Below are 144,179 nucleotides of genomic sequence, written 5' to 3' on the forward strand. Positions count from 1 at the left end.
CTTTGAAACAGACCTCAACATGGGTGCCAAGCTTTCCCCTCCTCTCATTTATTCCAAACGTGTCTTTCTACAGCCTCAAAAGCTCAGCCCTGTTTCAGAGCACCCCAGAATAGGCAAGTCAGACACTCCTCAGCTCATTCCTGCTCCTGCTTTAATTCCTGTCCCACACAAATGAGTGTGGAGCTCAAGCTCTTTGCCTCTGGGGACAGCAGTGGCACTGAGAGGATTCCAGGATGGTTTTCAGGCTGGTGTGCACCACCTGCACCCTGCCACTGGTGCCAGACAGGCTGAGCAGAGCCTGCCCAGCTCCCAGCTGGCTGCTCACACCACTCCTGCTGCCCCAGCCCAGCCACACAAACCCAGCAAAACCCAGTGCCATGGGCTCAGCCAGTTTTGAGGACAGCACCACAGCAGTGAGGAAACACAGGGAGTGAGCTGAGTGTGGGAAGAAGCGGGGAAAAACCCCAGTAAGTTTAGAAGAGGGAGGGGAAAGAAGCTGGATGATAAATTGAAATGTGAAATGACCTTCTTTGCCCCTCTTCAGCCGTGCTAGAGCTGACCTTGACTACAACACACTCCAATTAATTTCCTGAAAGGCAGCAAAAAGAAAAACAAGGAATGAAATCTCACAGTCAGCTGAGGCTTACAGCAGCAGAGAACTGGCATTCTACATGCCATGTAATAAAGCCCTAAGCTTTGAAAGCTTGGGGATTTCTGTAAGTTGACAGCTTTTGCTCTAGGACACGGTTTGGCCACTGCCTGGCTCTGTGCACAGATTTCCTGGCTCCCCTAGCCCAGTGAGGCTGCTCAGTCCTGCATTTTGGGCCACCCTTAGGACACCCAGCCAGTCCTGGGCTCAGCTCCCAGCACGGGGGAAGCCTCAGGCCAGCCTGACGCACAAGAAGCAGAGGATGTTATTGTAGGTGCTGAAACCTCAGGCCATGGGGCAGAGCTCAGCTCAGGGCAGGGAGCCCTGCTTGGCATCTCCTCTGCTGACTGATTTGCAGTGCCATGCTGTTCCAATCACAGCAATTCTGAGTGACACCAGCTGCTCTGCCCGATGCAGGGAGGCACAGCCCTGACAAACAGGGGAGTAAGTGCTCCTTAAGGACATTGCTGCAGAACTCCCAGCTGTTACACTTCTGCTGTGAGAATTTAAAGGCATCTTGTTAAAGATGTAACACAATGTCAGCATTAACAGTTTCCTCCTGTTTTTGCCTTCCAAAGTGTCCCGTCCTACAGAGTTTTATTAATACAGGTTGAAATTTCCAGATTTAAAGGCTAATTAAATCCCACTTAAAGCTTTCACAGAGGGAATTAGCTGGAACTTACCCACTGCTTATGCTGCTGTTTGGTATGTGTGGGGAAAATGCAATAAAAAATGCCTTTCCTGGGGAGACCAAACCCAACTTTGCACATCTGCACATGGAGAGAAATGATCCATACAAATAAAACATCATCACAATGAGCCTGTGGTTACAGTGCACAGTGACTGTGAAACACCAAACCTTCAAAGATACCAAACCAGAGCTTAGGGAATTTTCCACACTACATCTGAAAAATTAAAATTGTACTCTTCCATTCTGTATATGGCTTAAGAGGAATAAAGCTTGTATGTACTGTCATTGGCAGACATATAAGAAAAGATACATAGAGATAAAATTATCTACATTTTTAGGTAAAAGGCGAATATGTTGGAGTATAGCAGTATCACCCAATTGAAACTAAATTCCAATGCATATGATTTCACCCACCTGTCAAAAAATGCTGAATGGAAGAGCACAGGCAAATTAAACATTTTCTATTTTATAGTAAGAACAAAATCAATAAACTTGTTCATTTTTACATTTATTTGACAATATGGTGTACACAGTATTAACCTTTGCAAAATAATAATTGTGTACACACAGTGGATGGTTTTGAGACCAGAGTTAGAGACACAGTGTGTGACAACATTGCACAAACAGTTCTTCCACAGAATCATATCTTTCCAGTATTAAAATATATAAAATAGAATGTGACTCTTTTATTTATTGTGGTGAGGTAAACATTTCTTCCTTCAGAGCAGTGTGGCTTTTATGCACCTTCAAGAAAGCTGCTAACGATACCCTTCTCCTTCATTCTGTCAATAACTACAGACATAGTGGCATATTTATTGCTGTTCTAATGGTCACATTTTTTCCTTGAGCAATATGTAGAGAAAGGAATGGAGAAGGAAAAACCTGCAGGAATTGATGATAGCAACCTATCTGCACTATTTGTGTCAAGAGCCAAAGATTAGTGCAGATAATTTATTTTGAATGCGACAGTTTTAATGGAAATGTCAAGAAAAATTTATTTACATTTTTCTAAGCAGAACATGGTATTGATTAGAGCTGCTGAAAAAATCACAATTAGGAATTTATTTCACAAATTTTTATATCTCTGCCCTTTTACAATTCCAGATCATAATATCCCCTCATTTGTTCACTGTTCAAATTTATTGACGATTTTCAGCACATAATTCCTGGGCAGAGTGAGATTTGTACGAAGTTCTTTAGTTACACAAGATATTTAGTATTGCCTTCTGTTCCCTGAATGAATGATTTGTGTAACTAACAGCTTGAATTTTGACTGCTACAAAAGAGTATATAATCAAAATGAATCTTGGTCAATATCTGAGTACTGAAACTTAGGGATTTTTTCCCTTATACATATTTTACTGATGCCTGTGAAGTCAAATACTTTAAAAATTGAAAAGTTCTTTTGTGTTTTATTCCCAATAAATTAGAAATGGTTGTTGGAATTTAAATCAGATGAACAATTCTGCATGCTCCTGAGAGAAAACTGCTTCAGTTTCTCATCTTACTTTAAGACCTCAGAGCAGTGACATTCTCACAAAAGAGGTGATTTTAAAAAAGTTAGCAGCCATTTCTTTAGTGGCAGAAACATCCTCCTGGAGCCCCTGTATGGCATTGCTACACCTGGACATACAGCAGGGCATTTCCAAAAACTAGAAAAGGAATGAATCACATTTCAGTGGTTTATAGGCACGGTAAGAGTGGGAGTTCCTTTCACTACCAACTACTCAATGCCTTTTCCTACTGTGAGGTATCCATTGGCATCAACAAAAGAGAATCATCTTAAGGCAAAGCCAGTGATTTCCAAAAAAAGAAAATAAACATCATTCATTTGAATAAAAATAGGATTGTAAGCACAGCTTTTTACATTATTGTAAAAGTTCATAGAAAATATAAACCCACTGTTAGTTTGCTCTTTACAATATAAAAACATGAATGAAAATATTGTGAAATGGGTGACCTGAAAGTGTTTGATTAAAGAACAATTCTGTTGGCAGAAGTCAATTATTACTTATTTTGTCTTATCATGAGTTTATCAATGACAATTTTGGAAGGAGAGACAAAAAAGAGCTGAAGTATTACTTATTACAGTTGTGACTAACAAAATTACCAAACTTAGATAAAGACATACAAAGTTCTGAAGACTGTAGCTGAAAAATTTCTGAAGCCCCACTTGCAAGCCTATGGCCTGGCTTGGCCACGTGTCTCCAATTGTTATTTATTTTATTAGATGACAATAATTGATATTATTGTATTATTACATCAATTATTGTCATCTAAGCCTGATGACTGCTTAGGAGAACTCCATTAATCCTCTGGAACAGCAGCAGGAATGATGCCTTGTGAAACACAAGTACTTTCCATGAGAATAATCTTCAAGGTGTTATTTTTTGGCCACACTTGCCACTGCCTTCTTTGCTGCATCCTCAAGGTCATTGGCAGATGTGATGGGGAGTCCACTTTCACTCAGAATACGCTGGGCTTCTTGGACATTTGTTCCTAAAAAAGAACACTGACTATAATTAGTAATTAATATTAATGAATAAATGAACGTCTAGCACATCTCTGAAAAATCAGGTAATGCCTCAAACTACACATCAATTCAGTTTAGCAACAGATTAAATGAGTGCCTTAGACTCAGCTGAGAAGGAGCTCTTAATTCCAGAGACAATTGTGACAGATAATGCAATCTGATAATGGCACTTGTGTGCACAACAGGGGCTTTGTGAAGATTGGAGGGTCAGTGCAGCATCCCCCAGAGTCAGCAGGGACATCCAGCAAGAGCACTGGATAATGGACCACGTACCAGGCTCTTTTTAAGGCATTTATTAGCCACAATCAGCTACAGCTAATCAGTGAGTCAACAATAACTAAAATTCACCTGTGATAACTGAAAGCTGCAAAATGGGCTGTTGAAAGGCAAAGATTTGGGTAATCCTCAAAATTTATTTGGGGTTAAGTTGGTCCTGAATATGCTTTTGCATTTTTACTAAAAACAGGGAATACAAAGGTCTCTGAAGCATGACACCAATTCCTCCTCTGCTGCTGCATTAAATTATTGTAATCTCAGAAACATTTAGGTTGGAAAAGACCCTTATGATCTCTGAGTATGACTGGAAACCCAGCACTGCCACCACCAATAAACCACATCCCTGAGTGCCACATCCACCCCAGCTCAAGGAGAATATATGATTACACAGCACAAGGGCTCCAGTTTGTATGGAAAAAGCTCAACCTCAGTCAATAGACTAAAGCACAGGAAAGGAAAAAAATCCCAAACTGGAAAAGATAAATTTCAGGAAAATACATTTTCCCCACTTTTCACAGTTTTCTAAAAGACAAGAGCATCACCTTCCCATTTAGTCGATCTCATTCTTTTTGGAAAAGTAAGACTAACAGAAAATGTGAATTCTCCAGAGCTTTCTGCAGCAAAGCCAAGTGACACTTTTGATCACTGCTATGCTCTGCACCACAGAAGAACCTGGAGTCAGACATCCTACTGAGGAAGCAGAATCCACACTTTGGGATCACACACTAGTCACAAGCACAAGCACCCCAAGCCGATCCTCTTTAGAATCATTTCTATCCTCCTCCTCCATGTCATGTTCCTTGCTCATTTGCCATGTCAAAATGCTTAATTACTTTGTAATTCCTAGACCTAGCAAAATGAATTTTAATTATATTTGGAGCTATACAGTAATTATACCCTTAATTATTAACCAAGCAAGAAGCATACTCTTCACTGTGCAACTTCCAGAATGCTCATTTTAAAGGATGACTTTTAAAATTTTTTTATTTTTTTTTTCCCCCAGACTTCATAAAACATCTGAAATGGTACCAGAGAAGCAGAGCATTTCAAAAGCCTGTTTCATCAGCATGCTCAAGTCAGGATTGCCACTCTGGCACTGAAAGGGACCACAGCCATCCCTGTCACAGCACTTTGTGATGGGAGAGGCAGGATCAGGAAGAGGAACGTGGGACCCCATCTGCTCCCTCTGCAAAGGCACTGGCAGAACAGGTCATGCTTGCCATCCTTGTGCAGAGGACACGCTGTAGGGTTTGTGTAGGAAGGTCAAAGACATCTGAAATCTCTGACAGAAGGGGGATTTGGTTGCTTAGTAACACCCAGAACTGTACAGAACTTTTTCTACAGAAAAAAAAAAATATTATGGGCAAAAAAAGAGCATAATATTTGATTTTTGTTCAAGCTTGCTATATAACATAATGTGGAAGCTGCTCCTTGTCAGCCCAGCTCTGCACAGGGGAGGCAGAAGCCATTCCCAAGGTTCTCTTCACTTTGGAATCCCTCACATTCCTACAGTGATCCCCAACACGCCTTAAAGGTTTTGTCTTTTATTTAGATACAAATGTGATAAACATTTAAAACAGTCAAGAATGTACTGATCTCTCAAATAGGATTCTAAAAGACAAAATGTTATGAAGAGGAGAAAAAAGGAAAGAGAGAAATTTTCCTGGAAATTTTCCCACACAGAAAAAAATATAGTGCTGTTTGTGATAGCCATGTATTTAAAACCAACTTTTGCTCTTCACTAAGTGGCCAATATTAATTTACTAACGGGTCAGAGGGGGAACAATACATTGGATCTGTTCTGCACTGCATTGATTGCTCTCCACACCACTTGTCTAACATACATTACAAAATCAATACAAAACACAGGCCCGTGAGAAGGGAGGGGGAGTTTATGCAGGGAAATGAAATGATGAAAGCTGAAAAAAAAAAATAAAAATCTCACTGCAGTCAAAAGTATATGAGTACATCTTGTATTTTGTAAATAAAACACTTTTATAGGCAGGCCATACAACTAAATACACTTTTCAGGAAGCATTTTATTTGCTGTAATTCCCTTTTTTTTTCATGATAGCCTTTTATCTCATTGTGATTAAGTATTTTAGCTATGTGGAGAATATGGAAATTATAATGAGCCTGCTAAAAGCAGAGGTAAAAAATTAAAAATTAAACATTCCGAAAACACTGGAAACATTTTAGGAATCTACAAAGAATATCATCTTGTTGCAACAGATGTTAAAATAAACAAATAAAGAATCCCACTATTCCAGCATTAACCTCCTGCCACTGGATGGTGTCAGAGAACTGTAAACAGAATCCCATATCCAGGCTATCAGAATAATCTGCCCTTCACCTACCCTACAGACAACTGAGAAAAAGTGAAAATTTACAGGGCTGGAGGCTGTGGGGCTTTTGATGTTGCTGGGTTTTATTGTTTAGGGGTTTTGTGCGTGTGTGTTTTTGTTGTTTTGTTTTTTTTTTTTAACTGGATTCCATGAAGAGAATGGCTTTCTAATTAGAAGTTTTTGTCTTCTGACACATATTACTGTCAACAACACTCCATAGAAAACCTGGAAAGATGTAATTTTATCAGCATGTACCTTCAGGCTTTGTAATCTAAACATCCTCCTGCTGAAAATCTGGGTTCTGGAACAACCTCTCAGTTTGTGTAAATGCAATCTCACATTTACACTTCTGTGGACCTGAAATCTCTGCTGCCAGTAGCAAAGCAAATGTTTCCAACTCATTACCAAAAAAATCCTAATGATAAATTTCTGTCTAAGCATGTCTTTACCAGAGGTAAGATTACACCAGCACTTACAGTGAGAGGTTGAATGAAAATCAAACAAATAAAACACACCCAGCCATTCTCCAAATGCAGGATTTGGATTATTTCCCCTTATTCACTTGGACTGCCATAAACCCATCAGGAGCAGGCTAAATGGTCACTGTTTAATGCTGATGGTTAGAGAGGATGCAGGATTTTGCAGTGTCATTTCTGGTTTTTCAGGTAAATAGCTAGAAGGGGATAAGGTTATATACATTTACCATGTGCTAACAAATAGATTAATAATATAAAAATACTCTGATTGAACCAGAACATTCTGCTATGACAAAAAAATGTCACAATATGCAGAATGTCAATTATTATTAGTGGCATGAGCAGGTTGTGCCCATGTTACAGGATCCCTAGCAAGGATTTGGCATGCTGCACTGCTGAGTGCACCGAGCCAAATCTCCCCCAGCACGGACCCAGGCAATGCATTCCTGTCTCCCACAATCTGGAAACTCGTGGCCTCTCAGCTCCCAGAGATAGGTACTGGATAATCAGGGCTGAAGTTCACCACTTGTTAACTTCAATGACATTAGAATTGAGGTTTGGCTGGTGCCAAGCTTTAATTAGTGACCTTTAGGTAGGGAACAGGCAAAGTTTTGGTGGCTTACACATCTCACACCTGTTGGCTCTGCAGTCAAGAGTAAACCAACTTCCACTGCCTACCTGTAAGAGACAATTAAACTCTATTCTGTCCACTCCATTTGCCCTTTCCTACCTTAAACATGCCCCAAAGAATATTTTAATCTCTCCCTCTGCCTCATGTTTACATCCTAACAGGGAAGGGCACATTTAAATTTGTGCTGAATGTTTAAACCCAAGATGTCTGAATAGGCTGATCTGAATGAAGATGCAAGTGTGACTTTGCCATGTCCCATTCTTCTCTCTTGACAGGCAATTTGGGATACTAAAAATCAAAAAACCGGGCACACATACTAAACTATACCTGCCAAAATTCACTTGTGTGTAAAAGATTTCTGAAGATATTAGAATATTTTAGATTCTGAAGAATACACAGGGTCACTATCCCATGAATGAAAAATTTAAAATACTTTGCATTCAGACATGTGAATAAAAAGCAACTTGTTTCTATCTGAATTTCAACATATTAAGTAGTTATGATTCCTCCCAGTCCTCCTTGCCCTATGACCAGAGAAGAAGAGAATTCATTTTTTGAAAGAGAGAGAATGTCAATTTTCCAGCATAGGAAGTAGATATCTAATTCACAATTCTTTTTTATTTTTCCCTCTTTTCATCTAACTCTGAGCTACATAAATGAGAAGCAAGGTTTGGCTTCCCCTCAGCACTCCTAGTCAGTTTTCACAAAACTTAACTGAAGTGTATTACATTTTAAAGGGAAAAAAATCCTGCATAAACCCAGCAGCAGTTACTTTTCTATCTATAGAAGATGAAATCTGGAATATGTGGTTTCTCCATTTGTCCATGAGCTTTTTAAACAATAATCCTGTGTCTCAGCTGGTGAGTTCTCTACTGATAAGGGAAGCAAACATATGTAATTATAAAGTTACCATTTTCAAAGAGGAGAGTAATCCTTCCTTTATCCACTGGTAAAACGGCTTGTAATTATTATACAACTGAGAACAAAGATTTGTCCACAGAATCCTACTAAATCAAGACAGATTTGACTGATTAAAACTCTAGTCATCAAGACACTTGTAGTACAGTGCATGTGGGCAAAAAGTCTTTAAAGTGCAGGTCACAAATCTGTTAGATTTATGGGAATAATCAGAAACCTTCTGTTGGGAAATGTTCAAAATGGAAACCCAAAAGAGTGCTCGTTCCTTTTTCTCTTTTTTAACTGTAAAATGTTATCAGAGATGTTTTAAAAAGTCTTGGGTAGTCTTATTACTTCCACAGTGCTCATTATTAATTCAAAATCCTTATAAGTTTAAATAATGTGTTGTGAGTTCAAAGAACAATGAAGACAATGAAGGATCCAGAGGGACTGATTTCTGAGGACCAAACTTACATGTATTGCTTGGTTAGGTGATTAAAGAGGCAGAGAAAACAGCAGTGACTTGCTAACAGTTCCAAAGTACAACATCTGAAGGCTGTAAACATCATAGCTCTTTGTTTAGGATGAACATGAGGAATAAGAAGAGGAATTAAAAAAACTTTTGAGATAAAGATTATGCAAAAGTGGGAGTTTGCTGTATTATTCTGGGAGAGAGCTTCCTAAAGAAAATGTGGTACTGCCATTTCCAGAGTCAGCAACCAGTCTAGGAGAAACATTATTACAGCTCTAGTAAAGAGTGAGCAGTCCTGGGAGGATGGTGACACGAAGATGTTTGCATTTAAGGTTGTATTTGACACTCTGAAGATTCAGCTTCGATCCCTGTGGATGGAGCAGCAAATGACTCAAAGGTTTCAGGCACAAGAGGAACAGGAACCTCTGCAGGGCTTTCACTGTTATTTCTGTACAATCATGGAACTATCAAAATTACAGGATGAAGGCCAAGCAAAAGCATGGCAGAGCCAGCAGACTGCAGATTAAAATGACCAAATTGCTCTTGTTTCTTTTATAGCAGTATCACAACAGAAACATCTTGTTCATAGGAAAGAACTAATGTCTTTTTCAGTATCTTTACCTAAAAAGCAGCAATTACAACAGTTGAGAAGTCTCACAGATCTGACAGATAAACTTTTTCCCAGTTGTGAAAGACAGGAAAAGTTTTTTTGCTATGACGAAAAGTGAAACAACATTGCCTAGAGCTGATAAACAATGAGATTTTATATAATGAAACTTTTCTGCTTCTAAGCAACAACCATCAGTCTCTCCTTCATCCATATTAAACTTTTTACTCAGTCTCTTAAGGTGTTGACTGGTGCTGAACCAGCCAAAGAAAATTTTCACAATTTATTTCTAAATTCCATTTTAGGGTATCTGAATTTCCCTGCACTCACCACAGCAGAAGCCATGGCAGCACGTGCAGTGCAGCATGAGAATGAGGGAGGGGAAAGCTCTGCTTTCTCCTGAAACACAAAAGGAGCATCCCCCTCACCACAGGGCTCCGTGGGCACTCTGCATCCTCAGGAATCCTGGTGAGGGTCATTTTTGAAAAGTAAAAAGCCTGATGTATTCAGAACATATGTTCCATCACAGTGTGTAAAAACCACCTCAGTATTGCATCTCAGGTCCATAAAGGGATGCATTTCCTCCTTTCATCACCAATGCAGAGTGACAGGACATTTTATACTCTTTACACACACACAAACATGAATATGGATGGTTTTGAGTAAGAGGCCTTAAAACCCACCCAGAAATCTCTGTTTTCCAAACTACTTGGCCAAGAAGAAATATTTTCAGTTTACCAGGGCTGTGTGCTGATTGCAATCAAGGCACTTTTCACTCAGTGGCAGAAGACTCTCCCTCCTTCAGGGCACTTCTCAGAAATGAGAGGCAGAACTCCACACCCAACTGCCATTAAAGTCTGTAACTGCCAAAGGGTGCTTGTCCTCCTCTCTCTATGGCTTTTTTCATTCTTGTGAAACAATGTTGGATGCACTAAAGAAAAAATATTCCTTACCATTACCAAATCTTCTGGTTTTTGTTGGATTTTAGCTGGATTGGGGGTTTGGGCAGAACACATTACAGTAATTTCTCTCTCAAAAATATGGTTTCTAACATCTTTCTTTTAATTATGGCACTGGTGTAAATTTAAGGAAACTATGTTTTGCTGCAGGTTTAGCAATAATGGAATTGCATTCAGTTAAAAAAAAAAAAAAAAAATTGGAAAATAAATACCTTCCAGTGAGCATAAACTTGCATCAAAATAATTCCTCTGTGCATTGCAAATCTTACAGGCAAACTCATAACACTTCCATTGAAAAATTTGATTGCTTCCAGTACCATCAGGGACCATAAATGCAGAAATATGAGTTTATTGACTTCAGGTTGTGCTATGGCAGAAGAATCAGACATGTTCTTATGGTGTGGGACCGAGCTGTTTAGGAGAGGAAGAAATTCCGAGTGAATTCCTGAGAACCTGAGGGGTGATTTTGGTGTGAATCCAGCAGTGCTCACCTTCCAGTCTGACCACCAGAGGCACTTTCAGCTCCAGCTCCTGGCAGGCTTTGGTGATACCATTGGCTATGATGGCACAGTTCACAATCCCACCAAAGATGTTCACAAGGATTGCTTCAACCTGTAGGAAAGAAACCAAGGAGGAATTGAGTGGGGGCGTGTTTATGTTTTGACTTTGTTTTTTAAATAAACACAGCTAAAAGATCCAAACCAGGATACTAATTTCCCTCTGTCAGGCACATTCTCATTTATGGAAGGTACAAGCCTCACCTCTGCACTCAGAGAACTTGAGTCTGAGTCTGTTGTTGCTCCAGTGTACAGCAGTGATTAATTGTCTTGGTCTAAACTGGCATGGTAATTAATGCCATAATTAATTTACAAAAAAAGGGGAATTTTTACCTATAAACATAAACAAAAAGACCTTAAACACTCTATAGTTTGTTTATTTTTAAAATGTAATGAATAATCATCAGAGGTTAGAGCTCAGAAAACACAGGGTATGAATTTGTGATGCACATGCAATGAAATATTCATGTGGACACTTCACAAAACAATCTGGATCTTCGCTTTATCACAAGCACGACAGAGGAAAGCTAATATACTTGCCCTGACTTGATAAAGAGGAGTAAAAATCCCTTCTAATTAACAAGGAGAGGCATGTAATGAAGAGCATTCATTACAACAGGTTAACTGATAACCTCAAAAAACTGCTATTCATCAGTTTGTGGAAACTGCAGTTTCTCCACCCAATTAAATTGCCCTTCACAAAATACAAGACATTAACACATAAAAGATATTAATATGATTTCTTTCCACTTGGTAAGGTAGCACAATACTAAGCCAAGCCCAAGGCTCCCAACCATGCCTCATCATTTGGAGGATGACACCACAGGGATGAGCCCTGCTGCTCCTCACTCCACACTGGGGCTAATCCACAACATTTGGGGTGCCCTACAAGAAGCTTCTCTGGGTGCCACAAACAAGCTTTGCCAGACTTGTGTTGACTCAAAACAGGATAAAGAAGGGATTAGGTGTGAAGGAATGAAATATCACTGCATTGCACTGGTGCATGATGTCAGCTGCAATTATGCTTAACTCACTGCACCAGAGGAAGGGATTCACTTTGCCCAGCTCCAGGTAGCCAGGCTCATACCAGCACCAGGAAAATTCCCTGCAGCTACACACGTTTATAGCTCTGCACAATCAGGTTTTATATCTCTCCACAGACAAAATGTGACAATTAACTCCTGTGATGTGCACTCACACACGCAGAGCTCAGCACTGGCAGTAATACTGCCATCCACAGTACAAAAGGAAAACAAAACATCTCAACAAATGCTTTCCTTCCAATAGGACAGGGACACCTTTCATTAGGCCAGGTTGCTCAAAAGAAGATGCATTTGCAGCTCATGGAGCCTGTGTATGGCTCATGGTATGGCTTCATCATCCCAGGCAGAGCACAGGCACCAGAAGGAAATTTATAACCCAGTCAAACAAGAACATACAATTTAATTGATTTTATAACTCTTCCTTACAGTCATGTTAAATACATGCATTTACCAGTTAAGGGTTTTCTGGATTTTCACCTGGTGATGCCATTGAAGTTATTTATTTCACCTTTGTGTTACAAAATCCTTAACCCTGCAGAAGCTACCAGAAGAAGGCCCCATCTCTGCCTTGCTCCCATTGCTTGTGCACACACAAACATTCCTGGTGTTAGGAAGTAAAACCTAAGAGGAAAAACAGTGCCCTTCCAACTCTTATCCCATTAACCCTTATGTCCCAGACCTCTCCATGCAAAACAATTTGGTGTTAAAACATCCTGGTGATGGATTCTAACAGTGCCACAGACAGCACTCCACCCTTTCTAATACATCCTCCTAATTCAGGGACATTGCACCAGACACGTGACAGATCAACTTAACCAAGTGTGTTTACATTATTAGAGATAAGGAGGAGGATTTTATGCCCACTACAGATATTTTAATTCCTAGTGCAGACTTTTTCATTTAGGGATCTGCTTTTCAGCTTTCAAGCTGAATTCTAATCATGTCTTCTAATCCATTGGCAGCAAAAGGAAAAAAAAAATGAAGGAAATTAGATGCAGCTTGGATAATTGATGTTTGTGTGCTTGGCTTTAATAAAAATACACTGTTAAATTAGAGAGGAGTCTAAAAGGATTCAATCAATAAGAAACTGAATCAGGTAGGGAATTCGATCTTGGGTTTTATCGTAATCTTCCAAATAAGCCAAAAGATCAGTTCAAATGATGCTGAGATTCACTTTAACTCTGCTGAAATCTGTGAACATTGTTTATATATGCTTCTGTAGCCTGACTCGATCTTGCATTTCCAGCTGAAAGAACTTTAGCATTCAGACACAGTGGATGGATGAAGAGGTTTTCAGTGTTTCATGTGCACAGAGAATGCACTATCTCTGTATTATTTAAGTCTGTGAGAAAAATAAACCTCCTGTAGCATATCAGAACCATTACATATCCACAAGCTCAGCATCTAATGCCTATGGACTATTAGACATATCAAGGAGAGGGCAAACTGCCTGCATACAAGACAGGTTACTAAACAGCATCATTATTCTAATAACCATTTTTACCTACCAGAATGCCTTATAAATGTTTTTTTTTCTTTTAATTTCAGCAACATTACTAAGGAAACAAAAGGTGGTAGCATATCCATGGGTCAGTTTTGAATGCAGCAAAACAACTGACAAATGTGAAATTCCCACAAAATGTACTTGCAACTGATTATGGATTCCTCTGGAGAAATAAGGGAACCCACAATGGCATGGAAACATCACCACCAGTGTTGGTAAAACCCCACAGTCTCCCAGGCCTCAGCACCAATGCTGGGAAGGCAAAGGAATAGAAACTGAGACTGCACTGTCACTGTTTTCATGTCAGATGTGGTGTTAAATCTTTGCAAATACTGGAACAGCCATTAATCCCACAGCTCCTAGGTGCTGTATGAACAGCTATGCAGACACAGAGTATCTTCTCTAGATATTAAAGTAGATATATTTATGGATAGCTGTATCTATGTAAAATCTATGTCACTTTATTACTAAAATGAATAGTTTTAATTTCCAGTCACTTTTTGGTAAAGTCATCCTTGACAAAGCCTGCAATTCTGCTTTGAATGTTTGGCACCAAAAAAGCCCCATGCTGCAAATAAATGTAACTGTGTACTACCCAAAGTAATGGTGTTAGGAGATTACTGCCAGAATTTCATTGGATCACCAACATGTTCCACAAGGCTGCCAGGTTCCACAAAACTAAGAGCATTTCAGGTAGAGCAGAAGCAGCTTTAGCATAGCTGGCTGCTTTCTAAAATCAGCTAGTGTGTATGTGCATTTACTATATTCTCTTATTATTATAATTTTCTCTAAAAATGTTCCCAGCCTTAACAGAACACACGCTGAGATGTGATCATCACACACTCAAAGGATGAACAGAGGCAACAATAAGGCATTCCACCTTTCCCATCTATAAATCCATACTGGGGATGTCTTGGCTGTCTGCAGCTGCTGCTTCTCACTCTGCTGACCTTCTGAGCCTGCACCAACCACACCAGCACGCCAAAAGATGGAGCACAAAAGCTTGACACTGGCAAGTTGTTGTTCCTCTTTGATTTCCCACTTTTGCTGTCACCACAGAACAACTACAACAGGTGTAGGATTACAATGTGCTGCAGCACCAACAGGTCCTTCCTGCAAGGCAAACTCTGGATTTCACACAAAGCAGACATCCAAACATGGATGAAGTTGAACTGAGGTTTCATCAGCCTCATGAGGAGATGACCCAAACATGGGCAGCCCCATTAAGAAGTTGTCCTGCTTTCCCTCTCCCTCTCCAGCCCATAAACAACCCCTCTCCTGTCCCTAATTTCTGCTTGTGTATTTCTGAGAACCTTTTTCACAAGTCTCCTCACATTATCTCATCTGATGACATCAAAGACTTGGGACAATTTCCAATTATTCACAGTGTCCCCTGCATGCCTTGAGACTTTGTACACATCTTTTCACACAGATGCATGGCCATTCACAGAGCCAACTATAAATATTATAAAATCACCAATATAATCTCTGACCTTGCAGGAAATTGTGACTTTGAAGTTCAATCCATGTATTTTAGATGAAAACAAGCTATTCAGCAACTGTCAGTAAAACTACATCTGCAGCACATTAAAAGCTGCACTGGCAAAGAACATGCTCGTGGTTTGTCTGATTGAAGTCTGAAAAAACCCCACCTTTTATTTCAAGCAAACTGAATTAATTTATTGACCCCTCCTAGCTCTTTCATCAGCTGGCAGTGTACCCAGACATTCCAAAGCAGATGATATTCGTCAAGTTTCCCTCTCCAGGATGCCACAGGGCACATCTATGTGGAAGACAGTGGGTTTGCATGGTACAGCTGGCAAACATGTTCCTGCCTGGAGGCTCCTAGCATTTCTTGAGGTTAAAACATGCATCGTGTCTCCCAGTCTTTCTGGTCAGCAGAGTCATATTTTGTGTCTACAAAAGCACATTATTTACCAAATGAAGTCATTAAATTGCCAGGAAATAAGTAAGAAAAGCAAGTTGGCAGCCCACTGCCAGACATTTGTTCCTTCCCTCCTCCTCCCTTCAAGAGAATAAAGAGCAGTGGAAGGATGATAGATCACTGAAACATGTCACAGGCTGGGGGGATGCTCACGTTGCTGGATGCTGGGACACAAGGAATGGAGATCCAGATGCATTCCCAGCCCATGGAGGGAAAGCCAAGGTGCTGCCACCCACACCTGGGTCCAGACATCCAGTACTGCAAACATCCAGGAGTCTGACAAACACTGTCATGCAAAACTTTTCATATTCCCATTCTGATTTTCAGAGATGTTTTACACCTCAAATCCCAGGAATTCACAGTTAAAATAAGATTAAAATAAGTTAAAAATAAAATTAAATTAAATAAGTTAAAAATAAAATAAGTTAAAATAAAAATACCTTTTAAGAGGTAGATAGCACTATTAAAAAACCAAACCACTGTGTAAAATGGGATACATAAACTCTTCACTTTGAGTCTGATGTTGTGCATTGAATCCTTCCTACGAGCCCGCTGGTGTTTAATATTCATTCATTCATAGTTTACCAAATTTGTTTCAATGTGAAAGAAGCAGATTATATCCAAGTCTCAATACAAAGTAATAAAATGTAATAAAAGACAGATGCCCACGGTTGCGTCTTCACTCTTTATCCTTCTGCTCCAACAGATAAGTCAGATGCAAACATTTTTATAGATCTCTGTATTATTACAGCTTGGACCACAGGTCAAATGTAACTTTTTCTTATTTGGTTTTGAAATATTACTGTAATCCTCTATCTTTTTATATCAGATAACATTTATGGTTCATTTGAAAATAAAGATTAAGCTTTCTGTATCTGAGCAGTATGAAAGATTTACAAACACAAAAACATTTGCCTAAAACACCCACTAGAGGACAGTGCAATTCAATGTGGAAAAGGGATATAAAAATCTCTGGAGAGCAGAGCAGGGTTATTTTTTCTACCTAAAGCCAAACTCTATGATTTAACTTTATAAAAATTATGCAAAATATCATTCTGCCTCTTTGGGATGGAACTTTGAATGTCTGAAAGTGATAAGTTTAAAGAGGTTGAATCAACAAACAGAAAAGTAGGAAAGCTTGCAGTCAAGTGAAGAAATACTGATACAATGCAGTTTTGAATGTCTTGCACTCTTCTAAAACAGGTCAAGGTTTAAAATTCACTGGCAATGCACCCTGTTGCCCTGGCAGGGAAGGAACTCTGATCAACCTCCAAAACACAATTCAGATTTTTCTGTCTGGGGCACCCCAACTGCTAGGTAGGAAAAGCAGATTAAGGATCTTGTCCAAAGCTAATTTTGGGTCTGCATTCAAGAGGTTCCTGAGCAATGCAAATCTCACTGACAGCAAATACCTGGTTCTGCCACATCCCACGTGAAGCCCCATTCTTGGGTGACAGGTGAGAGGGCAGTACCTGGCTGGCACTGGAGGGAAGCCTTTTTGAAATGCAACTCCTTAGTGCCATGCCAAGAGTCCCAAATACCACATTTTTGCAAAGTCAAAACATTGTAGGTCAAGTTTCTGGTGTGCTGAAACAGCCACCTACAGTTTCAGCCCTTCCTGCTTACAGCAAATTCAGGATCTAGAACAGGACAGGAATTTTCTGGCTTTTGCTGGTTTGAAAACAATTCAGCAACAATCCTCTGGTATCTGATCAGATTCCAGGTTGTGGCCCTTCCTTGGGGTATGAAGAACAGGCAGGCCAGGAGGGGTCTGGAGCAGGGACAGCTCTGGTACTCTCCAATATTAAAAATACCCCCCAGAATGGACCACCAGGAACATCCCTGCTGTGGGATTTTGTCTTAATTCTCTGTAGCACTGACAGAAAAATAAAAATTAAGGGATCAGAGCTCATTAATGGAATGAGATGAAATGATGACTGGCAAATTACACATCAGAGTACCACAGTTGAAACAGTCCCCAGAGACTTTCCTTCATTCCTTTGCTCAGCCCCAAGCAGTGCATGTTTTGGGAACAGAAATATTCCAATTCCATTCATACAGCCTCCTTCAAATTCCAAAATATCATAGCAGGCAGCAGTGTGATCTCAGGAACCTGCACTGTAATGAATTTTAGTGAGAAGTCTCAAGCCAAGCCTGTTTTGGGAACATTTCCCCATCTGCAGGACACAGACTGTGCCCACCCTGAGCCTGGCACAAACACAAACACACAATAATCCATCATTCCCATGCATCCCTTGGTCTGGGATCAACCTGAGATGTATTTGGGAAACTGCAAACCATCCCCTGCTTCCTGTGCTTGTGCTCCCACCTGGCCAGGCCTCACTCAGGTCCTGTCCACATCCACCCCATGTTAATGCAGAGCAGAGTTAATTAATCCAACCATGCAGGCATGTTCTTTCACTTATAGGAAGCATAACCAGCTTCTAATATAATCCTTATTTATGATAATAAGGGAAAAGAGTAAAGAGAGGGAAAATAAAATGTTGAGACCAAAAAGTACGATTCTGAAGTATATTTGAGAATAAGGAGAATTGCCTTTAGTGCTGTTTTGGGGACATAATGCAGCAGGTAATTGATAGAAAAAATGTATTTTTGGTGCAAAAATGGCAAGATAACTTTTCTACCAGATCATGGGTATTTGGAATAAATTTGTTCTAACTCTCATTTAATGTGATGAACCCCTGGATGAGCAGAGCAGACTTCAGAACAATCTAGGGAAGACAACCACCTACACAACCACATATTGCAAGACTGAAGAAAACCACACATCATCGGTTCTTGTTCATCAGATGAGAGCGCAGCATTTCAGATTGCCTTTAAATTCCTCTTTGTGCACCCAGAACCAAGGGCAGCTGCATGTTTGGGCCTGATTTGGGGGATATTAATCCAGCAAAACCGAGATGCACCCACACCTCCCCTCTTCAGGCACAGGCAGTGCACACTGATCATTAAATACTCAGGGAGCTCCTATTGAATGCTCCATATTAGCATGGTAAGTTATAGACACCCTCCAAACCCACTCATCCAGGACAGTTTATACAGCAGCATGACTGCAAGTAGCTCTTCCTCAACAGCAAAGTCTATAAAAATTGATCCAATATTTGCTGAATTTTGCCTCTGCACTTCAGATTAATTTCTCAGAGGCACACCATACACTTTCTCTAATGTTTTTACTGTCTGAAGTTTCAATTAGATTTTTGCTAAGCAATAATCAGCTTTCTGAAAAATAATGCAGCAGTGTCATTATTATTGAAGCATGTGACACAGGAGGCAGCAACGTGTCCTTGTTATTTCAACAACGTGTTCTGCCCCAGGGTGCCTCTGTGCACAGTTTCATCATCCTCTATGGTGTGGTAAAAGGCAAAAAGGTCAGACAAGTTTAAATCATTTGAACTAAAAACAATATTCCTCAAAAGAGGGAGCACCTGGAGAGCATGGATATATGATGAAATGGAGCTGGTGCAGGACACAATCCACATCGTGGGCTGCTGCCAGGTGAGTTGTTCAAAGAGTAAGTTACACTGGATGCTGTGCTGTGCTGTGCTGTGTGGCACACACCTGGCAAATTACCAAAGCCAGTGCTGTTAAATGGCACAATCACAAATATCCACAAGGCTTGGCTAAACAGAACTGCTGATTTGATGAGTTTCTGTTTAATTCAACAGCCAGTTAAAAATGTATGTGTTATCAGTTTGGAGACATCTCAAGGTGTGCCCTCTCTCTTCTTTCTGGTTTGACTTTCTCCTAGAATGTGCCTTGCTCCAAAGAGAGAGTTACTTCATAATTCAGACAAGGAAAAACCAAGACCAAATCACCAAAAACCAAAGCCCCACTAAGATCTTAAATCTTGATGTGAATAATATTTAAGGTCCACTAGTGAAATTTATTTTCTGAAAGGGAAAGTCACCAGAACCTATCTTTATTTCCTCTTTAGAAACAGCCTTAGAAATACAAAGAATATGTTTATTTGGAATATCAAAACACTAAGTAAAAGCATCCATCACAAGGAAAAAGAGAGATGAAGAACAGTTATTCTTGTGCTCTAGAAAGTCTTGGGATCTTCCTCTTTGTCACCTGAGAAACATCCCTGACTTCTACTCCCCATGCAGAAGAGAATGAAATGCTATAGAAACTATCTAGGTCAGGCTGCTTTTCTTACTGAGACAATGGAAACTTTTAAAAAGGAATTCTGTACTTCAAGAAGCTTAATTAAAATACAAAAATGCATTGTCATGGGTACTGAACTGCATATACACATCTGAAATCACCAAATAATTAAAACCCGTTCTTTTACAGTAACATTGTAGTCATCAAAAACGTGAAGTGCTGTCCTCATTAGGTTCCAAATTACTACCACATAAAAATCAGCACACTTTTAACGTGTAGTAAACCAAAGCAGAACTAGTAAAACTCAGAAAGTTACTTAGGAGAGTGATAAAGACACTGGACAAACTTTGTATACAGAATATTCTAAATAAACCACAACCTTCCATCTTAGGAAAAGAAACAGAAGGAGGATTCAGAGCCAAGCCTTCATCTAGCAAGGGAAAAAAGGAACCAGGTGCAACCATTTTGTACCTGCCTCCAGGTAGTTTTATTTCTCAGTCCTTAATTCTTGTAACAAGACAGTAAAAATACCAAAGGGGTCCTTTTACTGTTATTTTCAAATAGAGCATACAGCTACAGTTGGAAATACTGCCACAGGATATTGGTTATGTCAAAAAGTTATATGAGTTGAGAATATACAGCAGCAAATTCCTGGAAAGAAAACAACCAAATACTTGTAAATACACGAGTATCAAAGATCACTAGGAAGCATCCTCAGACACTTGTCCTTGTCTTGTGTTCCTCTTTACCTGCCTCTGGCTGCTGCTGGAGAAAATAGATCAGATCAAGACAGGTCCAAACCTTACTCAATGCAGTTACACTCTTCCAGGAAAGTACAGCTTATGTTTCTTTAATATATCTGTGCAATGCATTTCCAAATTAAATCACAAAATAGTTGGTGTCTGAGTCATGTGTTCCTTTATCAGTTTCACTGATTACAAAACTGTCTCATCTCAGCAATAACCACTTAGCATCAATCAGGAACATGGCACTGGACAAGTGATTTGTGATTTTGATTACTTCTCCTTTTATTTTAATGCAATTAATTCTTTGCTCCTTCCAGTCCTTTCAAGAATCAGATCCCTGTGAGAAGATGGGTACAGAAATGAATGCCTGTGACTTTGTCCACATAAGAAGAGCTTACATGTCCTATTCCTCTTGCTTCATCCACCTCTGGTGCTCAGCCAGAGGGGGAGGAGCTTGTTCCTGGGATATTCCAAGCTTCAGATGGAACACAGCCTAAGTAGAATTAGGAAATTCTCCCCCCCCCCTTGCTAAACTCAGCTTGCACCATCCCCTGACCACCCAGCAGCTCAGGCTTTTCCCAGCAAGCAGGACTTGCTGCCACCTCAACATCAGTGACAATTCTAGTTCCAGAAATGCCTCTTCCAAAGGCTGCCCACTCTGGCATTATATATTAAAGACATTTGGCTCTGGACAGGACTGATAATGATCTTTATCTTCCGCAAGGTTTCTATAAAGGAATTTAAACTAAAGAAATAAGTGACAGTTTAAAAATTAATGACAGTTCTAACATCCCCACAAATAGGATACTAAGCTAAGATCTGAATTAGTGCAAAATGGGATGACTCAGGAGTTTACAAAGTGGTTCTAAATACTTTTTTGGACTGTCTTGCTACTTGTAAAATCATAAAATGCAACTTAACATTTTTTTCCTTATAGCAAGGGGGAAAAGAGTAGGCTGAATCTTTGACAAGTAAAAATCAGTGATGCCACTCTGTCTTCCTAATAATTTAACTTGTTGTCTTCATCTTCACTAAACGTTTTTCACCTATTTTCTGCATTAAGAAGGGAATCACCTTCAGAGAAATAATTATTCGACAATAATCTCCCATCCACTTTTCACAAGTTCATCAAAGTATCTTGTAATAAAACCAGAACTGAATGTTTTAGCCACAAACCCAAAGTGATATAATCAGCAAATCTGAACTGTGAAAGGAGTTATAGAGCTACATTAAGAAACAGATGGAGTGAACCTAAAACAATCACAGATAAGCCAGCATAAAGGAACTTAACTTTAGATTAATCAAGGTTGAGATGCTCAAGGCAACCATGGCGAGTCAAACACATTAAAATCAACAGGAGATGCATGTAAATCACAAGATGATGCTTCTATCTCACTCCAGCTCTGTACAGAGCAACACATGGAATTGTAGGTGTCCCTGTTAACCATATTCCCTTGCTTCACAAGTGATTTTGCAGTATGATCAAGGAAAGTATCTATCAAAAAATGGCTCTCCTAGACTTGTTAACTTCAATGGGACCTGGAAAAAGCTTATGAGGATTTAAAGCTCTCACATTAAATTGCAAAAAAATGCCAGAACAAGCCTCAAATGTATGCTCTCATAACACTTGAAACTAAGCTTGATGAAAACAAACAAATAGCCAGCAAATACTCAGTTATACAACCAACTACATTTCACACAGGCAAAAGCTGTCACTTGGATTCAGTAGCACTTTTTCTAAATTCAGATTTTCTGCTGGTATTGGCAACTTAAACATAAATCCTTGGTGTAGGATTCCAAAGATACAAAGAGACAACTCACAAATAAAAATTAATTCAGAACCTCAATATAGTGCAAAATTCAATGTCAATATTTAATGCTAAGCACACAAGTCCAGCAGTGTCTCATACCTTTTAATGTCAAAATCAGATAAGCAAGTACATCCAAAATATATCAACAATTTGAAAGCATAAAAGTAAAGCTGCACATTTATATCTTCTCATGGTGACATTATTATTTTTTTTTTTTAATTTCCTGCTGGATGATCCACAAAAAGGAAAAATTCACATTGTTAGAATCTATTTCCTCACCTGAGAAACACACCTTGTTTTCCAGTACACACAGTACCAAGACAAACTTGTGATCTGGGCTAAACTGTACAAGTGAATTTAAAGTCCATATTTCTAAAGAAAACAATGCAAATGGTAATAACCAAGGAAATGATTGCAGGCAGAAACAGTTTAATGCACACATTGCATGTAGTTTCTGTTAATTACTTTTTAAGTACTTAGGCACAGTAGTGGCTAAAGAGGAATTACATAAAAGGGAGATTACATAAAAACGTTTCAGTGGGTGTTTCAAGCTGAGCCACAGTCTGTAACAGCAGTGCTGATTAACCAGGACAGCCTTGGCTTCACTTCCAAGCCCCCTAATGTCCCACCATAATCTCACCCATAGAATGGCTTGGGCTGGAAAGGACCTTAGAGCTCATCTCACTCCAACCCCCCTGCCATGGCAGGGACACCTTCCACTGTCCCAGGCTGCTCCAAGCCCTGTCCAACCTCGCCTTGGGCACTTCCAGGGATCCAGGGGCAGCCACAGCTTCTCTGGAAAACCTGTGCCAGGGTCTTGCCATCCTCACTGGGAACAAGTTATTCCTTATATCTGATCTAAAAGTACCATCTCTCAGTTTAAAGCCATTCCCCCCTGTCCTGTCACTCCATGCCCATGCAGAAAGTCCTTCTCCAGATCTCCTGGAGCCCCTTTGGGCACTGGAAGGTGCTCTAAGATCTCCCTGCAGCCTCCTCCTCTCGAGGCTGAACAACCTCAGCTCTCTCAGTCTGTCCTCATAGCAGAGGTGCTCCAGAATCAGATCCTCTGGCCCTCCTCTGGACTTTCCCCCCTTTTCTTTTTTCTAGCATCAACAGCATAGATTCCTGCCTAGATTCTGTCTGGACAGATGATGACTGAACTGCTCTGCTACAAATCCCTGTTCCAGATGTCCTTCCTTTTTGCATGGAAAACATCACAAATGATGTGTGAGACATCAGCCCAAAGAATTCTACCACACTTTGGGAACCAACACACAGTCAAGGAACTTGAACTGAAAAAGGGTTTCCTGAATTTGTTATTTGATTTGATAAAGCCATCTCCCAATGAAGTGTGGACACTACAAACCTCAAGCTGAGCACTCTTCAAAGCCAAGATACCCTGCAGCACTCTCAACAGCTCTCACCTCAGTGACACCTTCGAGTGTTTACAAAGCGCAAACAAAAGGACTCTGGTTTACTTCTGCCTAATTAAAATGTTTTAAAAGAATTTAATTATAAAATGCCAAACTACACAAATGCAAAGATCTTTCCTACAGAGAATTAGTGATGAATCGAATAATTTTTTTTTTTAATCAAACTGTTGGCAAGCGGTGTGGGTTTCCTGTTAGTAAACAACCATATGAATGCTAAACATATTTATTCACAACTTGACACGAAATACAGCTCTGTAATTAATCACTTCCCTATCTAAGTCAGAAAAAATAAACCCCCAAACTTGTACCCCCTCTCATTATGAAATAGTCAGCTACACATAAATGAATAATTATCTGAATTATCAACTATCTACAGATGTGCAGCTCTTTTCAGCCCAGACAATGGCATTCCCCTGATGCAAACTGCTAATCCCACACACATTCTCTTATTCTTTGTTTAAAGTGAGAAAATCTCTTTACTTATTAAATATGCTCAATCATGAGCTATTAAAACTATTGTTTCAGGTTATCTATTAATTGCAGGCTTCCCTGTCTATATTCACTGCTAACATGCCACCCCTCTTATAAATTGAAAAATGCCTGCCTGAATGGGTAAAATGTTAAAGGACACAGGTTAAGACTAATTCTGAAAAATAAGGTAACTCTTAAGCTGTGAAAAGTTGTCACTGGAATTAACTGCTTGAAATCCTGTCTTATTTTGAAAGGCTGAGTTTCAGATATAAAAAAGTACTCGGTAGAACTTATTTAATTCCAGGCTTAAATAATTTGCAAGAATATTATTTTCTATATCAACAAGATGTTTAGATCTGAAAGGCTGGATTATTGCACTCCCTGTAAGACCTTACTTTAATCTTCTGAAATACTAACAATTAGCAGTCAATATGAAGACAGAAGAAACCATTTTGCTCATGGGAAAAGACTAAATTTTTATGGGAATATTATATTAATCCAAAATAGACCAGAAATGTAATCCGCTGCTTGAAAACGGTTCTGAATGTAACGGCAGCATTTCTCCCCTTCAATAGGAAAAATAAATGTACAAGATCTTTACAAGCTCAGTACATTCAAATAGAATAAAAGTCATATGCAATCATAGTGATCAAGTGACATCTTTGACAGACAAAAAACTGCTGATAAAATAAACAAGCAAAAAACTACGACACACAAAATGCAGGACATGGAAGATGTGCCAAGACCTGGACTAGAACAGCATGATGCCACCTCATCTAAAAGGTCTTTTTCATTATAGTGAACCATGAACTAACAAAACACCAAATTTCTTACAGACTTGATCTGAGATTACTCCAGAAATTTAATACAGTAACTTAAGAATCAATGATTTTGTTTAAATACCTGTTACTCAAGTACAGTATTGTCTTGGTGTTATGGGAAGAGAAGTGGGAAAGGCGGAGAAACAATTTAACTTTATAATCCACGAAGTCAACAAGAATGATTCTCGAACAACAACAGATAATAAAACATTCATTATCAAAGTTTCACTTTGTCGTTTGTCTTCAGTGTCTGCAGCTGACAGATACACTCATTTATAATCCTCTGCCAGTTGCAAACTGGCAAATGCTTTTGAATTACTCCCTCGACTCGAGCCTACAAATTTAATTGTTTCCACAAACAACTGGGCAATGTTTCAAGACTTTGCTTCAGGACACCCAAAAAGTCCCATATTTTACCTAACAGAAAAACCAATGGGCTGCTCCCTGGCATTTCCTGGTTCTGTTCAGAATTAAACACAACCAGGATGACAAATTTAAGAAATATAAAAAAAATCTCTTTGCCCTAAAAGCTTCTGACTAGATCCAAATTTGATCCAAATTAGAAGCATATCTAAATCTCCAAGGACTTTCATTAGGTAGTTAAAAAAAATGGTGTGTGTTTAAATCTGCTCTACTGTATGTAATTAACCAGAAATACTTTGAACAGAGTGAAAACTGCTGTTCATATCAATGAAGAAAATGCTGTCATCAGTTTTGTTACAAAACTAAGAGTGAAACGTTAAACTGCATAAAGAAGAGTTTATACTTAAACAGGAAAAAAAATATCACCAAATTAAAGCCAAGGTAAATGGTACAGTGATTACTGCATTGCTCCTTTCATTTGGGACTATTCTGTTCATATGGAATTAAATAGATTGCTCACAAAATCCTCTATGAGCACATGATCAAAGCTATCTCAGAAACAGGATGATTACCAGTCACAACTCCAGGCAACACATTGCTGCAGACAAAATTGATGTAAATCAGAAATGAGAAGCACTGGAAAAATGTGATAGGTCCTTGTTGAAACAGTCAGTACATCTCTCATAAATACTCAAACACTTTACAGTCATTATTTCTTGATTTTTCCAACCAGATGATAAACCCCAAATATTTGATTAATAATATATCAAGAGGTCTTGGAATTCAGAATTAAAGAATGAACTGTGTCAGCAAATTATGGCCACTCATGCATTATGATTGAAATGCACATGCATTTCCCCTTTGTAAGAGGTTGCCAAAGGAGTAACTCAATGTGGAAGAAATAGCTTTGCCAGAGAGTAAGAATAAGACAGCCTGGATCTGGAAAACAAAGTAAGAAATGAAAAGTTTAATTTAAAATATGTTATATTCAGTTCATCAGAGACAAGAAAAAAATCTCATGCAGAACTTCACTGCAATGGATTCAAATGTAAACAGGTGTGGTACTTGACAGACAACATAAATATACTTGTATTTCATTAATCCTTAGCCAATGAATATATAACTCATATATAATAATATATGAATATATAACTCATTCACATAAAGAGAACATTATTTTATACTCACCAGTATCAAAAGTACAAAGATATATGAAACAATTTAAAATAAGCCATTGCTATTAAATTATAATCTTACATCCATCTTTACAAATATATTACACTTTACAAATATATTTAACATCTTTACAAATATATTTAACCACTCCAAGCATATGGATTTTGTAATTGAAAAGTCAACACAACACTTTAGCAAATTAAAATAAATTAAAATATTTTAATTTTTTTTTTATTTTTGGTTTATAATTGCCTCTTCAGGGGTTTCTTTAACCCTTTTCTTTTAATTAGCCATCTGTTAAAGGTTATCATCAGAGATATAATAACTAGTAGAGATGACAATTCTGCATCAAATTGGCAATATTTTTGCTCATGTCCTGTGTTTATTGATTTTGTATTCCTTTCCTTCAAGGATGGGCACTTGGAGTACAGGAAGCTCACGGTGTTGGTGTTTCAAGGGAGGCTTAGAAAACATCACCCTTTAATGCAAATTGCCAAGGCAAGACCAAAGCCTTGACTTTCACCAGGATGTTTGGATTCTTGGTTTAAATACACCTCAAACTGGCCATTGTTTTTTGCACTAACTTACAAAGAGCCCTCATTCAATGTCATGACCTCAGTTATTTTCTGGCCTGGTCCTTAAGTTTCCATAAAATCTCCCTTCCTGCAAAACAACTATGGTTCAGTTAATCACCATCATAGCCAGCCTTTATTATTACCTGCTAGGCTTTGATTACCAGGACTTCAGCAAATCCAATATCCCTGATTTTCTCTTATGGCTGCAGCTGTGAAAATGACTTCTGGAGAGCACTGGAGCTGGAAGAAAGTGCCAAAGTGGTTCTACACTGAGAGCTTGCTGCTCTCCCTCTGGTATAAAATTCACACACAACTTACAAAGCTACTTCTGAAATAATTGTCCACTCTTCAGGCTTTGAAATCAAAACCCAGCAAGTCCTTCTTGTGTCTGCCCAAAGCCTTCCACCCCACCCAACACTGAGGAATTACAACCCTGCTTTATGCCCCACATCTTTTATTTGACAAATGAACTCCACAAACCCACGTAATGGCAGAGCTGTGAATGCTCACAGTTAACAATGCTTCATGTGAGGAATGAACTGGAATTCTTTCAAACATTTTACAGCCAAACAAACAAGGATTGACTTATTGTTCAACCACAAACTGTGTAACTCCTCGGTCAGGATCTACATTTAGCTACAGCCATTGGTTGCAGTGTAGGCAGGACAAACTGTTTTAATGGACAGAATAATGCAATAATTCAGCCTGCATATTGCTGAATGTGGATGTCACTAGGATGTTTGTTTTTTTACTTCACTCACTGGTTATTTTCAGGCCTTCCCATGTATGACAAGCATTTGTAAGCATTCTTCTAAAAGCATGTTTGTCCATTCAAAAAAAAGTAAAAAAAAACCCAAAACATGGACACTGTTCAACACTGCACACAGCTACAAATGGTGAAGGCTTAAATGTATACAAACCCTCAAAGAAACAAAACCCTTTGTATTGATTTCTGGATAGCTATTTTGGTTTCCCAATTATGAAAAAGCTACAGGTAGCAGTTTTCAGTATAACGTGATGCTGCAATTGTCGCCTGTTTCTCATTAATTTTTCATTCCTACAAGAAAAAGCCTTTCCTGGGAGCACTAAGTGTCAGTGCAAGTCTGTTTCATTCACTTTTCAACACCAGACACGTATTTATGCCTAAGTTTTCAATTCCATTGCATAGCTTGCTATGCAACTTGCACACATCAACCCTAGCAGCAGACAGCTTTTCACCAAAAACTTGTAACTTGACATATACCTTGTCTTGCCTTAGGCTTAAATTGATTAATTCATCTTTCACTTGAGGTAAAGTCTCCCATTTAAAATGTTTTAGTGGGAAAAGGCAGATTTTACAAACTGAACCAGAAAAAGGACTTTCAGCATCTTTGTCACACTTTCAAATTTGATATTATGCATAGCTTTTAAGGAAGTCTTTACCTTAATTTTGCTCTTGCTATCTACATGAAGTTTCTGCTTTCTGGATATTCGTTCCTGTGCAAAATACGAGGACTACAAAGCAATGGTTGTCTCAGTCTTTTCTCCTCTTAGAATTCAAGTCTCACATTCTCAGATTTTTGGCAAGAAAATGGAGTCAGAGTATCAAAAACTCACTTAAGAAACTCATTCTATTACACCACTGAGTGGAACAGCACAGAGTAACTTCTGACAGGAGACAGTTAATAGTTCAGAAGTAACAACATTCTACAGTGGGTTAATAATGGAAAAGCTTCCAGGAATATATGTGGCATTTGCCTAAACTAATGCTGAAGACTGAGAATTTCTTCTGAAAAAGACATATGCTAATTCAATCACAGAACTCTGACCTCAAGGCAGGGATTTTGGGTCAAATGTTTGTGGGAATTCAGACTGGATGATCTTAAAGGTCTTTCCTAATCTTCCAATCTGTCTCAAGGAGCACGTACAGGTTTGGGGTTGTATAACCTCCATGTACCTCAACATTTTTGGCACATTACTGACATGAATTTGTTTTTAACCCTAGAGTAACAGGGTAGCTGATCATCAGAATTTCCATTAGCTGCTCCCCTGACAGCTCATTTTGATGGCAGGACACAAGATAAGAGCAGAGGAGTTCAACCTGGAAAAGAAATTAGGGATATATGGAAAGCCGTGCTGAGTGGAGCAAAGAGAGGAAGAACCCCCTTCCCCAAATCAAATTTCCCCAAAATGAATTTGCTCAGTTTTGTAACCATAACAAAGATGAAGATGAGCTGATTTTCACCTGACATTTCCTCTTTAATAGCACAAACACTTCTCCTGTGCTGAATTTGGGACAGAGACATAAAAGCAGTGCCTTTGGGAGGTTGCTGGAAAGAACCATTTGAGGTTAGACTGCAAATGTGCATCCAACTCTTCCAGGTGTTACTGCTCTCTGTCCTGCAGCTGAAGGCAAGGAATTGCGAACAGCAGCAGGACTGCCAGCTTGATTTTCACTTGTATGTGAGGCACTCAGGCTACTTTGAGCGCTTTTCAACCACACAGCAAAGCTGACTTGCAGCAAATGAAACGCTACATCACGTTATTCAGTGAAGAACTGCTGAGAATAACACTGCTGAGCACTTAAATCAAGGAAAGGTATGTCCTTTGGCAGGGAAATAAGACACAAGCATGTACCCACCGTGTGCCTGAACAGGGGAAGGGGCTGCAGGGTTTTAATGGAAGCCGCAACATCTCCTTTAAACATGGCCAGTTCTCTGACCACGCAGCTGTACACACCCAACAGTCACATTTCTACAACTGTATTCATCCTGATGTTATGAATTTTACAGTCGAATTAGTGAATGAAATAAAAGCAACCTCAGCAGTGGAAATTAAAAACTATTATCAGTCCTGTAAATTAATAATATTAGTGACTGTCCACCTACAATGACATATGATAGGAGAGCTACTAAACCATTCAAACTATATATTCTAGAAGTCTGTATAATCCTTCCTCTCTCCCCCTCCTCAAATATTTATTTTCCATAGCAATAATGACCTCAGTATTCAAGGAAGCCTTTGAAGATTAATGACCAGTGGAGGTTAATGGTCCTCAGCTATTCTTCAAACCATCAACTCCTCCCAGCCAGTCATTAATCCACAAGAAATGCCTTAATGCTTCACTTACTACTGCTTAAGCATCAAGCCTGTAAATTTTCAGGGCATTAAATCTCAAAAAGTAACCTTTTTCTCTTCACAGATCTCTATTTCAGCAAAGCAGACAGATGAGATGAAAGTGACTTCATTTTACAGGGATTCTCCTCAACTTTACCAAAGAATAGCATTTATTTGTGTTTATTTGCATCTATTTGTTTTGGGCACAAATAAATAACATCTTATTTCCTGTCAAAAAGATGGATACCAAAGCCTTCTTCAGCCAGCATGTCTTTGACACCTCTATAAATATGTGTTCTCCCTCAGCTCAGCCCAGCAGGACACCACAGTGGAGGATGTGGCATTGCCCAACTCAGGTCACACAACCTGGTTTCTATCACAGCTCTGTTTCTAACAACAGCCTCTGGCTGCTGGGTGACTTGGGAGAGTATTGCCACCCCCAGAGAAATTTTCCCTTTCATTCTTCACCTGTTTAGGTTAAACTGCTTAAGGAAAGGAAGAGTTCTACTGTAGGATAAAGACAGAGAGACCTCGATTTCAGCCCAGGTTTCTATTCCATACTTCAACATAAACAATTACAATGAAACTCTCCAAGAGTTTGTTAAACTCAGCATTCCCCTGTACATAACTGTGTACACTGAAGTGGTAGAGCATGTAAAAATCATTGAATCACAGAATGCTTTGGGCTGAAGGGACTCGAAAGCTCAGCCAGTGCCAACCCCTGCCATGGCAGGGACACCTTCCATTATCCCAGGCTGCTCCAAGCCCTGTCCAACCTGTCTTGGACACTTCAGGGATGGGGCATCCACAGCTTCTCTGGCCCTCTGTGCCAGGGCCTCTCCACTCTCACAACCATCACAACTCATCACCTTTCCTCCACACAATTTACTGGTCTTTTAAAATGTCATGACAAATTCTTTGCTTTATTGTTCTTGAATGACAACAGAATAAGCCATCAAAAATGACAAAAAAAAAAATCAAGTCTTTCTTTAAATAGTGACATTATCAATCACACAATCTATATCCACTCAGAAGATCAATTATACAAAAGTATCTAATTTAGACACTTTTGATCTTGGCAGCCCATCAGTCATCCAAAGAGTACCCTTCCTTCACCCTTTTCTTTCCCTTCCTCTTATTATTTTAAATGGACATCAAGTTTTACATTCCTTCCTTATTGCAATGCTCTAGATAATAAGATGTGTTTTACAAAGTGTTCACAATTCTGATGTTCACAAGACAATGAAAAATTCTTTGTAGGGTTCAGTGTCATATGACAAACACAGCAAGATTTCATTATTCCTCAATCATTTTCTTTGAGGAAAACACCACACCACAACACAACCAGAAAAATGTTGACATTAAATTTAGAAAAAGACTAGACATAACATCAGACTATTATCATGCTCATTTATATTGGCACTCAACAAGCATTAGTTGTGAAGGCAGCAGGGCTGGTTGTCAAATGTGAGCAAATTGACAAGCTATTAGAGTGTCAACTGGAGGGATTCAATTAGAATATTTACTCCAGCACCAGCAAAGCCTTGCTTTTAAGATAAGGCAGAAATGCGGTGTGTGTTGACCAGGAAATAAAGATAGAAAATTAATAGGCACAGACAGAAATGTATCACTTGCTTTCAGCTACAAAAGCTACAAAGAGATTAACTTGAAAATATTAACTCTAATAAAGGTAATATCCAATGTAAATCAAAGGAAAACAGCATGGGCAGGTCTGTGTCATGGTTCTCTCCCAAAAACTGACAAGCTCTGATCTCCTTGAAGCTACTTTGGGATCTCAGTCTTGGGACCCTTCAGCCTTGGACACCGACACTTTGACACTGACTTCTCCCCCAAGTATTGAATAAATTTCAAGAAGAACTGGGGAGTATTTAACAATCTTTTAAGACAAAACAACAAAAATACCACAACCCAAACCTGATAGAACCTCACACAGACACATCTTCATCTTCCCAGAATATTCTGAGTTGTAAGGGACCCACGTGGATCACTGAGTCCAAGTCAAGGGGATGGATTGAACCCCTGATATTGGCACTAAATGACACCATTCCCATTTCCTCACTAATCTTTCCAGAGCCTCTGCTTCCTCCACCAGCAAGGGCTTGAACAGAGATGTGCTTGGTTGGAACTTCCTACCAGGGAGGTGGATTTGGCTCCGTGTTCAGAAGGGCCACTGCAAACCAGGGCTGAAAGGACAATCCCTAAATGAGGAGCAGAAAGATGACAGGAATACAAATTCCCACATGGGAAAGTATGAAGACTCAGAAGAAGAGGAAGGAGCTGTACAAATAACACCTGCAAAAGTTTGGGCATACTGAGAGAACACATTTGAAGCCAGGTCCTGTTTCCAGATGCAGATCTGGAATTACACCACAGCCTATGGAAACAGCATTTACCACCTGCTGCCTTCTGTGCATGCAACCAGATCACTAATTCAACCCCAAAAAATACCTGCAAGGAGTTCCAGTGGTTGACAGACCACGACATATCTCTCCTTTTTCAGCCTACTTAAAGTTTTCCAGGTAGATGGCTTGTACTTTATTTCAGATATGAAGTGATTTTTGGCAGGGCTCTGCAAACAGAAATGCAGACTGAGGAAGGGAAGCACCTACTCAGCAGACTCCTTGCCTCATCAGGAAGGGCACACACCGAGCTAATTTCAGGATCAAAGTCTCACACTATAGCTCCTGCTGATAGGATTTTTTTTTTTTTTTAAATGATATTCACTTCTCTTTGTTTTTAAAAATGATTAGTTCCAGTTTTACTAAGATTAAATAATTATACTCCCTCCTTCATGTTTACACCTTTTATACACTTCAAAATGCTCAGCATGTCCCTCCTCCCAGGGAGTATAATTTTTTACCACTTCCCAATAACCCTATCACCCCCTGCCTCCATTATTTTTGAAGTTTTCTTTGATTTATTCAGACACAGAAGTTTGATGGAGGGACAAAATGAAGGCATTTTGATGAAGGCCAGGTCCAATTTATCAAAATCTACACAAGAATGATTTCAAAAGACAAGAAATAAAAGTTTCCCCTTTTCACATATTTACAAAATGCAATCAAAATTCACCAAATCCTTTAAAAAATATTAAAAAGGAAAAAAGAGAGAACACTTTTATTGTAGCTCAGGATAGGAAAGGTACACTAGAGCTTTAAAAACTCTGGACTGGAGAATAGCAGCAAGATAAGGGAAGTTTGCTTGAAATTGTTATGATAAAACTGTGTATGAAGCATGCATGGAAAACTGGTATGTGTGATAGGTAAAAAAAAAAGGAATAAAAATTAATAGGAGATGGTGTGGGAGCCTCTAAAGGTTTCACTGCTGTGAGCTTGAAGTGACAACATCTCTAATGGGTACCAGAGATAGGAATGTCCTACATGGATTTCCCCCCCATGAGTGACAATAATAATAATAAAGATATAGCATCTGCACCAGCACATTCTATTTCATGCCATTTATTTGATTTTGGCTTTTTTAATGTTGGTCTTTGGAGGAAATCAGTTTCTGTGGAAACAATTTTGTCACTGATGAAGCAGGTGAAAAGTTGTGTCAGTGGAAAGTTAGTTTATGCAGCATTTTTAAATCTGAAGGGTGGTTGGGTGAAATAACAACATAAACTGTACTGAAATGTGTGTTTTATCTGTGGCTGCACCAACTGCCCTGGCCCAGTGCACAATCAGTGCTGCACTGCACTGCATCCAACACATGGAGAAACCTGGAGAAACCAGCAGCCAGCAGCTGAGGAACAACAGTGACTCAAACATTTCCAACTCCAGCAGAATCTGGACCTTTCAGACACATTCCCAAGGGAAGAATTCTGTCTTTGCATCCCACCTTATGCAAGAGAGGAATCCTGCCTTCAACAAGTTCTTTGCCTTGATCCTAAGTCTCAAAAAACAGATCATCCCCATCTCACCTATTCCTGATGGTTTTTCTAAGCTGAATGAAGTTACTCCAGTTTTCCTTGAAAGCTGAGACAGCTCCTCCTGTCTTCCTAGAATGATTTTCCAAGTGCTGCTACAGAGCTGTTGTGACCATAGGAACTGTGCTGTGTTAGAATGAATCACAGAACGGGCTGGAAGGAGCCTTCATACTCCTCTCATTCCACCTCCTGACATGGGCAGAGGCACCTTGCACTATCCCAGGGCACTCCAAGAGCCATCCAGCCTGGCCTTGGACACTTGGCTTCAGTGTGCACACTGTGACCACTGCTCCAGGCTCTGCATGTGCATAACTGCAAAGGTACATTACCTAGGGGGGAAAAAAAATCTGTTCAATTCATACTGCACAGAAAAGAACTAAACAGGTGTTAAGGATCCAATATGATTTTAGTAGATGAATGCAAACCAGTACTAATACTCCAATACCAGGAGATTTATGAATAATAGAAATCTCTCACTGAGGAGAGAATCAGACCTTGACTACTTGTGGAAATAAAACTTTTGCCTCCTTATGGCAGTTTTGAAATTTCATCTCCAACTCTGAAAATAGAAACTTCAAAATTATTCTCAGTTAAATCCATAGAAGCACTGACCTTCATTATCTCTAATGTTCAAAGAAAAAGACACTTGCACTTGTGATTGACAGAACCATTGCAAACACACTCTCTGCAGCTCCAGTGTGAGTGTTGAGAAATGCAACCTGAGCATCTACAACTCACTCATTCTAGCTTGTTGAAGCAGTTTTTCCATGTCAGGAGAATTGCACAATTCAAGATTCAGGCCTGCAGATAACAGCAATCAGGAAACCATTCTCACATATGAAGTGATCTTAAGCATTGGAGTGACAAAACAAAGCAAATCTTCCTATAAAATTCCATATCAAGAGGATATGCTTTCAATTAAAATCCTGAATTATCCTTTGTATTTACTACTTGGGAGAATCCATAAGCAATTTAAGTCAAATACTTATATTGAAAAAGCCCCTTACACCTTAAAATAGACTTCAAGCTGCAGATTAGGCAAATCTCACCTCAATGTCTATGCAAGCGTGGTTGCAAAAGATAAATTTACTTTGCTCATTCTGGAGAACAGCTTTCTACCACAGAAAGTCTTCCTGGGAGAGACCTTCCTTGGATCTTTCCAGCTTGAGATTCCACAACTGATTCCTGGAAGCCTTGACAGCCCAGCCCCTCCACAAACCATGCAGCACTAGCACAAGGGAAAACTACAGCACACAAATGTCACAGCCCCTGTCCTGTGCCCCTCAGAGAAGTCCCCAAATGAACTCAAATCAGAAAAAAAATCCAGGTTTCCTTAAGAGCTAGGGATTAAAAAAGAAACTTGATATTACCTCCATTTATTTTAAGTGAAAAGTACTCAAAAATACGAAGAGAATTGCCTCAAAACCTTTCCAGAACTGGAAAATACTGTTACAGCTTTAAGTGCTTTTGGCTCCAACCCTCCCAGACCCTCTGCTATCTAAAATGTTAGATAATGCCTCAGTGGGTTACCAAGTTAAACCCCCTCGTTCAGGGCTGAAAAGCTCTTGAATACATGAGCAAGATCAAAGCAGGTAAGCTCAATAAACTGTGTAGTCCCTGTTTAGGGACTTGAGGAGCATCACTTCCCCAGCATGTTGGAAGTAATTTTCTCTGGTGACATGCTATGTTTTGTCTTACTGAACATTTAACCTCTAGATCTGGACAGCACACATTTGGCACCAGCACATTTCTTTAGGGAACACCAGAATGGTTACTTCAAGTGACAGTTTTCTAATTATTCTGTCAAGCATCAATCTGTGAAGTTCCCAGTTCCTCAGCACCCTGATTGACAGGGCAATCAGCGCTTTACTTAAAGCCTCTAGAGCTGTTCTGGCTTTAAAAATTCTTTAAAAAAAACCCCAATCCAACCAACCCCTCCTCCCCTGTGTGAAAATGGAGTGGAGTATTTGACTTCCAAAACAAATCCCCACTTTCTGCAAATAAAATTCCCCAAAGGTAACCAAAAAATTGTATTAGCATATAAAATGCACCTCTAGAGAAGGAAGAGGTGACCAAAACAGTATTTTCTTTTATATTACAACAATTCATTTGCAGCATTTTATTGTGGAGCAAATAAGCTGGTGAAAGTACATCAAAAACAGGGAAGGAACTGAGATAGCTCAATCATTCCCACTGAAGTTTTCCTTCTCTTCTCTTAATAGAGGGAAAACAGCCCCACCTTTGAAGCACTTTTAGCTTGATTCCAAGTTCCCCTGATTTCTTATAAACATCATCTTCCTCTGCTGAGGGCGGTGCTGTGACTCTGGGGCCCTACAGCACTTCTGACTGCAAGAAGTGAGAAAATGAGGGACTTGGTGAGTGATAAACAATTATCCCTGTACCAAGTTCAGGGAATAGTAAAAGCTATTTAGTAGTCATGACCACATTTTCCTAAATAACATGAAAGTACTTCATGCTCTTTATCCACCGTGTAATTAAATTCAACACCAGGGCTGAGATTCTGACCAAGAAGTTGGCACTGGAATTACACAGGGTTTGATTTATGTGCCAAGATGCTGCACCTGAGAATTCAATAGTGGAGTTGCCCTTCTTGGCTTGCTGGGAGGATCTTGTATCGGTATTGTTCAACTTCATACAAAGGGGAAGCTCTCTCACCGTGCAGAACTGCAGCACCAATACCAGCAAAATACTAATGATAGTTTCTACTGAAATTAAACTTGTGACAGATTCTCTCCTTTGGTTTGAAATGGTAAATTATGAATAATGGAAGTTTGGTGGTCAGCTTTTTATGGTAAGCGCTCTGGAGTGCTGTGTGGTAAAACACACTGAACTCAGCAAGACTAAAAGATAAATGAAATAACAAATCAGGTGTCAAACAAAGGGTGGAAGAGGGAAGTACATTTTATCCCTAGCAAGAGTGAGCAGCAGAAAATCTCTCTTGAGATTTAATACCTTTTTTCTTTTTTTTCTTTTTTTTTTTTTTTTGAGGACATTAGATATGAAAACATATTCACAAAAAAAAAAAAATCCTTTTTTTATTATTTCCTTGGATTTGAAAAAAAACCCTCCCAATAGTTCTTGACAGAAGGGAATGACAGAGCTGACCAAGTGGCAGAAGGAAATTCTTTAATGAAATCCTCACACTGCAGTGGTCAGTAAGGTGGAAGCTCCTCCACTGGTCAGGGCAAGGCTGAACCCATCTGCTTTTCTTATGGAAGTTCAACAGATGTTCAGCATAATTAAGAGAGTTAAAGGAATGCTGCTGATATGTAGACACCATCCTTGTTCTAATTGTTTTTATCTTTTCAGTTCAATTACTTCCCCAGTTTGTATGACTAAGTGAAAACAAAAATGTATTTGAGATTCTCTCAAAGTAATACACGCAAAAATCCCAGAACAACTGTGCAGAGCCCCATGGAAGTTTTGATTAAAGGCAAATCCTTCACAATTCAGAGAGCACATACTCAATCAATGGTTGAAGAGGAAAACCTCCAGGGAGCAGCGGGAACTAAACAATTCTGATAAGGTTTCTGTGACTTTTCAGCAAATAGTAATTTGCTCCTTCATATTTCTTCAATGAGAAGTCAAGCATTGCATTCCTAAACCTTTAAATCAAATGATTTGCTGGGCATCAGGCATTCAACTTTCACCAGCTACTATAAAATATTGACTCTGCACATTCATTCATTTCTACCCAATAATTGATTCTTCTTTTTTTGCCTGTTACAGGCCCATAGCAGTATTCTGGGAGGTTGACTTAATCAAGATTTAGTTAAGAAAAAAGAATTCCTCAGCGTTTTCAGGTTTTAATCTTGTCTGGATTAAAACTTGCACCACATAAGCATGTATATAATCTGTTTTCTTAATGAGTTGTTTTTACTCTTTTCCTGTGTTATCACTATTAATTCCAAATCTACCATTCACAAGTGCCATCCTTAGTTCATAGAAAGGTTCCTGCTTTAATCACAGGGCTGGCATCACTCTGTCACAGGACAGAGTCTTCTGCACACTTTTGCTGAACAACCTTCTCAGCAGGGCCCCGTCTGAAGGTGCAGATCTCATCCCCTCTCTGGTAATGTGAATATTGACTTCCATGGTCAGCTCACCTGTCAGCCACCCAGAAATCCAATTTTATGGCACTGATGGCAGGATTGCTGCGTTTCCTGCACTGAGGCACTGCAGAGTTAGTCAGGGGAGGGTGGCAGAGGATGGTGGGAGCCACAGCAGCTCCAGCTCCTCTGCCCTGAGCAGTTTTTTTTGCATCAAGGGAGGCTCCTTCTCCCCCACGTTCCCAGGGAATGAACATCTGGTGCTCTGCAGCTCTTTGGTTACTCAGGCTTACCCTTAAATAATTAGAAATGGTTTCTAAAGTACAGCACCAGCCAGCACTGCATACAAAACAGGCTGTGGAAATGTGCACACAACTTGTGTCAGAGCAGCAGTTGGGTACAGATCTGCAGGTTTACTCACCTTCACCATAGCAAACTGCATGTAAAAATTAAAAAGGAAGTTCTCTTTTCCCTCTACTTATTTGATGAGCAAAATATGTATGCAAATGAAAAAGGAATACGACAGCCATAGCAGAAGATTTAAGGTGAAAATGGTTTTGTAAAAGCTGTCAAATGTCTTTTAAATTCATTTGGAACAGCTGCAGTAGTACAGTACCTGCTTCAGCCTGGCCAAAGAGAAGAAATTATATAACTATTTGCAACAAGTAAAACTACCTTATTCCTAATCAACTCCTCTAATTGCTTGAAAAAAAAAATCTTTAAAATGTTTGGGATTTTTCTGCTGAAAACATTTGAATAATTTTTGAAATTTCTGCAAAATCTATTTGGCCAGATATTACTCACCTGTTTTTCCACATACAGGCACTGATTTTCTTTTAGCTGGAATTTTCCAAGTCATTTGGCTTAAAATGGCTTAACCTTTTTCCATAAAAACATTATGAAACACTAAGTTTTTAGCTTTTTTCCTTGAGACACTTCTCTTCCCCTGAAATATGTAGTTGCCTACCAACCCCTAGGAAAATCAACAGGATCTCAGATTTCCAAACAAAACCCTTCACTTAAAGTGACAGTTTTTGTTAACATTCAGGTACCACCATTGCAAAAAATAAGAAAAAACAAACAAATAAAAAAAACCTTTGCATTTCTATTCTGCTTTACAACAGAGACATAGGAAAGTGCTTGGGAATTGGTCCCTGTTCTTGACAAGCAGAGCCTGTGTAGAATCCCAGCCATGTAACCTGTGCCAAAAGGCAGCAGGAACCCAGTTTGTACCTTCAAGCACCTGCTGCCTTCTCCCAGTGCATTAAACTAACTTTGCACTAACTAAACCTGGAGCAAAAAGACAGAGCTACTCAGTTTTGGTAGATGGGGACTTGATCTGGCTGACTATTTAAGCACATGATAACCTTTCAAAGTGAATTATCTCATTTATTACAGCTTTATCAATCCACTCAGAATAATAATAAAATATTGAAACTTGAAACAGGTTTGAATTCTTGTTGAATTTGAGCATGAATATGAAGCTGTGAAGTAATTCAATCCTACCTGAAGAAAAACAGACATTCAAGAGAATTAGCTTTTGTCCTCTTTCATTAACCTGTATTTCAAACAGTTTGTGTCTTTTCCAAAACTTTTCCATCACCCTATGATACCCTTCAAAAAAAAAAAAAAAAAAAGATGTATCTTTACTCTGAAAATCTTAGCAGTATCACAACCTTCTGTCATTAAAAGATAATTTTATGATGGGAAAATGCTTGTTAATTTTGTCATGGTTTACTATTTTTTCCCCAAATTGAGTCTTATCAATTAAAAAAAATATGAAGTTCCATCTACCCGTGCTCCATCCATCCAGTGTGCTTCTGAAATGATAAGCAAAACCAGTTGTTTTTTATTTCAGTGTCACAAGTGTGTGCCTAACCCAGCAGAAATGGCTGAAAGCACCTACCCGAGATTCACATTTCATCATCTGGGCCAGTTTATCAGGAACAGATGGAGGCAAGGTGATTAAATTTCTTCATTTTGATTGAAAGAACAAACACTTTCCTAGACTGCCATAACACCCACTTAAAAATAATGAGAATTAAAATGTGATTTTCTCTACAGAAGAGTTTAAGTAAGGACACCTACAACTTTTCTTTTAATATACTATTTCCTACCTGTACTATCAGACTATTTGTCTTTCATTCTCCTGTATGTGGGCTAGATAGATGATCTAAAAGTAGATTCATAATAAATTGCTCATCTCACCAAGATGAATTACAAAATTGACTTTCCCAAAATATCTTCCCTTTTTATCCTCTCTATTTGTGAAATGAGTCATATACATTTTCAAAATTTAATCAATTTGGAAATCCCAATGAAGGATTAAACCCTTTTCTGATGTATTTTACACGGCATTTCCTTTTACTGGGCAATCCCAAGACCTGCAGATGTACCTGCATTCCATTGCACACTCTGGACATGACATCAGGCCTTTGGCAGGCTGGGATTTACTGCCTGGATCCCTCACCTTCCATCTGAGGTAAAACATCTTGGGGTGAGATGTGACATCACAAGAAACAGATTCCCATAACCATTCCCATGTCCTTCCCAAAGACTTCCCACCTCACCAGTTCTAGGAAAGTCCACGTCCTCCAATCCCAAGCAACAACCAAAGGCAATAACAAAACCCTCTCCCACTTTGGTCTCCAATCAAGCACCAAAGAAGCAGGAAGGTGCCACAAGCCTTGGCCACAGAGCAGCTGTGTCAGGAGGGCGATGCTGTTTGTGCTCCAAGGGGATGGAAATGTCTGCTCCTCCTTCCCTGTTTGAGAAGGGACAACACTACACAGAGGATAATTAACACACAAACACCTCGAGTTCCATCCAAACCTAACAGCTCACTTTGTGTTGTGGTTCTTCCACAAATTTGCCAGCATTTACCATCTACAAAAACATTTGTGGATTTTCCCTATTCTGCCACAAAGGAAGCAATTACAAAATCACCGCAAGTTTTCCTCTTGCTTAGGAATTTTATTTTCATATCCACTTTTTAGGATTCATTATAGCCTACTATAAATTACCAAAAGGCATTCAACTTGTCAGTGCCCATAAATAATGGCAGATTCATTTTAAAGTATATTTACATATCAATTACTTAGGACTCAATACTACACATGCTCTTGAAAAATATTTTACTTTTGGTTATAAATCAAGACAATTCAATTATGCATTTTAAATGCATAATTGTCCTCCCATTTTCATAAATATTGTCAATATGCTATCAGTCTGTAAAAGTGTCTCAGTGAAATGAAAGAATGACTTTTCAATATTCTAAGTGTTTTAAAAGATGAATAGTCATTTCACATTAATTCTGCAAAACTGCAAAGGCACATTAGAAAAGAATCCTTGCCATAGTTTATGTTAGTCTGTATTTTCTCACCAGTGCAGAGCTAATTAAAAATGTGGGGAAATTCCTAAATTACTCCTATAAACTCAAAACCTACAGTATCTTTAAAAGAACCATGAGCTGCTCCATTGTCTAAAGGCAAAATACTTGTACAAATTTCTGAGACAAAAATGGCAGTATGTCTTTGTGAACTTTACCCAACTTTTCAAGATATTTCTGTGCCCTAATAGGTATTTTGTACCTCCAAAAACTGTCTTTTTATGAGATCAAACATTCCAGAGTAAAGATATTATTGCTCTTACAAAATTACCAATCACAGCTCCAGACCATACACTGGCTCCAAGGCAGGATCAACTCTCCCTGAAACTTCCTGGATAATTGCTTGTTTAGCTAGTCCTTAAAAACTTGTGGTGCTGGATAGCATAGAAATTCCTAAAATAAACTGCTGCAGGACTCAACCAGCTTTTTTGGCTGCAGTATTTTCAGAACAGCTGCCCTATGCTGCCACATTTCTTTGCTGCTCTTAACCCTTATTTCCTGCCCGAGGCAGACTCTGACCTGCAACACCAGGCAGATTGCTCAGGTTAACTGAAGGCTCCTTCACCTCTCTGATTCCTCTTTCAACTCTTGAATCATCTGTATATTTGAAATCAGAGAAAAGGTTGGTCTTTACCTGTTTACTCCCCCTCAAGACAAAAAGGCCCCTCTGCTGTGCTAGTAGGAGATAATACTAAGATGATGTAGCAAGATCCAGCTTCCAAAAACTATGTGGAATTTTTCAATGATTGATTAACATCCTACAGAAACGTCAAAATTTCTAGCAAAAAAATATAACAAGGTATATTGACTATGATTTTCTTTTTAAAAATTTAATATTGCACTTGTACAGAACCAGTGCTGAGAACTAAACTGCCAGGAAGAGAGGGCTCTGTAGTAAGCAGTGAAGGAACAGTGATAATTTTTATACTTTTCATAGCATTTAACTTCTTTAACAAACTATTTAACTTTTGATCAATGTTTGTAGATGGTAGATGAGTATTATAACCCACACAGAGGGGTAAAAACAGCAGTCAGAGCCTCGACTTCCAGAAGTACTCACTAAATTTAAGTGTCACCATTTTGAGATACCCTACAAGGGCCATGCAGAGTGTGAGCAGTGCACTAGCAGCTAACACTTGTGGAACAGAGCAGGCAGCACACAGATAATGTGAACTAGAGCAGCTCTTCAGCTGCAGCACTTGAGAGTACTCAAAGCAGCATATGATGCTTCACCCTCTTGTGTGAATCAGAGAAACACACAAGGTGTGAAGAATTTTCATGCTGTGTAAAGAAGAGCTGGGTAATGAAGTGTGTAAAGGGTGCATGACATGTGAATGAGAAAGCAAAAAGGTTCCTAATGAGTCTCCTCTACATGACCTGAAATGACACGAAATCTGACAATTTAAACAAATTCAGTGCTAACACTCTATTTTATGTCTGCTACTGAATCTTATTTACATTTCCCTTTTTTCTCCAAAATTATATGCACACTGACATAGGCTGCACGTGTGATAGGGAAGGTTATCTGTTCCTACTGACTTATGGGTTTGCATTATTGTAACACTGAGAAACCCACTGCTGACAATCAATTAAATGCAGCACTGTCCACAGCCAGCCTCTTCTCTAACCATGAGGAAGTTCCCCATCACAGAATGCGGCATTTGGAAGTTTTGTATCTTTAAAACACTCCCCCCTGAGCAGGTCATTGTTCAAAGTTGCAGAGTGAGAGCAAACAGTCCAGAAACACACAAATATAGTTAGCACAGCCCAGTCTGCCTGAATGTTTGGAGCTGTTTTGAATGGTCTGAACTGAACTAGCTCACTCAATCTTAAATTACTTACCCGAAATAAAGACCAAATACATTATACATGACAACTTTATTTTTATTTCTGAAATCTAAGAAAAGAATATCCCAATTTTTTCCAGTTAGTATAATGTTATCCCTTCTGTTGCCACATAGCAGACTGCAAATGTTAAGAAAGCTAATACTAAAAATCCCTGAAGCCAAAAGGATAAACTGGCGATAAAAATGTCTTGTATAATAAGGATGTATAAATTGTATTACTTTCACACCAAACACAGCTGGAAAAGAAGTGAATTGCAAAGTTATGGTTTAATGATATCCTCTTTCAGAATTCTCTCAGATGCCTGGAAAAAAAAAGCCCCAAAACCTCTCTTGTTCAGGGGAGAGCCAGGCACCACCCAGAACCTTGGGAATACCAAAGGAAACAACCACTTGTACTTCACTGTGGGACAAAGGGGGATAAATGAAGCTCCTTCAGTGTCTCCCAGCATCCTGAACTGCCAGAACTGAGCCATCCTTCCCCTTCCTGCTAGTATCTAAAAACAGGGAAGACTGTACATTTTCTGCCAGAGCAGATGCACAGAACAAACTTATAGAAACAAGACAGGCAGGAAGAAGGAAAAGAAAAGAAGAAAGAAAAAAAGCAATTGGAATTTAGACAGTGAATAGAAAGGAATTCAGAGCCATTGCAATGACCTGTCTAACCTAGGAAGTATTGGATATGGCAGACAGCAAACAAGACCAGCAGAGTGTAAAAATGGTCACAGGCTCCAGGGACAGCATTTCCATCCAAAAGCCAGTGGATCACCTTTTGCAACAAAAACCCTCACACTTATTTTTTCCCCCCAAGAATTATAGACACTGACAGCTGACAGATTAAACCAGCAGCAAACCAGCCCAGATCTTCACTTTTCCCAAAAACAATATCCTCAGCTTCACTAAATCAAATCATGGCAAACCTTGATTTGTTTATTTTGTTTGTCTGGGGGGAGGAGGGGTTGTGTGTTTTTTTGGTTTGTTTGGGGTAATTTTTTGCTTTTTGGTTGTTTTCTCTTTTGTTTTTTTGCTTTAATACAAATAAACATTTTAAAGACAACTAAATAGAGAGAGATCTTTTTCAAAGTGAGTGGAACCTTTCCTTCTGGAAGATTTCATCTCACGCAACATCCTTAACTCTGCCAGCACAACTAAAAACCAGCAACTGAATATGGAGATATTTCAGCCCTGAATTTTTTTTTTTGTTTTTGTTTATTTCTTTAGTCTCCAGACATTTGCACATTTACAAAAATTAATTGAATCTCAAGTTCCCAAGAACAAATTTTTATCTCATCAAACCAGGTGGGAATCAAGTTAAAGCCCACAAGGACATGACTGACCAGGCACAACCTGTGAATGCTGTATTAGCCACAAAGACTCTGAGGACTGAAACCCTACCATTAGTTAAGAAAAGAGAGCATTCATTCAATTTTCTGATTCTGTATTAGTGAGCTAATGGACATGGTGTATCAGGAGAAGAAACAATAGACATTTGCTATATTTTCTGAACAGAATGAAATAAAACATGAAATGTTTTGCCCTCTGCATCTTCAGCCAGTCAGTGCCAGGAATGGCACAGCCCCAGCACAAATCCAGGTCCTTTCTATGCTCCCCTTTTGTTTTCTCTCAGCAGAGCTTCACTAGCCCTGGTGTATGCAGTTAGAAATAGTTAAGCAGTAACAGATAAGCAGAAAGTATAATAGAGGATATAACTACAAGTCAAATGTTGGGCACACAGATGTTCTATAGCTGAGAGCTACTAGAATGCCTTTTTGTTTTAAAATTGTTTAAACTCAGTAAGCTTCATCACCAAAATTAATACCTGCTGTTTGTGCTGCAGCAGACAGTAGAAACTACTTTGCACAGCAATAATCACCAGCTAAGTTGTGTATCTGAGACTTTACTGCACCTGCTTCTCTACCACTAACACAAGTTTCAGAAGTAAATTACATCTCAGGCAAACCCAGATCATCACACGAAGCACGCACTGCAGAGCAACTCAAACAAACAGCTCAAACAACAAACACTTGAGACATCAAGGTACCAGCTGCTTAAAAATTATGCAGGGAGAGTTACAACTGCAAAGAGCTTAAGTTGACCTGTGCTTATTTTGTACTGTAAATTTTCTTCCTAATCTTGCCTTGAAACTTTGCTGCAAACAATATCCACCTCAATTTGAAAAGCCACAACATTTTGTCACTTACTGCTGCACAGAGCATACAATTATAGCAATGTAATTGTCATAGGAAGGTGGCATTTAGAAGCTAGAATCACATCACAATGAACGTGAGGAAAATGACTGGAATCACAGAAAACGTGAGATAAAGGAGGTGAAGCCACAAAAAGAAGCAATATGTTGAAATAGGGACTTCAGCTGTGATGCTTAGGTGCAGGAGATGGGAAAGATGATCAAAGCCCTCTGACAGATTTCCATTAGTAAAAATATCAGCAGCAATGAAGTTCTGGCTACACACAAAAGCATAACTCCATGTTGGCAGGATGGGCAGCTGGCACAGCTCCAAAGCCCACGCCTGATCAATATTCTCTCAGCAGATACTCCAGTTCTGTCTGCAGAGGGGACCAATGACCTCAAGACACATCTCTAGAAATAACTTCCACTCAGTACACACAGACTAATGTCTTCTCCTCTTGTTCAAAAAAGAAAAGAGCAACTGCAGCTCCATCTGCAAAAGGAAGTGTCAGAATGTTCCAGGCTATGATTCCAGCCTGTGAATGTTAATTAAATACAGATTATCCTGCAGTGCAGAGATGCATTTTAGAAACCTTGAGTTTAAAAGAGTACAAATCAACCCTTAGAATTAGCAATTTGCTTAATTTTTCCATTTTTCTCCTCAGTCTACTGTGGCACTACACTATTAGGAATGATATTTTAAGCATCTAAGTCTCACAAATTCCATTTTAGGAGCGAGATGTTCTGAGTTCAGCACTGCAATGCCCAGCATTAGCACACCTGCATTTCTGTGCTGAACTGCCTTGAGAAAGTTCCCACTCATAACTCACCACCAAATCTGAGTATGGATCAGGAATTGAAAAGTCTGTCCAGTGGTTCATATTGAATTCATTTTCCTCCCAGATCAGCCCTTTAGGAATTCACCCTCAGTCTTCTCACCATCATCTGGGTTTTTCTGTGCACTTTCCATGGTCCTACTCAGCCCTATTGCTGCACAGGGAAGCTCCCAGTCCAAACCCAACATTTTTACCTTTGGATCAGCAGTCAGCAGCTTGAATGCTTGATAGACTTGTGCTTCTTTCACACCTCCACCCAGATCCAAGAAGTTGGCTGGCTTTCCACCATTCAGGGATATTATATCACATGTTGCCATTGCAAGTCCAGCTCCATTGACTGTAATTGCAAATATCAAGTGCTTGTAATTCATACAGATAAAATGGGTGAAAAGACTTAAAATGTATCAGCACAACACCAGGATATGGCTCAAAATGTTGCACAGCTATTTCTAAATTCTAGTAGCTATTCAAGGATATCCAATGCAACAAATAATTCAACATCTGGTGCAAACACACCAGCATTTAGGATTTTTTAGGGCTTAGATGTGCACCTTCCTTTAAGCATGTATGAGCACTGGAATAATAAATGTGGCAATGCAGAAACTTCTGATTTTATTTAAAATAAAGTGACATAAAAACTTCTGGGAATAGTGATGTGAAGGAGAAATTGACTCTTCAAGCTCCTCTCCCACCACTCTGATGGCAGTGGATGCTTTGTATTACTGCATCACAGATAACTCAGTTTTGGGGACAGACCTCAGATGTTCCTGAAACTGCTTTTTATTTTGGATTTGCACTAGTCCAGAAGCATTTCTATGGGTAGGAAAATCTAAACTGGGAAAAGTGATGAGAATTATGTGTCCCCTTTATGTTGCTCCTGTTGGACAAAGGCACCTGTGTCACTCAGAAAACAGACCACTAAAAAATATCATAATGCTGGCAATTATTATTTGGGTTTTGGGATCTTTTAGTTGTTTTTTTAAATTGAGATTGAAGTCTCACTGTCACTTACTGAATCAACTGCAACACATTATCAGAATCCTCTAGATTTGTGTTTGGAATACATATCTGAGCCAATATAAATGCTGAGCATTTTCTTACCAAGTAAAAAAAAACAAAACCCTAATTTAATTAGATTAATAATAAAATGTTGTATTGGCTAAAAGAATCTGTAAAATATGAAAATTATTTAGAACACAACTGATTTTTCTACTTATCGCTTCTACACAGCAGAGTAATTTCTGTTCTACAGAAACTTCAGGAAAATAAAAAACCTGCCATTTCCAAGCAGATTCTTCAGCAGCTTTCCTTAAAGGGAAATGGAGTTTAATATTCAATTGTAGCTGGGAATGTAACATTTACCATACTTTTCAAGTGTCTTTTAAAAAACAGTCTTATTTTTTAAAGTGAATGATTAGGTTTTAATGACTTTTCCTGTTTTGTTTTAATTACTGGAAAGACCAATTTCATCAGGTTAAAACCTCAGAAACTGAAGCTGCTTAGCCTCCCTTCTCTCTGACACCACTCCTGCCCTGCTTGTGTGCTGTGGCCATCAGCACATTTTCCACACAATTCTAGTTTCACTCCTTCAAGAACTTATGGAAGGACACACAAAACTGCAGAAATACTCAGCAAAACAGACTGAAATTCTGTCAAGGGTGAATGTCAGATGTAAACAAAGTCTATACACTAACAAGTGTAAATTTGTTTTCAAATGTCTTTTGGATGTATTTGCTCTTACCAAAGCAAGCTATGTTTCCATCCAGTCCTATATATTTTAAGTCATATTTGGCAGCTTCATTCTCTATGGGCTCATTTTCAGACTTGTCATCCATGGCAAATATTTCTTTTTGCCTAAATTCTGCGTTGTCATCAAAGTTTATCTTGGCATCGAAGCAAACAACTGGAGGAGAAAATAAAACAACACCCAAGCATTTAGAGTTTACAGTCAGCCACAGCTTCTGAAATATTACAGCTACTCCAGCAGCGAGGGGGAGGCTGATTTTGGGAATGATGCTGCCTCCAACACAGGAGCAGCTGAAGTTCTAGCACTGGGTCCAGCAGGAAAGAACAGGTTCTCCATAAATCCTGTATTGGGAAAAGGCACAGCAAGATCTCCACACCACACAGGAAGATCCTCTGTGTGTGCTACGAAGTTCCTGTATGTCATGAGGGCAGTTTCTGTGATTTGGACAAGTAGAAAATGACAGAGGAGACTTTAACTTCCATATTTTGAAAGAATAGCAGATATAACAGCTAACCAATCCAAAGCCATGTGTGGTAACATGCAGTCATTCAGAGTTGAGCAACACAAAATGCTTTCCTTAGCCATATTTTGAATTTCTGATGTTATTGACTATACAAACATTACTTCATTAAAGAGCTGAAAAAACCTGAAGCCAAATGTGTTAAAAATGACCAAAAGATTCCTTTTAAATAAAGAAAATTAAGAAAGTAAATACAAACCTTCTCATCAATATCAACATCCACTATGGTTGCAAAACCAAATTAAGAGGTTCTGAATCTGACTACATTAAATAGAAGATACAAAGGAATGGCTAGCTGCCACAATATTCACATAAATACAGCAGTAACAGAAAGGCCTGTAGAGTGTTACTTGCCTATTTTCTGACTCATTATTTCTATGGGTTTGCATAGGCAAATGCCTCATTAGATTAAAATGTTCTAAGTAAATGTAAGACTATATACTTATCATATTACTATGCAAGTAATTTCCCTTGTACTATGTTCAGATTATAATTACTGACTTAAGCATAATTGATTTCTCAGGGCAAGCCAACCAAATTTAAGTGCCTTTAAATGCTGTGTCCATAAAAATCTAATAGTTTTTCTCTCTGCTGGCGTTTTTTTATTCACATTGCCATTGGGACACATCCATGGTACATGTGCACGTGTTCATGAGCATTGCACACATCTGGAGGTCAATGACAATTAAGAGAACAATTTTAGTCTTTGCTGTAGATACTCATCAATTAAAATAACAAAACACACAGTCTTGTTTGGTGTCTAGTATACAGTTTCCTATTATTAGGAAAAAATAGCTAAGGAAACAGCAAAGAAAACATTTCCACAAGTAGAAGAGTCCCAACTGTATATCTTGATTTGCACTGGGTTTTCTTGTTTTGGTTTTTTGATTTTTTTAATGTATTTTTTAATATTTGACTTGCAACTGAAAACAGATTAAATTAAAACTATCAAATTTCACTTCAGTGACTGCAGTTTCAGGAAACTGCTCATGAGTGTGTATAATAAATCTCTTGAAAGAGTCCAGATCTTACCTGGTCAACCATCATGTGGGAATGTGCCAAAAGCAGAAATATCTGCAGTTCCTAACATGCTGCTAATGTACTAGAGCTGCTTTAATTATTTTTTAGCAATGATATAAGACAATTTTTCTTCTTCAACCTTTCAGGTGCTTAAATTGCTAAACCCACTCAAAGCAATAGTAAAACTGCAGCTTCAGAGCTTGGTTTACCTTACACACCAACATCCTCCAGGTCACATTTATAGAAACTAATTTCTAAAGAACATTCATTTTTAACAATGGCCATGCTGTACAAAGTAGAAGCAAACCCATGTACTGATATTTATCAAACCATTTTCACTATCAAAAGCACATTGTTACATGCATGATAGACTATACAAATGGATTTTTCTTCCACATAAATATCAAAGAATGCTCCAACACTTATATTCATGAAGTACTTCTGTTGTTTTTGTTAGTGGTGTAGGATTTTTGTCATCTGCCAATTCAACAGTTTACACTGAGAGCAAACAAAACAAAAACAAACAAACAAAAAAAACAAGGGGAAGTTTCAGGCTTTTGACCCACTAGTGTTAACAATGAATTTGCTAAGATATTAAACAAGGAAATACAAAGAACCTGATGGAAATCCACACAAGTGATAAACAAAAAACACAGCAAGAAATAAATCCATCTTATCCATTACTTTGACAAGAATAATGGGCTTCATACAGAGATTTGTATTTTATCATTAGGGGAAGCTACATTAAGCTACTCAAATGTTTTTCCATTTGTTTTATCTTTATTCTTCTTTAAGACATTTCAGATGGAGAAACTGCTAGCAAAAAAGGAATAAGCACAGGAAGACTCCTGTGCATTTCTGTGAGCAAGATGGCTTTCACAGCTTGAAACCCACTCTGTTTCTGCTCCTCAGCTTCCTGGATGCAAAACACATGAGGAAAAACTTTGGATAGAACAGCACAGAAACTCCTACCATCCCTCAGATTAAGGGGAAGCACAGCCATTCCAGAAGAGCTAACTTGGTAACTTATCCAAATCTTTATTTCCACAGTGCCACCTTGCAGAATGCCAGCAAGGATGCAAAGTGAGTGCCACCACGGTTCTTTCCAATCTTTAAGGACCACATTTTTTTTCCTCTCATTATTTACCCTCCTCTCCCTCACTTGCCTCTAGCTGCACACCAATTTCCCCTCTTGGTACCCACCAAATGAGCCTTCAGCACCTCAGTGAAATGGAACAACGAGGAGGTAACTGTGATCCCCTGGATCAGCCCTGCCAGTATTTCAATATCCCACAGGCACCTTCAGTTCCTCCCCTCTTCACCTTTGTCCAAGTTACTTGGACAAAAATGACAAAAGGAAAAAAAGGTTTCAGCTGGAACACCAACCATTATAATGAGGTGAAAGCTAATTCAGCTCCTTACTTTCACCCTGCACCTCCTCAGCCCTGTAGTCATGGTGCACGAAGCTCAATGACCCTTTTCCTTCCCAAAGGATGTAGCCAAGTGTCTCCTTCAGCTGAAATTTGTCCTGTGCTGTAGTAGACTGCAGAGTCATGCACTTTAAAATTTAAATTACCCATATGAATGCAAACATAAAAGAACAAGTTTCTTTCCACACAATCTCAGTAATTCTAACAGCATTAACACACACACACAAAACCCCCAAAAAACCCACAAAACAAAATCAAGAAAACCTCAAATTTGTACACGAGCAGAAAAGCAGAAAATGTTGCTGTCCTTCATCAAGCAGAACATGTAGAAGCCAATGCTTCCAGTACTTGGATGGAACAACAAAAGGTATTGAAATATCAAATCTGCCAAGGGAATATTTATGAATGTTGCTTAAATTACACTACAAAATGAAATTAATGCGAAGCTACTGCTACATCCTTCTATGCAATTTAATTTATAGTTTGCATAAATAAAGAATTATAATGCATTCATTTGTTTCCTTCAATTTCTTACCTTGCCCTTCTGGAGTTTCACCAAAGGGATTGACTTCAACCTGAGTGGCATCAATTTTCAAGAAAAGATTATACAGCTTCTTAATTTGATCTGCTGCCTAAATGTGATCAAATGATTTACAATTACCACACAGAAAAATAAAAGTTCATACTTTCAAGGCAAAGAAAGGAAAACCATTATCGATTATTTTTAATGTATTACATTGCACATTAATTCTGGATAATTACTGCTTTTATTTCTGTTTTTTAACCATATTCATATAGTCTCTTACACTGTTATAGTGTAGCATTATGATACTGTGTAACGTTTAGTAAATGTGCATTTAAAGACTACATGAACTGGAGATTTTCTACAAAACAGACAGTGCAATTACTATGACAAGTTTAATTTGGGAAGTGTCTGCTAGGCACCAGCATAATGAAGTATTCTCTGGTACACTGAGATCTGAGCTGCATTCATGTTAATCAGTCTAAAGTCAGAAACCACAAAGTAGTTTGTGCACTCTGGTGACTTCAGAAAAAATATCTGTTTCTCCCTCCTATATCAGTTTGAAATATTTTCTTGAAGAACTTATGTCTAAACAAGCATGCTTGTTTACTCATTACAAGATACTCCTGCTTGCTCCCTATTACTCCTCACCACCTCTCTCCATGCCTGATTCCATGGCTGAAAGTACCACCACTGACTACTAATTTCCAAGGCTTTGTTCTTTTAAAATTTTTCCACTAATAGAACTACTTAATAACAGCAACATGAATGTGTATCAAAAAATCCCTTTGGCTCATTACACATTGTGAACCTATTAGCTGAAATAAGTTTGCAGATGAAGTGCACTAATAAAGAACCACTCAATTTTTTCCCTCTCATTACTGATCAGCTAACTGAAGTACACAACCCAAAAATACTTGGGACCTCTCCTGATAAGTAAAATGAATTAGAGTAAAGAAAGCATAAGTCAGCTTTCCCCTACAAGGTCACTTAGGCAAAAGAAAACGTTACAACTGGAAAGACTCAACCCCAATCCCAGTTTGCCCAGAGAGGCTGTGGAGTCCCCATTCCTGGAAGTGTTCAAGGTTAGGCTGGATGGGGCTTGACCTGATCTAGTGGAAGGTGCCCTTCCCAGGGCAGGGTGGTTAAAACTGGATGGGCTTTAAGGTCCCTTCCAAGCTAAACTGCTCTGTGATAAGGTTCTTTAAAGAGACACAGTTGGGAAGCAGCACAAATTGCTTAGGAAGTATTCCCTGCTCAAGAGTTATCAGTTGAAGCATTCTCAGTGGGTCTGACTTAAAAAATATCGGTTGTAAATGTGCAGCAGCTTCCTTGGCACAAACCCTGAGGCTGACAAACCACCCCAAGAGCACAGGGTGAGGCTCTCAGCAGCAGTTCTGGGGAGGCAGCCCCACCATGAACCCCACTGAAAAGCTGCTGTTGCCACAGTCCTCTGCTGCAATTGCACCACAACACCAGAATCACTTCACTTTCATTAAGGGCTGCTCCATCTTTCAGCACCTCTCTGAATCAGACAGCTTAATGTCAACACTTCTCTTTCTCAGGGTCTATAAGAACTGAGCCTCTTCAAGCAGAAAATCCCAGCCAAGAACTAGAGAATATATAAGTAAATACTAGGATTTGTCTGGATAAAAACTATGTCCCTATGCTTCAGTAAATTCCTTTTAGCTGACAGCATGAGGAAAGAAATGCATTCCTGCAGCATTATTTAAATATGTTGTTTCAAAGTCCATACACATTTGCTGTTAATTATTAAGTACCAGAACTCTTCAAGAGCTGAAAAGTTCTACATAATCATTCCTCCTCATTAGACATACAGCTAAATCTTCAAATGTGTGTTAATCAACTTAATCATTATGCATTTGTTAATTGCATGTTAGGATAGAAAATAATTAAAACTGCTGAATTAAAAATAAAGGAGTTCTACAAAAATGACAGTTTGATACTACAGAAAAACACAGGCCAGCTTAAATGAGCTCTCTTCTCTCCAAAGTGATGCATAAAGGCAAATATATATACTCAAAATATATATACATATAGAAAAGAGATACTGAAAATAAAACATGCTGGTAGCCTTTTGTTTTTGAGTTGAATAAAAAAAAATTAAAATGTTTCAATCACAAAGCCAGATACACTTTTATTTCTCCCTATATTATGAGCAAATTTTCAGAAACAGCTCTACCCATGCCATTCACAGAGCTCCAGTGGAATTCCAAGGAAAACAAAGGAATTGTGGACGAACATGTTGCCATTGAGTGCTCCCAGGACTAGGGACTCTCACTTTAAAACTGTAAGGAACTTACTCAGAATGCTAAAGCCCAATGACAATTACATTGATGCAATTTAGTATTTAGGATGTGAAAATGATCCTGATTTAATGGACACTTGGCCTTTCCTGCCTATTGGAAAACATTTAACATAGAGCTGGGCTAAAAAGCCTTCAGCCCAAACCCAGGCAGTGGAGTCAAGTTACCTGCTGCTGCAAAGATCCTTGGAAGCCCAAATTTTTTGCCATCTGCAAAGCCTGATGATCCTTCACGCCTTCAAAAATATCTATTTCCTCCTGCAACAGTAACATGTGTAAATATAACTAAATATTCAATCTGAATGGAGGTTTATAACTTCAAAAGGAAAACACTTAGTATACATGTGCAAATTAGTAATTAAAGCCTGGCTGTTTGCCAAGGCTCCCCCAGACTGAGGCTATAGCAGCTGCCTATAGGGGATGTTATAATTACCACACTGACTATGAAACAGTCCTTCCAAAAAATATATAATTCTTCAGGGTGGCATGCTGACAAGACAATGTGACACCAGCTTTCACTTTTAATTACTGTACAGATGGCATTGACGAATATTTAGTCTGTTAATTTTTATGACATATTCTGGAATATTTTCAAGGCAATGAATGTCACTGCCCAGTAACACTGTGAAGTTTATATAATTTTTAAATGCACATTAAATATTTTTACAATTTTCTGAATAATTATACTTGATTGTATCAATTATTTTCTCAGCTGAATAGCTTATCTAGTCATTATCTTGCCACAGTAACTTAAAAAATACTTCAGTGTAGTCATCATTAAGAAAGTAATTACAACAGTTGTATTTCAGATGCAAAAGTCTTGCAGGTACAAAAAAATAATTAACAACTCTGTCAATTAGAGAAAAACAGCCACAAAAACAATAAGTATATTGGCACCAACCCACTTGTGAAAAAACTGTGTACCTTCCTGAAAGTGAAAATCACTCATAAAATGTTTCAGATCTGAAGTTTAACATATCACATAACAGCCAGATTTAAGACCTTTTTCTAATTGAAAAATTCTAGTAAAATCAGATGTTAAATATGTTTCATTTACTAGATGACAGGTATGATCCTGTATTTGATGAAACTCTATTTTTACGGTTCTTCCTGTCTCCTTTTTACACGGAAGGAAAAACGGAACAAGAAAGGGGGAAAAAGATATTCTTTTGGATAACTGACAAGGAAAATTGTTATTGCAAAGCATTATTTCAGTACCTTAAAGATAAGTTCTGGGCTAGTTACTGCAACTTCTTCGATGTCCACACCACCCTGAGGACTGCCAACCATGACAGGTCCATTGCAGGCTCTGTCCATCAGAATTGCAAAGTATGTTTCCCTTAAAATATCCAGTGCTTCTGCAACCATCACCTAAAAATGGATAGAGGGAAGAGAAGAAAACATCAATGTTTCTGACTGGTCCTTCTGCTTTGCCTTAAAATGCAGCTGTTTAATGCTTGCTATCCTGAAAATAAACGTTGGTTTCACTGCTTTTACTGCAGTTCCACAGCCCTGTGACCTTTTTCCCAAGAAATGCTCTCTCCTTAAGTAAGAGCCTCCTCTAATGCTGCTCTTGTCACTGGGGCATGCAGCGAGAAATGCAAACCAGGAACACCTCGGGGTTGGGGTTTTTCCAAGAGCTGCTGCTGTGTCCATACTGCAGACCTCTGTATTACCTTTTTATCCCAATAATTTGGGATAATTCTTGATTCTCAAGACAATAATTCTTTTCCCCAGAAAGACTTGGGTCACAAAGAACTCAGTGTGCAGACCACACACATAAAAGGACTGCCACGTTGGCTTTTGGATGCATCTCACCAGCAGTGCTGTTCCTCACCAGCAAACCCTCAGGCTTAAGTTCTTTCCCATATTCTCACCAAGGGCCACTCAACCCTTTTAATCTCTGCACTGAATTCCTTCCCTGCCCAAGTATTTCTTAAGAAAATGGGTTTACAGGTAATTCTGCCAATTCAGCTTTTTATTTTCAATTTAGAGAGTCGAGCAGGTATGTGTCCTTCAGATACTGGCACAATCTAGAAACACAGATATTTATTTTCCCAAGGAGCTACTACTTTCTCGTTATTACTATAAGCTACAGAGGCATTTTGTACCAGTATCTGACAGACACCACAACACAAAACAGAGAGATGATTCAAATCCCATCTTTGGAATGTACAAGCAGCACATTAAAAGTGATGGAAATTGGCCCATATAAATTCTTTGCTACAATTTTTTCCCTCCTCCCAAAAACAAGACCAGGTCCTTTCCATTTTAGCATTACAATAACTGTACCTGTCTCCTCACCTGAACTGTCCATTTTTGCAATAGTTTAACAGTAACTATTGAAGTGATTTCAGAGACTGAGGAGTTTTACACTTGCAAAGGACTCACAAAACTGTTTTGCTATAAAAATACTAAATTTCCCAAAATAGTCTTAATTTTAGGAAAAAATCTGCATATGATCATCAGTAATTGTTGCCTGTGATCATAAAAGATGCCACAATCAAAGCTGCAAAGACTGTAGCTCTGCTCTGCATTACAGTCTTGCTTTTCAGTCTGAAAGTGAAGCAGCCACCTCTGCAATTTAATTAGCATTACATTCCTCCTTAAAACAGCTACATCTTTCAATGAGAGGTAGAAATCAGGAAAATCACTTCCCAAATATTAATATAATTAAGAAGGATTAAATGGCAACATCCTTCTAACATGGTCTGTTTATGAAGTGACAGTTTTGAACCATGACTGCAGACAATGATCTTCACTGAATATACCACAATGAGAAATTCATCCTCTCAGTCAGCAGATCCAAGAGGCATTTTTATACCTGCAGCCTTAAAACTCTGCCTACCTGGTACAAGGTGCTCCATCAAAAGAGTGTTCCTGGGGTTTTCATAGTTCAAGGACTATAAACAAGAAAGATGCACTATACTTTCACCCAAGTCGCATTTTTGACAGTCTATTCCAGAGTACATAAGAAAGAATGTAGGGACTTTCTGCCAGGCAGTAGGTATTAGAGAAGAGGAAAAAAAAAATAACTGTAAGAAACAAGGAATCAAATAAAGACATCAGTGCTCAGAATTGAAGGAAAGATGAAATTTCTCTATGGTCTTTTTTTGACTTGGAAGAAATCTGCTTTATAGTAATTTTGTTTCCTTCTACTTTTACCTCACTTTATTCACACAACATTGGGGGATATAAAGGAATAGTTCAAATAAGCTGTTCAAAAGGAAAGTAAAGAAAGCCGGGGTGAAGGAGAGAACCAAGATGCAGAAAACTACTGTACTACTTAAAAGCATCTGCCTATTTTAATCTACTACAGAGGGATGCTAAAAGACAACTTCAGAGACATAGCTTGGCCACCTGCCAAGATTTGTCAAATTAACAAGCAAGGGTAGGGAAGGCATCCTTGATTTGCTGCTATTTTTACCTGCATCCATGTTTTCACCTTCTTACATATCCTGCATCAGTGTATCTGAAAAATGTGCATCAGTTGCTTTAGACACAAGTCAGATAAAACCAACTGGTCCTACTGGATCTTATCAGAGCTGTTGTTTCCACAGAGATCAGGGTCAGGGCCAGATTTAGGATGGGAATACACTCAACAAGTTTTGAGGAATACACTTGCAGGCACAGCAGGTGGAACATTATTAAATCAGGTATCTTCAACTGCGACTTCCAACTGGAGTGATTGTCCTCACCATTGCTAATTAACAATGTCATCATCATCAGATACTTCTGAGAGTCTACTTTGCAGTAGGCAACCTTAGAGCAGAAACTGTCAGATTGTGAAGTATCTCTAATTTCTCCCAACAAAGTAACTTTCCTTCATCCTCCTGGTTTGATGCAGAGCAAAGCCAGGGCAATTGGTGTTCCAGATCTTTAAATATCATTTAAGTCTACCTATCACTCACATGACAGAACTAATGCAAACACCTTGATGAACAGTTAAGAATAGTGAAATTGAATCTACAGACTGTTGACTCTTCTCACATTTTCTCTGTTTAGCTTTTGATAAAGAATATGACACATCATTATCTGTTTACCATATCATATTTATATTTAAAATGTCCTGGGGAAAAAATCAGTTTTCATTAAAACTTCCTGACAACTTCAAGCTTTCTCTCTCTGTAACAAATTGTTACCTAAAAGTTTCAGTCACACATCTAATGCCATGAGGGTAACAGTAACAGCTTTTTTTTAAACAGAATCAAATATGCAAAATGTTCATTCTGTTATTGCTTGGAGAGAAAACACAGGTAGTGAATTCTCAGGTTGTCATGATAAGAGAAGACTGTCATCACAGACAGCCAGGCTCTCCAAATTCCAAAGTGCCATAAGAGGATTTTATGTAAACTCACAAAACAGGTTCCAAGTTATAAGGGAATTGAAGAGATTGCTATTAATTTGAGAAACATCAATCTGAAGAGGCACAAACACACTTTAAATTCTGTAGCAGGTGCACAAGCTGAGAAAGCAAGCTGAAACCATCATTTTCTGTTTCATAATTATTCTAATTGTAGAAAATTTCTACCTTTTATACTTTCCTTACATGCCAAAGGTGCATGACTTCCACTCCCTGACTTGACACTAGCTCATTGACTGCCTCACAAAAAGTGACATAATAACTGTTTTTCCTTCTGAAAAATGCTTATTACTTTTTTAAAACATAGGAGTATTTTAAACCACTCAAACTTTCCAGAACACCGAGAAGTTTAAAAAGCACAAATCCTAAAAGACATGCCTTTTCTTTTCTTCCTGAAATTCAGTTTTCCTGAAGTACATGTAGAACACAAACTCTTCCATACATGCAGAGAGAAAGCATGTGCCTTGAAATAGAAAAAAAAATGCAGCAATTTGTTCCCATCTTAGCAAGCCTGAAGAGTCTGCCTGGAATTTTCAGTGCATTCATTCCCATGCATTAAATGATACCTCAGACATAGCTATATCTATATGTTTAATAATATTACAGTAGTTTGGCCCTTGATTAAAATGTCAGTATTTGATTTTTTAGTCCTGACACCACAAACCCGAGCCCTCAGCTCCTCTAACTATTTTGAAGATCCCAATGTGAGCTAACTTTGTAAATGAGAAATTCTTTTAAAACAAACATAATTCTGATGGGAAATATTTTTTTGATGAACTAGTGTGTAACTTTAAACATGCTTTCTTCACTATCTAATAAGCATAACATTGGGAAAACTGCTAGAAAATGAATTAATTTAAAGCAGGGTGTATGTTCTTACCATTAATTGCTAAGAATCAAGAACTCAATACCAAAAAATATAAAACATACTAGTTAAAAGCCAACATACTTTGAAAAGCCAACTCTATAATCAGAATAAAAGTCCATGACAGCAGATGATCAGCTTCTCCCAAGGAAAAACATCACATTGGTTTATCATGCATCAACATTAAAATACCAGTTTCCCTAGAACTCTATAGCAAAGGAAAAATACAGTCTCTCAAGGCTGTAGACAATCCTGTTCCACCAAAATAAAAATCTGAAGTTCAGTAGTGCAAACTTCACCTTAAGCTTCACCTCTGCCCCATCTGCTTAGTGCTGCCCACTGTTCATTCACACAAACAACATGTGGAGGGGGAGAAAGGAACTACAAGTTAAATATTCTATAGCTACATGGCACAAAAGTCATCCTAATATAAATCCTTTGAATAACCCATGTTATTCAAAAAAACCCCAACACCCATACATTTCTTCCATTTCTATCAATTTCAAACAAAATTAGAAGTTTCCTTTTCAGAACTGAATCTGTCAATGACGAACAGGCTTGCACTCTGACAAAAAAAGTAGAATTTCTGTATGGATGTATTCAAGACAGGCCAAGTAGGGCAGAAGAATAAAAACAAAGAACTTATAAAAGAAAGCTGCTTTTACAATGCTAATTTTCCCCAGGAGAGTTCCTTAATATGGACAAGGTATATCCTTTCTTATATCCTTAGTATTATCAGGATCTCCAACAGAAATGCCTTAATGGTAATACTGAGTCTCCTATTTTAATAGCTAGTATTTCTTGTTAAGAGCAACCCTGAGCAGTGATGGTAATCTGCTCTCCTTGCTCCCCAAGAGAAGAATTACCTGAACACCTTCCTCCAGCCCTCATTAGACAGGATCTTTCCAGACAGGTGTTCCTTCCCCTTCTGTGCTAATACTCCAAGCTGTTCACAAGACATTAAATGGGAACTGCAGCTCCTTCAGCTCATGCCAAATTATTTCCTGGCACAGATGCAGTGTGGCTCTTGACTGCTTTACCTGGATGAGGATTCTTGCTCAGTCAAACAAAGCAAGAGATAAAAACAGACAAAGCAGATAGGCAATTGCCAGGATTTCCTGGCTCACAGAATTTTACTCATTTGAAGGAGAATCTTGCTGAATCTTGGCTTTTCTTATTTAGGCCAATACAGAGCAAGTCTTTCATGCTGAAGTGAATCTTGGTGCCTTGCAGAAAGCACCATCATTGGAAAAAGATCTCCCAGGTTCATTTGGTACCTCAACCACTACCACGAATATATTTTAGTCTGAATCTGCAACAAGTAGAAGGAATCTACTGTTCAGACACTTCAATTGAGAAAAAAAAAACCTCATACAAACCTTTCCTCATACAAACCTTTCAATACTTAAAGGGGCTTACAATAAAGATGGGAACAAACTTTTAAGTAGGGCCTGTTGCAATAAGTCACGGTGATTCTAAACTAAAGAAGACAGATTTTGACCACACATAAGAAAGATTTGTTTCCTACAGGGAGGATGGTGAGGCACTGGCACAGGTTGTCCAGAGCAGTGGTGGATGCCCCATCCCTGGAAACATTCAAGGCCAGGTTGGATGGGGCTCTGAACTGCCTGATCTGGTTGAAGATTCCCCTGTTCATTACAGGGGGTTGGACTGAAGGAATTTTACAGATCCCTTATAACTCAAACCATTCTGTGATTCTTCTGTCACTCTACTAAGACTTGCCCAGACCTGAGGGTGACTGAAATGCAGATAATATTATTACTAAAGGGACCCATGTATCTACTGCTTCTGTAAGCAGAATGTCAATAAGCATGTACAGCTAATGCTCTAATGCAATTATATCACCATTTAGGATGTATTTGATGAAAGATGAGCCTATGGCAAAGGATTCCTTTCAATATACATTGCAGAAATCAATTTATTTTTCCATCAGTGGGTATGCCAAAATTGATGAACAAAATACATACACAAACTAATGAAATAACTCCTTTTTTTTTTATCAATTAGATGTAATCAATCAGAAACTGGAGAAGGATTGAAAAAAAAAATCTATGTCGTACATCCCAGCTTATTAATGCAAAATTGTGGCTGAACATAGTTTTCAACTTACAAGAGGCCAAAATCTTACCTTTTTAACTGTCACACCATCCTTTGGAGTTTGCTTGGTTGACAGATTGTACCCAATCATCTGTTTAGCAAGCTGTTCAACAGTCTTAGGGCTACAAACAAAGGAAAAATGTTAGTTTACTGAAAAATATTAAAAGAAACAGTCCATAGCTACTGTAAACAGCCTAAATATTATACAAGGAAAAATTTATTTATGGTTTTTTCAACTGAAAGTTCTTACTCTTTAGTTAGATGAACTCCTCCTTTCAATCCACTATTGAAAATACCTTTCCCTCTCCCTCCAGCCAGAATCTGTGCCTTCAGAACAATTTCCTTTGCCTCTGTAAAAGAAAAACACATAGCAATTCTATGGTTTGTCAATTACTGAGCTTGTTAATATGAGATCAAAAAGCATTTCCAGATTGGACTCATTAACAAGAAGTTGTTTATAACTAGTAAGCAATAAAGCAAGAGTAAATTCATCATTTCTAGAAAGCAACCTTGCCAAAAAAAAAAAGAATTGCCTAAGGAAGTTAAGGGATACACAGCTTATTAGAAGGATAAATAAGTCATTGCAGAGATCAGAACCATGCCATTAATGCTACATGGCCTGCCCAACAATCCACACAACCAGCCCAGCTCCATGGCTGACACACTGGCATGGTTTTTAGACATAAATCAGATCATATTTTGTCTTGAATGCACAATAAAACAGTGCTCATCAAGAGAAATAAATTCCATTCCTTGCTCTGAACAAAATCCCTATCTCCAAAGGGCAGGTGAGTGCAGAGCAAGGGCAGGAACTGTGAAAATATTTCATCTGTCTGTGAGGCATCACTTGGATCTTTGGCAATTTGAGGATAACAGTCTCTTAGTAACACAAAAGTACAGCAAGACACAGACAAAAACAATTGCACCACGTCCTACATTCCAAACAAAAGCAATCCTGACATCCTTACAGAATCAAACAGAGGGGAAAATGGGAAAAGAAAACAAACTCAAACCAAACCATCACTCATCATCTCTGCAGCTCCAGATCACAGCGACCTCCTGAAGCACAAACACCTCTCAGGTGCCTTGGAGACGTTTATTAACACCAACCACTGTCACTCTGCACATTTGTGATAACAGTGCTGGGTGCTTTGCAAAGTCTGAGATCCTGATGTTAACAGATCATGAAGTGTGCCTAGAAAAGGGTCATTGTTACCCTCTCCTGCAGTCTGTGGAAATCTCTGAGTTCAGTGGATTAGGATTCAGTTTGGATTAGGTCACACCTTGGACAATAATATTTTATCTAAGTATCTAGAAAACATGAGAATTTGTTGTTAAATTGACAAATTTACTGTTTAATTGGCACAGAGGATACAGGTACTTGAATTCAAACACACACAGGCTTCCTAGGCTGTAAAAACATTTTACAGATTATTAAATATAAGTTTAGAAGTGCAGCAATTTTTGATACAGGCAACCTCTGACACAGCATCATTTCAAAGTGCCTGCATAATAAATTTCAGCAGCTACAAAAGAAAAAAAGTTAAACCTTAGAATAGAATAAATATTATTAAACAAATATTCTATTTAACACAGGTATTGAACTTTAACACAGTAGTAGTAGCAGTTACTATTACTATTTCTATTATTATTACTATTATTAATTAGTTTTAATACAGATACTGTACTAAGAAATGCTTAATTTCCAAGCTGCTTGAGGCTAAAATCTCTCCATGTGTTTATTCATTCAGTAACATTTGACATATATCACTCTGAACCTTAAAAGCATTCTACTTGAAAATATTTCATGCATTCCAATGTATTCATGTTCTGGGCTCCCTATTACTCATGCCACTGCAGGGCAGATAACAAGGAAATTTAAATGCAACAAAAAGTTTTGTATCAAATGTTTCCTAAGCACACAAATTAAGATGAATTAAAACTATAAATCACTTTTCAACCTGCAGAAGCAAACTCTAGAAATCACAGTAGCTGCTGCAATAAAGAATCCAATATGGTATATTGGATTGGTTAATAGATGCTGTAAGCATTTAATTAAATCAATTTTAGCTTCCAACCATCACTGACAATGTGAGTTTTGATTGTCAGTGATGGGTGGTATCAGTTCTGGGAGTGATCATCACCCTCATTCCCAACCACCACGTTCCACGAGCACCAATTATCTCCACTGGGCTCCAATAAATGCAGGCAGAGAAAGGAATTAATGTGTACATTTTTACAATCCCCTAGAGGACTATCAATGCAATACAGTAACTTCAGAAAAACAACTATCAAACACATAAACAGATACAAAAGGGAGCACAGCCATGTAAAGATTAGACCTGAAGAACTGTTCAGTGCAGCAGCTCAGCAGAGCAGGTTCTTCATGCCCTGCAGGAAACCAACAGGAAGCAATTTAATTCCATAATTATTTTCCCAAACTGTGTAAAATGAAATAAACCATCCAGATCTCATTTTACAGTAACTAGGCTTGATCATTCAGCACTTACCAAGTTGATTCACTACCTAATGTCACCATCTTATTTAAAGAGTTGATTTGTAGAAATGCTCGCACAAAGTTTTTGTTTGTTCCTTCCTGAATTCCCAAATTATGTTATGAAAGACCATGCAAAAGCAAAAATGTGGGATTAGCTAGAATATTTGAAGTAATTCACCTTCACCTGTAGGTTTAAGAAAAACAAAGAGATAAAAAAGGTACCTAAAGTCATTATTAAACCCATTAAAACCAGAAAGATGTAACTAATTTCTATCAATACTCTTCCAAACTGTTCTAGTAACACTGGAAAAAAAATGTTTAAGCAGAACTGTGTAGTTACACATGAAGGATTTGAAGAAAACTTATCACAAACAACATGCCTTTACACCACCATAAAGTACAGTACAACATTTTCAACAGCATTAAGGCTTCAACCAACTTCTGGCCACTGACTGACCAGCCTTGTGTAAATTAAAATACAAAAAAACCACAAAAACTCCAAAGAAAACCAAATAACAAACCAGCCTGCTTCTTAAGTGCACATATGTGGATTTTTAGTCACGGATTTATAATTTTCCTTATCATTAGAAACAATAGAAAAAACCCAACAGCTTTTAAGTGCCACTAATTTAGCAACCAATAGCTGCAAACTGCTCCATGCAGATTAATAACACATTGCTGGTAACAGCATGTGTTCTTAACTAATTATAACCTGAATACATTAATATCACAGACTGAGCAGTTCTTGTATTTGCCTTTTTTACATTAAGCTACAGAAAACGAGAAAGGTGCAGGTGAGGTGTTAAAGACAGGTTTAAATGCTGGACCTGGCAGCATTAGGTTAAATTGCTGGACTTGGTGATCTTGGAGATCATTTCCAAGTAAAGTGATTCCATGATTTCTAAAGGATCCTTTAAAAAAATGGACCCAAAATACAGCTGATGCCTAAATCAGATGCCAATAAATAAGCAAGACCTTTACCCCTAAGAAGGCTACTCAGAATTCAAAATTTGAGAACTGTGTCTGGCTCTGTGTTTCTAAAAAATCTTTAACCACAGGAAAAAAGCCTTAAGTACTTATTTTTCTATAATAAATTCAGATGTTTCAGCAGGGCAGAACAGAACACTGAGGGACAAAGAGCCTGTACATTGCATCCAACAAGACCTCTCCTTCCCTCAGTCAGCACTGTGAATACAAACAGCAGTGATATTCCTTGCAATTGGAATAAGCTCAGTGCTATAATGAAAGCCTATTTAAAATCAATAAAATCAGTCCTGCTTTTGGGAGCTATGATTACTCTGGTCCACTGGTACTGCTTGCAGCAAAAATGAACAGCTTGTTCTCAGCCCACTGCTGTGTATATTTAACTACTGAATTCTTGATCGTGAAACAATATACAGAGTTCTGCTGGTTATATGCTATGCTAATTTATTACCTGTGAACAACTTTCCACTATTATTGATACGACTGTGTGGCTGCAAATTAGGCATGCTAACAATTACATTAAAATGTGCTGTAGCTTATTAAAAATAAACTGCTGTAAAGAACACAGGATGTACGGCTGCATGGGAACAGGTCTCACACGCTCCCCTGTTTATGAACAAAAGGCTTTCTGCCAGGGAGAACTCAGGACTACCTTGGCAAGACCTCCCACACTACAGAATTAGAGCTTGGGACAAAGGGAGGAGGTCTCACATGAATTTCTAATCAAATTTCTGCCTCACCAGGGGACTTTCAGTGGTCTGGTTTCTCTGTCCAAGGGCTCTGTATAAATTAATTACTGTCTGTGCCTTCTTTAAAAATGCAGAACCTGTTCCACTATGCCATCACTGTATTTTTACCCCAGTGTAAGGCAGCTGAGCACAGAAGGGTTCACTGCAAACCCGACTCCAATGTAAATAAATGTAAATACTGCAGCAGCAGCAAAGTGCTCCTGATCTCTCTCAGAATGAGCTTAGCACACATTGCAGAGCAGATGAGAGCAACCCACTGTCACAGGAGCTGCACAACGGAGACAGAGCCAGGACATGGCAAATGCAGGTTTTACAGATGCCCTGTCTCCTTACTGACCACACTGAGCACACAAACACACAGGAGCTGTGCCCATGGAGGCAGCCAGGATGCACAGGAGGAACCAGCCTGCTGCAGCCAGGCACAGCCACTGCTATCAACAACTTTGCTCGTCACCCTCCTCTAATTAAGTTGTGCTTGATCAGCAGAACTTGTGGAGCACTTCCTCCTCCTCCTCAAATCCCAAAAGAGGCAGATGAGGTACAGGAATCTGCAACCAGCTCCAAACTCTCCACCCCTACAGAAAGGCAGAAGGCAACCTAAAGATGTATTTACCTGGGAAAACTGCTCTGAGGGACACAAATCACTTATTTGTTTGGACATGTGCAACTTCAAGCTTTGCTTTCACCATCCAGGCTTTAGTCCACGTCTCTTTCATGGTTTTCTAGAATATTACTCCATGAAGGACTGGCTGGGAATCTCACTGGCTGACCAATTCCATCTCCCATTTATGCTTAACACTGTTTTCCTAAACACAGAAGTAAATTCAGTGTTTCCTTTCCCAAAGCAATGGGTTTCCCTTGATTAGTAGGGAATCTTCATATCATGAGATTTGAGAAAATCAAGGCAGACATTACAGACATTTTCTGACAGCAATTATTCCTTATTTTGGATAACACAAGAACTATAAAGGTATCATACAAATCGCAGAACACCTACATGGCATTCCTACTTGTTTCCTCACCAATGTTGATTCAAACCCACAAATGCTCAAGTGTGCTGTAAGGGTTCCAAATAATCTCTCCCAAACTGCATCTCTGCAGCTCAGAGCCTTTCCTCCAAAACCAAGGGTTCCCCTCACAAGCTTTAAAAGGGTCCAGTTTGGACTGGTTTTGGGTTTTACTACTCATGTCTAGCTGATCCAGCAGTAGGGAAACCTACTTTTTGGGGTCTCATCTGTCCTGTTTTATTACTGTTGCTTCTTTCTTGTTTTAATGCTGTCCCTACCACCTGAGTTTCCAACTTCCCTTTGGGCAGGATGGGCTATAATTAATTTTCCAAATTTCAGCCACCCTCTTACACCTCAGTCAAGATCCTGTCAGGCACTTATTACCTTTTAGCAACAGTCCAGACCAGAGACATTCTATAGATTACTTCAGCAAGGAAAGAAGGGAGATGAATAAAAACAGTAAGGAAGACCATAACAAACATAATACAATAACAGAAAAACTGCAGTAAAGCTTAGTTTCCACAATGAACACTGAATCTTAAAGTTGTTATAATAACTTTTCACATTTGGGTCTCTTTATACCAACTTGGTCTGAAATTTGAGAGCTTTTCCCAAGTACTGTTGCCCATCTTCTGAGAGCTGCAGGGATGCAGCATCCGAGGCAGTTCCCATGCTCTGCCAAGTGAGCAGATTGAGATGAAAAAGAAGCTGTCCACAAGATGCCTCCCACATCTACAAAACCATTGTGCTTAAAGGCCTTTTGAATGAAGATAAACAATGATATTCCCCCACCTTTAATTTAAACTCTCTTCCTCTGTTATTTTCATCCTTCTGCTCCGTAACACCAAAAAGAATTATGTTCTTACAAGCTGACTTTCTACAACCTTTGGTTTGCAGATTAGTTTAGAAAGAAAGTTAAATAAATCATCCTTTTAATAATTCCATACTTTTGAATATATTGTATATTTATTGCTAGATTATAAGCCTCATTAAAATCTATAATGATAAATTAGTCAGTCTCTTGATTCTGTCACTATTATTATTAATTGCTTTCATAGCCATTACTACACACTTCACCGGTGATAAAAATTTTAAGGCTAGATAAAATCAACTAAGCTAAAGCTCACTCTCAATATTGCACTCTTAAACCTTCTCAGAGTGAAAGTAATCAAGTATTCACACATCCTACATTTCAGTTAAACCTGATAAATTACTTATACAGCAAACGGAGCCTCACTAGATCCAGCAGCACCACTATAATGCATGGAAAAATATGCACATTAAGGCAGGGATCCAAAAGAAACAGTTCTCATATTGAAACTGTTCATTGTATGTGCTTGTTTAAAACTCCATGGGATATCTTATTTCTGATATTTTTCAGCCTTTAACAGCTTCTTTTTTCAACCTAACTTCTCATTATTTTTTACATAAATCTCCTCTGTAATAGACAAAGGGCTTAGAAAAATGGCTGTTTTCACATTTGCTTACAAACTTGAGAGCAGACGTGGTTTGAAACTCAATCAGGAAATGCACAAGTTTGTCCTTTTGTGGAAGAGCACTGAAGTTCACTGACAAGAGAGAAAAAGCTCTTTCTGGCAGCTCTAAAGCAACATCCATTCTATGGGCAAAACAGAGAAAGGCAATTTCTGTAACCTGCAGAGTCACCCTGGCATCCTGCAGCATATAAATTGTAAATACTGAATAAAAATAGAAAAATCCATGCAAAGGAATCCAGGGTTCTTCCATCATTATACCCAACAGGTCCATTCTTGCTACTTTTAGACTTCAAAAAATTCTTCATATTATGCCCAAGCCAATATTATTTTTCTGCTCTTCAGATGATTTCACTTTAAGAGGCTGCAAAAAAGCAAGCAAAGAAGACTTTTCCTTCTGTATTAGTCACGATCCCTATGACCTGACAATACCACCATGGAAGCTTCTCAGGATACTCTGTTAAGCACTGAGAAAGCTGGGGATGCAAAATCATTTGCTTTAGTAGACCCTCTTTCCTTGTAACTATAAAACACATGAATAAATCACAAGACTTGATTTCTAAAACCGACATTCAAAAATCTGTCGGTTTTAACAGATTCTTATCAAGACATTTCTCTCTATCTTTCCTATTTCCCTAAACTACAAAAAAACAAAAAAAACAGATAAATGAATATGCTGGCAGTTTCCTTTGCATCTTTACCTTTTAAAGCTTACAAGCTTTGAGTTTTCCTTGCCAAAATAACATGGAAACCTTTTTTCCCTCTCCCAGTAAAATATATTTTAAAGTTAGCAGACTTAGGCAGATCAACTGTGCCCTAAATTCTTGACTGAATACCATAACACGATTTGTTTTAATACAGTTCAGGGAACAGGCTTTATGCAATCTGCAGTGTTGAAGTCAAGCAGCCATTAGGAACAAACACTGTTCTCGCCCCTTGCTGCAACAATACACACACCTGCTTTCCTGGAACGTGTTCAAAATTTCATTCTTTCTGATTATATGTAAGGCACAAAAGACACAAAGCCTTCTCTGACTGATTCTAATTCTTTTATCCATTATTGAACTGCAGAGATGATTTTGAAAAAACTGTATGTAGTGTAGAATACATAAAAACTGAGGCACATATATTAGGTTTTTTTCACACTTCACTTTTAATCATAAAGGAGTTGTTGTAGTTGGAGGTATTCTCAAAAATGGAGAATGAAATAAAAAACCTAAGCAAGAAATAAGGGAGTTCACATGGTAAAAAAGCAAGTTAAGATGAATTGTAGAATCACAAATGGTTTGGCTTGGAAAGGGCCTTAAAGCCCATCCTGTCCCAATCCCTCCCATGGCAGGGACACCTCCCATTATCCCAGGCTGCTCCAAGCCCTGTCCAACCTGGCCTTGGGATAGGGATTGGGATTGTCCAACTTCCAGGGATGGGGCAGCCACAGCTTCCCCAGGCAACTTGTTCCAGTGCATCTCCTCCCTGATGGAAAGGAACTTCTTTCCTGAGACAAAAACTAAACCTTCTCTCTTTTTTACATATGAAAATATGCAGAGAGTAAAGACACAGCAATGTAACCACCACTATTTAAGAAGCGTTAAAAAATCCATAATGTGACAGGTGAACCTCTGTGAAGCAGAGACACAATAATTAACCCTTTAACAAGTACAGTCTTTCCACACAGGCCTGCTATGACCAGCAGGATCTTTAAAAATAAGCCTGGAAATTGAAGCCAAAGCTTAAAGAAATGTGGAGGGCATCACACAGTGGAGGCTGAGCAAGCAACAGCCTTCAAAAGTGTGAGGCACAGGCCACAGGCTTAAAGGGAGAGATCTCAGGGTGTATCTACTTCAGACCCAGTTTCTGCAAGGCTGCCAATATTAGGCCAGGACCAAATTCTTTCCAAGGGTTTCATCATCTCTTGCTGCCTTGCAAAAACTGGGACAAAGTGACCTGAGAGACAGCCATGTGCATGCACTGCCACACTTCAAGGCACCTCAGCTCTTTACTCACCACCACAGTGGTCATTTCTCCTCTTTACAACAATTGTCAGTGACACAATACAGATGCTTTCATCAAACTGGTAGTTATCTGCTTAATTCTAAGCACACACTGATGCCAGCTTGGCATTTGGGTGCCTGCATAAATATTTCCCTCTGTGGGGCTTTTGACACATTTCATGAAGAACTTCTTAATGAAGCTCCAAGCCTAAATCTCTTCTACAGTTTGCATTTTTACCCAAAGCAATGAAAATACTGAAAAGCTCTCAGCTGAAAATCTACATTTTTAGCAAAATTAACATTTCTCTCCCAGAGACAGTTCTTGTTATACAATTCTACTCCAGCTCTTAGCCTTGTATCCCTTAGTTTTTGTTTCATTGTGTAGGGCAGCACTAGATACCACACATTTTGCTGTTTAGACCACAAATAAATCAATCCACATCCAAAACTAGAAACATACAAAAGAATAGCAAATCTGTCAGTATTTTCATCTGAGCCAAGCCCAGTAGGATTGAAATGTCCTCCAGAAGCCTGATTCATTATCCAACTTATTCAGTGGAATTAAGTACAAAGTTTTCAATGTATTGCTGAAATAATTTACTGAGCCTCTGAAGAGAATCATGCTAGACTGGTCATTATCTGGGAAACATCTGGATGGGAAAATGATCACATTGAAGAATTTATGTCTGCCTCAGTAGTGCCAAAGACAGAAAGTTGAAAACTATTACTTTGGAGATTTTATTCTGCATATGTCCTTGATTCCTTGTCCTGATTTTGAAGCAAGCACTGATTTGCCACCCCCTGCTAAAACTAACCCACAATACCTGACTTTACCCTCCCCACAATCAATGACCAAAAACCTCCCAACCTTCTTCGCTACTTACAGACAGAAATCACATACTTAAAAGAGGGTATTTTTAAGACCCCAGCATTAGCCACTGATATGTAGCCTGATTTACTTAAGTATTTTATATTTGAAGAAGAAAATCAGACTTCACAATAAAAATAAACACTACCTCATTTTAAAGAAATAATCTCTTTTTCAGCACAGCTTTTAACAGACACCTGACATGAGGTGTAAAATCCAGTTGGAGAAGGAAAATCCAGTACCTGAGATGTTGGGCTGAGGGACTGCACAAATATCACATTCAATTTCTTTTGCAGATAAAAGTGGGAATAAATAATGAACAGCTATGGCTCTGGCCATGTAGAGTACCCATGAATTTTATCCAGAGTGAAAAGAAAATCCAAGAAGGAACAGATTTGGTTCTAATGTTTCCTTCTTGTCAAGTGGAGATTAACTAAATGGAGACTCTGGGCAAAAGCTCATTCATTTCCAGAGCTCCAGATCCAGAAAACAGAATTATCCAAGTATGAAACAAAACTCACCACATAAAGGTTTAAAGAATGCAGGAGACAATGAAATACAGAAATGAATTGAGAGATCTATTTAAAACATAGAAGCACTACAACCAAAACAGCCATCACATCTACTCCTGGAGATATTTTCCTGCACAGTTTGCTTAAAAACCTTCTAATGATTCCTGTTGTTAGAGTTCATGGTATCTAGCTTTTAATGGCTTAAAAAAATCATACTGCATTAAGCAGTATCAAAAGAAATATTTTAGTCCTCTGGCAATTGGTTAATATTAACTGCTGTAGACAGATGAAGTTTCAGTTGTGGTAAGCACCTGTCTTTATAACTTAATATCAGGTAACTCCAGTAATCACTGAGCTCAAGTACTAAGGGATGCACCACCATCCTCCTCTTGTTTTTGTTTACTCACCACATATGTGAAATAGAAGCAATTGCCAAAATAATCTAATACTGGAAAAAGGTTAAGAGCAGATCTATTATAAGAATCTTTAGTATCTAATTCAATATTTCAGACTTAATTACTCCATAAAAAGTCCATCTCACTGATCAGTGATACTCAGGTTAATTTAAATGCAATGCCAAAAATATTTTGTTTACAACATAGTTTCCAATCTGTATTACCTGAACAATGTTCTTTTTACAGCTTTATAGAATTGCTCAATCTATACAATTCCTTCTCACACATACAGCCATGTCATTCAACATAAACCCATTCAGAACACATCCTTGACAATATTAATTAGCCTCCTAAGGGAAAAAAAAAATATTTTGGTTATTTCTTCTAGATTTCTTTTTTGTTTTGTGATATTTTTCTTAGTATCACAGCATCTACAGATGCTTTTCAAAAATGCTGAAGAAAGGCAATTTAGGGAATGTTCCAGATAAGGGGGAAAAAAAGTCCTGCTGTGCTTTTCATAGCTTGGTAATTTTTATAGATGTTCATCTTTTGATGTATTCTTTTTTTGCACCATTGTATTAAAAGTCTTCAATTTTGAATGTTTGGTGGAAGCAAGATAATGCAAACTTTACAGTTGAAGCTCTGAAAACTCTGCCTATTAGGACAGGTTAAGAGAGAAAAAAATTAGGTTTAAAGTGTTCCCATTACTTATTAAATGTTAAGCCACAAAAAAAAAGCACAGAACTTTGAACAATGTCGTTGGGTGGACCAAACAAGTTTCTACTTGAAAGATGAAAATAAAAAATGGGACAAGAGATTTTTATCCTGAGATGAGCCTTTAATTCATAAACCACCTAGAAGAAAAATATGAATTATTTAGAACCCATGGTAAAGCAATTGTCAAAATAGATGTTGCATTCTTGATTTTCACCAGTAGCTTGTTAGCTGAGCCATTCATGACCATGCCCAGTACCAACACATGCAGCTTCTTGGCTCGGCCTCTCTCTGCCACTTCATTTTCTCAGTTGTTTTATAAGGATTTGCTTTTTATTATATGCAGCTACAACATGATCTGTATGAGGACACTGGACAAGCTGTTAGCTCCATTAACTTAATAATAGATTTCTGAGTGTGATTTCCTATTAATTTCATTTTCCTCATTCCAGGAGAAGCCAAAATTACAGACAGCCATATGGTGCTTCATAAACAACAATTAAAAGTTATTTTCTGATTTTTAGGCACTAAAAAAAGCCCATAAAAATACATATGGTTGGAATGATATAAAGGAAATTATGCTTTGGAATGTCTGCATATGTCTAAGATGCTCCAAACACTTCCTCAGCCTGTTTCCCATTCACACACTTCTGGCCCATGCCAGCCACTGGAGGTTACAATTAATCTCATGAGTGCATGCCTCAAAGATCACAATTCAGATTTTTCTTCTAGAAGTGCAGCTTTACAACAACAGCTTGTATGAACTGTGTAGCTCAATTTGTGTTGTGACTCTTCACCTTTACCCACTCCATGGATTTGCCAACAGGATGGTTCCTGCCCAGCCAGAAATACCTGGCAGAGCTCTGCCAGTCAGAGAAATGAAATCCATGGGTTGGGGACTGGACTGGGAGTCTGTCAGCTCCTTACAGGCTCCCAGTAATGTAAATTACTCTGTCATTTCACAGGGACTAAGAATTCCCAGTACCAAACACAGCAGCTGAAAAACCAGCCTACTCCAAATCATTGCAAGCTGCCTCTCCAAATGACTCCAGAACAGTCACCTTCTTCTTCCCTGCCCTTTATTACATCTTGTGCTCATGCTGATTGGAGAGCAGCTTGGGCTGAGAGTCCCATCTGAGTGCCTGAAGCTACAGAAACTCTGAAAGTCTCTTACTGTAAAATGGAAATAAAGAACTACCTCCATCATCGGAGGGTTTTTTTACTAAAACATCTGTAACAGGAGAAATTTCCTTAGAAGCACCTGGGATAACTGCTTTTACTGCTGTCCACTGCTGGAAGTCAAGCTTGGCAGAGATAGGCAGAGGTTTTGACTCTGTATTGTATATATACATATATTATATACACACATATATATGCTTACAGGGCAAAGCCAGAATCCATAACACTTTTTGGTTGCTAGCACAGCCCCAAGTTAAAACGAGCAGGAAAATCCCAGTGGTTGAGTTTAAACAAGTCCACAGTAAAAAATAAAAAATAGTTCTTTCCTAGAAAACCCAAATGTTAATTAATAGGAGGTTAAAGGGGTATTATAAACCTTACTGATGTTTTAACTCTTAACAAATATTGAAAACCAGCATTTTACCTTTACAGAACAGTGCTAGTCAGGTTTTCCATCTTGGTATGGAGCCATTTATCGCAGAGTGACAAGGATATTGTAGCAATTATCAAATACATCCATAGTTTTCCTATTTTTTTCTCTAAGACAGATTTTCTCTAGCACATGTCCTAAACAAACCTACATGAATCTAAACCATTCCTTATTTTCTCCTTGTGCACTTCTTTAACACAATCTATTTTTTTAATTCTTTGTATGTACCAATTCCTTTGTTTCACAAGGAAGAATTTTCAAATTCATCACGAAAGTAGCTGTTGTGATATTAATAGATTTTTCTTCAAAGTAAATCGGATGCAAAGCCTCTGGACTAGAGTTTTAAAGCCAAGTAGTCTGGATATATGAGAAATGAAATCTGATAATGCACATAATAATTTTCTTTTACTTTATTACCACTGATCTAAAACTGAACATCTACAATCACTTCCTTGCTTTCAATTGACTAACACTGAAGTGCTTTTCTGATATTACCTTGGCTTTTTTCTGCAGAAACAAGTCTGCATTTGTTAAAGGAATTTTAAAGCAGCAGCAACCAAATTGAGGGTAGGTCCTACTCACTTGAGCCTGCAGAAAGGTTGAAACAGCAACAATTTCCTGAGTTTTCAGCAGAGGAAATATTAGGAGGCAAAAAAGATTTAAACAAAACCCCAGCATGTTACAGAGCAATGGCCTGAGTAAAATGAAACGCTCCATCCTCCAAGGCAGCCTGTGTGACAAAACAAGGTTCCCCCAGGCTCAGGGAGAAGCAGCAGCACTGTGCTGGTGACCCAGGAGCACTGCAGGGGGACAAGAGACCTGGCAGCACCAGAGGAGTATCAGGGATGAGCAGGAACACCATTGCATTGGTGTGAAATCAAGTGATTTCCCCCAAGAGTGGGCTGTTCCATAGCTCTGTCCAGGGCAGCTCTGGAGAGAAGCTGCAGCCAGCAGGGCAGGAGAGGTGTTGATAGAGAGAACAGACACCCGAGGCTCTGACCTCGGCCACCCCGCTCAGCCACGTGTGCTCCATGCAATAAGCTGCTCATAAAGCCCTCAGCTGCCCCAGAATAATGAAAGAAGCAGCAGGACAACAAATAAAAGTGAAAATGAAGAGTACATTATTTTCAGCAGAGAGCTACAGCCAACCTCTGCTCTCCTGTCTAAGAAGTGAAGTGATAAAGCACCACATTGACACTTCCATGGCACTGCAGACTGAGCAGGTGGAGCTGCCAGTTTTCTGTCGACATCTCCCAGGAACTCTCCTGTTACACAATTAATTCATGAATAGACAAAGAAAGAAAAATCTTGCAAATGAGCACTGTTACAAAATCAGGCACATTTCATTACTATCATAATAATTTTCCTACATGGCTTCTTACCACTCACCTAATCCACTTTGTCATCACAAATTAAGATTTAACTGCACAATAAACAAGCTGGAAGCAGTTTGAAGTGCCTCAAAAATCTACACAGATCAAACACACAGACCTATTTTTATTGATTATGTAATATTGACATCAGCCTTATAAAGCTATTACACAAATTTAAGGCCTTAAATCAATGGATTTGCTTTCAAAACTTTCCTTGGACACACTTGATGAGAACGGGGAGGTCTTGGAGCCAATCTTGGAGGAAAAAAAATCATAGGCCTAAACTTCATAAATTACTGGTCATTTGTGCCAATCATCTGTATTTCAGATGTCTAAAGGTTCTGTTTTTCAAATGCTGTAGTGCAGAGTGCCTTTCCCTGCAAACACTCCCAAAAGTCCCAGAGCTGCCAGCTACAGTTGCTGCTTTTGAAACTTGGGACTATCTGTATTTGAAATGAGTGTTCTGGATGTAGTTATTTGCATCCCTACCATGCCAAGATAGGCCAAACACGGAGTCCCAAATGTAAATGCATTCTGCCTGCATGGGTGAAGACCCAACACACTGATATACAACCTACAAAACAAAATATTTTCCTGCAAAGATGTGCCTTGAGTCAGATGCAGTCTGTTTATTTTGTACTTATAATATCCACTGAATTAACATTTAATATGGTTATCAAACTGACGTCTACACAATAATTCTCTCAAAGAAGTGAAAATACATTAAAATCAAGTACTTTTATTACTATTTTCAACTTTTTACACTTTTGCAGAAGATAATTAATACACTTCATAAAAGCTCTTCAAGATGTTTTTAAGTTTGAGGTGCTTTTTCATTTGTGTGTTTTAGAGTTTTCACACTCCTCCTTTCTGTTTTTCCTGCTGACACTTTAATCTCCTCCTCTTGTAAATATGAACTTATAACAATAAATCATATTTTATTTATTAAAGATATAAACAGGAATCAATACAAAGCAGGAAAGCCAATCTCCATAAAGTTTCCCTCCACACTGACTGAAATTAGTTTTCATATGAAGATTTAAATACACATCCAGTTGGCATTTAAGCAAGAATAAAAATATTTTCTCTCTTGCATTACATAACATGCTAAAAAAAAGAAAAAAGAAAGTATTGGCTTTGGCCAGTTCTAGTGAAGTAAAATCAATGACAATTCTTTAACACACAAGTATTTTGCAATGAGGAACCTGACACATCTGAGAACTGTTGCCTAAATTAGCACCAAAGAACTCCACAAACTGCAATATAAAGTAGGGTGTTTTTTTTGTTTTTTTTTTTACTTTTATATTCAGGTCACTTTTAGTCACAACATGGTTGATTTGAAGATACAAAAAAAACCCACTCTTGATTCTTCTGTAAATATATTCTGCTTGGAAAAGTGCCTGTATGAAGCACACCAGGGAACAGGAGTGCAAGCAGCCCACATCACCTTGCCCTTTGTTTGGATTGTCAGTTTTTCCTTTTGATCTTTCTTTGCAGTTGAGGAACCAAAAATTGATTTTCCCAGTTGAACTAAGGTAGAAAAAGGACAATGTTTTATTTAAGATCCTTCACTCCTGCACATAAGCCTATTTCTTTCTTTATATACAAAAGAAACTGTCTTTTTGTTCTTGTGAAAAAATGTTTCCAAGTGGGGAACAGTCTCAGTGTACTGACTCTGGTTTCAAAAAAGGGGGGGAAGGTGTTTAAAAATCCAAATAGTGGCCTCCTGCAGAGAAGCACACACACCTCTGGAACCTTCTAGAAGTACAGAAGATGAGCTTTTGGGAAGCAGGTCACACTTGTTAGTTGTCTGCATAAGCCTGAGCCACGAGCAATGTCACACTCAAAACCTTGTTTACAGGCAAATAGAAAGCACAATTTACATATTTAGACACTTATAAAGCCAAGAATATATTCTAAATATACCTATGATCTAAACAATATAGTTGTTTTGGTTTTTTATTCCAGATGTACTTGTTACAGAACAGGAATAAACGCTTATATGTGGGGAAAAACTCTCTAATAATGCAGTTAAAATTGTTACATAACTATTTCCTAATATATTCCTAATATTTCCTACCTCTTTTATGTGTTTAGGTGTTATGCTAATCCTTCCACTGCACTTCTGGGTTCAAAGGTGGACAGTTTCATTCTGGTCTAGGGCTGACCTTTGCTGGGAGGAATAGATATTTGCTTTGATGGCTCCTTCTTCCTCACTTTAAAATGGGCTCTTTCTTTCCACTGGTCCATACTCCCCTGAGTTTACTGAATACAGTGAGTAGTAGGGACAATTGTACCATTTTACCCCACTGTGAGACCAGAATGATTGAATTTAATAATTAGTTTCTTTGACTGCTGTCACAACTTGCATTGCAGAATAACGTGTTGATATTGGCAGAAACCAACATTCCCTAACACCTACAGGTATTATTGATACTCCTGGCCCACAAATTTCCTGAGTTATTTGCACAAATTCTTAATAAGTTCTTGAAGAAATCTGAGCTTACAAACTGACCTGCTCTTGAACCTCGCAGGAAAGCTGAGGACACACAAATGCCCACCGAGAAGCACAAGAACCTCCTGCCAGCTGCAGTTTCCCAGTGCTTCCCTTGACTACTCCAGCCTTTTTAATCTCCTTTTTTTCCTGTGAACTTGGAAGGGTTCACACAGCTTTGCTCAAGCGTTTCACCTGAATCAATTCAGCACCTGACTTGTCACACAGGACTCTGTTCAGAGCAGTCTGCTGGACAGCACAGCAAATTCTCTGTAATTATGACCCTACAGGCTGCACTGAGGCCAACCACTGTTAAACTGAAAGCCAAGGAATGCAATCTGTGATTCTCTTCAAGATACATGATCAGCTTTCAGAACTTGGAAAGAGCAGGGAGGGTACCTGAGAACCAACTCCTAGCATTCAACAGGGCACTTTGCAATTAATTAAAGACAGAGAGCAGTACATACATTCACATGGCACAAATCTCAATTATTGATAGTGCTGCTTAATGAGAAGCCTACATGCCTTTCTCACATACCAGCCCTTCCCCAGTCCTTTGAGGAAATACAAACACACTACCCCCACACTTCTAACAGCTTGGCATTTTGTCTCTCAAGCTCCAACCACCACCTCAGCAGCAAAGATATAACTACATACATTAAACTTCATGTTTTACAGGTTTCATAACATTAAATTAGCCTAGAAAAAATATTATAAAAGCAAGAGAAAGGAATTAGCTTTTGGTTTGGCAATCAGCATTTGCAGGAAGGGATGTATCTCAACGTGATGTGGAAACCAGCAAAGCTGTTTCATTTGGGCTTCCTGCAAGTTGAGCTCTGTGGGGATTTTGAAGGCAGATATTATGCTTGGAAATTGAACTCCACATATTTTAATGAAATTGCACAGTCTAAAGACCACAATGAGTGAGCAGTCATATCAAACAGCAGAATTTTGAGCTTTCTCAATTACTCACATATAAACGGAACTTTCCTGGGTAAAAAAGTAAAATTGGAATAAACACCACCTTTGTTTGCAAAGAAGGAGAATGTGCAGCTGATTTAAGTGCCCTGAACTTGTGTTGAACCTATAAAGGGACTGACACAACAGGTGAGTAAGTACATCTCAAATGGTGCCATTATTCATGCACGGTGCTGTTCAGTACCTTCTCAGCTTCAGACAAGCAGGACCATGGATCAAATGTGTGTCAAACTTGTCAGCAGCAGCAGATCACATTTGTACACCAGCTTTACAACCCCGAGCAGCTGAGTGTGTAGGTTCAGCCAGTCTGCCATGTAAGTGAAAAATATGTAACCTAAGCACCATCCCAATGGCCCCTCCTCTGAATCCTCTAAAACAGATGCTCTGTGTCATCCTGACAACTGTTAAGCACTGGTTAATATTTCATCAGCTTAGGCCAGCAAGCTGCTTCACCACATCAGAAAGCCCACTTCTCAGCTTCTGCAGAGTCATGTAACCATGTCTGCCTGGTTTACAAATCAGATGAGCTAACAGCTGAAAATAAACCTACAGTAGATTACTCCTTCTCTCCGTGCTGCTGAAAAGAGCTCCAGATTTTATTGAAGTGTCAGATATACAATAAGGCAAACTTTCTGTAAAGGCAACACTTTTGCTAAACTATGATGTTTTGTTCACGCTTCTGCAATTTCTTACATTCCAAGCTTCTCACTTCAAGGTCAAGTTCAGAACTGGTCTCTAAGGCAGTATAAATCACATTTGTACAAATTGTGGTCACAGTTTACTCTCAGAAAGTCTCCTGCAGTATAATTTACTTAATGGTATGCAAAAGAAGAAGGCTCTAAATAGCTAAAACAATTCACAGAGACAAAAGAACATATAATTAACGTTGCCCTACCTGCTGTTAACTGCACTAATTGCATCCTTTCTGCACAATTGAAAATTCTGACACTGAGATGTTTTCAGTGATACTCAACTCGTGTTCAATTACCCCTGAACCTTGGACCTTAAAAGTCTTCCTCTAGTATTTAACTTGACTGGTTTATTTTGTTTCTTCATCAGCAGAGAGATTTCTGAAGGAATGCTTACTCCAGTCTGTGGAAGTCCAGACATCTCACTATTTACAGGACACTAAACATAAGAAACTCAATGTAAAACCCAGCCATAAATTGGAACCCATAAATCAAAATTGTGAAAATAGTCACAAAGCTGCATAAACTCAATGACACAGGAGTCTTATCTTCTAAACCAACAACATAAAATATGAAAATATATGAAATTTCTTCATCTTAAAATTGTAAAATAACTTTTCCCTATGAACATATTTAAGCACCTAACTTGGTTTCTTATGGATCAAAGAAACAACTTAAATAAATACTATCTGCATATACACTTCAAATAGGAATGCCACTAAAAAGATAAAATAAGCAAGTTATTTATAGTATACATTAATCATCATATTTAAATGGCAGATTACTTTAATGCATGTATTAAAGACATAAGCCTGTATTTAATTGGGGGAGGGGGGGAAACTGCATAAGAATAGTTTTTCCTAAGATAGTCAAATTTGCAGTAATCAGCCTCAAGTCTCTCATTTCAATTTTATTCCAAAATACCCAAGCAAAAGCTGTATTATACTGAAGGCAAGATGTGGAAAGGCCAGTAAGAAAATCAACCACACTGAACAACTAATATCCAAAACCCTGGATACAAGATTTATCTGTGGGAACAAGAACAAGAGGGAGTGTTGGACATGCAGATGTGGCACCAGGAATATTATGACAATAATCTTCAGTGGGGACAAAGCACAACACACCAAGATCAGGAAAGCTACTACCAAACTATACAGGTGAATAACTGGAGGAATAGAAGGGTCAAAGACTTAGCAGGGAGTAGAGGGAAGTGGTGAATATTCCCAGGGACTTTATATCGTTAACTGTTTATACAGCAAACTCTTCTTGGTTGCCTTTCTCTTCTCTTTCTCCAAAACCCCCAGGGCTTTTCTTAAGTATTTAGAACAATAAATATATTTAAGATTTATAGCCTGAAGTTTAGCCATATTCATCTTACTCAGGTGAGCAGTCCAACTAAGCCCAGGGGAGGTGCAAGAAAAATGTTCCCTTTCAGAATGATGCACAGAACAAAAGCTCACTTCAACTGCAGGACCAGGGAGATTATACCACACAGAGGTAAAATTGTCAACTTCAGATTTTTCTTAATAAAACAAAAAATCACTTAAAATAAGAGCATAGCTAACTTCTGGAACTACCCTGAACATGATTCTCACTAAATGTTTTTTTGTGGTGACATTCTCAAGGGTTAGAGCATCATTTAAAATATAGTGTGATGCAGAGAGTCAGATAATATCTCCCAGTTCAATCCAGCAGGGTTACAAAGACACATTTTGTATTCATAAATGTGTTGAAATATTTTACTTTTCTTGAACTGCAAATATTTGAAGAAATGTAGATAAACATATTTAAAATTCACAGCACTTTCTCAAATATGAAGTAGCAGATTAACAAAATGTCAGAACATCCTTAGCTTCAAAAACTGCTCTACCATTTTAGGTAGAGATTATCTATCAAAAAAAAGTAAAATAAAATAATCATAGCCTCTTATGATCATACTTCTCAACTGGTGATATATTCAAGTTGTAAATTACTCCCATCTTTAAATATAAAACAAGCTCTTGCAAGTCATCCTAACCTTTGCAAAACACTAGTTAGTATTACCTCATTGACTGGAAGAGGCTGAGGAGGAAATAGGGGATGGGAATCATGGTATGGAGGCTGGATACTGGGTGTTCTCTGAGCTTCACACAAGTTGAAAAGTCACTTGTGAGAGATTCCTGGCTTGGCTCAAAACCATGTGTTTTTATAGCAAATGTACAAGTTAATATCCTTACTCATCAATCCAGCCCGTCCTAAGCTACCACCTGGTCCATAAAGACAAAAAGTGAAATAAATTTAACAGAAAAAATTGACAAATTTTAAAAAAAACTATTTTCCTAAATAAATTATATATAGTAAGTGGATAGCTAACAACAGCATCTTCCTGCTGTACCCTGTGTCCATTGGGGGACAATACAGACCAGGGAATTTATGACAAAATCAATTATAAAATATCCTATCTTAGGACTGCCATCATTCCTTAGATTTTATTCAAAACAATTGTGCTACTAGTCCTTCCACTGAGAAGTTTAAATGAAAAACAGGCATAAGCATCAATTTTGTATTTGAGACCCCTATACATGGAATTATCCACTGGGACTGATCACGTAGAAGATGCAGCATTACACAGAGCAACAAACAAGGAAAAGAAGAAAGAAAACCAGAGAAGAATGAAACTTGCTTTCAGCAATCACCCCCTGAATATTTAGAAGCTGATGGGCATCTAGAGAGTACAGAAGTAGTGATTTCTCTCCTTTACACAGCTGCTAGTACTACAGAGAAAACATTGTTGTTTAGTATTTCATACCTTATACATAAAGTGTGCCTAATGGTTCTGATTTTATGCATAAAAAAATGAAAATTCCATGCAGCTGCTTCTCAATTACGCATCTGGTTATTGTTCTGCAGCTGCAAAACTACCTTGAAGAACCATAAAATATGGTGTGACAAGAGTGGAATAAACACCAGCAGTCATCTTGTACCAGCCTTGTAAAACTTTGCAATTTTTACCAGCTGATAAAATTCTTGGATCATAACTGTAACTTCTGTTGCCTCCTTCTTTTATGAACAAAAGTCTGGTAGTGTACTTAAGACAACTGAAATTTGTAAATGCTCACACAGTGTGGCACACATTATGTTTTGAATTCAGTACCCCATTTCTAGAGTATTTTTGACTTTGTGTTTTACTTTCAAGCAGCTATTTTGGTAATTTGATCAGAAATCCAACACAGAAAACAATAAGTCAGCTCAACATTAGTGTCAAACATCTGAAATGAGATTTTGATTTGTTAGCCCCCAAGCCATTACTCATATTACTATAAATCTACTGAATATGAAGACATTTGGTGACAAAGAATGGTTATAAAATATCCAACTAATGTAAGCAGTCTCAAGCTTGCATTTACTGACTAACACTCAGCATGTAATTCTCTAACGAAGGGAACAGATAAGAAAAACAAAACAATTTGTTTTTATAACAATGCATTTCAAATTAATTATTTCTGTAATTCCTCTGGAGACACAGGGTCCATAGAATTTCCATAACTAAAATATTAAAAAAGCCACAATTTGTAAGTTAACTTGAAACAGAAAGGTTCAGCTTGAAACAAAACAACACCCAGTGGTGAGCTTTGATAAAATCTATTATTAACTTTCTCTGAAAAAGAATAAAACTCAAACTCCCACTTAGAGAAGCTGGAAGTTTCTCTACCTGTTTTTTCTGGCACGCAGGATGCAACACACATGGCCATTACCAACAAATGCATGTGTGGTTGGTTCCACAGAAAACACAGAGCTGCCAAGGCTTTGTGTGGAAAAACATTGCTGAGCTGCAGAGGTGGAATGAGACAGGCAGAGAGCCCTTGCAGGGTGTTCCAAGGATGCTGCACTGCTTAAAGATTGCTGCACATAAAAGTTTGCCACTTCTGTGCTGTCTCTGTGAAGCAGCTTCTCAGCATGAGACACAGAGGGAGGAGGGAAGCAAAGGGGAGGGAGAACAAGCAGGATTACAGGACCCAAACCCAACCAACCCATGCACACAGAGGAGAAAGCAGCACAACTTTAGGGCTCCGAGCCAGGGGAAAGGTCCTGTAGCACCAGCAGCCACTGAGTGTGAAATCCTCAAATGAAATCCTAATTCCATCTTGACTGTGCCTTGTGCAACTCAGCTTCCAAGGCAGAATAAGCTAAAACCCCAAAAAGCAATGTGTGAGGAAATAAAGAATGCCCCTAAAAATATTACTATGCACAGGTGCTTTACTCCTGGTTTGCTCTGTAGTTGTATCACAGCAAGTTTCCCAGGACTTTCTAACAAATTCCTTAGCATAGCACATTTGGTGAACACCTGTAACATCTTTCCTAGCTCCTCTGATTTCCTATGACTGATCTTTTCCACCCAGAAGATGAGGTAAATAAATTGGGTCACTGACCTATTGATTACCAAGCCTCCTACTAAGAATTACTGTAACTGCAGCAAACAACACGTTGCCTTCATAATTTTTACTCTCCTTTATTATTTTCATAATTTACAGACACAAGTGAGAATCTTAAAGTTCTTTACACAACCATGATATTTGGGGATTTTTTCCAAAAAATCAAATCATTGCAACATGGACAAATGTAGGGAAAAAAAAAACCCTATTATTTGCAATATTATTTGATAATATTTAAATATAATTTAAACCATGGTTAGCAATCAGTATTTGTCTTCTGATCATACACAGAAACATTATTTTCTATGATTGCCAAGTCAAGCAAATGTGGGTCTGAGCAAAGCACTTCAGCAAGCAAAAAACCAGTATGCACACAAATGGCTTTTAGCAGTAGACAGCTGCTAAATATGGGCTCTAACTATGCTAAATAGGGTAACAACTCACTGTTCAGCACAAAATTAAAAAAAGGAAGAGGATTTTCTCAATCAGAACTCATAAGGTGGGAGAAAGGCTGGGAATAAAGGAGCAAATGGGCACAGGGAGGAGTTCAGTAGGGAACTGAACAAGGGACAGAAGGAGAGTAAAACCACAGACATTGACAAATTTTATGGAGCTCTGAATTGATGCATTCAAGGGATGCCCATGAAGACTGCAAATAATGGAGTATTAACAGGTATTTTCTATCACTGAGAAGAGGCTGGAAAATGAAGATTCACTCTAATCTTAGATTTCATCCCTCTGACAAGGCAAAATCCATTAAGTGGAACAGAGAAATACTCATGCTCAGTAACACTGAGCGTGGTCCAAAGGCAGCTCATCTACCACCAGCTTTCTATTAAATTTAAAAGATTGTTTTCTAAATACTTACCCATCTGAGAATAGAATCATATTAGTCAATAACTTCCAGCATTATTTTGCCTGAAAGAACAGTTTCAAAAAGCTATAATTTAAGTCTAAGGAACTTTAATAAAAGCTGTCAGAGAAAATAAGAGGACATGTGGGAGAGCTGTTCCTCACCAGCAAGCAAGTTCTCTGTGTACAGTTCCCTGGAATGCTATTGCAGCAACACATGATATTTTTCAACATATGCAGAAAAGGATAACCTGAGTGGCTTTAAAAAATAACTAGTTATAACCACTTAGTACATGATGGTTTTTGAGAAATATCTCATTATGCACAGGTGAAAAATTATTACTTCACAGTGAAGCATAGAATAGAAAAAAAGATGGAAATGATAGAAATGCTGAAAGAAGCAATTTTTGCTACCTATCCTGATGGACAGAAACACAGAGGAAATTAAATCACATAAGCAACTCCATGATTACAGTAAAAATAAAGATCAGCTAAGTAGCCAAGTTTCTCAAATAAAACATTATATAGATGACCACTCTGTACAGAATACTCATAGAAAAGCTCTTCCTGGTATAACAAAAAAGTACCTAAATGCACATTTCAAATATCCTCAGAAACATCAGGTTCAAGGATGTTTTTAATTTTCCCAGCATAAAAGCTTAGATTAAATGCAGACAGCATTATCACCAACAAATTCTTCATGATCTACACAAAAAGGACACTACCAAACTAAAGGTCAATTTTTGTTCCCTTCTAAATGTAAATTGCTTTCAAGTGGTTTTCACAACTAGTACTAGAGAGGTGAATTTTCAGATAAGGGATCTAAAACAGCATCTAAAAATGCAGCCTTCCCTTTAAACTAAAAAGCCACAGGAAGAAAAACACTTCAGGAGCTCAGATAGGAAGGAGACCGGTGTTCACATGACCAAGAACTCTTTTAATATTCTAAAAAAACGGTGAATAATAGGTGACAGGTAAATGACCTCACAAAAAGATGCTTCAATAAACCTTTTCTGTTCTTTATAAAATACATGTTTACCTCTCCAGCCTGATATAAAAAGCATGCTTTCAGTCCAAAGCCGAATTTTATGAGTTCCCTCATGCATAAGCAATAGAAATAGGACATGCAGAGGCTTTATTTTGTTTTATTTTTTTTTTAAGAAGAGTGAATAAAAACCTTGCACTCAATTGAACTGCATTTCCCCGTGATAGAGTGTGAACACTGCACCTGACTGATTCCTAAATGTAATGAAACACCCTAAGTGGCAACAAGCAGCATTCTATTGCTTCTGTTAAAATTCAGAAAAAGAAACACATGCCAAGTTCACAGCATCGATTTAGGACTGTCAGCAGTGCCAGCCACCTCTAAGTTCTCTACTGATTCAAAGAGCCAAATGACAGTGCACAGAAACCCCCTCCAGAATAATTACAACCCCTCTCAGCTCTGCCCACCTCCTCGTTTGAAATGATGGGTCCCTTAATAACTTCTCCATCAGGCAGAGCACAAAAAGCAGAGCATGAGACTCAAGGGCTTCTGCTGGAGGAGCCCAGAGCAAATGATGGCCCTGAAATGAGGCACGGTGCAGGCAGTGGCAATGCACACACAGCATATATAAGGTTTATTTCCTTAGCTATTGGTGCTACAGGACAAGGAAAAGAAACAGCAAGTAAAGAAATGCCTTCTCTGGTTAAACAAGCTCTAAATTAAGGGAGAATTAGAGCAGAAGTCTTGTGAGTTAACACAAAAACAGCCACATGAGTTTATATTCCAGACAAAAACTTGTCTCCAAGTACTTTTTTTTTTTTTTTTAATAAATAGTTGCACTGAAATTGTAAGAACTTGTTTACAAATTAAGTTTCTTTAGAGAGCAGATCAAATAACACCATACTGTGCAGCAAAACAGGACAACATCTTTCTTTCCTCTCTTGAAAACCAAAGAATTTTAACACAAACCAGAAAGCTATTGTGATTGAATTTCTTGGCACTCTGTAAATATTGCCTTCTCTACAAAAGTTACACCTGAAAATTGCTTAGCACATAGAAGGCAATGAATTCCTTGGGGCTTAATTCTGTATTCTTTATTGTGTACAACTTCTTTTGAAGTCAATAATAGTGATGTCATGTTAATTTTCCTTACATTTGCCAGTCTTATCTTAGAAGAGAAAAAAAATAAAAATCAATCCTTTAGTTCCATTAAAAATTCCTTGTAGACTGCCTTTTGTGCACTTGGTAAGTTTTGAAAGTATCTGAGAAAATTAACATTCAGCATACATATTAATAAAAATAGAGAGAAACAGAGGAAATGAGCAAAGTGTAACAAAACTGCTGATACTGGATAAAGGCAAACCCTTTCAAGAAGACATGCATTAACACCTTCCTGACAAGTGAAGACAGCAGCAAAAACCATCCAATCTCATCTCTTTCCATTGCATCAACAGGAAATCCAACAATAGCAAAACTGGTGAGCACAGGCCCTGCAGCAGTAAAGACAGCTCTGTCAAGCACAAAATAGATGGTGAAATTGTGAAATTAAATTGTGAATTCCAGACTTTATGCAGACTTCCATGACAGAAATTCCTATCCCCCTTATCTGTACCCCTTTATCACACACACAGACCCATATGAGTGATGTCATGCTGTATGATTACAAAGGAAAAATCTTGTTTCTCCTGTATTCCTGAGGGCTGTAGAAAGAATTTCCTTTCACAAGAAAAATACTGGACCTTTGACTTTCAAGTTTTGAGAACTTTATCCTATTTTCATCTTTAAAATATGCTGACAAGCACCATTTCTTGTTTGAAGAAGCCAAAGTGGACAGCTGCAATGTGGCACACAGCACCTAAACCATCAGATTTTTGAGCAGGACATGGCAGGGGAGATTGGTTTCTCTCCATGTTTTACTGCAGAATTCCTGTCTAACAACATCCCAAAACTGCCTTCACTGGTAATTTTATTCCATAATATTTTGTGCCTCCTGTAGGCTGAAGTTTCCTGTTTCCCCATATCTTTTTACTTTGTGTGGTTGCATATTCAGTTGCAAATTGTGCAGATAAACCTGAGTGACAGAGACAATATTAATCTGAGGGATCACAAAGAACATAAACCCAGTAAAATCTTGGAACAACAATGACCACAGCAGCCAAATTGATGTTCTTGATTCTTAGTTTTCAGAGTGCATGCTAGAAGTACAAGGACAGCACACCACCAGAATGATAACAAGGATGTTGTTAATTATTAAGTGAATCAATGGAGTGTCAGTCATTCCAACATGAAATAGATTCCACACCATAAACCACAATTCTTTCATGCTCAGTATTTTATTCATGGCTGAATGCAACTACATCAAATGAAGAAAGGTACCACTAACTTCCACCTTCTGAAGTGTTCAAAAACCCACACAATTAAAACAAAATTTACCCAATAAAGTTACATGAGCAAATGTTTTTTGGGGCTAGATTTTACTTTTGGTTACTGAAACACAGTTTGTTTGTTTCTAATATAGAGATATTTCTGTGATTTGCAAAGCAAACAAGCTACAGAGGTTATTTAAAATAAACTTAACATCATGAAACAGATGAGGTTCACTGCCTTTAATGGAGAAATTTATTTCTCCAAATAGTCACAGAGGTCAAGATTAGCAACAGTTATTGGACAGACCAATCCATTTATATTCAATCATGAAGAAGAGAGTTAAGTGCTGTAAGGCTGGTGATAAACCTGTCACAGCTTCAGTTAGCATTCCTTGATTTTCTCAGACATTCAAACATGAGGAAACATTCCAATTTTATGTGCTTTGCTTTATGTCTGACTTTTCCATTTTGTACTGCTAAATGACCGTAACACTTGCATTTAATTGTTTGTTTCAGATATATCTTCAAATATATATGATTGTCATAAGAAAGTTTTTATCAGTGAAAAATATATCACCTTAATGAAGTTCTAGAGATTGAACAAGCCATTATGCTAATGCTACTCAGCTACTTGAGCTCTGATGAGATCTTGGATATGAGTAAGTTGTGTTAATTTACCTTCCAGTGTGCAAAGTTGAAATGCATTTAACTAAGTGACCTGTGTATTATGTAAAATATAAACCAAAAAACCTTCCTGTTACTGCACAATTAGACTACAATAATGTCTGGCCTCTGGCATTTTGATGTTTGATATATTAACAAAAGCTAAATGAAAAGAGGAAATCTGTACAACTCTTAAAACTAGAAAAATTATTTCTGTTAGAACAGATTGGCAAAGTATTTCAACACTTTCCTCTTGAGAGAAAACGATTACATAAATTTATTTCTGACCCACATTATCATCTTTTGTTCAGCACATCAGAATGAGGATGTTGTCAGAGAAACAAAGCTCCATTAGCAGGGTCTTCTCTTTGAGCCACTGTCACGTCTTTTTGTGATGGTAACTCAACTCACCTTTTCTATTTCTTCATTTGGACATACACATTAACAAACATCTAAGTGTATTTTAAAATGGAGAGGCCACAACTTCCTCCTTCCTTTGCTTTTCAATAGAGTGAATTTTTGTTTGAAAACTGATTTTTACACAAGTTCATTTATTTCAGATTCTTAAATATCAAATATACAAAAAAAAATTTCCTCAGCAACTATTCATGGCATTCTGAATTATTATAATGTTAATTAAAGAATTCATGTTATATGCTGCATGCAAAACATTTGAGAAATAAAATTCCAAGTATTGTCACTATAAACTTGTTCATACATAAAATTAAACATATATTTATGGTCTGGATGAAATATCAAAGCTTTCCAGTAAGCATGAATTTAAAGACTGTTTAAACTTATTAGAAAACAATTTATTTTCCAGATTGCTACCCAGTGAAGCACAGTCCTCCCATTATCAGTCAACTTACTCAGTCTCTCAGCAGCCTCCAGGGCATCATTTGCAGAATCAGCTACAAAGAATCTCTGAACTGTAACCCCATGGTCTGCCATTATTTTTTTGCTTTGGTACTCCTGCAAGTTGAGCCATCGTCTGGGGGTTAATTGAACAGTCTAGGAAAAACAAGAGGGGAAAATAACATAATGCTCATTAAGAACAGTTCATGAGACAGCCCACTGAGCTCTTCCACCTTATGGTTATCTCAAACCAGCAGTTAAACAACACCCAGAGAAAAGGTAAAATACATATTGATTTACCTAAGTGCCTTTTCTTAACATTTGTGCATCCCAAGTACTCTGAAAGCTCCAGATATTTTTTAGAAGCTACACAAGGCTCACTTGGCCAGACAAAATGTCTTGCATTTAATATCAAGGCAAATTTGGCTTGATCTCCAAAGTCTATTTATGTTTTCACATTATCCTCTGCTATAAAAATAGTAACAGACTCTTACATTAAAACAAATTCAGTTTCATGTTAAATATCCTTATGATATGATATTTCATCTAATTCCTCCCTATAAAATTATTTCCACTGATTCTTTGCATTTGTTGAAGCATATCTGAGAAGAAAAACAACTGACATGGAATTAGCATTATTCTGTAAGAAACTCAACACTAGTACATGTATTTTCAGTGGTCTGCTATCTCTGCTTTGTGCTTCTAAGCAGGTTTTGTTGAGGACACCAGCACAGCCACATCAGCCATGCCAGGCCAACAACAGCTGGAGAATAATTCCCAACATGCCAGTTTAGACGCCCCTGTGGGAATATAAACATCTCTCTACACCTCATGGGCACAAAGACACAGCAACCTTACACACACAAAGACACCACATTCGCTTGTCCTGCCAGGAAACCTTGAGACACTACAGAAGTCACAGGATCTTCACTCAATGGTTTGAAGAAAGGACACATTCTCTACACAGGAGAAATTGTTCCACACAAATGCAATAATTAAGGAGCTGGAGCTGACTCCTGGCAATGGTATAATGGCAAAGGTGGAGCTGGCTACTGGCAATGGTATAATTCCATTTTGTGCCAGCCAAAGATGCTTTTCCCATGTGGAGAGACAAACTGCTGTCCTCCTGGCAGCCAGCCACAATCAGTTCTTGATTTCTCCTGAAGTAAGGAACACAGCATGCAAGTCAGCACCACGTATTTAGAAATGTTGGACAAAGAGGATTAGTTACTATACTAATACTTTAATCTCTAATAGCATGATAAAAAATTATTAACCTAATGCAACTTTACACTGAAAACAAAAGCCTTCCATGCTAAAGTCTTTCAATAACACATCCTCTCACAATACTCAAGGTTTACAGGCTGAGTTGTCTCAAAAGCAAAATCCCATCTGTTCTATTCTCTTTGAAACAGCACAAAAGATTGATGCATAAAGAAAACACAAACCCATCTTTTGCAGTATATAACTGCATGTTTTCTGTAAAAGTGACTCCCACTGAACTTAAACAGTTACAAATAGCTGGGGATGACATTTTAAATCCTTTTATGCATAACTTGATTAACATATTTTAGAGGAACAAAATGGCATTGTCAGTTTGCTCTATGGCTATCTCTAATTCTACACATCATACAGACACCTCATATGATTTATATTCCTCCATGCTATTCACAGACGATATGTTATTACAGTTATGCAATACTTCAAATGCAGGGTCAAAATTTAAAGTCCCTTTCATAATTGTTGACATTTAATTTGTTTTCCCATTATAAATTCTCTGCTAGGCTCTAATAATTATCACTTCAGCATCATTTCCACAAGGAGATTAACACTAGGGGCCAGGAGGGACCCTTTTGGTTTATCTAAAAATTTCTATAGGTCAGTAACACAGCTAATAAAATTTTGGTCACTGGTTTTATAATTTAAGACAAAGTTTTCAAAACAGCTTTTATTCATAACTTAGATCAATAAATCAGTTTCACATGTAGGCATTACTAAGCTGATCTAAATCAAGTAAATAAGAAGGAAAATATTCTTTCTGGGGAAGAATTTTTGGCTGTTGCTTGATGGGAACTGAAGTGACCTCTGCTCCCAAACACCCTCTCAGCACCTCACAGGTGCTTTTGGGATACAACAGCTTTACAACTCAAAAATAGAAATCAAAATGTCCAACAGAGATACTCCTCAGATGAGATGCTAAAAATCTTATTACGTATGCATAAAGTGCAGACATACATAAGCATAGGGACACATGTTCCCTTATAAATATTGGACAATTAATATTAAGATATTATGACAATGTTTCTTTCCTAAATTATGAACCAGACCAGTCAGAGGAACACAGAAAAGAAATACCAGAATAATTCCTTTCAAAAGTGTCAAAGTAGTCCTAAGTGTGATCAGACAAATCTCTGCTCAACAAATGCTGGCACAGGAAAGCAAAGCCTACAAACTCCAGGTTAGTGGGGTTTCCCCTGCTCTATTACACAATTCTAAGAAAAAACATTTCACTGAGTGCCAGCTGAGGACTTTCAATCAAGTCTTTGCACAAAAGACAAACTCCTGGCTGTGAATGAACTGCTTGATAAAATTAATAAATATCTGAAGTCTCTACCAGAAGCTCTGAATAGCAAGGAACATGAAAAGCTTGCTTTAAAGCACTTGCAGGATGCACACCATATGTCATGAGGACAGCAGAAAAACTACAGCAGTCACAAGCGATGAAATAAAGCACAAGCTTTGAATCTGTAAAGGTGACTGCTCTTTCAAGACCATCTTGAAAAATCAGAACAGCTGTGGATATGCGTTTTAGGGGGAAGACAAAAAAAAAAAGTGACCATGAAATCTCAGAAACATGAGTAAACAGATGCTACTTTGAACCAATTTCCAGTCCAAGATGGTTTTGTTGCAATAAATCTGTATCTGAATTTATACAGGAATCTCGAACCCCTACCCTCCACATACATTTATACCAAGCATTCTCAAAAATTTCAGATGGGCTTCAAATGGCCTGAATTCTTGGGCATCATAAACTTTTGCATTCTACAGATAAATCCACACGTGAGACAGACAGTAAGTGCACCAATGCACAAAGGTACAGCCTCAAAACTCTAGGGAAGAGCCTACAAAGGTTTCAGAGAAAGCTATTTCCCATGGACAGTCTTCTACAGTCAGACATAATCCAACCCTTCCCCCTGAAATTTATTAGAAAGAGATTTTAATCCAGCACAGAACACAACTCTGCCATCACATGTCTTTGTTTTTCTTGCTTTGTCATTTTACAGATGTTTCATTGCTCGCAGCAGCATCAAACATCACTGTTAGATTTGCCAGTTCAGTTCCAGTTCTCAACAAAGACAGGCTAAAGAATTAAATGGCAAATCAGCATCAGAAAAATAATCTCAATCTGAAAGATGGAATGGAGGGAGCAACTAAGAGAACCTAAAGCACAGGAAAGCAGAGTCTAGCTTTTAGCAATTCTGTTCATTATTGATTCTCATCACCTTCTATTCCCAGCTTATCCCTGCTTGAATATTTTTATCTCTTCTCCCCACACATTAGTCAGAAAACGTATCAGAAAACACCAGAGATCTCTCAGATCTTTCCATGAAGCTCTGTCCCAGCTGACACCCAGTATGTTCCAGAAGTTCAAGATGTAGCTGTGTTTCATCTGTCTCTTTATTGCAAGGCTGGGCTGGAGTAAAAGAAGTAGATCCTGTCCCACCAGCTTGTGAAGAAGAGACTGGAAATTGTGTGTGGATTTTAGCAAACCCTGACTCCCTGTGTGACATCTCATCTTTCATCTTCATAAGACGACACACAGAGAACCAGAAAATTTTCCACTGGTAGCATTTTTTTTGTTTTCCTTTCAATGGGAACTTTGTGTTGTGTATTGATATACACATTGAAGATGCAGAGTGGCTCTTATTTGAGATTCAGATCTTCCTGGTAAATCTAAAGGTGTTGTTTATTTTTAAACCACAAATAAGTTTCAAGCATAAATCAGTTTGTAAAACTATTTTTTTCTATACAGAAAATAAAATGTTGATATTTAAAATAATAAAGCTTTAAAGAGGAATTAAAGTCATCATTAATCAGATATTTCTTAAGATTATATTTCTAATGTAAATGCTTACCAAAGAGATTAATACACTTAAATAGGACTCTTTTACAACTGATAACAATTCCTAAGAGCTGACAACAACATCAAAAATCCCAAAACTGAAGTAAGTGGAACAAAAGGCCTTAACTGAGCAGTAACATGAATGGAGATGAAGGCAGAATTATTTTATCAAGTAGAAATTTCAAAACAGATTTTCTCCTGCTGGCTAGAATTATTTGGCATTTTCCAAAAGCACAAAGTATTGGCTGTGTTTCCCCTCTAATATCCCTTCCCTTCTCCAATCTCCAAGATTTTTCTTACCAGTCAGAACCACACTAATGTAGACCAAAAGTATATAGAGTGAGGAGGATTTAGAAAACTACTGTCACTGGGAATTGTGCATTTTGTTCTGAACAAGTTCTGTTCAGAGTTCCTTCTTTATATAAGCAGAGCCCATGGCTGGTCCCAAAGCATGATTAAATGAGTGGCACACACATCAGGAAATCAAATATTTCTTTTTGACCATCTTAACAAGGTCAGGTGTTGCAGAACTGTATCTGTGGTTTATTGACTACTACTTGAGAAAAAATTGATTCTTCATATAACCTGCATAACCTCTTATTTACCACCTTTTTGTTTGGTGGGTTTCCTTCTATAAAATACTAAGGGCTCTGCACAAATAATGTATTTGGAGAGCAGTTGCATTATTCTTCCACTGTTCCATTTGCCAATTCTTTATCTGTCACATGACATGAAAAAAATTGTATTACTTAAATAACAAGGGCTAAAAAACTAGCAACTTAGTTAAACAGGAGTGGAACTACATTTTCTAGCAGAAATTTGCTTCAATGTAAGCAAAAAACCAAAAACAAAAAACCAAACCCCTGTCTAAAATCCCCCTAAAGAGATTTAGAAAACACTGCAACAGAGACATCGATGTCATATATGCAGCATTAACTACTCTGATGTGCAACATCTTTCAGATGACCCGGGAGGTATCTTTTGAGTGCTGGCTTTTGGAAAAAGAAAACACACACACATAAAACCAGAAGAAACTGTCTTAACATGTTCACCAAGAAGTTTGCAAGTTTCATGTTAACTAGTTCAGCAAAACTCTGCTCGAAAAGAAATGTTTTATATAAGCACAAAACAGGAGCAGCATCAGTAAATCCAAATTTATCAGATTATGTCCCTGATTATTTCTTACCTGAGCCAATATGCTCAGTATAAGGTTTTCTCATTCTTTGGCCTCCCTGGTAATACATCCAAGGCTGACTTTTTAAAAGAGAATAAACAGAATAGAAAGAATCACTTAAGTTTGTTCTGTAAGAAGTAGATGAGGAAGCTGCCAAAAAGAATAACTGAAAGGTCAAGCCTGACAAACAACTGAAGGTTCAAATTATATCCTCTATTACAACTAAGGCCTCTTAGTCTTAAAATAATCAAATTTTAAAAAATTTAGTGACATTTCATGCCTAATTCCACATGGAACTACCTTGGCTAACCACCCACAACTAAGTATTTCACCTTATCAATTCGTGTTCACGTGTAGGTCATTTCCCTAAAAAAAGCCCTAAATGTAAATGTTTATTTTCTCTTGGTAAGACTCGCCTGGTCAAATCTCTACTTTTGTAAAATGCCAAATAATTCTAGCTTGGAGAAGAGAGTCCAGTGTTAATCAACCCTATTAAGGAAAACAAAACCATCACTAAGCAAATTTCTAGGATAATTGAACATCCCTTGACACACCTATACAATTTGAGCAGCTCTACTGTTTTCATTAGCATAGCTTAATGCATTTTATTGCATGACTGTTAAAAGGAAGACACAATTTAATATCCAAAATTCCCTTTTCATTCACAGTGTTAATGGAAGCCAGTATTAATATCACAAAACAAAAATGGATTTCTTAAAAGCACCTGGCAGTAAAGTTGGTCAAATAAATGCTCACTTCTTTCTTCCTCCTCTGTTGCTCCACTGAAGCCAAGTAGCTGTAACTGTGCTCACAGATCCTGTGCCAGAATGAAACAGCTCTAGCAACACAAATTAGCTCTGCATGAATGCAAATTATATGTCAAATATATAAAGTATCAGGTTCTATAAACTTGGAATTTATTGTAATGGTTATATTGGAAGTAAGTCAATTGGGAAGAAAAACCATGGTGTTTTTGAGAAGGTGAGGAGATGTACTCTGTACCTGAAATTAAAAGGAGATGTATTTAATATATGTCATCAAAAATAAATGTCTGTCACCAAAAAAATCTATTTGCTTAGCCAACACATTCTACAGCATTCCAGTTTATTCAATTTGTGCACTCTGACCTGTAATACAATTCCAAGCACATATGAAGGAAAGCAGATACACAAAGATGACAGTAATGAAAAAGCAGACCATTCATCAATATGAGGCATAAACCTTTATTATATTTATTGACATACAGTCTCTGTAATTGACAAAGATGTAGAAGTTTCTCTCAAAAAGAAACCATCAGAAATAAACTAAACTGAATACCCTCATATAAACCACTGCAAACATAGACACAATTTATTAGGTCATGTACTTAAAATATACCACATAGGCCACTGAAAACATACTAAAGCACTTATTTCAGTTTGCTGGCAGTGGCCACAAAATGAGTAAGTTAACCTGACAAGAAACAAAATTTGAGCAAAATGGCACCACACGAAACAGAAGTTTATCACAAATGTAAGTCATAAAAAGCAAAACTATGCTCTGTAGGAAAGCAAGTCTTTCAAGCACAAAAGCAAATGGAAAGAGTCATGGTAAGGCTGATGGGCTATAAGCTGTCCCATCGAGCCACACCACACATCCCCCTCTCTCCAGAGAAAGCCAAAGCTGCAAACCTAGGGGCACATTATGGAAAACAGGACAGAAAATGTCCTTCCCAACTAATGTCCTGTTGCCACAAACCAGCAATTTTAATCTTCCAAAGCAGGAGCTAGCATCCAGGTCATCCTATTTCAAAGCCATGGAGGAAACTGCCTTCCATCAATATCCCAAATTGCCTGCTTTAGCTGGGATGCCATATGGCAGCGAGGTCCCTTTGGATCAGCAGAGTCCAGCAGCCTCATCCAACACTCAGCATTATGATCAAAGTCTCAGTCTAGACCTCTGTGATATATTTATGAGGAATAAAATTGATTCTGTGTTCTAGTTTAGGAGGAAGTCTTGAATATTTCCCCAACAAAAACGGTTTCCATACTTTTGTTCACAGCAGTCAGGAATTGTTTGTTTTTTAGTCTGTATCAAAGCACCATAAGCACACCAGGCTTTAAACTGGAGCATTTGGTTTTAAAATCTACAGGTACAGCTGAAGACCTTTTAAAGTTCCATTATTTATTCCTACAAATGGGAATTCGTTTTAACTGAATTAAAACCAACACACAAACTCTAGTTAACACCTATGGGCCTTTTAGTTCCATATTTATTCCTGAAAATATAGCACACAAAATATCTTGAGCAGTAGATTACACAGAATATAAAAAAAAAACTATCACATTTCCCAGTTTTTTAAAGTCTAAGTAATTTTGATCAATAAACTGCAGGGTCAACTTACTGTTTTATACCAATGAACCATATACTCACTTTTCCTAATAAGTGAGATCTGTCCATGCAACAAAGGTTTTTGAAATCTAACTTCAACATAAAATAAAATGTAAAGTACATTTTTGTTTAGTAAATCTGGACTGCCTGTTTTGGTGGATAATTACTACTATTCCTAACATCTATGACTCTTTGAAACAAGATGCCTTTGTTAAATAACTAAATGATTGTCTTCATAGACTCAAAAAATACAGAAAAAATAAATGAGGTTTGTTTATAAAAGAAGCTCGCAGTTACTATAATTAGGATTGCTATGGTTAAGTTGTTTAAAAAATTCTATTCAAACAGTTGAGAGGGTGGCCAAGAGCTTAGAAAGCATAAATTTTAAGTATTCCAAGTTTAAAAACTTCAGAGGAGTAAAACAGGCTACCACCTCTGCTCAGAAGCTCTCATTACTGAAAATGAGACTGCACTGCCTGCTGCAAAGCAAGCCTGGGGAAGACAGTATGAAACTACCTGCTCAAGAGCATTTCTCCTTCCAAATGACTCACATCACTGCAATTCACTGTCCACAACAGTAACACTCCAGAAGAAATTCAGAAATCTAGCTTGAAACAATCACAGGATTTTTTTTTTATTACTATATTAAAGTGTTTGTATCACCATTTAGTTTTAGTTAATGCAATCAAAACCAGGGATTAGTTAAACCTTCCCCCGAATGCTTTCCAATAGTTCAAGGAAAAGCCAATTTCTCCTGTCATACACTGCAAGATTCTTTTTAAGAGCAGCCACTGCAAACCAGAGAGAGGAAACACTGTGCATCACAGCAGGAAAAAAGATGGTGACAAACATGAAAGAAACAAAGGGAAGAGCTTTGTTAAACCAGTAACATGTCAATTTGAGAGAAGGAAGCTATTTTAACTGAAAAGCTAAAGAAAGTATCTTTAGGGATCTCATCCTTTTTAGTTAAAAGAAACTACTTTTCTCCCATCACCAGGCAGCAGTGATTATTCTAATATAAGCTAATAAAGCACAGATATCAACCACAGATTACCTAGCTGTAGGTAACAAAGCACACTAAACTAATTGATGCCAGTTGACATCACTCATCTGTTGAGAAACAGGCAGTCACCAATTACTGACAGAACAATAATTTGTTTGTTTAATGAATATGCTAATTTGCTGAACTCTCATTAGACAGATACATAGGCAATATTGATGAGTTCCATAAGGCATTATAAAGTATGGCTGAATTATTTCAAAACAAATTAAAGCAGAAAATATAGTACATTATTTAATGGAATAATAAAATCCGGGTAGCAAACGAATCCTCTGGGTGAGCTCTCTGAAAAAGGAACAAATTCTCAGAAGTGCATGGACCTAAACACCTACTGCTACTGGTATCTTGTTGGGACTACCTAAAAACAGAGGCTAGACAAAATTAAGAGAATAAAAAGCAGTTATATTTATTGAAGGGCCTTCAGGTACATTTAAGGCAGATGAAGCTCCCCCAGGGACTGCACCCAAAATGGACCACGGGTCATGGGTTTTCCTGGTCCCTTTGGATACTGGGGGTTCATCTTCCAACTACAGCTTCAGGTAATGACCTCATTAATCCCAAATTTGCTCTCCCCCAACTCCCTTTTGTTTCCATCTCTGGGGCCTGAGGCAGTGAGGTGTCCTTGACTGCCAGGCCTGGAGAGGAATCGCTGTGTCTGACCGAAGTGGGGAAGCAGTAGCTGACACTGTGTGTGGAGTTTAGAGTACTGCACCATTACAAATACATGAAAAATATAAAAGCTAAAATCCTAAGGCATCACTACACCTGGGAATTCACCCCAGGGATTTGGGTGCTCCTGGACACAGGACTGTGCCCACCTGGTGTGCAATGCCAGAGGGAAACTGGAGAACTTTGCATTTCCCACAAAACCACCTGCAGTATCTCTGTTGTTAATAAATCCCATGTAAAAGCTGGCTCATCTGCAGATTTAGTGCAATGCAACACGGCCCTGGAAACAAAAGCAGTGATTAAATTTTCAATTCATAGTTCGTTTTGATTGTGTTGGGGCTGCATCTAGTTTCTCTTTTTCTCTCTTAATAATTTTAAGTTCCTAAATTAAGAAGGAAATAGAAATTGGTTTTTCACTCAAGAAAGGAATCACTACAAGCAATATCTGTCAATTTGTAATCATTTATTCATACACAATTTAAATGAGAAACAATATTAAGTTCTACTTCGAATTTCAGTTTTACCAAAGGAGTTTTATTTCAATAATACCACAGAAATGAACAGAAATTTCTATCAAATAAACACCTATAAAATCTCCTCTACATCATATAGCCATATAAGCCACATTTCTGCTTTTCAAAAGAAAATACAGACACAAGGGACTACAGCAGGGAACACTTCTAGGCAGAGTAGGTAGGTCTGACATTTTTGTGTAATACAGGACAGTTCAAAGTAGCGAGATCCTGCAGAAACCAATTATAAAAAGAACAGTTTCAGCCTCAACCTGAACAGCCTACCCAGAATGTTAAAATTAACCTGGGAAAGTGAATGATTTAACTAAAGAAATAAGCCTACTGGATTTGACCCCAAAGTCAAGTCATGAATCAAACTCCCCCGATTTGCTCACTGAAGTGGGAGAACCTTCCCAAAACTCGCTCACTAGCTGAACTGCCAACTTTTCAAGGTAATTGAATCTAAAAATATTAAAGTTTTTTAACATTAAAATTAAAATTCCACCATTACTGGGGGCATTTAAACATTTGATTTGCTACCCACTACCTCAAAATTAATTCATTAGTAAATATATTAAATATTCATGACGATTTACCTCTTCCACCTTTAAAACAATGTTCCCTGTCACTAAAAGATATGTTAATCTGCAATGACATATTAATCAATACTTATTAGGAAACATATAATGATACTTCAACATCCCTCTATTTTTGACTCAGTGCTTTCTTTCCTCTCAGTAGTGAAATGCCTCAGCTGGGAAAGAGAAACATCAGGAGTTTGTCCATCATTTCTGAAGTGGCTGGATGCTGGTGAGGCTTTCTTTACTTTATTTATCTCTTTCATTAAAGCCCACCTTCTAAATCTTTCCACAGCAGCTTTAACAGCAAACAGTAAAATTTTGCTGTGCTTTAATAAATGTCACAGAAACAGAAGAGGATTTCAGAAGACAGCACCCATCTCTTTCACAATTCTGAAATTTAGATTACAAAACCTTAAGGATTGGATTAAAAAAATAGAACAGTATCTATTTATGAACCTTTTCCTTCAAACAAAACCATAGCAATATGCACATAACCACAAAGTTTTAGAAACACCTCAGTTGTGTCTTGGATATTTCACAGCATTGCAGATGAAATGGTGAGGATAGTAAATGTTCTCAGGGTGGAAGTAGGACTGCAAATCCTGACTGCATTCTTCACAAAATGTGATGACTCCCTCACCAGTTCTGAATGTTCCTGCTCACTGCCTACTGCAAGAAACCCTTTTACTTCAAGGGTTTCTGAATGCCTGCCCTACTATGTTCTTTTCACTTGATCTTGTACTCCTCCTCATGCTTCTATAATCTATAATCTGATTGCAAACTGACTGGTCCCTGCTTTACCTCTGCCCTCTCCTGCACACCATGGAGCGCGGTGTGATGCCTTCCACGGCAGGGCTCAGCCGGCTCATTAGCTCCAGAAAACACAAATGAAACTACACAATTCTCTTCCAATGTGCCTTTCTATCTTCCAGTGTGCCTATATATGTACAAAGTCAGCTTTTATCCTTCTGTTTACTTCTCATGCAAGGAAGACACAAGAATGAACTTGAAGCAAGTCCTTCACTCATTGCAGATTTAAAGTCTCCAGTAACGATTACACTTTATAGACTTATTTACAGCTTGCTTACACTCAGGGATTTTGACAGCTATTCTGTAAATACACTCTCCTACCCACTAAGCTCCATTGTAAACTATCAGGAACATGCACAGGGTCAGACTTGAGCTCCTTCTGTCATCCTTATTCTCCTTATCTCACAAAACCAGTATCTGAGCCCACATCCTTGTGCTCTACAAGGCAGATCCTAGCAGTCATCACCTGGACGATCCTTCTGGGTGCCTGCATGTATGGGTTTGTGAGGACTACAGTCCTCAAAAGTAAAAGAGGAGAGGGGGAGAAAAGTGTCCTCTTGAACAGTAAGACCCTGACCTCCCTTTCTTCATTTCCCACACCTTGTTCAGCAGCTGTTTCAGTCAGGTTGTTACAGACTGACCTCCAAATAAAGTAGGACATCACCAAATCCCTGACAACTGCATCCTGCTGCCCACACAGGGGAGTATTCAGGACTCTATTTATATGCAATCAGCAAAATAAAATTTCTGCAAATTAAGTGGAAGCACCCTCGTGACCGTGAGAAGTTCTGGGATGCATTTTGGTTAGTGTGGACAGGCTTCCTGAGCAGGGCTGAGCACACCCCAACCCTGAAGGACATAAACCTTCACCAGAACAGTGAACCATTAGCAGCTTCCAAAAACCCTGAAACAGGGCATGTCCCTTATTCTGTGGGATTACATGAAAACAACAAACAACATGCAGAAGGTCACATCACAAACAGGATGTCAGAAAACCAAGCTGGTTGCCCAAACACCGAGCTGCCAGTCCATTCAGAGAGCCAAACGATGCCTTCTGTCCTTACTGCAGAAATTGTTGGCAAAATATTCTTTCCTTGCATTCCTAAATCGAATTTCAGCCTAATTAAACATTAAGTATTAAAATGACTTATTGTACATCCACATATGCCCAAAGAGCAAGGATGTCTACAGAAGCTTTACACCTCTGGAATCGATTTTCAAAGCCTTTGCTTGGGCAAAGGAAGAATATGAATTCCCAGATTCAATTTCTTTATTTTTTTTATTTTTTGTCAATGTTCTCCCCATCAGAAGTTCTGCTTTGCATTAGTAATTAATTTTAGTCAAATTATGTTCATTTTGCTTATTTTGAACTTCAAAGCTTTAAGAGAAGCATACTTTTCTGACCTAAAAAGTAAGGCTTTGAAGTATCTGATGAAAATAAACTCACTACCATACACAACAGCATAATCAGTTGCAGAAAATGCTGTAACACATTTCCTGCCTTGGAAAATGAAGGAAGATTGTTGGTGATATGCACAACACATTCAAAAAGTGAAATAAGACATCTCCACATAAATCAGAAATATTCTTTCTAGTATCTTGAGGGGAAATTTTATATTTTTGCTCTGATCTTATAAAAGTGTTTAATTTCCTAATTTTTTACAAGATTAAAATGATATTTTTATGCAACTATGAAGAAATGCTCTAAATAATAAACATAGCCAGGAAAAAATAATTCTAAAACTATTCTACCACCAAACATGAGACAAAGTAGCCTCTATCAATTTTTTCTTTCCTGCATGCAAATTCAGCTTCCTAAATTGTTACAAAACTCAAAGCATATTCAATAAGATGAACAGAAATGTTTCTGCATTCATATCTCAAGTAATCATATCTATCAAAGAAATGTTTCACGCCTACCATACCCTAGAAGAATGCTTTTTCAAGTGTTAGAAGTTGCTGATATTTTAAGAAAAACACCGATAAAATGCCAATTTAGACAGTTTGAGCTCCATTTTTCATCACAGAGAAGGAAATATGAAACATAATCACAGGTTTTTTGTTCCAGTTCTTTAATATTGAAGTCAAATCATGATAATTTCCATGCTACTCAACTATGTCATCACAGAATATGTCTTTGAGCACTAAGCAACATAACACTTCCAAGCAACAAAAATGCAAATGCCCACGGTAGTAAAGTAAAGATACAGAAAAGTATCTACAGAAACAGTTTCACTGCATGCCTAAATCATATCTGATTTATTAAACCAGTCCAGAATGGTCTGGACCAATTTCTTTCCTGGAAGCAGCAAGAAAACAAAATACTGGTACCCATTTTTTGTATCAATCTGAATGCTTCACATCCTTTATTGCTAATAAGTCTTGGTTTTAATTAGACCATTTGATTTAGACTGACAGGAAGCAAACTCTAAGAGACAAAGATATGAGAGGCAGAGAGTCTTCAGCTACTTGGGCAGAGCTGGGGGGAAAACCAGAAACTACCCAGAATAATCAGCGAAAGTCAGCCACTAATAAGAAGTCAAACATTAAGAATATTTTTCCTTCCTTTGCAGGTAATTTCTTTATTAATATTTCTCGACTGTTTATACTTATTTATATAAATTCACTCTGCTGCCATTCTCAAATTTCCAAGCAAGCTTAGGACACTACAAGAAGCATCATCTCATCATCTTCAAAGATGATGAGCTTTTTGACCTTAAAGCAGATTTCAACATTTCTGACTGTATGGAGGGAGTGCAAGGTAAACTTTAATCCAATGAAACAGCACTTCTAAGCCCAAAGGATGATGGCATTACTCCCTTGGTTAAGGAAATTGGGACTATGCCCAGCCTTGTTTCTTGTGTCTTACTGCAGCCCATGCTGTATGCAGAAATAAACATTAGAAATAAACAACAGCCACTGTTCTTCCTTCAGCTTCTCCCCAGAGGGAGCTGCCAGTGCCCTGACCAGTTCTTGTTCCCACATGTGAGGTTCCATAGTGACTCCTCTTGTCAGCTCCTCAGACATCTGCATTTGGAAGCTGTTATCTGAGCTCTCCAGAAACCTCCTGCAACTCTTGATTATGTGTTCCCTGCTGTGCTGTCACTCCAGCAGAACCTGGAGGCAATGAAGCCCTCCGTGAGGACCAGGACCTGCTGACTGAGGCTTCCTCAGTTGTCTGCAGCTTCATCTGGTTCTTGCTGAACAAGGTGCCTGCAGCAGAAATGTACAATAACCCTGTCAGTGATGTCAGTGTGCCAACAAATCCTGACCCGTGGGTTCTCAGCAGGGTCATCAACCCTCCCTAGATGGAGCTCCAGCACTCCAGCTGATCTGGACTCATGTTCAATCATCTCACATCATGTTTAAAGCAAGCTCTGAATATCTGTTCCTCTACTTCCAAAATTTATGGTGTTACTTTAGACTATTTTAATCTGAGCCATTTAACTGAAAAACAAATCTAGACTGAAACTCTGCGTGAAAGAATTCAATTAAATAGATTTAGTTTCCAGTGTGTTTGGAGTGACAAAATTGAAGATGATAGGAAATTTAAGGAAAAATACATTTTTATGCCATCTTCAGACCTTAGCAAGTACTATATTGACAATAAAAAGGATACAGTTCCTTTTAATAGGCTTTTCATCTTTAATTATCATGAATAGCTCTATGTTTTACCTATACCCATCTGTGTTATGTACAAGTGGCACACAGAACTCCTCCAATAATTGGAATTTCCCTGACATTTTTATGCCAATCCTCTGTATGAACAACTCTTTTTTCTTTTTTTTACACAAGGCAGTAACTGCTTTCTTGGCTGCCATGAAATTAGCAGATGTCAAATTAAACTGTCCTTTTGTCCACAGATGCTTCAGAGGAAGATATCAAAAGATGATGCAGGGTTCCATTAGTAATCTGTGTCTGGTTTTTAATTTGCAGCTTCATGTTTTCCAGTCAAAAGTCTTGGACAAGCAGGCAAACCTACCAAACACGATCAAAAACCTCACTTACTTTTTCATTCTTTCTGACAATTCTTACAAAACTTTTGCATCTCATGAAGAATTTAGGTGGACAAGAGTTAAGACATCAAAAGTAAACTACAGTATGAGTGAATCTCTCTCCTCCTGACACAAACTGAGGCAGTTCCTCACAGCTTACATTGCCCAGACTCCAACCCAACCCAGACTGTGATTCTATCAATTAAAGGCAAACAGGGTAGACAGAAACTGATCTGTCACCATGTACTACCCATGTGCAAGGTAAGTAAACACAAATGAATAATAACGTATCATAAAATATGTTTAAAAGTCTTTTCTTAAAGGAAACAGTTTTTGAGTTAAATACAAATACCCCAGCCCACATTCAAGCCCAACGGGGTTTTGAGTGCCTACAGCTTTATGATTTTGGGGTCAAATTATATTATAAGAAAGCTTATAAACTCTCAGATCATCACAGAATTAAAATAAATTTTAATTCAATTTTGGGATACAGACTCTTATAGTTTAGGGAAACCAATGAACAGTTAAAGAGACCAGAGAGAGGACAGGAAGAAAAAAAGCTCATGAGCAAATCTGCTCAAAGCAGCAAATTTTGAACACAACAGAAGTTGCATTTGTTGAATATATTTTGTGCTATCAGTATAAATTGTTGACTGAAGAACTAAAAAAGATGTTCCAACAAGTAAGTGGAAAAATAGCAAGTCTTTAAATTCCTTCACAGTTAACATTTAGCCACTAATTATACAAAAACATCACCATCAGCATAATGTCACAAACAAACTACAACACCAGTCTAGGGTTTTCATTTTCATTACCACATTAAAGGATAGCTTCAGCTTGCAGTTCAGAATCTGTTTTAAGTCTCACTCATGCAACAAAGAATTCAGCAGCACAGAAAACTCTACTACTAAGAAATTTTTCACAATAGTCAATCTTAACTCCTATTTGTTTCATACCAACTCCTGCTGTTACCCAGTTAAAATAAAATTAATAGCCAGCTACTAATCATGGATCAATGTTTAATTACCAGTTCCAAAGTTACTGTCATATGCAGCTGGACAGGTAATATGAATTCTCTGTCTTGTCTTTTACTGAAGTGCAATGGAAGAAATAAGCCGAGTCACAGATGGTTAGAAACTGCTTTTAGAGCACTAGAGGAGGAAATTTTCTGGACAAAATCCTCCAAGTATATGCTCAAAGCTGTAGATGATAATCACAGTCACAAATATGCACAGAAAAACTAGACTGGCCAAGGCAACAATGAGCTGAGCTACTCACTACAGGTGTGGCCAACAATAAAAATTATCAGTTGAGCTTAAATCACCTTGGAACAAGTGAGTCCCCAACACAGGGAAGGAGACGACCTCATCTCTAAGCACTAAATGAAGACATTACCCATTTTTTTTAAAAAATGAACCTTCCAAACAAGAGAAAGGATAAAATACCAGAGAAATTAACTACTTCTAAGAAACAACTATACCCCAGCTGTGTCTAAGCCTTTGTCTTGGGTTGCAATGCAAGATGTAACCAAAAGTACGTATTCTATAACCATCTGTTAGAATCAGGAAGGGCAGTGCTCTTCATCTCTCCCATGGTCCATCTCTCAGGGGGATATCTTCTGTTATGGGCCATTGAGTCTCACTGCAGAACTGATAAAATTACATAATCCCATTGTGAGATGCTCCACCCGGAGGGAGGAGCCCAGCATTCCCACCTGGATATAGCCGGAGACTGGGAACACCACAGGCAGCCTTTCTCCAGTGGATTCCCAGAGGAAGACCAGACCCATCTACACCACTGGACCTTCAGAGGAAAACTACACCCTTCTACAGGATCATTGCTTTAACAGAGCCACATCTGTCACTCCAGGACTACTGCAGCCACCACTTAATCAGACTGCTACCAACACCCTGACCAACAGGGCGTCAGGTCGTATTCTGACTCTGTCAGTGGAATGGGGTTTTTTGGGATTTTTTTTGTCCTGCTGCATTTTTATTTTAATTTTCATACTAAAGAACTGTTATTCCTACTCCCACATCTTTGCCTGAGAGCCCCTTGATTTCAAGATTATAATAATTCAGAGCAGGGGGGTGGTTTACATTTTTTTTCCATTTCAAGGGCAGTTTCTACCTTCCTTAGCAGACACCTATCTTTTCAAACCAAGACAGTCTTCATCTCACTCCTCTGTATTCCCAAAAGGATCTCAGTAGCCTCACACATTTCTCATAAAATCCCTGCTGGCAGTCATCAGCCAGATAGACCAAATGAAAGATGACTTAAAAAAAAAAAAAAAAAAGAAAATTACCACACACACTGACATTTCCAGAGAAAAATAGGAGGAAACAATCACTCAGATAACTGTAAAGAAAACACAGTTTGTCTATTGACACTTTATCTAGTGCCCCAGGAGGCAAATCAATGAAAAAAACCTACCCACTTTTACATAAAAAAGCTTTGACCAATCCTAAACATACCCAAGGAATGGAAGCAGTCTCTGGGTAAACTGGTTGGGAGTTCAGATGGAGGGTGAGGAAGGATTCATTTATTCATTCAGAGCCACGGGTGTGGCTAATTCTCCATCTAATGTCATATTCATGAAGGCTAATTAGCCTCATCCCCTGATTATACCTCCATGAGGTACAAAGGAAGGTAAATCAATGCAGCAAAGTGCAGCTTTTCTACTTCAAGGCAGAGCTGTGAGTATCTGTGTCAGAGCCAGATTGCTCCCAAGGTAGAAGTTCCACTTGTATAAAACTAACTGGGGAAAAAAAATAATAAAAAAAAAATCATAGTCTGAGGTTATATTTATGTTTTCATTTCCTTCTTTCATCTCAAAATAGGATTCAATAACCATGTGTTTAATGGAACTGCCGGGGAGGAGTGGGCCAAACATCTGCTCCACTTTGGCATTTCAGTTTTGTCTAGAGTTTGAAGAGGGCTTTCCTGTCATTTGGATGAGGTGCCTGTAGAAAAAGCTGTTTGTGAAAGTCTGTAGGCTCATGTATTTCCTGCCTCTAAATGTAAAACCTTGAAAATATAGCAAAACTGCCAACCAGGAAAAGCCAAATAGGGAAGCAGTCCAAAGAAATTTTCAAGAACACCAAAGAAAACTAAGAAAAAAAAGAAGAATTCAACGTGAAAGTAGCTTCTGAAGCCATGAATTGAAAAGATATTTCAGTAACGTTTTGTGTCGCATGGAAGATCAGATATCACTGCTGATAGCTTCTTAGAAAAAGCAGAATTTTTTCTGCTCAACCTCATTAATGAGGTTTTGTAGATATACAAGTCTAGGAACTGAAGTCATCTGCAGTGAGCAAGCCTGCAGTTCCCCATTTGCAACATCTATAGATTCTAGCATATTTTATAACAGAAATATTGCTTAATTTAATCTTTCCCTCTTTTTTTTTTTACTTTTTTGTTTCTTTTAATATTTTCAATGCATATGGAATATGGATGTGTTCTGGCAGGACTGAGGCCCATTTTGAAGGCTGGGATAGGGCTCATAATGCACAAACCAACCTCCTCACTCAATTAGAATACTGGAGACTTACCTTAAGCATTTATTTTTTTTTTTTTTGTGATTCTGATTTAATTGTTCCTCATTTATATTCATTGCTGAATTTCACTGCATCTGAAGCTATTTTGAAAACACAGCATTCTCCCAAAAGGCCCAATCCAACTCCCATTCAAATAAACAGCCTTCAATGGAGCCTATTTGTTGCCAGCCAACAAGATTGAATTCTGCTGCCGAGTGGTCCCCGGAGCGTTTGTCACAGCTCTTTACAAATATTGCTCCAGCAAGAGCAGGCCTGAATGCTCCTGTCCACATGCACTGCAAACAACTCAAATCTATCTTTTATCTTCTTGAAACACTTGGTCAGATTTAAAACTCCAGCAGCACAAAAAGTATAAACAGCAAAAGGAGTAAAAAATGTTTAAGGGTTATAAAAAAAGTAAAGGGAAAGCAAAAGGATGATAAAATAATTTCATGTGATAGGATCAACTACCATTTACTCCACCCCTAAAATGAAGCTACACAGGAAAATGTGTGCAGATTACAATGACAGCATACAACCAAATTTCACAGCTACAGTTTTATAATAAGATGAAATTTTGCAAGAAAGTGTAGAAACTCCAACAGTAAGTCATAAGAGTTATGAGGAAAGATTCTAAATCTCACACAGGGTTACCAAAACAACAAAGTATAAGACTGATATTTCTTGATCACATTCGCACCATATGGAAGACCCTCATCTGTGAAAGAAACACTGTGATGGGCTTTGAGGACAGACTTTGGTGGTTTATGCTAAATAAAGTAACAGTGTAACTTCTCATCTGAGCAACAGAATGAATGATACAAATAAGAAAAACCTTCAATGGACGAACTCTTACTCTCAGATCCTTTATCCTATTTTGTAGCACAGAAATCCAGACCCTGGCTGATCAACTTATTTGTGGCTCAAAGTGTGAGACAGTGGAAGATTGGGAGACTGTTTAGATGGGAATTCTATTATGCAATACTGCAAAACTGAGGACCTTTTTAAAGGAAAATGGTTTGCTTTGAAATTAAGGACTTGATTTGTTTTACAGTATTGATGTGGTTCTTGAGAATAGCCTACTTGGAAAGCACAGATCTTGGGAGATGCTCTCAGTATCTGGCAGAGTTCAGATACAGAATAAAAAAATGTGATTCATAATACAAGTTCAGCATCTCTATTGTATCTAAAATAATGCACAAAAAACCTGGTTTGTTTTTTTTTTTTTAAAGTTAGCTACCTTGATATCTTAAGAATACTCTTGAGAATCTGAGCTGATACCCAGTTATTTCAGTGAGGTAATTCACAGAGTGCTTCCATGCTTTGAGAGAAGACAGAATAGAGCATGAGCTCCTAACTTTCACCTGCATCTCAAATCCTCACTGCAGCACCAGATAGAGACAGGGCTTGAAAACAACCAAAGCAGCTCAACCAGAATACCTTCTAAGTTCACACCAGAATGATTCTTTTTAGACAATGCTCCATACTCCAGCCTTTCCAAACTCTCCGTATCGCAGCCCTAAAAGAACAGGGATGTTACCTCCAAATTCCTTACTGGAGGATCAGATTCACCTAAGCCTTGATGGCAGGAACACATCGTCAAACACACAATGAATATTCCCCAAACATTGTGACTGACAGCATTGCCCTTCCACACTGAGATTAAATCTGCATATATACAGATAAATGGATGTATATAGATGTCATTGGGTGTGTACATCCACACCGTCTCCCTGTTTATGCATGTATACATGAAATGGACGAATGCTAATTCAACAAATCAACTGCACTGAGTTCTCAAATACTGTACCCAGCATTCAGATAGGAAAGTTGGGCATGAAAGATTGCAGATTTACAACCGAGGAGGGTAACTTCCTTCAGGGTAAAAGATAAACCTCACAGCAGCAGTTGTGCAACACCAGCTCAGCACCAACACCACCTTTTACCCCACAGCCCCTGCACACAGCCCTGCACCTGCAGCCAGGAGCATCCCCAGCACAGGCACCTGCAGAGAGAACTGGACACAAACAGGCTTTGTTTGCCCCAGGGGCTTTTGCTTCAGGGGAAACACTTATGCTCAGAAGTGTGGACCAAAGTTAAGATTCTCATGCAGCTGCTCACGATGAAAAGGTAAAGTAACAGAGTTGGTTGCCAAAGGCACGAGGGCTGTCTAAAATGTGCGTATCTCATTTTACCACGGCATGGCTGCTTGTCGAGGTGAATAATGAACTCCTGCTACACCTCAAGAGAGCCCCTGAGCCCTTCCAAGAGGCTCATCTACCCTTTCCCATCGCCCTGCTGAGGTTCAGCACCACCGGGAATCGCGAGCTGGGATCGATTTCCTCAGGAGAGCACAACCAGGCATCTTCAGGCTGACCTCAGCCAGCCGCACTGAGCCAAACCAACGCGCTTCTGCCACCCGAGACGTGTTCAGACAAACGCGATCACTGCGCGCACAGCATCACCCAGCTCTGCTGCCGAAATAATTCACAGTTCTGTCAGCTGTGGGGGGAGCAAGGCGCTCGGAGCGGCCGCTCCCGGTCAGCTTTGCTCTGTCCAGCTTCGCCCCGACCCCGCAAGCGCCGGGGCTGCGGGCTGGCCGCATCCTGCAGCCCGAGCAGCCGCAGCCAGCGGGAGGAGAAAGGTTCCTCCCGCCGCCAGGCACGGCCGCGGGGCTCGGGCGGGCACAGCGGGCGGGGCGGAGGCTGCCGGCAGCAGGGACGGCGGGGCGCGGCCCGGGCTCGCTCACTCACCGGGAATGGGCCCCGCAGGCGGGCGGATCGCAGGGCCAGGTCCCGCAGCACGGCCCCCGCCTGCCCGGCCAAGGGCGCCGCCATCTTCGCCGCTGTCCCCGCCCTGCCCCGGGCGGAAGCCCCGGCGGAGGCGGAGAGGGGCCGGGCGGGGCCCCGGGAGCGGGATGCGCTGTGAGGGGCCCCGGGAGCGGGATGCGCCGTGAGGGGCTGCGGGAGCGGGGTGCGCCGTGAGGGGCTGCGGGACCCCCGGGCTGTGGGGCCGGGTAAGGGCCCGTGTGAGTGCGTTATCTCTGTGACGAGCAAAGGCCGAAGGAGTTGTGCCTGTTCAGCCTCGAGAAGAGACGGCTGAGAGGGGATGTCGTTAATGTGTAACATCATAAACCCCTGTAAATGTTTGAAGAAGATGGACAAGGCTCTGCTCGGTGATGCGCAGCGTCAGGGCAAAGGCACAATGGACAGAAGGAAGTTCTGCCTGGACATGAAGAAATTGCTCGCTGTGCCTATCACGGGAGCAGATTGCCCAGGGAGGCTGTGGAGTCTCCCTCGCTGGAGATGCTCCAGGGATGTCTGGACACGATCCTGTGCCCTGTGCTCTGGGATGACTCGGCTTGGGCAGGGAGGTTGGACCAGAGGAACCACTGTGGTCCGTCCAGGCCTGACCCATTCAGTGATCCCATGGAAGTGTGTTTGAGATGACTGTGCCCAGCAGGGCCGGGTTTGGGACTGGGGCTCAGTGCGGTAACCAGAGCAGGGAAGGGCTCTGTGGAGAAGGCAGCGCCTGGGAACACACAGGCAGCGATGAGTGGAGGGCTGGGAAGTGTGAGGTGCCAGCCTTGAACTGCTGGAGGCTGTTCTGACTTCTTTTTTCACGACTAAAACGTCTTTTGGTTTTTATTAGGAAATACCAAATTAACCCAAGCTAATAAACCCTAATAAGGCCTGCTGGGATCCAGCTGACTGGATAGGCACTTTAATCTCCACCAAACGCCCCTGTTTTTAATCCACAGATGAAATTGTCAATGTCAGGTTGAACATTAGGAGGAATTTTTTCACAGAAAGGGTTGTTGGACATTAGAATCAGCTGCCCAGGTTAGCGGTGGAGTCACCATCCCTGGAGGTTTTTAACAAAGGACTGGATGTGGCACTTGGTGCTGTGGTCTGTTTGACAAAGTGGTCACTGATCGGACTTGAATATCTCAGTGGTCTGTTCCAACCTAAATGATCCTGTGAAACCTGTGAGTTAATGCCAAACCTGAGACACCAAACCCAGACCCACTCAGCAGAAGAGCAGAGCCCCGGTAACTTTATGTCCATCACATGGACTTAGAATCTGACACAAGTTCACAGTCTGAGCAGAGGGTTCATGGAAGTGAGCCCAAGAAGCCAGATTTGTGCAAATTGTTCCATCCAGCAGGAATGACTTTGGGGCTGGTGTGGACACAGGTGTATCAGGTCTACAGTCTGAAGCAAACTCAACACTCAGATGGCCTGCTCTTTACAGATACACTCTCTATATGCCACTGTAGGGTATTTCCTTATCTGTTTCTGTCTAGTGCACACTTTGGATAATCCACCTATGAGTAATAGACAGTTAACCAAATAGCTCACACAAATTGTCCATTTACAATCATGGTTAAAAAAAAAAAAAAAGCTAAAATTGAGTGGTGGCTGAGATACCCTTGCAATTTTACAACAGTTCATATTAAATTCACCTGTATTGAAGCATGCAGAGTTAGCACTATATGGAGGCATTATTTATGCTGAACATTATTTATTCAGTGGTTTATGATGAAATAGTTGGATAAACACTTAAATCCCTATCTTCCAGTCTAGGATGTGAATGGGAACAAAGGAAACTGCTCCTGTCAGGGCTTAGAACTTACACTCCCAAATGTGTTTTTTAAAAAATCGGGACTGAACAACTCCTTTATTGGAATTTAATCAACAAATAAATTATACGTCTAATAGAGAAAAAAATCTGCAATTTCATAAAAACTGAGGTGCTAGAAAAGTCTGAAATTGAACACTTTTGTCTTTGTCATGACAATTTAAGTAATGTAATATGTTTCAATAAAGAATCTGGAGATGCTATTTTTTGATAGCATTGAGCAATAATGTATGGTACCAGTATTAACCCAGGTATTACTGTGTGCTTGTTCTTTCAGAATATTATATACTGACTTAGGTATTATGATGGAGGAACTATAATTTCATTTTTAGTTTCATGACTGTGGTTCAGTAAGCACAGCGTTCCCTATTCATACAGACTATTATGGCTGTCTGCATTAGGTTTATATATATAGCAGGTATATAAGCTTTCAGATAATGTCTGTGAATTGCATGCAAGGCTATCATTTAATGCTATGGAGGAGCATTTTCACTGCTTAATATAAATAATGCAGAACCTGCTTTGCTATATTTTTTTATTGTTTAGATGTAGTGGAAAGCCACAGTGCAAATGCACAATGTGGCGTATTCACCAAGACATGATAGGTTTTTTTTGTATCTCTGTTGCAGAACATACCTGACCTTTAAAGTATGAGGAGAAAAGACAGAGAGATTCATTGTCTTCACCTACAGTTTCCTTCTATGCATGTGTGAACCAAAGAAAATATAGATGAAATGTGTCTCTGAAGCAATTAGAGCAAGCAAGAGCCAGAATTTTCGAATCATGGAGTACAAGATGTGTTGGTATGTGAGAGGAGGGACAAATTATGAATAATTGTTGGGGAACACGCTTGAAATGCAGGAATTTGGGAACAGCTGAGGAGTAGTCTCAACACACCATCCTCACAAATAAGGAGGGGAGGGAAGTGAAGTGCTAAATAAAAAAGGATAGAGGGAAAGGCTGGCTTCAAAGGTCATTCCTTCTAAACTTCCAGACATTGCTCTCTATCTTTCATGGATATGCAGCATTTGAGTGTGCTGCTGTTCTATCTTCCCAGGATAAAGAAAAGGTTAGATTGTAGCTAAATTTTTAGCAGTGGTCTATTTAATGCAAAACAACCAGTAATGGTTTTGCAATTGAGCTTAAAAAAGAACATTGTGTAAGGTTTATACCTCTTTAGAAGTTATCATTAAGGCTAAATGGTTGCTAGTGTTCAAGTGAAAACATTTAAAGACAAAAAAAGTCACCTTATCACAGGTAAAACACAATTTTAAGTGTTTTTGCAATGACATTATGTATTCATTTCCTCATCTGTGGAGATTACCTCCCAAACCATTGTTTTTTTCTATTTTATAATGTGTTGCTCTAGCTGGGTTTTGATGTGTTGTAGTTTCATTTCAGAGTTCTGGAACCAGTGGGCTGAAAGGCATTTCCTCATCTGCACATTGCCTTGTAATTGTTCTTATGTTAACTACAGAACTTGAGCTTCATATTCACAGAGATTTCATAGGGAATAAGTTTATAATGAAAAAGTTTATTTGAAAGATACCCCACACACAGCATCCCCAAGAATGACAAGTGAGGGTAATAAAGCTGCAGCAAACTCACTAAAATAATCCCACTGGAGGTGGCTGAGGAACAGGAAACAAGATCATAGGGTGAGTCTGAGAGTACCACTGCAGAGCATGAGTCCTGATGCTCAAGCACCTCTCAAATTATGATGCTCTCCCAGTCCTTCACTATTTCTCATTCCCTTTCTCAAATGTTCAAATGTTAAAACAAAAAGACAAATTTATAGTAAATGGTAAATACACCAATGGGTGGAGGAAGGGTAACAAGCAATTAAAATAACAATGTTTGGGTCTAAAAAGAAGAATGAAGATAAGGAATGAAAAATAGTGTATGAGAATTGTAAATTCCCTCCTAGGTCACTGAATTCAGTCATTGCATACAGCCACAAAATTTCCATTCATCAGAACATTATTGAAATATACTGGAAGGTATCCTGGAAGGAAACAGGATGGGATGGTTTTGGCTAGGTAGGATCAAACATCTTGGTTTCTCAGTCTGCAGTAACACAGGAGCTCTGTGTGCTGCTGCATCACCAGGCTGTGTATGTAAATATCAGTTTGCCCTTTTCATTTTCAGATTGTCTGCACCTCTGCTGTACATAGTGGAACTTGTATGTGGCTCAGAATGAAGGAACCAAGTGAAGCTTTAAAAGTCTTTGCATCTTCTGCTCGATGCTGTGGGAAGCCAGGGTGCTGCATTTTAACACTGTGATAACTGTGACTTGAAAAGTGAAAAGTAGTGTCTAAAACAGGGAAAACTTTAAGTAATAACATGGAATAAATAAAAAATGTAATGGAATAACCAACTTTAAAAAGATTTATAGCAAGAAAGGCAGCACCAGGTGTAGCAATAGTTACAATAATGCTCCACCTTTTTTGATATCTGACCACCTGACTGTGTAAAAACAAAACTTTCAGGAATTATGACATAAATTAATAGGCTGAAAACAATGGAAGTGATGCATCAGTTTACAGGAAAGCTACTGCTACCTCTTGCCAGTGGCCTGCTGTATAATGAGGCAGACAGGGGAGTTCAGGTTTCTCAGTAGAGATAGAGTGGAGGTCTATAACACTCAGTTCCAACAACGCTGAGAACCCTGATATTGAGAGTAGAAAGACGATTTTATTGAACTTCTGTCAGAAACGATACAGGACTGTGAATACAAAAAGTGTAAAGATCTGAGCTGTGGCATACAGTGAAAACAACCTCTCAGAGTCTGGACCTCTTTGATAAGATGTCACTATATCCTTATGAAGACTTTGAATTCTCTAAAAAATACAGTGAATCTAAATTCAGGAAAGAAATGTCTAAAAGTCTTAAAAAAAAACCAAGCTAAACTTGCTGGGAGGAAGGAATGGGGGTTAGAGTAGCAGCAAAACAGTGACTTAATGGAAAGACAGCCTCTGTTGTGTCTGCTGAGCAGCTCAGTTTATTATGTAGAAAAACATTCTAAAAATAAATCAGATTTATTAAATATGAAGCAAAATCTTGAATAGATCAATAATCTTCTCTACATTGTATTTAAAAATATTTAGCAGCAAGCCATTATATTTAGAAACATTCCTATCAGAGAGCTCTCTAGAGTGTTCAGAAAAGTTCCCAGATGAAGAATTTGCCAAAGCAATCAAATGTGGAACCTCTACATGTCTACATCCACCATGCTGACTGGTAGGAATGTGTGAATTCCACGAGAGAGTAAAGTTCTTTAAATCTTTCCCAACCGGGGTACAATTCCCATATGGAAGAATAAAGGCAAGATGTCACGGCCATAAGAGAAATTACTTGGATGCTGATAGAAAAAGCTTTGTTTTAGGGTGTTCTGTGTGTCCTGCACAGTTATCTGCAAACAGGTGAGCATTTTCCAGGAATGAAACCTGGTCACTTCTTGACACTTTTGAAGGCTGGAGGTAAAAGAGCAGTGTTTGCCCCTACCAAAGGGAGGCTGGGCAAATCAGGAAAGCTATATGTGTTCCCATCCCTGCTAATCCATGTTTTAATTCACAGGTTGCAAAACACCTTGTTGCCTCAACCTGTTACAGGGTTTGAAATTGTCTTTTGTAATTAATTTCCAAACCAGTAAGGTGAAAGGACTGCTAATATGTGAGGGGTAATTTTTTCCTGATGAATTTTATGGATTGCAGAGGCAGGGAAATTGATTTTTCTGCCAAATGAAGTATTGATCTGAAAGAAGTTTACTATGCTACCTAGTTTGGGGTCATAGGGTATTATTTCTGTGGATTTTGTAGATTGCTTCCTGTGTTTTCCTATTTCAATAAAATCTTTTGTCATGGAGGCAGATTTCACTTTCATTACAATTGGTTGGACACCAGCAAGTGGTTCACTGATCATGGAAGTTTATAAAAACCATAACCTTTCTGAAGAGCCTAACAAAGAAGTGCAGCGCTGTGTGAAAAAGCTTGTAACAAAACCTGAATGCACCACCAGGGGAAACTGAACTGCCTAAACATAAAGCAGGGTGACAACAGTTACTATGGTGTTTGGTGCATATGCTCACTGCTTTGTTGTCTAGACAGCGTATTTGGACATTTACAAGTGTGTAAAATAAAGGAGGATTTTTTACCTTAGATGGTGACAAGAGCAGTTACAGCTGATGGAGCCAGGCTGTCCCCAGTCACAACTGCAGGCAGACTTCATCACCACTGCTTTGAGAAAATCTCAGTGCCTCTATATAAAAAGGCCAAAAATTGTAATTTTTTTTTTTCTGGTTTTCTTATGTTGTATGGTGTCATCTCTCAGACCAGCTGGGAGAAGAAGGAAAATACCTACAAATGCAGTCACACAGACGAGACTGTGCTGATTTGTTTTGTAATCTGCTCCCTTTAGGATATAACTACCAGCAATAGCAAACTTCTGGCACATGGGACTGGCAAGAGCTGCTTCCAGGTGTCTCTTTTGCTAGTTAATGTACAAATTCCCAGCTAATGTATCAATTCTTCAAAAATTGAATTGTAGTCAAAATATAAGTTCCTGGAGTAGAAAAAACAGACAATGACTCTTCCTGAGATCCCTTCAAATTACATGCAGGGAGCCTTTAGGAACCTGATGAAAACATTAAATATAATTGACTAAGAACTGATCATAACCATGGTGGACTGTAAATAGTTTTGTGGCCATATAGCCTAAATATTTTTACAGAATTCCAACTACATTTGCAAGCATCACCTCCCCTACACAGAGGTTTGTAAAGCAGCTGCATTAGTATTTACTCTTTGAATGGTGGTTGCAAATTTTATGGAAATTCAAAGAGAAAATGGGAAAAGTCTGTATCCTCAGGGGACAGTATCTATATGAACAGATGAGTAGGGAGAGTAAAGCCTCATGCTTGCCTTCTATATAGATGCATTTTATTCAGTAAAAGAAGCCATATCATTTATTGGCATAATTTCTGTAAAACTTTCTTTAGCCTGTAAGCAGAATATCTCCAAAATGTTTGCTTATATTACAACATACAGCTAAATATCTTCATAAACTCATGGAAATAGACATAGATTATCTCACCTTCAAGTCTTATGTGTGTGACACATATACACGTCATTATTTTCATTGTTTGGGAAATCATAAAGCTTTTTTCTATTATTTCTGTTATTATTTCTATTATTATTTTTTTTTCTATTATTAGAGCTAGGAGGAATCAAAAAGAACTTCCCCATGGTCTATTCCTTTAATAGCCTGTACAAAATTACATTTATAGTATAGGAATTACTATATTTTTAATTAATATGCATTTGTTATAAAGATCAAAATGGGAATGCTTTAGCCGTCAGCTTGGCTATAGCAAGCCTAAAAAAATTCTTCATTCTGCCTCACAAAAGAAATTGGAATAAAATTTCTCGAAGCAACAAGTTCTAGTATCCCTCTGTTTTAGTAAAGTAGCATTTGCACGCTTAGCTGTTAAATATAGCACTGTCAGGTATAGCTTCTGCTGCGTATGTTGTTTGTCCTTAATAAATGTGTTTTGATGATTCTGTTTCTCTAGGAACACTGGGAGTGTTTTAGTGCATACAAGCAAGTCTACAATCAAAATTTTACCCCAAGAGGTATTTTTATGCTACCAGTCTGTGCTTCAGAAAATGCTGAATTTTTTCTTTAGAAAACCAGCGAAGACAAAATCATTAACAACAAGTACCATAGGAGGTATGTGATTTGTTTTGAGAGTCATTTAGGATCAAAATCCTGTGCACTGTAATAAAAATTCAAGGAAACATCAGAAAATCTACATGGACAGCTCATTTAATGGCTGTGATTATTTTATGTTTGAGGTAACATGCATCTTAAGTGTAGTATCCTGAACAAATCACTATTTATTCACTTTGGGTTTAGCTTTCTTAGACTTTTAATGTATATAATGAGTGTTGAGCTATATACTGAAATGAATCCCTTTATTACTCAAGGCTTACTTGGTGGAATCCAGAGTAGGATTCATAACAAATAACCAAGTTTGAAGGGATAAATGCTGAGAATAAACTTCCTTATCTCTGCTGGTTTCTGGGAACACAGTTATTAGTGTCTATAGTTCATGGTTCAGTTCTCTACAAAGGAGAGAACTCCACTACTAATCATCCTGCAGACATTAATGTGAGTGCATAATGTAGGAATGCTCAAGTCATGAAGTCTTATTTATAACTGAAAGAATTTAAAAGAATTTTAATATTGCCAATGAATACTCCCCCAAATAGCAATGAAATTTATATCTATGTAAGGGTTTGTGCGTGTTTCATTCAATAATTGCATCTAATATTGCCAGCAAGGAAAGAAAAACAATAATGTATGCCTGGTATGACACATGCCATGTTTCAACTGAGAGCACGACTATTGCCACCCTATGAAACAGAAAATTATTGCAATTAATTCATTACTTCAGATCAACAAATAACTGAGGAATTTGGAAAATACATCAGTCTTCTGTGAAGAAGAGAAGACTTTATTAGGCAGTAATTGTTATGAATTAATCACTTAGCTTTAATGCTAAGTATGCTCTTGTGATACAGCATAAAAACATGCATGCCAGTCAATAAGCAGACAATGAATAGTCTTGGGAAGGAATGAATCTCTTGTCCAAAGTTCCTGGAGAATAGCAATGACTTTTTATTTTAACCTCTCACTGGAAGCAGCAGTTCAGTTCATGCTGTCTTACATCAGAAGCACAGGCCTCAGCAGTGGCACGGTGCCTAATGCAAACTTGTCACCTCTGTATCCTGCAGAAGTGTCTCATTCCTTTGAGGCCAGTAGAAGTGATAAGTCAAATATTTCTTGCACATTTAAAGCACAGAAGATACATGTTTGTGTGTGTCTGTACATGCATATTTATCTATATATATATATTTAGTGGTGACCTTTACTGATAGAAGATTTATATTAAAAATATGCTAAATATTATTTAAGATTTTTATTCTGCTGAATTCTTTAGGAATTTTCAATATCTTCCTTCCTAATTCCTCAGGTTTCCTCCAGTTTATTTAAAATGGTGAGCAAGTTTCAGGATACCTAGTATTCAGGGATTTCTAACCGGCATGAACAGATTAATTCCATATAGCACAGATCAAATTGTATAGAATTGTTAATGTAGCCCAGTCATGCCCCGTTGCATCTGTGCTGTCAGAGTGAACAGGTCTGTCTTAATAACCTGAGAGAGGCTGAGAGAGTGAAAATCAGCTCCATAAAATTCCAGCCAAATGAGAAAATCAGTCCTGAATGAACAGTGAGTACAGACCATCAGAAATCATTTTTCTTGATGAGCAGATGGAGAAATGTGTTTTTGAAGGTAGGTTGTTAAGTGTTTGAAAGGTAACTATCAGAGGTCATTTCAGCCTCAGCTGATTATCTCTTAGGCTTTAGCTAATACTAAATGGCAAGATGACAAGTCTTATATGTACAGCTGTGGTCTGCAGAATGAGAGGTGTTTATTGAAAGTTGAAGAAAAGAGACAAAGTCCAAAACCACAAAAAGGACCTTTTAGGACATCATGCTTATCTGGGAACTGAAAGCCAGGGATTGGTTCATGTTATGTGGCATTTTGCTCCCTTGTCTATGTGGAACCAAACCAGAAGTCCTGCTTGTCATGCAATTTCTGCTTGTTCTGTGAAGAATGCTGGGTTTGTATATCTAAAAAACTCCATCATTCTCCATGAAGACAGGATGATCTGCAGCTTAAAGAAAAAAAAACACAAAGGAGGCAGCAGGAACACACACAGAAATTGTCCTCCTAGTCAAAAGGCATCAACAGCATGTCCTTATTTTCGTGATATACTTCATAGCCATGAAATAAAGATGAAGCAGAAACTCACAGAGTGATTTGATATTCAATTATTTTGTCTCATTTCTTTCCTTATCTTCCAAAGTGTACAGTAGTCACATATGACAACTGTCCTTTTACAGACAAGGTTGCCATCCTGACTTCATCCTGCTCATCCATCATTTCATTGTCACGGTGTTTCGAAGCACTGTGGCTGCAGTGCTGCTGGGACCTCTGCTACTGCAATGACACCTGAACAACATCCAGTTCTTAAGGCAGTTCCTCTCATTTGTTGAAGTAAGCTGAAATTTTCATCAGGGAGCTATTGCTTCTCATTTATAAAGAAAAACATCGGCTATTATGGAAATAATACTGAAAGCCTCATTAATTACAGCACACAATAAAGAATAAAGTGAGTGTAAAGAAGCCAAGCAGATGGTGCATTATAATCAGACTTTTAAAACAGTAACCTTCACAGTAGGGAATGCTGTAGGTAAGAGTGCAACTTAACTTTCATTAGAACATTTTAATTCTGTGTTTAGGACATAAGTCTATTTCCAAGTATGATTTTTGTTGAAAGTTGAATTGTTCTGGAAAGCCTGAGAAAAACAAAAAGCAATATAATTTCTTTCTAATTACAGAGATTAGAGAGTGTGAAGTGGGAGAGAAGGGGATATGCTGTAAAGTTTTTACTGGTTTCTGTCATTCCTTCTGCAGTTTTGAAACATACTGTAAAGAAAAAATCTTAAAAAACTTTTTAGGAAGAGACAAAAATAGGGGCAGCTGTAGCTCTCTATTTTGAGAGTGTGGAGAGTGTGGGGAAGAGGAGGCTTAGAGCATTGCATAAAGCTAGGAGCCTTTGAGGTACCATTTTGCCCAAAGGGAGGGAAGAGGAGGGTGAGAAAATACTGCTATAGGTTAGTGGCAGTTTTAAGAGACAAACCCAGCAAAGATTCCTCCTCCCATATCCGGCATTCCTGTGTGCCCAGGAAATGAAAATGTAACCTGTTAGTTGCCCTTGCAAGTATTCAGAAAATAGCTGTAATAGAAACTTGTAAAATATTTTGTTAGAGAAATGATACCCAGACAATTGTACATACCATAAAAAAAGCAAAACTAAACCTGTGAGGTGTAAGGCTTGAATTCCCATACAATAATTCATTAGGAAGATTCATTTTAATAAATGAAAGGAGTGCTAAGAAAAAGCTTCTCTCTGCTTCAGCACAGGAGTAGAGAACGTTGTTCATCTCTGCTGGGTAACTGAAGTGTCCAGCCCCAGGAAGAACAGCTGCTCAGAGAGCACTTTGTGTCCACACCTGCAGCCTCTGTGGGCTGTCCAAACTCATCCTGCATGCAAATCCCATCTGCCTTTGCTGATGCTGCACTGGGAGCAATCTCAAACCTTTTTTTTTTCCCCCAGTATCCTTTGACTTCAGTAGGATAACAGAGAGAACAGAAGGACTAGCTCTGTGCTGAGAGCTGAGGAGGATCTATGAGAGATGGAAATCTTGGCTATTGGAAGGGTTTGATGAAGTAGCCGGAAAGCTCCAGAGCCACATTTGAGAGCTTTTGCTCTAAGGTTTATTGCAAACATGGGCTTTTTGCTTGGAGACAGTGGCTTTAAAGGAGTTGCTGTTCAATCTCCTAATATTCAACCAATTAGGCTTTATTAGATTTTTCTTGAAATAATGTGTATAATGTGTAGCTGTTCACAGTAAATTCTCCTGGTCCCTTCAGCTATGAGCTTTCCTCATGGCCTTAGCAGCACACGTGTTATACTTTATTGTCAATGAAAATCTAAGATTCATGGCAATATACTGGCATTCCATTACTTCTTTTCCTTCTTGATGTCTTTAGTAATCAAGTCCAGTATATTTTTAGTCAGGACATTGTTAGGATGTTGCAAGAAATCAAATAGTGTCTATTTAAAAAAAAAACAAAACCAGAAAAAAATATTAAGAAAAGACATCCGTGTTCAAAGAACTCTTACTTCAATTTTTAACTGTACAATCAGGAGGAACTGGAGAAATTACTTCTGTTCAATTTTCTGGGTTGGCATGTTTTCAGAGTGGGCAGTAGGAAGCTTAGATTCCTTATGCTTTCTCCTAGTTCAGTTCTATATAAATATCAGTGTATGGTGGCATGTACAGAATGCATTCAGAGCATTGTTGGGTATGTGGTGATTCTTCCTAGGTCTGGAGTGATTCATTGGCCAACCCAGCCATACATTATAGCTTGTTTTACAGGTCAGAATGTGAAAGGCATCTCCTGTGATGCTGCACAATTCTCCTTTGGGTGCCTTATCACTGACCTTGGCCTGCCCTCGTGCCAGTTGTGGGCAGCTCATGGGGTTTTTTGATACATCAGTGGTTGAGTTTATCTGCTCCTTGAATGTGGCAATAGAAAGAGACAAATCCTACCTCTTGAAGAAAATCTGCTCTTATTAATGAAGCTTTCAGTCATCCATCTGAAAGGATATTTAGCTCATGTGTTCACAAAATACTTGTTTGCAATTGTGGCAGCTCTGAAGCTGAGGAAAGGAGCACTTTGCTGCCACCTCTCAGTGAACTGAGTAGAGAGGGAGCTTTAGGTACAAACTTTTGGGCCTATTTATTTGCCTGCTTTCTTTCTGAAGTGCATTTCAATCGATTTCCTAAGGAATCAACTTGGAGAATCAGAGAAATGAAATAACATTATACTTGTTTTATGCTGGAGAAAATCAGAATGGTATTTAAATATTACTTGTTCTGCAGTTACCACAACTGAACCTCAGTCTTGCATGGGGTAGTAAATGGAACTGAATGAATATGAATATGTAAATTCGTCTATTTCTAACTGATCTGGTGTGTTGAGTGTGCTAAAAAATGAAGTGCAGGCATCAGCATGACAGAAGAGGATGGTAACAATAATAGGGGATTGGCACTGACAAAGGCTGTAAATGGGGGAGACAGTAAACTACTTCCTCTATGAAATGAGGCAGCCCTTCCTAAGAGTTGTTGTGAATTTGTCTATTCCCTTTCTTTAAGTGATGAAAGGGGTGCAGCTGACGGAGAAACAACAAAATCATTTGTTCATCAAGTGTTCAAACTGAGCTACAGGATGTACTATGTAAGTCTGGTTCTTTTTGTTAGCGCCAATATTTGGAGGAATAGTTCAATGTTTGTGTGATTACAGGAAGTTTTCTTAACACAGTACTCATCAACAGTCTCATTAAAATCAGACTGTGACTCTGTGGCTATGCAAACACCCAGAGGAGGAGAAGTGCTGGAGTTTCTGTGACACCTCTGGGGATTGCACCACTGCTATCGATTTTACATGAAGGCTCTTGGATGGTACAGTGATGGACGGCAGAGTAAAACCCTGGGAGAGATGGATAGACATGATTAAGTGTTTATTGGCCAGCAGTCAGTGCCTTTTCCTATCCTCCCAGGTCCCAATCCACACATGATATGCTGTTACCACTTTTAGCTCCAGGGTTGGTCGTTAAACTCAAGCAGAGGGAGCTGATATATTTAGGACCAGAGGTCTCCAGTTCATTGCTTGTTTATCTCCATGCTGCAGTCTGACATCATTACAATATTGAAGCCTAAATAAACAGCAGAATTCTGAATATTTAATTTGCAAAACCATTTTATTCAAGTATCTTAAATCTCTAAAGTTTTCAGCTCTTTTGTTTGTTCCTTGGGGAATTTACAATTTCCCTTGAGATTGTGGTTTGTTGTTATTCTTTCTAAAGGAAATATAGATATCATATTTTAACCTGAAAGAGTTTTATCCTCCCTTCATGTTCTGTTTAATGTTTTTTTAGTTGAATAGTGTGAACTTTTCTAGACACATTTCTGGGATTTATGCATTAATATCAAGCTTCAGGTGGAGAGGCTTTTTATCAGATAAGCAAACCTGGGAGAAAGTTCTGAATGTTAACGCTGAGGATGGAGATGGTATGGCACTTTTTCTTTGAGGAAATCTGATTGCATTTCAATGACACAGAAGATAGAATACTTTTATTTTATTCACTCATTCTATTACTCCCACAATAAGCTATATAAGCTCAGTAAAAAGTTTCTGAGATGTGGAAAAATTTGATAGCAAGATGTACTAAGGAGAAATGGACATATTTTTTAGTTTGCTCCTGCCTGCTATTAAGATGGCCAAGGTTCTTAAGAGTGCTTTCAGATCCAGCAGATCAATATTCTGCTAGGTTCTGATTTTAGTTGGGTTGATGGTAGTTATGAATGCCTTGCAATATAGCAAGATGTCTCTCTGGAATGAAGCATGTGGGCCTCATTCAGAGAATATTCAGCTTCCTTTTCAGCCCCTGACATCAGCTGATAAAGCATTGCTGGAGTTCTTGTCTCATTATGTCTGATTTTATGATGCAGCATCAAGATTTTAATTTCACTGAGGTTTTTTTATTCCTCAGGGATGAGAATAGTACAGCGTTTCATGTTAGGGCCAGATCTATCCTGGCTAGAGTAAATAGCCATAGATGATACTTGTGTAATCCACCAAAATATAAAGAAAAGTGTACCCCTTTCACCTTTGTTGTATCCTTTTAGTTAGACATAGCTTACAACTCATATAGAGCATATATCTGATTTGATAAGTAGATAACTCTTGGTGAACACTAAATTAATGCAGTGTTTAATTGGTATTTTCTATTCAGGAGAGGGCTGTGGACTGCCATCATTTTATTCCTCATAGTTGTCATTCAAGACCAGTTTTCTGTTACTTCTGGAATCAATGAATTTGGGAGGAAAGCCACACATCTTAGAGATGTTACCCCAGTGCTCCTCTTCAAGTGAAGTCATATGAGATTGTCTCAGACCAACAGTCTTTCAGGCGCTCCTAATATTTTTCTTTGTAAAACCCACTTCCCACAGTTCTGTGCCCAAAATGCATTTTTGGCACTGAAAGAATACAGAAATGGTCAATTACCAACGCCTCAGAAATGTTAGGTAAGCCAGTGACTGAATATTCATAGCAAATTTCTTTTCCTTCTTTTGCACTATGTATCTTTTTGCAATAAAAAATGTGTTATTTCTTTATTTGCTGACATTCCCTAGTGACATGTCAGTGGTTCTGGGAACAAAAGCCTTTAAAAATCTTGGTGTGCTTTTCTGTCACCTGGAAATACAGAACTACAAAGTCTTTTCCCAGACAGCCTGGCTTGTTGTCTATTGTCACTTGCTTCCATTTATCTAACAAATGCTGCCAGTTCCTTAGGTTTATCACAGACTCTGCTTCACTTTCCTTTCACCTTATGATGTGACTTACAGCTCCATCACAGAACTGGGTAATAGATGGCTCAGCTTCATTTCTCACTCCCCTGTCCACACAGTGTGGGGAGAATGTTTCTGCTCCATTTTGCTTGCAAGGGACTCTGGAACAAAGATGTTTTTAACATAAAGAAGTACTTCTGTCAGCCTTCCTGTTGTGACTGAACTGGTGGCTCTTCTCAGGTGTACCCCAGCCTTTGTGCTTGCAACTACTTTCACCTGATCTGATCAGATGCACTTATTTCTTTAGTGATATACAAGTGTGAATGTTAGATTTTATTTTATTTTATTTATTTTACTTTTCTGCAGCTTTGTCATGATTTCTTTTTCACATTCATTCTTCCACATTGTGAACTTGATGATGCCTGGAAAATTCATTTTTTCAAGCCTGCTCTGAAATTTCATTGGAAATATTGCATTGTGCATGTAATTACACCTTCTCTTCAACATCACTCAGTAATTTGTACTCCACTAGGATGCATTTCTCTGGGAAATCATGGTTGCTTGACCAGCTCAGTTTTACTATGTGTTACAGAAGATTTTGCTGCCATAAAACTCCAAAGTAAAACATAAATAAAAAGCTGATTAATCCAAAGATAGCTGGAAACTTCATATAAATTCAAGTATTATGTCAACAGTATATAGCATTATGTAAAATGTACCCAAGCTATATTGGTATCTTCCACCCCTACAGGAGAAACAAGGGCAAATATTGTATTAAACCCTAAAAGTGCTTCAGCCATTTCACCTTTTTTTAGGGTATGTGTTGGAAGCACCCTGTGTCCTGCAGCAAGGCAGCTTATGACAAACTGGTTTATAGTTTTTCTCTAAAAGCCATTCATGTTTTACAGTTAATTTTTTACTGAAACCATGGTATTTTCTCTACATCAAACTAGCTGATGAAGTATTTAAGAGCACACAGAAGAAACTGAGTGACATTCTGCTAAATGTGCCAGTAACTTTATCTTTTCATGCACACTTCCAAAGAAAAGATTTAAAAGAAGCTGGAGAGCTTCTACAGAATGTGATGTATTTTGGATAATTGTACTATTCTTATCTCAGCAGTTGGAGAGGATTGAATTTGATTTGTTGGGAAGTGTTTGACACTGACACTTGATGTGATTCTTAGTGGTGGTGTTAATTAGACCATTAGTGGTCTAATGGTCTCTGGCCTCAGGAGCTGTGCCTGCTCCTTCTGGCACAGGAAGAGCCCAAGCTCACATCTCCTGAAGCTCCAGAGGAAGGAACACTGTGAATGGAATGTGAAGTAATGCTCCTTGGCTATGGAAGAAAATGACAGACTAAGGTTCACAACTCTTCCAGAAATGGTGGGTATATTAGTTTACTTTATATACTTTCTGCAGAGACTCAGAGAATTTCAAAGGAGGAAAAGACAGTTGCAAATACTACACTGAACTAGAGAACAGTGATAAGAAACTGATAGAAGAATGTGACCTCCAGCTGCAATTTGAGGTTGCTTGCAGAAATTCTTGTGAATTCCAATTACTTTCCTTGAGCTAAAAGATGTACATGTATTAGGACACATAATATGTGAAGGCAAAGGAAGAAAACCTTTGCCACCTTCCTGCTACCTGTGTTTAGCTCTCTCTTTTATTATTCCTCCACCATTTCCTTTTCTTCAGTGATGCATCACCTCTCCAGGTAATAAATCATTGAATCTTTGTGGATAATGTCTTCATTTTGCATGGCAAACACATGCCATAAATCTAGGTGAAGCTTAATAATTGGTATATGACATCTTTCTTCCTGTGAATGGCAGAGACAGAGGATCCCATTTCCACTCTACTTTCCCAGAGAGACAAAAACCTGTTGATCAACTATTTGAGTACTGCAATGATTGAGATAAATGCTCAAAAAAGAAAAGAAAATAGGTAGAGGAAAGAGACACTAATACTGGCCTGGCCACTTCCCAAAATTCTATTGGAAAACTCCACACTGGTCAGTGCCTCTGGAAGAGGATGCCATTGGAAACACTTGTAAACACTTGTAGCTACTCATGTGCCAGCACTGACCCAGTTCTCTCTCAGAACTGTCCTCATCTGGCACTAGGAATTGTCCTGGAGACCTTCTGCTCTTGCCTTTCCTGGAGCATTGTTGGACATGATGGTGCCTCTATGGGGAAAATTGGCCAGGTGTGAAAGAACTGTAACAATTCAGAGTGCTCTAAAATGGAGTGGTCTAATTCTAGAGGTGACTGGACTAGTGCAAGTATTTTCCTAAAGACATGGCATCTCCACGCTCCTTGCACCCTGACTTCTTGGGATATTTTGGTAGCCAGATGCTCATTGTGGTATGAAGTGCCAGATCACAGAGCCATAAGCTCCCAAAGCAGAACTGACAGCTCTGAAACAAAGGCAACGGAAATTTTCTCGAAGCAGGAGTGGTAGTATGAGGCCCATCAAATGTAAGGCAATTACAGTGCCAGCTAATGAAATCAGATGCCAGCTTTGCTGATATAACTAGTTTCACAACCTCTAGCCTTCCCAGCATAACACAGAATAATTCATAATGAGACTGCACAGAACTCTTTCAATTAGATTGCAGCAGTGGAGCGAGTTATTTTAGCTAGGCAGAAGCATGCAAAGCCTGTAGGCTCAAACACATGGTAATTGAATAAATAGACTCAGGCTTCTGCTATCACACAAAGGAAATAAGATGTAAGAGTCTTCCTCTAGAAGACACCCATTCAGCTGAAATCATCTGCCTGCACTCCATTCAGAAATCACACTTCTGGATGAGGGGACAGGATGCCATTTCTCAGGAAAGCTCTCAGTGGTGAGGATGCCTTTAAGTGAAGATTGGGAGTGCAGCTGGAACTTTCAGATGGCACAAATGTCAAGAATGCCTGCAACACTTTGAAAACAACAAAAAAAAGGAATGCTAATCAGTAAGCAGGGATTCTGAAGGCAAGCTCTTTCATGGATGCTATCTTTATTAAAGGTGATACTTCAGCAGTTCAGGCAAGTATCTGTGTTACTCACATGAACCCAGTAAAGGACAGGCATTTGTGTTTCTGTGTGGGTTTTTTTTTTTGTATCTCCAGGCCATCACCTGCAGCTTTCCTGCTGAGGGGATTGGAACCATCAGCCGAACATGGCAGCACCTCAGTGCTTCTGGCCCACTGCCATAGTGCATGGGAGGTTCTTCCTCTCCTCATGCTGGTTGCTGCTCTTCCCTGATAGTAACTGCTTCTAGGATTAAATCACCTTATCTCTCCCCTTGTGATAGGAAGTCTTTCCCGTGGTTCCCCAGACAGATTGCTTCAGACAAGCATCTTTGTTCCAGGGTTTTTATTCTGGGCTTCAAAATATTTTCAAGCAGCAACTCATAGATGAACATACTGGCATAGCTGATTCCTGCCCTGCTAATGGGTTTGAGGAGAACAAGAAGAGAGCAAATTCAGGACCCCGTGGAAGAAGTCCATAAATGTTCTTTCCTGATTGCAGTGTTATACTGGAGAGAAGCAGGAGTAGTGTTGATTATAATAGTTTTACACTGTTTAGCAGAAATTATCTATATCGTTCTCTGCAGTGGACAAGGCAGCATTGCACAGAGAAAGAAAAGTGTGGCCAATTTGCAAGAAAACTCATGGGACTTCTGGTTTTGGCTTCAAAAAGAGAGAACAAATTATTTTAGCTTCTAGGTTTGAATAAGAATTGCTTATAGGGAAAGAGATTTTACAGCCCATTAAGTTCAGTCAGTACAAAATGAACTTAACTGGCCAGATTGACACCTGGAGAATACACCTTGTGCTAGAGGGAATCTTCATCTGTGTAAAGCTGATGCAGCTAATTTTGTTATCTCTTGCTTTGTGTTTGACACCTGTGAGGGTTTTGCTGCTGGAGCTACATTTTCTGGGTGATTTGGAACAGGCTGAGACCTGTTCAAATGGAAATGAAGAAAAGGTCAAAGGAGAATCAATACTATTCTGCTACATCCCGTATTCAGTGAGCAAAATAGGCAGACAGGAGCACAAGGCTCACACTCAGTATCCTACAGCTCTAGAAACATCCAGATCCTACACATTACTCCTCTGATGATCATACCTGAACCATGAAGGTGGTGATAAATCCAGTCCATTTGATACTCCTGTTTTTCTTAATTATTGTGAAGGACAGACAAGGGCTAATGTCCTTTCCCTGGTGGAAATGGCACATGACAAACTGATGTTGTAAGTTACCAAATGGTGTTTGAGATCCAGGCACTGAGGAGAGGATGAGAAGGCAGATGTCTTGTGTAGAAAAGAAAATCCTAGCTCTGCTTGGTTCTTAAAATAAAAAATGCAAAAAAAAATCCTGTCTGAAAGTGATCCAGAATATTATGTCCTTCACAGGAATGAAGAATTATGAAGTTCAGCTCAAGTGTTGACAGAATAGTTTATCACAAGGTAAGCCACTTTCTTTAGATAACTCTTGCTTTTTAAATTCCTACACATGCAATTATTTTCCTTTTGAGGACATTTAAAAGTAAGCTATCAAACAGCATATTTCCAAAATGACAAGATCCTGAATCTGCAATTGTATACAACAATGTTCAGCCAATAGATTGAATAAAATTTCCTTCTACCATAGATTTAAGAGGTAGAGTATGAAACTGGCCATGCACATGGACAAAATCAAAAGCCCCCAGAATGAGTCCTATGGCCATCTAAACAGCCATGTTTTCCCAAAAAATTTGTTCCTTTGCATGTCTAAAGCATCAATCACAGTGTTTGATGCCACCTCACAGAGAATTTCCATTTTCATTTCTTTGCTGTGGCGTGGGCTTATCTTTACAACAATAGTTATGGCTATGTGTAAATTGTTGTGTAAAAATAAAGGGGATGTAAGTGACAGGCAGAGAAATCTGTCAGCACAACTTCTCCTGTCACTCAGGATTCAACAGGCATTGCATCAAGTCCTGCAGTCAGCTGACAGGATCTCTTGTTATTTGGTCTTTGAAATTTATAGTGCATCATCATCATGCCAAATTGACTGTTTTGTCCAAAAATAGGGAATTGTGAAAGCTGGTTACTTCTTTCGTATATTGTTTGGCACTCTTTTGTATGGTTTTTCTATTCAATCACAAAGGGAAGTCCTAGAATTCATAGCATTTTCTTTATGAACTTAAATAAGAAGTTTTCATCTATTTAAGATACTACAATGGGGACAAAGAAATCATCCAAAGTGCTTCAAGTAGCCACTGAGCACCAACTTTCAAATGCAGAGGGAAGTGGTGTGGTTTGTTCCACTAAAAGCAGGAGCCAGATTTGTTAACTGACTGGACTCAGAATTTCATGCAGGAGGACCAAGGATGCAACACTCCAGAGTGCTTTGTTTGGGAAACAACTTCTGCTTGTGTAAAGTGTAAAGGCAGAACTCCCAGTGAGTCAGGTTCTCAAAAACAGAACGGGACTATGGGATGCTCATCTCTGGAAGTGTCCAAGGCCAGGTTGGATGGGGCTCTGAGAACCTGGTCTAGTGGAAGGTGTCCCTGGCCATGGCAGGGGGGCTTGGAACAAAATGATCTCTAAGGTCCTTTCCAATCCAAATCGTACTATGTTTCCATGATTATTTCCATCGACTGTAACTCACACATTTATATTCTCTTTTTTTTTCATTGCCTTCCCTTTTGAAGAATTGATTTCAATAAGGGAAGCAGTACCAAGAGAAGATTGGATGTATTGAATTCACATTGAACTGATTAAAAACCATGGAACATATTAGAAAAATAAACATATTTCCTTTTTCATTATGCAATATTTCAACAACAAATTTATTTGTTTAATATAATGTCTAAGTAAATATGATAGTGAATATTATTAAACATAGTTGAAGAATAATTTTGGGAGCTGGAGAACATGTTTTCATGTGTGCAATACAGTTTACAATAAAATATGTCTTTTTATGAAAGCAATCATATAATTTTTCACCTTCTGTAGCAAAGAATGAATAATGTGAGGATAGTCTAAATTTTCATAGAAGAGCCTATTTTTGTTAAGATTTTTCCTGATTATTGTAATATCCTAACTACTGAAGAAAATCTATGTGAAGATAATTTGGACAATCAGCAAGTGGCAGTCTAAACAGGCAACTACTGATCACCATTTCCAGTGTACACAGCTGGGGTTCTGGCACTGAAAAAGAGGTGCTGTAGCTGAGATGAAAATCTTTTTTGCAACTTTCAGAGTAAGTAACTAACAGGAATGGGAACTGCTGTTTCATCATTCTACTTTGTTCCTTTGACTTTCTGTGGATTTTCCATTGCTGAGACTGTTACTGGTTATTAACTGATACAATTAGACTGGGGAGATGAGACTTTGCTGGTGAAGAAAGCGTAAAGAATTGAACTGACACAATTGTACCAGTGTGAGGGCTGCACTGGCTGCAGCCTGGTTGTGGGTGTGCTGCAATATTACAGATGCCTTGTTTTGATGCAGGGAAATTAGATCAGTGCCCATGGGCCCCACCACAGAACTGTGAAACCACAATGTTCCATGTCTCTGTACCAAGGATATGCACTCGCTCTGCAGAGTGGCTGAACTGGTACAAGTGTTAAACCAGAAGAAAAACATAATCTCAAAGTGCAAAGTGCACTGACAAAAATTCAGGCAGTGTTCTACAACCAGTGCTATGTTCTTATTGCTTTTAATAGTACAATTTTTGATTATTCAGGGTTTGGAGCCTCAGAAGCAAACTGTTCTTCAAGTATCTGTGCTTCAGGCACAGGCTGTGATTCTTGGGGCTGTTCTGTGCAGACTTTGATGGTCCTGGTGGGTTCCTTCCAGCTCAGGATGTTCTGTGATTCTCTAAAGTGTTGAGCCATGATCTGCACATACCTGGGTGTAGAGTGGGGTCCTAAACCTCTGTGAATGATGGCTGCAGGCACCAGTGACTTACAGCCACTGCAGAGCAGCTGCTGGGCTGTGCAGCGGAGCCCAGCACTGCCCTGCTGGAGCTGGTTCTGTGAACTGGGGCACAAAGACTTCTCTGAAGATAGTTGTTAGGTATTGCTGCCTTCTAAGTGATGCCTTGGTTTAACAGCTGGAGCCTTCAGTTAAAATATCTTTCTAGGTGCTTTCTCAGTGGTAGGAAAACTTGCCTTGGATAACATTTGTCCCAGAGACTTTCCCAAGGCAGCTGAAGACAGCAGGGCCAGACACTTTGCTGACATAACCGTGACCATTTTCTCTGATGTAGGAGGACCTTTTAGGGATTTGGACCAGCTGAACAAATACTTGTTTTATACATACATATATATATATATATATATATATGCATTAGCAATTCAGACTCAAATATTCCTTCATAAAATGCTTGAAATCATGAGTCTCATGTCTGTTTCACACCTTTGGCCCTTCACTAGTGATAGTGCCCGCATGCAATCTTACCAATTTAAAAATTCATACAGTCATACACTAGGCTTGGAACGTCCATTATCATTAGAAGATAAATAAGGCCTGTAAATGTGCCTTAGTTTGTTTCCACAGTGTAAGTATTTTTTCCATCGTTACAACTGGGTGCTGAAGTTTGCTAGCTCAGAGCAGTAACGCACATTCTGCACGAGTGATGCAGGAAATGAGGAAAATCAGGAGAATTTAACCTCTTTCCTAATTTGTTCTAAAACCAAAGAGTTATTTAGTGAAATTAAGTTTTGGGTTGGAGAAAAGAACACTTGCTCTGCATAGGCAAATGACAGCATATACCACAGATTTAATTAAACAGAACAGAGATAACTACTGCATTGTATGCTAAAGTAATGTTTACTGTAGCAACTGATTACTCTGCAGACTGCTTGTTATTTTCTTTTCCAATTTAAAGTAAAGATAAGAAATATAGAAGGATGATAAATATTCAATCTGAATTGTACCTTTTAGGGAGGTGATTGAAAGATATTGGGAACACTTATATAAGAAATAAAGCCACAAAATCCTTGGGCAATATAAATTGGCCTATTTCCATTTGACATTACTGAGTGCTGTTTTACACCAGTTGAAGAGCTACCTCCCAGGAGAGCTCATAAAAAACTTTTGTACCTTCCAACCTTTCTGTGAAGAGCTGGACTTTTAGATCCGTGTGCAATGGCCTGATAAATCATCATCCATTCTTTCTGAGAAAGTGGAGAAGTGATTGGAAACAGTGCTGTTGTTCTCTGGAAGAAAGCTGTGTGGCATAACAAAGAGATGGTAACCAAATACTGGTCAGTCCTCATCCTGTCAGAGCCTCCACCCTTGTCATTGTTGCAGTTGCTGTACAATGTCCCCTCCTCTGTTTTGTTCTGGTGGTTGGTTACAGGTGGTGTAAGAGTGGCTTTCTGCTGAGGGAGGAAATTGAGAAACAATTCTATTCCAGAGCCATTACATGACTTTGGCAAACTACAGTGCTACTGTGTGCCTGAATTTCTTCATCAATGTGCTCCTTCCAAGCTACCCTATCTCATTCCACTGTCCTTTTCTTTCTGAAAGCCAGGAGTGAAACATGAGCAGTCCATGGCAGAGGCAATGTTCTGTGCAAATCAATTGAATTTAAACACCAGACACTTCTCACCAAGAGCAATCCTGCCTATTCTGTCCAGGTTAGAGCCAGCTAAATATAAAACAGGGACAGCAAAGCCTGTTATCAAACCATCTGGGAATAGGTAGGGCCCCAGCTTTGCAGCTCCACAAGATGGTGATGGGAAACAGCTTGTATCTCAAAGTTAGCAGTGGGAAAGTAGCCCCTTGTTCTGGTGCACCAGGACTTTCAGGATCATGCAGGAACCATGAGGTTCAAGTCCTGCAGGAGGGACAGTGCACTGCTCTGTTCACTCCTCTCAGAGCCATGCACCAAGCACTCCCTGAAATCCAGTGTTCCAAGCATTCAACTCACGTTTCCAATGTAGCAGGACAAAGCCAGGCTTTACATGAGTCAGATTTATCCAAGAATAAAACCAGACTGTGTGAGCCTCACTATTCTTTTATTATTATTATTATTGTTAACAACATGTATGTATTGTATTTAATTGTGGCCTGGGCTGATGCTAACTACTTCCAAATAGCCTTTTTAACTAGAAAGTTTATGCTGTGTTTTATTAATGCAATAGGTGCTGACTTTCCAAGTTTCCTCAAAATGAAACAATTTTCTTTTCAAGTGTACATCACTGAAGTCAAAGAGACATAATATTCCCAACTGTATAAAACAGCCTGTGGCAACTAGGTTAGAGCTGTCAGTTTTACACATGGGGTGCCTGACAAACATATTATACATACAATTCAAGGCTGACCTTATACTGCACCTGAATTTAAATCTGTGTGCTGCACAATGCTTTATATCCTAAACAGGCTGTTAACACCCTCTTGCAGCCCTTCCCTTTATAATGGGCTATAACTGCAAACTCTATATTGTCATGAGCAGCAGCCAGAAGGTAACACCATAAAATTAGTTAATTTTAACATAAAGATGCCAAATCAATGCTGCACACATTTGAAAAAAACATTTTATTTTAAGTAGTTGAGTGGTTGCAAATAAGAAGAATGTTCTATAAAAATTCACTATTTTCCCCAGTATTTTAAAGTATTTTCCAAAATACATGGGATAAGAAAATGGTGAGCATACAGGACTGAGGACCTTTAAGACAGAAATTCAACTTTGAAAGAAGCACAGATATTAAAGAATTATTTAAAAGATTTTTTTATTCCAAATGTTGCTGTAAGGAAAAATGTATACAGTGGGGAAGTACCAATAATCTCTATAGACCATGGTTATAGGGTACAGTTTTTCTCAGGAGCTTCTGCAAGTCTTCATGGCACTTCATGGGCAGTAGGCTATGAGTTGCCCCTGTGGGGCTCTTCTTCATCTAATGTGGAACACACTTTGCCAGCCTCTCCTTCCTGGAATATCCAGAGGGTTTTACTCACATCTCTTAATCCATCTGTGAGATAATCTCCTCTAAACTAGAAATTGCTGTTTCTACTAATTTGGAGATACTGAGATATAAGCCAGTGGTTTCCCAGAGTGCAGCACAGTCATTTTTCAAAACTCCTGGTGACTTCAGCAGGGCAGAATTTCTGCTGTAACTAATGAGAGCACCACAGAATCAACCAGCAGTGCTTCCACTGCTCGTGTGCTGGGGAAGGAAAAATTTCATTCCTCTCTTATTATGACTGGAAGATTTTCAAAGTCTTTGGAAAGGATGGTGTGACTGCAGCCAGTGCAGGAGGCAGGGGGAGGTGGGAACAGGGAGGATTTGAACAGTATACTAAATCTCAATGTAAACTTCTGTAGGGTATGTAGGAGGCTAAAGAGGGAGGTGAGATGTTGAGACCGATGCTTTGCATCTCTTGACTCTCTGCCTGTCCCCCATTATGCCTCAATCTCAAGCAGGAAATTTTCAAAGCTTAAGTGTGGATTCAACTTGTCTCCAAAATGGATTCTTCCCACCTGTGGTCACAGAGGGAAATTGTTTGGAGTAGGTTTAGGATGTTTATTATCTAAACTTTAAGCACTGCTTGTCCTGACTGCACTGCCACACATGCAGCTCATTGTGTCTCATTGGCAAAACAGGGGCAGGACTAGAAAGTGCTTCAGGCTCTAAGTATTTACACTGCTTGGTATCAGTGCATCCTTTCCTCTGCCAAGTAAATGGGAATGTGGAGGGAATCATGAAATCAAGGGGGTCCATCTTCCTAGTCAGTCCTCTGGCCTCTCCCTCCCAGGAGGTCTGGTCCAGTGCTGTAACACTGCACACTCAGTAGCTGTGTCCTTGCTCGGAATCCAAAGCAATTCTGGGGCTTTAGTAAGCTACTTTAACAGCACTGTGTCTCTTATCTCATATCCTTGTTGTTGCAAAGATGTGTTCCAGAGCAAGGAGCCTGATTTCAGACTGGCCTAGGCAGTGGGAAGGTTGAGATCAAGATCTCAGCTTGAGCTCTGTAAATCAGGCTTGGCTCTTTGGCCGTTTTCCAATCCACAACAGGAGCTGGCTGGGTCTGGCTTCCTGCCCTGTCTCTGTGAGCTCCTACCATGCCTGGCACCTTGAGCAACAATGGAAAAAAGACTGCTTTTCTTGGCATGAACAAATCCTTTTGGAAATGTTTTCAGGCATTTGGAAGAACGGTTTGGAAGTATCCCATTTCAATCTGTAGATTCCCTTTGTTTTTCTCCTACATGCTCCTGTCAAACATTGATAGGTACTGTTTCCTTTTAAATCCTTTTGGAAGTAAAATCCTTAGGATTATTCGGTTTGTCTTTTGATTTGGGTAGTTGCCACTCATTGATTCATGTCAGACTTTAGAAAACTGGCTGAACTAGGGCACAGTGTAGCATGTATATTGTTATAGTTAATGAAATTATTTCTCACCAGTGGTGCTTTGCTAACAGTAGTAATTCATTGACTGGATTAGTTTCTATGATTGATTGCCAACTTTCTTAACAAGCTTATAGTCCAAAACTTTTAAACATAAGATGACTTCTCTCCCTTCTCTGGAGACATCTATCTTGTATGCATTATGAAATGGGTACAGCCTATTAAGGTATTCTTCCCTGCTTGTATGACAGATATTCTCAAAGGAACTAAACTCATTTCTGCACACTGTGCTAGAGACCTGAAGAAGTAAACTATAATTTGTCCTCCCTGAACAGCACTTCTTAGATCAGTGCTGAAGCTGGATGACCTTCCCATGAACTTTGACCATGGATGTTTATCTGTTGATCCAAAGCCATATGGATTTATTTTCATAATATACAAATCATTTTGTAGATAACGTTGGAAACAAACATTTTATTACTGATTTCCTATAAATTAGACAATGTCATTGACAAAAATTTGACTAGTTACACAGATTCTATTATGGTTTTGCATATTGGCTTTTAATTATACACTGTTTAATCAAACAAATAACAATGTCTTTCCCATCAAATGATTGGTAAAGTATGCAGTCTCTATCATGACTCATTTTCTTAGCTCATCCTCTAGATTTTGTGAGTTGAATGAAAAATCAGAATTTTAAATGTGTGTTGAAAAGTAAGAAGGAAGCCTCTAATATTCTACAATATTCTTTCTTGGAAGAGTGGTTTGTTTAAGATGGGTTAGAGGTTTCATTGGCATTGATTTAACTGGCACAGGCAATTGGACTGTTTAAACTTGGTCCATATGTCACAAATAGAGAGCTTTTCAAGGTGCTCTCACGCTGCATATCTTTCTTTAGGAATTCATGTTCACAGGCTGAGATTTTGGTTCAGGACAGGAAGTTTTTATCTATTTTCTGTGATCAAAGAGATAAAATACACTGGGTCTTAAGCATCTGTTCTCCTGTTAGGATTAGCATGCTACTGTCCTCAGACATACACTAACCCTCAGTGCCAGTGGGTAAAAGGGCAGGAAAGCATGAGCAATTCCTTTCAGGCTTTTTCATCCAAGCAGGGTTGTTTAAACACCTTTCCCTCTGGGTCAGATGGTCACTTCAAGTCATAGTACTGCCTCTCAGAGAAGAGACTTCATCCCTAGAGATGAGCAGACATCGAAATCAAGACCTGTTGACTGTATCAAGTGTGAATAGGCTGGTGGCTGCTGAATCCCAGCCTCAGTGTCCCACTGAATAATCTGAGCTTGCTGCTCTGAAGCCTAAAGCCATGAGATGATCCAGCAGGTCAGTGCTTCTCTGCATGCTCTTGGCCTAATTCTGGCCTAAAGAGATTCCCTGTCTGCAAGACAGGTAGGAAAAGTCACAAATACTGTGAAAATAGTTTAGGAAGAGAGAAAATACTTCTAGTAGCCCTTCTGAAAGTGGTAGGAGTCACAAGCCTATTACCTTTCAAAATAGCCATCCTTCAGTTTTTGTGGTTTCTAGCCTGCTTTTCCTCATTCCAAGATTCCTCTCAAGCTCACTGTTTCCCTGTAACAATTGTAATTCTTCAAGCCATTCCTAAACTACACTTTAAAAGCACAAATAAAATGAAACTATTATGAGAATGTTATTCACATATGAAACTGTGGCCTGAAAAACTTTCCATGTGTTTTATTTGTTAATTAATCTGGAAGCTTCCAGAGCTTATTTTAGAGAATCCTGTTTATAGACACAAGCACCCAGTGCAGCAGCCTGTGCTGAGGAATATGTTCAGAATATATGCATGGACTTGTTTTATGTTCATATAAAGTATAAATGTTGTTATCTCTGGTTGTAGTATCACAGTTCTAAAAACTGAAGACAAAGGGTTCTGTACTAAAATCCTGCCAATGGAATGAACAATAGTTATTAGTACTTAAGCGATTTTTATTAGAGTGTTAAAAATACTTATCTCTGCTCACCTCTGCATGACATCAGGGCAGAGGGGGAACTAAGGAGTGCTAAAACATTTGCATTTGCTGTTATGTGAAACGCACAACTATTTTCCATTGCTCTCACTGCCAAGCAACTTGGTAGCAATGAATTCTTTGAAAAGCAACCATTCTCTTCAAGTGGCAGAGCTGTTCCTTTAGCAACTCCTTTTGTTAGAATGTTATGGTACTCAAAACCATAATAGAGAGATTTTCCAAACCTACCTTTGTATGAGAAAGTCAGCCTGTAGACAAAGTGGGTGGGTATTCATACCCTTTAATTCTAATTTTAAGGTTCCATTGGAATCAAATCCTGACCTTCCAGAGTCAGAGTTTTCTCATTGCTAAGGGGGTTACGCAGGCACTTTGTTAAGACAATTGATAAGTTGGCTGTTGCCAACTGCATGTTAATTTGCTATTAATAATTGTTATTAACTCCAGGACAAATGCAAGAAGTGTAAAAGGTTCAATATAATTATTGTCTGGAATTAAGCCCCTACTGCAGTTTCTGGTACCACAGGGAGCACATACTCAGTGGCCAAATTCAGATGTGTACCTTTCATGAGATATGCACTGCCTTCCTCCAAGACATGCACAAGCCACAGAGAGCTGAGAATTAGCCAGATATCCAACATACTTTTATTCTAGCACTGCAGCATATGCATGTGGGCTCAGAGTCCCAAGTTAAGCCCTGAAGCCAGCTAACCTGGGCAGGTGTGGGACATCCATCAGTGAGAACAGCTGTCTTAGGGCTAATGAAGGAAGTCTCCAAGAACTGGGACTTGTGTGCCTAATGGTTTCCTTGGTGTACAACACAGGTGTGCTAAAGCATTTGGGAGCTGGAATCCCTCGGTTTTGGCTGTGCTTTTCTGAAAGTGGCAGCTTATCTGTGCTTCTACATACAACAAAAAACAATGGAAATATCTTCAGAAGTGGGCTCAAGAGGCTGAATCATAGCTCCAGCAGAGATATATCCCACTTTTCCTTATTGACCTTTAATATAGCTTCCCTGGCACTCTGCAATCAATGTAATCTTTTCACTATGATCATAATGGCCATTATCCTGGAGACAACAGATAGAAGTGGAAGCAATATTAAATTAGAAAAATAGCTGAAGGATTTCTTTGTTTTCTTTATGGATTTCTCATGAGTTTTTCTTTTTTCTCTCTCTTTGTTCTTCCCCTGGAGTCAAAAATATTTTTACACTGAAGCAAGTGGTTGGCCCCATTAATATTGCACATTTTCCTCTGTTCCAGTACGTTGCCAACAGTAAGGTGTTATTTAGGGAAAAATATAAATGCATAATAAACAGATCTATACAATCATTACTGAACTAAAATAGCAGTTAGGAAAGTATTTTTATTGTGAAAAATGGCCCTGTAAGACTTGCTGGCTATTTGTAATGTTGCAATGTAACTCAGATAAATTGGTGCCCAGGAGTGTGACATTTCAAAAGCTTGAAAATACACTACATTTTTCCAGGCCGCCATTTTTGTAATTCTGCTAGCTATTTTTCAGGACCAAGAAGCAATTCCTCTATGCCCAGGCAGTTCAATTAGAGTGTTGTAGATGTTGTCAGAAAGACTCAAACATGAGTGCCCCTGAGCAACAGTTGTGATTACATGAAGTATCCTGTGCCCCTTCTCCCTGGTAATTGACATTTCTGGTCTTTTGTGTGCAATGTTATTAAATAACTTTTTAAGTAATGACTCATTTTTCTTGTAAACTTTGTATGAAAAATCCTCCCATTTGGGGTTAGACATGCATTTTTTAGTAAAAATAGGTTAATAGATGAAGACTTCCACAGGGACAAAGGTTTTTTTCTATTAAGTATTTCTACTAACATAAGTAAAAGTTCACCAGATTCTGGAGATGGATGTAGGGCAGCCTGCTAATGTTGTCTGCTTATCTGTCATTATTCATAATGCAGATCAAGAGTCCAGGAGGTACCCAAAATCATAGTGAATTCAGGCTGTGGAGTAAGAGGGGAGAAGCAGATCAGACACTGACATGGCTGACTCGGGGTTAAATAGCAACCCCAGCTACCTGAAGGCTGGGCAAACAGCACTGCACTTTATGGGCAGAAATCAAAAGCATTTGAGAGTTTGGATGTGCAGCCAAAAGCTGGAGAAACCCTACAAAACAGAGTGGGAGTGGAGCAGTGGATGGGGACAGGTGGTGCTGTGGCCCCTCCACTGCACTCTGTGCCTGAGGCATCGCCTGGGACTGGATTCACTCTGCTTCCCTGGACCTTCCCATTGCTCTTGTGCTTTGCTGCTTCAGACTCTCAAGTCCTGGCGGGGCTGGAGCTCCTTTGACTCCTGTGCTTCTGTGTGTACCAGGCCATGGTGCAGGAACCGTGGGCAAGGTGGTGCTTCACCTCTGTCCTAGGTCAGACACAGCTCCTGAGCCTTTAATCACCTCAGCATCTGTCTGGACCCTCTGTACAGACCAGTGACAGCCATGGAGGTTTAGGAATTCAGCTCACCAGCAGCACAGGAGCACTGAACACATCATATTTCACAGTCCAAGCTACGAGCTTCAGCTCCATGGAGACATCCATGGGGATAAGGAGATGCAGCCCTTGGTCTGAGTGCTGAGACTGCTTTCAGGGCACCTGCTCTTATCCTCAATGCTGCCCCAGTTGCCTGAATAATTGCAGTCTTCAGAACTTTCCCCCATTGTTTCTTCACTGTCTTCATGCAAAAGAAAGATGATTTGTGCACATTTGGGAGTCATAGATTTGCTTCATGCTTCTGCTGCAGTTTTCAGACAATGGCCTTGATTTCCCTGCTCTGAAATGGGACAATAAGATGTTTTCTGATCTATGTAGTTGCTTTGTAAGGACAAGAACGTTTTCCTACTGTATGTGCATGCAATGCTCAACACAACAGGATGCTGATTTTCTAAAGCAAAGCACAAACTGTCTTGTTAACCTCCAGAGTCTTCTGAAGCCAAGAAATGGGAAACACTTCTTCTAGGTGAGCTGTGACAAGCCTATTCCTCTTAATTTTCTGATTTTCTACTAGGAGTTTACACTGACTGCTATGAAAAATGGTTACTGACCAGTTGTCTGAAATCCTCTTGATAACAAGCAACAGTTTTATTTTTGCAATTTGGAAATTGATTCACTCTTGTGATGACCAGCCTTCATAGAGGTGTGACTTTAAAATCCATTTCCTAGTGATGATGAATAGAAGTCTGGATTTAAAGCCTTTGAAAATCTCTGTATGTGACTTAACACCAGGGGATGAGATAGCATGACACGATTCAGACTTGGTGCTTTAACCCCGAGGCTTAAATGTCATAATGCAGCATCTCTGGGTATTACTACTTAAGAGTCATACAAATAATGGAAAATAAAATTAAGGAGTATGGTTTCAACAGTTTCAGCTTCAGGAATCAGAAGATGTTATAACTCTTGGAACTACATTTGTGATGTTTCACATGGAATCACTTCATGTCTCATTAAGTAGCTGTTTTAGCTTATTTTTCTCTGGTATTCACCCAAATGATATCAGCATCATTGTCTACATTACATCCAGTGCTAGTACTGAGTGGGAATTTGTTCTTAGGTATATCTTAGCAGGGACTGCCTATACATTCTGGTACAAAGACTAAACCAAGTGCCATAATGACAGTTTCTGCTACTATCTGCTTTTTATCTCAACATTCGTTTGACCTGGAATGTTCCCTGAGGGGAAATCATTGCCATTTTCTGTTGAAAAAAGCACAGTCATGAGGTCTGAAGAAGAAAAGCAACAATTATTGAACGAGCACACATCAATTCCTAAAATTGCTGTTATGTTAAATACATGGTGTACCACTTGAAAATCTGTTATTATAGGCTGCTGCTAAAGAGAGCAGCAATTGTTATCCTTGTGCCTGTGGCCTGATAAATAATCATGAGATGAGGAACTTGGAGAAACTTTCTATTGCATGTGAAGGGTTAAATCAGATTTAACTCCCTAAGTCCAATTCAGAAAAGAACAACTTGCTTTTTCTGGAACATATTCCAATTCACCTTTTAGAAATGATTCCACTTAGTCTCTCCACAATGGTTCGAGATCAATTTGGGAGCTGTATCTAAATCCCTGTCTAGTGGGAGCTGCAACAAAGGTCACAGAATATACAGACATTACTCTGCAACAGAAATAAAAACCAACCAAGCCACCAAGCAAACAAATAAACAAACTGGAAGAGAGTTCCTCCAACAAAGTTATTCAGGGGATAATAGTACTACAGAGAGGAGTTCTTATTGTTGTTATAATCATTGTGTCTGCAGTCTGTCAGATACTGACAGGCGCCTCTTCACCTTTGTAAAAGGGAAAAATAAATGATCAGATTGCCAAACCCATAGACTTTGATATCTGATCATGTCTAGACAGCCTCTGTCCCTGCCTTTTAAAAACAGTCGTCAAATGCTTCACATCAAT

The 144,179-nt window shown here is 38.6% G+C and overlaps 1 protein-coding gene across 2 annotated transcripts; it reads right to left on the bottom strand.

The window, feature by feature from the left end:
* Positions 1-2,660: 2,660 nt before the first annotated feature.
* SUCLG2 (succinate-CoA ligase GDP-forming subunit beta) lies at positions 2,661-111,851 on the bottom strand. 2 transcript variants are annotated; one of them, XM_058845080.1, is made up of 11 exons: positions 111,459-111,851; positions 89,890-90,031; positions 61,640-61,739; positions 61,421-61,511; positions 55,262-55,414; positions 54,212-54,301; positions 51,730-51,826; positions 48,219-48,380; positions 46,672-46,814; positions 11,028-11,148; positions 2,661-3,839 (listed from the first exon to the last, which is right to left on the bottom strand). In XM_058845080.1, the coding sequence occupies exons 1-11, from the start codon at positions 111,834-111,836 to the stop codon at positions 3,724-3,726; spliced, it is 1,593 nt and encodes a 530-aa protein (XP_058701063.1). In that variant the 5' UTR covers positions 111,837-111,851; the 3' UTR covers positions 2,661-3,723. The 2 variants fall into 2 exon arrangements, with proteins under 2 accessions (XP_058701063.1, XP_058701064.1); XM_058845081.1 differs by lacking the exon at positions 89,890-90,031 and having other exon boundaries at positions 111,459-111,586.
* Between the last annotated feature and the right edge of the window lie 32,328 nt (positions 111,852-144,179).

Source organism: Poecile atricapillus, chromosome 9 (genome assembly GCF_030490865.1).
Source record: "Poecile atricapillus isolate bPoeAtr1 chromosome 9, bPoeAtr1.hap1, whole genome shotgun sequence".
NCBI classification, from domain to species: domain Eukaryota; kingdom Metazoa; phylum Chordata; class Aves; order Passeriformes; family Paridae; genus Poecile; species Poecile atricapillus.

Coding starts and splice junctions, on each gene's coding strand:
- SUCLG2 (XM_058845080.1), bottom strand. CDS start 111,836: ATGATGTTACACATTAACGACATCCCCTCTCAGCCGTCTCTTCTCGAG. Junction 61,512..61,639: donor GGAGTTCATCTAACTAAAGA/GTAAGAACTTTC, acceptor CTTTGTTTGTAG/CCCTAAGACTGTTGAACAGC. Junction 11,149..46,671: donor TGCTGACTGCTGATCCAAAG/GTAAAAATGTTG, acceptor TCTTTCCTACAG/GTTGAAGCAATCCTTGTGAA.